Consider the following 144,179-nt stretch of genomic DNA (forward strand, 5'->3'; position numbering starts at 1 on the left):
GTGACTGCGTGCACTGCAGGATCCCAGGGTGCCGTCTGGGATCAGTCTGGGGTTACTGCGTGAACTGTAGGATCCCTGGGTGCAGTCTGGGATCAGTCTTTGGTGACTGCGTGCACTGTATGATCCCTGGGTGCAGTCTGAGATCAGTCTGGGGTGACTGCGTGCACTGTACGATCCATGGGTTCAGTCTGGGATCAGTCTGGGGTGACTGCGTGCACTGTAGGATCCCTGGGTGCAGTCTGGGATCAGTCTGGGGTGACTGTGTGCACTGTAGGATTCCTGGGTGCAGTCTGGGATCAGTCTGGTATGACTGCGTGCACTGCAGGATTCCTGTGTGCAGTCTGGGGTGACTGCGTTCAATGTCGGATCACTGGGTGCAGTCTGGGATCAGTCTGGGGTGACTGCGTGCAGTGTCGGCTCCCTGGGTATAGTCGGGGATCAGTCTGGGGTGACTGGGTGCACTGCAGGATCCCTGGGTGCAGTCTGGGTTCAGTCTGGGGTGACTGGGTGCATTCTGGGATCCCAGGGTGCAGTCTGGGATCAGTCTGGGGTGACTGGGTGCACTGTAGGATCCCTGGGTGCAGTCTGGGATCAGTCTGGGGTGACTGCCTGCACTGTAGTATTCATGGGTGCAGTATGGGATCAGTCTGGTGTTACTGAGTGCACTGTACGATCCCTGGGTGCAGTCTGGGATCAGTCTGGGTGTACTGCGTGCACTGCAGAATACCTGTGTGCAGTCTGGGATCAGTCTGGCGTGACTGGGTGCTCTCTGGGATCCCTGGGTGCAGTCTGGGATCAGTCTGGCTAGACTGCGTGCAATCTGGGATCCCTGGGTGCAGTCTGGAATCAGTCTTGGTTGACTGCGTGCACTGTAGGATCACTGGGTGCAGTCTGGGGTGACTGCGAGCACTGCAGGATCCCTGGGTGCAGTCTGGGATCAGTCTGGGGTGACTGCGTGCACTGTAGGATCACTGGGTGCAGTCTGGGATCACAATGTGGTGACGAGGTGCATTCTGGAATACCTGGGTGCAGTCTGGGATCAGTCTGGGATGACTGCGTGCACTGTAGATTTCCTGGCTGCAGTCTGGGATCAGTCTGGGATGACTTGGTGCACTCTGGGATCCGTGGCTGCAGTCTGGGATCAGTCTGGCGTGACTGCGTGCACTGCAGGATGTCTGGGTGCAGTCTGGGATCAGTCTGGGGTGACTGCGTGCACAGTAGGATCCCTGGATGCAATCTGGGATCAGTCTGGGGTGACTGCCTGCACTGTTGGATTCATGGGTGCAGTCTGGGATCAGTCTGGGTTAACTGAGTGCACTGTTGGATCCCTGGGTGCAGTCTGGGATCAGTCTGAGGGTACTGCGTGCACTGTAGAATTCCTGGGTGCAGTCTGGGATCAGTCTGGCGTGACTGGGTGCACTCTGGGATCCCTGGGTGCAGTCTGGGATCAGTCTGGGGTGACTGGGTGCATTTTAGGATCCCTGGGTGCAGTCTGGGATCTGTCTGGGTAGACTGCGTGCACTCTGGGCTCCCTGGGTGCAGTCTGGGATCAGTCTGGGTTGACTGCGTGCACTGCAGGATCCCTGGGTGCAGTCTGGGATCTGTCTGGTGTGAGTGCGTGCTCTGTAGGATTCATGGGTGCAGTCTGGGATCAGTCTGGGGTGACTGCGTGCACTGTAGGATGACTGGGTGCAGTCTGGGATCAGTCTGGGGTGACTGCGTGCACAGTAGGATCCCTGGATGCAATCTGGGATCAGTCTGGGGTGACTGCCTGCACTGTTGGATTCATGGGTGCAGTCTGGGATCAGTCTGGGTTAACTGAGTGCACTGTTGGATCCCTGGGTGCAGTCTGGGATCAGTCTGAGGGTACTGCGTGCACTGTAGAATTCCTGGGTGCAGTCTGGGATCAGTCTGGCGTGACTGGGTGCACTCTGGGATCCCTGGGTGCAGTCTGGGATCAGTCTGGGGTGACTGCGTGCACTGCAGGATCCCTGGGTGCAGTCTGGGATCAGTCTGGGGTGACTGTGTGCACTGTAGGATTCCTGGGTGCAGTCTGGGATCAGTCTGGTATGACTGCGTGCACTGCAGGATCCCTGGGTTCAGTCTGGGTTCAGTCTGGGGTGACTGGGTGCATTCTGGGATCCCTGGGTGCAGTCTGGGATCAGTCTGGGGTGACTGGGTGCACTGTAGGATCCCTGGGTGCAGTCTGGGATCAGTCTGGGGTGACTGCGTGCACTGTCGGATACCTGCGTGCAGTCTAGGATCAGTCTGGGGTGACTGTGTGCAATGCAGGATCGCTGGGTGCAGTCTGGGATCAGTCTGGGTTGACTCTGTGCACTCTGGGATCACTGGGTGCAGTCTGTGATCAGTCTGGGGTGACTGCGTGCACTGTATATTCCATGGGTGCAGTCTGGGATCAGTCTGGGTGACTGTGTGCACTCTGGGAACCCTGGGTGCAGTCTGGGATCAGTCTGGAGTGACTGCGTGCACAGTAGGATCCCTGGATGCAGTCTGGGATCAGTCTGGGGTGACTGCCTGCACTGTAGTATTCATGGGTGCAGTATGGGATCAGTCTGGTGTTACTGAGTGCACTGTACGATCCCTGGGTGCAGTCTGGGATCAGTCTGGGTGTACTGCGTGCACTGCAGAATACCTGTGTGCAGTCTGGGATCAGTCTGGCGTGACTGGGTGCTCTCTGGGATCCCTGGGTGCAGTCTGGGATCAGTCTGGCTAGACTGCGTGCAATCTGGGATCCCTGGGTGCAGTCTGGAATCAGTCTTGGTTGACTGCGTGCACTGTAGGATCACTGGGTGCAGTCTGGGGTGACTGCGAGCACTGCAGGATCCCTGGGTGCAGTCTGGGATCAGTCTGGGGTGACTGCGTGCACTGTAGGATCACTGGGTGCAGTCTGGGATCACAATGTGGTGACGAGGTGCATTCTGGAATACCTGGGTGCAGTCTGGGATCAGTCTGGGATGACTGCGTGCACTGTAGATTTCCTGGCTGCAGTCTGGGATCAGTCTGGGATGACTTGGTGCACTCTGGGATCCGTGGCTGCAGTCTGGGATCAGTCTGGCGTGACTGCGTGCACTGCAGGATGTCTGGGTGCAGTCTGGGATCAGTCTGGGGTGACTGCGTGCAATGCAGATTTCCTGGCTTCAGTCTGGGATCAGTCTGTGCTGACTTGGTGCACTCTGGGATCCCTGGGTGCAGTCTGTGATCAGTCTGGGGTGAAAGCGTGCACTATCGGATCCATGGGTGCAGTCTGGGATCAGTCTGGGTGACTGCGTGCACTCTGGGATCCCTGGGTGCAGTCTGGGATCAGTCTGGGGTGACTGCGTGCACAGTAGGATCCCTGGATGCAATCTGGGATCAGTCTGGGGTGACTGCCTGCACTGTTGGATTCATGGGTGCAGTCTGGGATCAGTCTGGGTTAACTGAGTGCACTGTTGGATCCCTGGGTGCAGTCTGGGATCAGTCTGAGGGTACTGCGTGCACTGTAGAATTCCTGGGTGCAGTCTGGGATCAGTCTGGCGTGACTGGGTGCACTCTGGGATCCCTGTGTGCAGTCTGGGATCAGTCTGGGGTGACTGGGTGCATTTTAGGATCCCTGGGTGCAGTCTGGGATCTGTCTGGGTAGACTGCGTGCACTCTGGGCTCCCTGGGTGCAGTCTGGGATCAGTCTGGGTTGACTGCGTGCACTGCAGGATCCCTGGGTGCAGTCTGGGATCTGTCTGGTGTGAGTGCGTGCTCTGTAGGATTCATGGGTGCAGTCTGGGATCAGTCTGGGGTGACTGCGTGCACTGTAGGATGACTGGGTGCAGTCTGGGATCAGTCTGGGGTGACTGCGTGCACAGTAGGATCCCTGGATGCAATCTGGGATCAGTCTGGGGTGACTGCCTGCACTGTTGGATTCATGGGTGCAGTCTGGGATCAGTCTGGGTTAACTGAGTGCACTGTTGGATCCCTGGGTGCAGTCTGGGATCAGTCTGAGGGTACTGCGTGCACTGTAGAATTCCTGGGTGCAGTCTGGGATCAGTCTGGCGTGACTGGGTGCACTCTGGGATCCCTGGGTGCAGTCTGGGATCAGTCTGGGGTGACTGGGTGCATTTGAGGATCCCTGGGTGCAGTCTGGGATCTGTCTGGGTAGACTGCGTGCGCTCTGGGCTCCCTGGGTGCAGTCTGGGATCAGTCTGGGTTGACTGCGTGCACTGCAGGATCCCTGGGTGCAGTCTGGGATCTGTCTGGTGTGAGTGTGTGCTCTGTAGGATTCATGGGTGCAGTCTGGGATCAGTCTGGGGTGACTGCGTGCACTGTAGGATGACTGGGTGCTGTCTGTGATCAGTCTGTTGTGACTACATGCACTGTAGGATCCCTGGGTGCAGTCTGAGATTAGTCTGGGGTGACTGCGTGCAATGTAGGATCAATGGGTGCTGTCTGGGATCAATCTGGGGTGACTGGGTGCACTGTATGATTCCTTGGTGCGGTCTGGGATCAGTCTGTGGTGACTGCGTGCAATGTCGGATTCCTGGGTGCAGTCTGGGATCAGTCTGGGGTGACTGAGTGCACTGTAGGATCCATGGGTGCTGTCTGGGATCAGTCTGGGGTGACTGCATGCAATGTAGGATCCCTGGGTGCAGTCTGGGTTCAGTCTGGGGTGACTGCGTGCACTGTCGGCTCCCTGCGTGTAGTCTGGGATCAGTCTGGGGTAAATGCGTGCACTGTTGGAATCCTGGGTGCAGTCTGGGATCAGTTTGGGTTGACTGGGTGCATATAGGATTACTGAGTGCAGTCTGAGATCAGTCTGGGGTGACTGTGTGCACTGCAGGATCCCTGGGTGCAGTCTTTGATCAGTCTGGGTTGACTGGGTGCAGTCTGGGATCAGTTAGGGGTCAATGCGTGCACATTTGAATCCCTGGGTGCAGTCTGGGATCAGTCTGGGGTGACTGCGTGCACTGTACGATCCCTGGGTGCAGTCTGGGATCAATCTGCGGTGACTCCGTGCACTGCAGGATCCCTGGGTGCAGTCTGTGAACAGTCTGGGGTGACTGGGTGCATTCTGGGATCCCTGGGTGCAGTCTGTGATCAGTCTGGGGTGACTGGGTGCATTGTACGATCCGTGGGTGAAGTCTGGGATCAGTCTGGGGTGACTGCGTCCACTGTAGGATCCCTGGGTGCAGTCTGGGATCAGTCTGGGTTGACTGTGTGCATTGTAGGATCCGTGGGTGCAGTCAGGGATCAGTCTGGGGTGACTGGGTGCACTCTGGGATCCGTGGGTGCAGTCTGGGATCAGTCCGGGGTGTCTGGGTGCACTTTAGGATCCCTGGGTGCAGTCTGGGATCAGTCTGTGGGGACTGCGTGCACTGTAGGAATCCTGGGTGCAGTCTGGGTTCAGGCTGGGGTGACTGCGTGCACAGTAGATTTCCTGGTTGCAGTCTGGGATCAGTCTGGGATGACTTGGTGCACTCTGGGTTCCGTGTCTGCAGTCTGGGATCAGTCTGGGGTGACTGCGTGCACTGCAGGATCCCTGGGTGCCGTCTGGGATCAGTCTGGGGTTACTGCGTGAACTGTAGGATCCCTGGGTGCAGTCTGGGATCAGTCTTTGGTGACTGCGTGCACTGTATGATCCCTGGGTGCAGTCTGAGATCAGTCTGGGGTGACTGCGTGCACTGTACGATCCATGGGTTCAGTCTGGGATCAGTCTGGGGTGACTGCGTGCACTGTAGGATCCCTGGGTGCAGTCTGGGATCAGTCTGGGGTGACTGTGTGCACTGTAGGATTCCTGGGTGCAGTCTGGGATCAGTCTGGTATGACTGCGTGCACTGCAGGATTCCTGTGTGCAGTCTGGGGTGACTGCGTTCAATGTCGGATCACTGGGTGCAGTCTGGGATCAGTCTGGGGTGACTGCGTGCAGTGTCGGCTCCCTGGGTATAGTCGGGGATCAGTCTGGGGTGACTGGGTGCACTGCAGGATCCCTGGGTGCAGTCTGGGTTCAGTCTGGGGTGACTGGGTGCATTCTGGGATCCCAGGGTGCAGTCTGGGATCAGTCTGGGGTGACTGGGTGCACTGTAGGATCCCTGGGTGCAGTCTGGGATCAGTCTGGGGTGACTGCCTGCACTGTAGTATTCATGGGTGCAGTATGGGATCAGTCTGGTGTTACTGAGTGCACTGTACGATCCCTGGGTGCAGTCTGGGATCAGTCTGGGTGTACTGCGTGCACTGCAGAATACCTGTGTGCAGTCTGGGATCAGTCTGGCGTGACTGGGTGCTCTCTGGGATCCCTGGGTGCAGTCTGGGATCAGTCTGGCTAGACTGCGTGCAATCTGGGATCCCTGGGTGCAGTCTGGAATCAGTCTTGGTTGACTGCGTGCACTGTAGGATCACTGGGTGCAGTCTGGGGTGACTGCGAGCACTGCAGGATCCCTGGGTGCAGTCTGGGATCAGTCTGGGGTGACTGCGTGCACTGTAGGATCACTGGGTGCAGTCTGGGATCACAATGTGGTGACGAGGTGCATTCTGGAATACCTGGGTGCAGTCTGGGATCAGTCTGGGATGACTGCGTGCACTGTAGATTTCCTGGCTGCAGTCTGGGATCAGTCTGGGATGACTTGGTGCACTCTGGGATCCGTGGCTGCAGTCTGGGATCAGTCTGGCGTGACTGCGTGCACTGCAGGATGTCTGGGTGCAGTCTGGGATCAGTCTGGGGTGACTGCGTGCACAGTAGGATCCCTGGATGCAATCTGGGATCAGTCTGGGGTGACTGCCTGCACTGTTGGATTCATGGGTGCAGTCTGGGATCAGTCTGGGTTAACTGAGTGCACTGTTGGATCCCTGGGTGCAGTCTGGGATCAGTCTGAGGGTACTGCGTGCACTGTAGAATTCCTGGGTGCAGTCTGGGATCAGTCTGGCGTGACTGGGTGCACTCTGGGATCCCTGTGTGCAGTCTGGGATCAGTCTGGGGTGACTGGGTGCATTTTAGGATCCCTGGGTGCAGTCTGGGATCTGTCTGGGTAGACTGCGTGCACTCTGGGCTCCCTGGGTGCAGTCTGGGATCAGTCTGGGTTGACTGCGTGCACTGCAGGATCCCTGGGTGCAGTCTGGGATCTGTCTGGTGTGAGTGCGTGCTCTGTAGGATTCATGGGTGCAGTCTGGGATCAGTCTGGGGTGACTGCGTGCACTGTAGGATGACTGGGTGCAGTCTGGGATCAGTCTGGGGTGACTGCGTGCACAGTAGGATCCCTGGATGCAATCTGGGATCAGTCTGGGGTGACTGCCTGCACTGTTGGATTCATGGGTGCAGTCTGGGATCAGTCTGGGTTAACTGAGTGCACTGTTGGATCCCTGGGTGCAGTCTGGGATCAGTCTGAGGGTACTGCGTGCACTGTCGAATTCCTGGGTGCAGTCTGGGATCAGTCTGGCGTGACTGGGTGCACTCTGGGATCCCTGGGTGCAGTCTGGGATCAGTCTGGGGTGACTGGGTGCATTTGAGGATCCCTGGGTGCAGTCTGGGATCTGTCTGGGTAGACTGCGTGCACTCTGGGCTCCCTGGGTGCAGTCTGGGATCAGTCTGGGTTGACTGCGTGCACTGCAGGATCCCTGGGTGCAGTCTGGGATCTGTCTGGTGTGAGTGCGTGCTCTGTAGGATTCATGGGTGCAGTCTGGGATCAGTCTGGGGTGACTGCGTGCACTGTCGGATGACTGGGTGCTGTCTGGGATCAGTCTGTTGTGACTACATGCACTGTAGGATCCCTGGGTGCAGTCTGAGATTAGTCTGGGGTGACTGCGTGCAATGTAGGATCAATGGGTGCTGTCTGGGATCAATCTGGGGTGACTGGGTGCACTGTATGATTCCTTGGTGCGGTCTGGGATCAGTCTGTGGTGACTGCGTGCAATGTCGGATTCCTGGGTGCAGTCTGGGATCACTCTGGGGTAACTGAGTGCACTGTAGGATCCATGGGTGCTGTCTGGGATCAGTCTGGGGTGACTGGGTGCATTCTGGGATCCCTGGGTGCAGTCTGGGATCAGTCTGGTGTGACTGGGTGCACCATAGGATCCCTGGGTGCAGTCTGGGTTAAGTCTGGGGTGACTGGGTGCAGTCTGGGATCAGTCTGGGATGACTTGGTGCACTCTGGGATCCGTGGCTGCAGTCTGGGATCAGTCTGGGGTGAAAGCGTGCACTATCGGATCCATGGGTGCAGTCTGGGATCAGTCTGGGTGACTGCGTGCACTCTGGGATCCCTGGGTGCAGTCTGGGATCAGTCTGGGGTGACTGCGTGCACAGTAGGATCCCTGGATGCAATCTGGGATCAGTCTGGGGTGACTGCCTGCACTGTTGGATTCATGGGTGCAGTCTGGGATCAGTCTGGGTTAACTGAGTGCTCTGTTGGATCCCTGGGTGCAGTCTGGGATCAGTCTGAGGGTACTGAGTGCACTGTAGAATTCCTGGGTGCAGTCTGGGATCAGTCTGGCGTGACTGGGTGCACTCTGGGATCCCTGGGTGCAGTCTGGGATCAGTCTGGGGTGACTGGGTGCATTTTAGGATCCCTGGGTGCAGTCTGGGATCTGTCTGGGTAGACTGCGTGCACTCTGGGCTCCCTGGGTGCAGTCTGGGATCAGTCTGGGTTGACTGCGTGCACTGCAGGATCCCTGGGTGCAGTCTGGGATCTGTCTGGTGTGAGTGCGTGCTCTGTAGGATTCATGGGTGCAGTCTGGGATCAGTCTGGGGTGACTGCGTGCACTGTAGGATGACTGGGTGCAGTCTGGGATCAGTCTGGGGTGACTGCGTGCACAGTAGGATCCCTGGATGCAATCTGGGATCAGTCTGGGGTGACTGCCTGCACTGTTGGATTCATGGGTGCAGTCTGGGATCAGTCTGGGTTAACTGAGTGCACTGTTGGATCCCTGGGTGCAGTCTGGGATCAGTCTGAGGGTACTGCGTGCACTGTAGAATTCCTGGGTGCAGTCTGGGATCAGTCTGGCGTGACTGTGTGCACTCTGGCATCCCTGGGTGCAGTCTGGGATCAGTCTGGGGTGACTGGGTGCATTTGAGGATCCCTGGGTGCAGTCTGGGATCTGTCTGGGTAGACTGCGTGCACTCTGGGCTCCCTGGGTGCAGTCTGGGATCAGTCTGGGTTGACTGCGTGCACTGCAGGATCCCTGGGTGCAGTCTGGGATCTGTCTGGTGTGAGTGCGTGCTCTGTAGGATTCATGGGTGCAGTCTGGGATCAGTCTGGGGTGACTGCGTGCACTGTAGGATGACTGGGTGCTGTCTGTGATCAGTCTGTTGTGACTACATGCACTGTAGGATCCCTGGGTGCAGTCTGAGATTAGTCTGGGGTGACTGCGTGCAATGTAGGATCAATGGGTGCTGTCTGGGATCAATCTGGGGTGACTGGGTGCACTGTATGATTCCTTGGTGCGGTCTGGGATCAGTCTGTGGTGACTGCGTGCAATGTCGGATTCCTGGGTGCAGTCTGGGATCAGTCTGGGGTGATTGAGTGCACTGTAGGATCCATGGGTGCTGTCTGGGATCAGTCTGGGGTGACTGCATGCAATGTAGGATCCCTGGGTGCAGTCTGAGATATGACTGGGGTGACTGCGTGCCCCGTTGGATTCCTGGGTGCAGTCTGGGATCAGTCTGGGATGACTGTGTGCACTGTCGTATCCCTGGGTGCAGTCTGAGATCAGTCTGGGGTGACTGCGTGCACTGTCGTATCGCTGGGTGCAGTCTGGGATCAGTCTGGGATGACTGCGTGCACTGCAGGATTCCTGTTTGCAGTCTGGGGTGACTGCGTTCAATGTAGGATCACTGGGTGCAGTCTGGGTTCAGTCTGGGGTGACTGCGTGCACTGTCGGCTCCCTGCGTGTAGTCTGGGATCAGTCTGGGGTAAATGCGTGCACTGTTGGAATCCTGGGTGCAGTCTGGGATCAGTTTGGGTTGACTGGGTGCATATAGGATTACTGAGTGCAGTCTGAGATCAGTCTGGGGTGACTGTGTGCACTGCAGGATCCCTGGGTGCAGTCTTTGATCAGTCTGGGTTGACTGGGTGCAGTCTGGGATCAGTTAGGGGTCAATGCGTGCACATTTGGATCCCTGGGTGCAGTCTGGGATCAGTCTGGGGTGACTGCGTGCACTGTACGATCCCTGGGTGCAGTCTGGGATCAATCTGCGGTGACTCCGTGCACTGCAGGATCCCTGGGTGCAGTCTGTGAACAGTCTGGGGTGACTGGGTGCATTCTGGGATCCCTGGGTGCAGTCTGTGATCAGTCTGGGGTGACTGGGTGCATTGTACGATCCGTGGGTGAAGTCTGGGATCAGTCTGGGGTGACTGCGTCCACTGTAGGATCCCTGGGTGCAGTCTGGGATCAGTCTGGGTTGACTGTGTGCATTGTAGGATCCGTGGGTGCAGTCTGGGATCAGTCTGGGGTGACTGGGTGCACTCTGGGATCCGTGGGTGCAGTCTGGGATCAGTCCGGGGTGTCTGGGTGCACTTTAGGATCCCTGGGTGCAGTCTGGGATCAGTCTGTGGGGACTGCGTGCACTGTAGGAATCCTGGGTGCAGTCTGGGTTCAGGCTGGGGTGACTGCGTGCACAGTAGATTTCCTGGTTGCAGTCTGGGATCAGTCTGGGATGACTTGGTGCACTCTGGGATCCGTGTCTGCAGTCTGGGATCAGTCTGGGGTGACTGCGTGCACTGCAGGATCCCTGGGTGCCGTCTGGGATCAGTCTGGGGTTACTGCGTGAACTGTAGGATCCCTGGGTGCAGTCTGGGATCAGTCTTTGGTGACTGCGTGCACTGTATGATCCCTGGGTGCAGTCTGAGATCAGTCTGGGGTGACTGCGTGCACTGTACGATCCATGGGTTCAGTCTGGGATCAGTCTGGGGTGACTGCGTGCACTGTAGGATCCCTGGGTGCAGTCTGGGATCAGTCTGGGGTGACTGTGTGCACTGTAGGATTCCTGGGTGCAGTCTGGGATCAGTCTGGTATGACTGCGTGCACTGCAGGATTCCTGTGTGCAGTCTGGGGTGACTGCGTTCAATGTCGGATCACTGGGTGCAGTCTGGGATCAGTCTGGGGTGACTGCGTGCAGTGTCGGCTCCCTGGGTATAGTCGGGGATCAGTCTGGGGTGACTGGATGCACTGCAGGATCCCTGGGTGCAGTCTGGGTTCAGTCTGGGGTGACTGGGTGCATTCTGGGATCCCTGGGTGCGGTCTGGGATCAGTCTGGGGTGACTGGGTGCACTGTAGGATCCCTGGGTGCAGTCTGGGATCAGTCTGGGGTGACTGCGTGCACTGTCGGATACCTGCGTGCAGTCTAGGATCAGTCTGGGGTGACTGGGTGCAATGCAGGATCGCTGGGTGCAGTCTGGGATCAGTCTGGGTTGACTCTGTGCACTCTGGGATCACTGGGTGCAGTCTGTGATCAGTCTGGAGTGAATGCGTGCACAGTAGGATCCCTGGATTCAGTCTGGGATCAGTCTGGGGTGACTGCCTGCACTGTAGGATTCATGGGTGCAGTATGGGATCAGTCTGGTGTTACTGAGTGCACTGTACGATCCCTGGGTGCAGTCTGGGATCAGTCTGGGTGTACTGCGTGCACTGCAGAATACCTGTGTGCAGTCTGGGATCAGTCTGGCGTGACTGGGTGCTCTCTGGGATCCCTGGGTGCAGTCTGGGATCAGTCTGGCTGGACTGCGTGCAATCTGGGATCCCTGGGTGCAGTCTGGAATCAGTCTTGGTTGACTGCGTGCATGTAGGATCACTGGGTGCAGTCTGGGGTGACTGCGAGCACTGCAGGATCCCTGGGTGCAGTCTGGGATCAGTCTGGGGTGACTGCGTGCACTGTAGGATCACTGGGTGCAGTCTGGGATCACAATGTGGTGACGAGGTGCATTCTGGAATACCTGGGTGCAGTCTGGGATCAGTCTGGGATGACTGCGTGCACTGTAGATTTCCTGGCTGCAGTCTGGGATCAGTCTGGAGTGACTGCGTGCACAGTAGGATCCCTGGATGCAGTCTGGGATCAGTCTGGGGTGACTGCCTGCACTGTAGTATTCATGGGTGCAGTATGGGATCAGTCTGGTGTTACTGAGTGCACTGTACGATCCCTGGGTGCAGTCTGGGATCAGTCTGGGTGTACTGCGTGCACTGCAGAATACCTGTGTGCAGTCTGGGATCAGTCTGGCGTGACTGGGTGCTCTCTAGGATCCCTGGGTGCAGTCTGGGATCAGTCTGGCTAGACTGCGTGCAATCTGGGATCCCTGGGTGCAGTCTGGAATCAGTCTTGGTTGACTGCGTGCACTGTAGGATCACTGGGTGCAGTCTGGGGTGACTGCGAGCACTGCAGGATCCCTGGGTGCAGTCTGGGATCAGTCTGGGGTGACTGCGTGCACTGTAGGATCACTGGGTGCAGTCTGGGATCACAATGTGGTGACGAGGTGCATTCTGGAATACCTGGGTGCAGTCTGGGATCAGTCTGGGATGACTGCGTGCACTGTAGATTTCCTGGCTGCAGTCTGGGATCAGTCTGGGATGACTTGGTGCACTCTGGGATCCGTGGCTGCAGTCTGGGATCAGTCTGGGGTGACTGCGTGCACTGTAGGATCACTGGGTGCAGTCTGGGGTGACTGCGTGCACTGTAGGATCACTGGGTGCAGTCTGGGGTGACTGCGTGCACTGTGGGATCCCTGGGTTCAGTCTGGGATCAGTCTGGGGTGACTGCGTGCACTGTAGGATCACTGGGTGCAGTCTGGGATCACAATGTGGTGACGAGGTGCATTCTGGAATACCTGGGTGCAGTCTGGGATCAGTCTGGGATGACTGCGTGCACTGTAGATTTCCTGGCTGCAGTCTGGGATCAGTCTGGGATGACTTGGTGCACTCTGGGATCCGTGGCTGCAGTCTGGGATCAGGGTGGCGTGACTGCGTGCACTGCAGGATGTCTGGGTGCAGTCTGGGATCAGTCTGGGGTGACTGCGTGCACTGCAGATTTCCTGGCTTCAGTCTGGGATCAGTCTGTGCTGACTTGGTGCACTCTGGGATCCCTGGGTGCAGTCTGTGATCAGTCTGGGGTGAAAGCGTGCACTGTCGGATCCATGGGTGCAGTCTGGGATCAGTCTGGGTGACTGCGTGCACTCTGGGATCCCTGGGTGCAGTCTGGGATCAGTCTGGGGTGACTGCGTGCACAGTAGGATCCCTGGATGCAATCTGGGATCAGTCTGGGGTGACTGCCTGCACTGTTGGATTCATGGGTGCAGTCTGGGATCAGTCTGGGTTAACTGAGTGCACTGTTGGATCCCTGGGTGCAGTCTGGGATCAGTCTGAGGGTACTGCGTGCACTGTAGAATTCCTGGGTGCAGTCTGGGATCAGTCTGGCGTGACTGGGTGCACTCTGGGATCCCTGGGTGCAGTCTGGGATCAGTCTGGGTTGACTGGGTGCATTTGAGGATCCCTGGGTGCAGTCTGGGATCTGTCTGGGTAGACTGCGAGCACTCTGGGCTCCCTGGGTGCAGTCTGGGATCAGTCTGGGTTGACTGCGTGCACTGCAGGATCCCTGGGTGCAGTCTGGGATCTGTCTGGTGTGAGTGCGTGCTCTGTAGGATTCATGGGTGCAGTCTGGGATCAGTCTGGGGTGACTGCGTGCACTGTAGGATGACTGGGTGCAGTCTGGGATCAGTCTGGGGTGACTGCGTGCACAGTAGGATCCCTGGATGCAATCTGGGATCAGTCTGGGGTGACTGCCTGCACTGTTGGATTCATGGGTGCAGACTGGGATCAGTCTGGGTTAACTGAGTGCACTGTTGGATCCCTGGGTGCAGTCTGGGATCAGTCTGAGGGTACTGCGTGCACTGTAGAATTCCTGGGTGCAGTCTGGGATCCGTCTGGCATGACTGGGTGCACTCTGGGATCCCTGGGTGCAGTCTGGGATCAGTCTGGCTAGACTGCGTGCAATCTGGGATCCCTGGGTGCAGTCTGGAATCAGTCTTGGTTGACTGCGTGCACTGTAGGATCACTGGGTGCAGTCTGGGGTGACTGCGAGCACTGCAGGATCCCTGGGTGCAGTCTGGGATCAGTCTGGGGTGACTGCGTGCACTGTAGGATCACTGGGTGCAGTCTGGGATCACAATGTGGTGACGAGGTGCATTCTGGAATACCTGGGTGCAGTCTGGGATCAGTCTGGGATGACTGCGTGCACTGTAGATTTCCTGGCTGCAGTCTGGGATCAGTCTGGAGTGACTGCGTGCACAGTAGGATCCCTGGATGCAGTCTGGGATCAGTCTGGGTGTACTGCGTGCACTGCAGAATACCTGTGTGCAGTCTGGGATCAGTCTGGCGTGACTGGGTGCTCTCTGGGATCCCTGGGTGCAGTCTGGGATCAGTCTGGCTAGACTGCGTGCAATCTGGGATCCCTGGGTGCAGTCTGGAATCAGTCTTGGTTGACTGCGTGCACTGTAGGATCACTGGGTGCAGTCTGGGGTGACTGCGAGCACTGCAGGATCCCTGGGTGCAGTCTGGGATCAGTCTGGGGTGACTGCGTGCACTGTAGGATCACTGGGTGCAGTCTGGGATCACAATGTGGTGACGAGGTGCATTCTGGAATACCTGGGTGCAGTCTGGGATCAGTCTGGGATGACTGCGTGCACTGTAGATTTCCTGGCTGCAGTCTGGGATCAGTCTGGAGTGACTGCGTGCACAGTAGGATCCCTGGATGCAGTCTGGGATCAGTCTGGGGTGACTGCCTGCACTGTAGTATTCATGGGTGCAGTATGGGATCAGTCTGGTGTTACTGAGTGCACTGTACGATCCCTGGGTGCAGTCTGGGATCAGTCTGGGTGTACTGCGTGCACTGCAGAATACCTGTGTGCAGTCTGGGATCAGTCTGGCGTGACTGGGTGCTCTCTGGGATCCCTGGGTGCAGTCTGGGATCAGTCTGGCTAGACTGCGTGCAATCTGGGATCCCTGGGTGCAGTCTGGAATCAGTCTTGGTTGACTGCGTGCACTGTAGGATCACTGGGTGCAGTCTGGGGTGACTGCGAGCACTGCAGGATCCCTGGGTGCAGTCTGGGATCAGTCTGGGGTGACTGCGTGCACTGTAGGATCACTGGGTGCAGTCTGGGATCACAATGTGGTGACGAGGTGCATTCTGGAATACCTGGGTGCAGTCTGGGATCAGTCTGGGATGACTGCGTGCACTGTAGATTTCCTGGCTGCAGTCTGGGATCAGTCTGGGATGACTTGGTGCACTCTGGGATCCGTGGCTGCAGTCTGGGATCAGGGTGGCGTGACTGCGTGCACTGCAGGATGTCTGGGTGCAGTCTGGGATCAGTCTGGGGTGACTGCGTGCACTGCAGATTTCCTGGCTTCAGTCTGGGATCAGTCTGTGCTGACTTGGTGCACTCTGGGATCCCTGGGTGCAGTCTGTGATCAGTCTGGGGTGAAAGCGTGCACTGTCGGATCCATGGGTGCAGTCTGGGATCAGTCTGGGTGACTGCGGGCACTCTGGGATCCCTGGGTGCAGTCTGGGATCAGTCTGGGGTGACTGCGTGCACAGTAGGATCCCTGGATGCAATCTGGGATCAGTCTGGGGTGACTGCCTGCACTGTTGGATTCATGGGTGCAGTCTGGGATCAGTCTGGGTTAACTGAGTGCACTGTTGGATCCCTGGGTGCAGTCTGGGATCAGTCTGAGGGTACTGCGTGCACTGTAGAATTCCTGGGTGCAGTCTGGGATCAGTCTGGCGTGACTGGGTGCACTCTGGGATCCCTGGGTGCAGTCTGGGATCAGTCTGGGGTGACTGGGTGCATTTGAGGATCCCTGGGTGCAGTCTGGGATCTGTCTGGGTAGACTGCGTGCACTCTGGGCTCCCTGGGTGCAGTCTGGGATCAGTCTGGGTTGACTGCGTGCACTGCAGGATCCCTGGGTGCAGTCTGGGATCTGTCTGGTGTGAGTGCGTGCTCTGTAGGATTCATGGGTGCAGTCTGGGATCAGTCTGGGGTGACTGCGTGCACAGTAGGATCCCTGGATGCAATCTGGGATCAGTCTGGGGTGACTGCCTGCACTGTTGGATTCATGGGTGCAGACTGGGATCAGTCTGGGTTAACTGAGTGCACTGTTGGATCCCTGGGTGCAGTCTGGGATCAGTCTGAGGGTACTGCGTACACTGTAGAATTCCTGGGTGCAGTCTGGGATCCGTCTGGCATGACTGGGTGCACTCTGGGATCCCTGGGTGCAGTCTGGGATCAGTCTGGCTAGACTGCGTGCAATCTGGGATCCCTGGGTGCAGTCTGGAATCAGTTTTGGTTGACTGCGTGCACTGTAGGATCACTGGGTGCAGTCTGGGGTGACTGCGAGCACTGCAGGATCCCTGGGTGCAGTCTGGGATCAGTCTGGGGTGACTGCGTGCACTGTAGGATCACTGGGTGCAGTCTGGGATCACAATGTGGTGACGAGGTGCATTCTGGAATACCTGGGTGCAGTCTGGGATCAGTCTGGGATGACTGCGTGCACTGTAGATTTCCTGGCTGCAGTCTGAGATCAGTCTGGAGTGACTGCGTGCAAAGTAGGATCCCTGGATGCAGTCTGGGATCAGTCTGGGGTGACTGCCTGCACTGTAGTATTCATGGGTGCAGTATGGGATCAGTCTGGTGTTACTGAGTGCACTGTACGATCCCTGGCTGCAGTCTGGGATCAGTCTGGGTGTACTGCGTGCACTGCAGAATACCTGTGTGCAGTCTGGGATCAGTCTGGCGTGACTGGGTGCTCTCTGGGATCCCTGGGTGCAGTCTGGGATCAGTCTGGCTAGACTGCGTGCAATCTGGGATCCCTGGGTGCAGTCTGGAATCAGTCTTGGTTGACTGCGTGCACTGTAGGATCACTGGGTGCAGTCTGGGGTGACTGCGAGCACTGCAGGATCCCTGGGTGCAGTCTGGGATCAGTCTGGGGTGACTGCGTGCACTGTACGATCCATGGGTTCAGTCTGGGATCAGTCTGGGGTGACTGCGTGCACTGTAGGATCCCTGGGTGCAGTCTGGGATCAGTCTGGGGTGACTGTGTGCACTGTAGGATTCCTGGGTGCAGTCTGGGATCAGTCTGGTATGACTGCGTGCACTGCAGGATTCCTGTGTGCAGTCTGGGGTGACTGCGTTCAATGTCGGATCACTGGGTGCAGTCTGGGATCAGTCTGGGGTGACTGCGTGCAGTGTCGGCTCCCTGGGTATAGTCGGGGATCAGTCTGGGGTGACTGGATGCACTGCAGGATCCCTGGGTGCAGTCTGGGTTCAGTCTGGGGTGACTGGGTGCATTCTGGGATCCCTGGGTGCAGTCTGGGATCAGTCTGGGGTGACTGGGTGCACTGTAGGATCCCTGGGTGCAGTCTGGGATCAGTCTGGGGTGACTGCGTGCACTGTCGGATACCTGCGTGCAGTCTAGGATCAGTCTGGGGTGACTGGGTGCAATGCAGGATCGCTGGGTGCAGTCTGGGATCAGTCTGGGTTGACTCTGTGCACTCTGGGATCACTGGGTGCAGTCTGTGATCAGTCTGGAGTGAATGCGTGCACAGTAGGATCCCTGGATTCAGTCTGGGATCAGTCTGGGGTGACTGCCTGCACTGTAGGATTCATGGGTGCAGTATGGGATCAGTCTGGTGTTACTGAGTGCACTGTACGATCCCTGGGTGCAGTCTGGGATCAGTCTGGGTGTACTGCGTGCACTGCAGAATACCTGTGTGCAGTCTGGGATCAGTCTGGCGTGACTGGGTGCTCTCTGGGATCCCTGGGTGCAGTCTGGGATCAGTCTGGCTGGACTGCGTGCAATCTGGGATCCCTGGGTGCAGTCTGGAATCAGTCTTGGTTGACTGCGTGCACTGTAGGATCACTGGGTGCAGTCTGGGGTGACTGCGAGCACTGCAGGATCCCTGGGTGCAGTCTGGGATCAGTCTGGGGTGACTGCGTGCACTGTAGGATCACTGGGTGCAGTCTGGGATCACAATGTGGTGACGAGGTGCATTCTGGAATACCTGGGTGCAGTCTGGGATCAGTCTGGGATGACTGCGTGCACTGTAGATTTCCTGGCTGCAGTCTGGGATCAGTCTGGAGTGACTGCGTGCACAGTAGGATCCCTGGATGCAGTCTGGGATCAGTCTGGGGTGACTGCCTGCACTGTAGTATTCATGGGTGCAGTATGGGATCAGTCTGGTGTTACTGAGTGCACTGTACGATCCCTGGGTGCAGTCTGGGATCAGTCTGGGTGTACTGCGTGCACTGCAGAATACCTGTGTGCAGTCTGGGATCAGTCTGGCGTGACTGGGTGCTCTCTAGGATCCCTGGGTGCAGTCTGGGATCAGTCTGGCTAGACTGCGTGCAATCTGGGATCCCTGGGTGCAGTCTGGAATCAGTCTTGGTTGACTGCGTGCACTGTAGGATCACTGGGTGCAGTCTGGGGTGACTGCGAGCACTGCAGGATCCCTGGGTGCAGTCTGGGATCAGTCTGGGGTGACTGCGTGCACTGTAGGATCACTGGGTGCAGTCTGGGATCACAATGTGGTGACGAGGTGCATTCTGGAATACCTGGGTGCAGTCTGGGATCAGTCTGGGATGACTGCGTGCACTGTAGATTTCCTGGCTGCAGTCTGGGATCAGTCTGGGATGACTTGGTGCACTCTGGGATCCGTGGCTGCAGTCTGGGATCAGTCTGGGGTGACTGCGTGCACTGTAGGATCACTGGGTGCAGTCTGGGGTGACTGCGTGCACTGTAGGATCACTGGGTGCAGTCTGGGGTGACTGCGTGCACTGTGGGATCCCTGGGTTCAGTCTGGGATCAGTCTGGGGTGACTGCGTGCACTGTAGGATCACTGGGTGCAGTCTGGGATCACAATGTGGTGACGAGGTGCATTCTGGAATACCTGGGTGCAGTCTGGGATCAGTCTGGGATGACTGCGTGCACTGTAGATTTCCTGGCTGCAGTCTGGGATCAGTCTGGGATGACTTGGTGCACTCTGGGATCCGTGGCTGCAGTCTGGGATCAGGGTGGCGTGACTGCGTGCAATGCAGGATGTCTGGGTGCAGTCTGGGATCAGTCTGGGGTGACTGCGTGCACTGCAGATTTCCTGGCTTCAGTCTGGGATCAGTCTGTGCTGACTTGGTGCACTCTGGGATCCCTGGGTGCAGTCTGTGATCAGTCTGGGGTGAAAGCGTGCACTGTCGGATCCATGGGTGCAGTCTGGGATCAGTCTGGGTGACTGCGTGCACTCTGGGATCCCTGGGTGCAGTCTGGGATCAGTCTGGGGTGACTGCGTGCACAGTAGGATCCCTGGATGCAATCTGGGATCAGTCTGGGGTGACTGCCTGCACTGTTGGATTCATGGGTGCAGTCTGGGATCAGTCTGGGTTAACTGAGTGCACTGTTGGATCCCTGGGTGCAGTCTGGGATCAGTCTGAGGGTACTGCGTGCACTGTAGAATTCCTGGGTGCAGTCTGGGATCAGTCTGGCGTGACTGGGTGCACTCTGGGATCCCTGGGTGCAGTCTGGGATCAGTCTGGGGTGACTGGGTGCATTTGAGGATCCCTGGGTGCAGTCTGGGATCTGTCTGGGTAGACTGCGAGCACTCTGGGCTCCCTGGGTGCAGTCTGGGATCAGTCTGGGTTGACTGCGTGCACTGCAGGATCCCTGGGTGCAGTCTGGGATCTGTCTGGTGTGAGTGCGTGCTCTGTAGGATTCATGGGTGCAGTCTGGGATCAGTCTGGGGTGACTGCGTGCACTGTAGGATGACTGGGTGCAGTCTGGGATCAGTCTGGGGTGACTGCGTGCACAGTAGGATCCCTGGATGCAATCTGGGATCAGTCTGGGGTGACTGCCTGCACTGTTGGATTCATGGGTGCAGACTGGGATCAGTCTGGGTTAACTGAGTGCACTGTTGGATCCCTGGGTGCAGTCTGGGATCAGTCTGAGGGTACTGCGTGCACTGTAGAATTCCTGGGTGCAGTCTGGGATCCGTCTGGCATGACTGGGTGCACTCTGGGATCCCTGGGTGCAGTCTGGGATCAGTCTGGCTAGACTGCGTGCAATCTGGGATCCCTGGGTGCAGTCTGGAATCAGTCTTGGTTGACTGCGTGCACTGTAGGATCACTGGGTGCAGTCTGGGGTGACTGCGAGCACTGCAGGATCCCTGGGTGCAGTCTGGGATCAGTCTGGGGTGACTGCGTGCACTGTAGGATCACTGGGTGCAGTCTGGGATCACAATGTGGTGACGAGGTGCATTCTGGAATACCTGGGTGCAGTCTGGGATCAGTCTGGGATGACTGCGTGCACTGTAGATTTCCTGGCTGCAGTCTGGGATCAGTCTGGAGTGACTGCGTGCACAGTAGGATCCCTGGATGCAGTCTGGGATCAGTCTGGGTGTACTGCGTGCACTGCAGAATACCTGTGTGCAGTCTGGGATCAGTCTGGCGTGACTGGGTGCTCTCTGGGATCCCTGGGTGCAGTCTGGGATCAGTCTGGCTAGACTGCGTGCAATCTGGGATCCCTGGGTGCAGTCTGGAATCAGTCTTGGTTGACTGCGTGCACTGTAGGATCACTGGGTGCAGTCTGGGGTGACTGCGAGCACTGCAGGATCCCTGGGTGCAGTCTGGGATCAGTCTGGGGTGACTGCGTGCACTGTAGGATCACTGGGTGCAGTCTGGGATCACAATGTGGTGACGAGGTGCATTCTGGAATACCTGGGTGCAGTCTGGGATCAGTCTGGGATGACTGCGTGCACTGTAGATTTCCTGGCTGCAGTCTGGGATCAGTCTGGAGTGACTGCGTGCACAGTAGGATCCCTGGATGCAGTCTGGGATCAGTCTGGGGTGACTGCCTGCACTGTAGTATTCATGGGTGCAGTATGGGATCAGTCTGGTGTTACTGAGTGCACTGTACGATCCCTGGGTGCAGTCTGGGATCAGTCTGGGTGTACTGCGTGCACTGCAGAATACCTGTGTGCAGTCTGGGATCAGTCTGGCGTGACTGGGTGCTCTCTGGGATCCCTGGGTGCAGTCTGGGATCAGTCTGGCTAGACTGCGTGCAATCTGGGATCCCTGGGTGCAGTCTGGAATCAGTCTTGGTTGACTGCGTGCACTGTAGGATCACTGGGTGCAGTCTGGGGTGACTGCGAGCACTGCAGGATCCCTGGGTGCAGTCTGGGATCAGTCTGGGGTGACTGCGTGCACTGTAGGATCACTGGGTGCAGTCTGGGATCACAATGTGGTGACGAGGTGCATTCTGGAATACCTGGGTGCAGTCTGGGATCAGTCTGGGATGACTGCGTGCACTGTAGATTTCCTGGCTGCAGTCTGGGATCAGTCTGGGATGACTTGGTGCACTCTGGGATCCGTGGCTGCAGTCTGGGATCAGGGTGGCGTGACTGCGTGCACTGCAGGATGTCTGGGTGCAGTCTGGGATCAGTCTGGGGTGACTGCGTGCACTGCAGATTTCCTGGCTTCAGTCTGGGATCAGTCTGTGCTGACTTGGTGCACTCTGGGATCCCTGGGTGCAGTCTGTGATCAGTCTGGGGTGAAAGCGTGCACTGTCGGATCCATGGGTGCAGTCTGGGATCAGTCTGGGTGACTGCGTGCACTCTGGGATCCCTGGGTGCAGTCTGGGATCAGTCTGGGGTGACTGCGTGCACAGTAGGATCCCTGGATGCAATCTGGGATCAGTCTGGGGTGACTGCCTGCACTGTTGGATTCATGGGTGCAGTCTGGGATCAGTCTGGGTTAACTGAGTGCACTGTTGGATCCCTGGGTGCAGTCTGGGATCAGTCTGAGGGTACTGCGTGCACTGTAGAATTCCTGGGTGCAGTCTGGGATCAGTCTGGCGTGACTGGGTGCACTCTGGGATCCCTGGGTGCAGTCTGGGATCAGTCTGGGGTGACTGGGTGCATTTGAGGATCCCTGGGTGCAGTCTGGGATCTGTCTGGGTAGACTGCGTGCACTCTGGGCTCCCTGGGTGCAGTCTGGGATCAGTCTGGGTTGACTGCGTGCACTGCAGGATCCCTGGGTGCAGTCTGGGATCTGTCTGGTGTGAGTGCGTGCTCTTTAGGATTCATGGGTGCAGTCTGGGATCAGTCTGGGGTGACTGCGTGCACAGTAGGATCCCTGGATGCAATCTGGGATCAGTCTGGGGTGACTGCCTGCACTGTTGGATTCATGGGTGCAGACTGGGATCAGTCTGGGTTAACTGAGTGCACTGTTGGATCCCTGGGTGCAGTCTGGGATCAGTCTGAGGGTACTGCGTACACTGTAGAATTCCTGGGTGCAGTCTGGGATCCGTCTGGCATGACTGGGTGCACTCTGGGATCCCTGGGTGCAGTCTGGGATCAGTCTGGCTAGACTGCGTGCAATCTGGGATCCCTGGGTGCAGTCTGGAATCAGTTTTGGTTGACTGCGTGCACTGTAGGATCACTGGGTGCAGTCTGGGGTGACTGCGAGCACTGCAGGATCCCTGGGTGCAGTCTGGGATCAGTCTGGGGTGACTGCGTGCACTGTAGGATCACTGGGTGCAGTCTGGGATCACAATGTGGTGACGAGGTGCATTCTGGAATACCTGGGTGCAGTCTGGGATTAGTCTGGGATGACTGCGTGCACTGTAGATTTCCTGGCTGCAGTCTGAGATCAGTCTGGAGTGACTGCGTGCAAAGTAGGATCCCTGGATGCAGTCTGGGATCAGTCTGGGGTGACTGCCTGCACTGTAGTATTCATGGGTGCAGTATGGGATCAGTCTGGTGTTACTGAGTGCACTGTACGATCCCTGGCTGCAGTCTGGGATCAGTCTGGGTGTACTGCGTGCACTGCAGAATACCTGTGTGCAGTCTGGGATCAGTCTGGCGTGACTGGGTGCTCTCTGGGATCCCTGGGTGCAGTCTGGGATCAGTCTGGCTAGACTGCGTGCAATCTGGGATCCCTGGGTGCAGTCTGGAATCAGTCTTGGTTGACTGCGTGCACTGTAGGATCACTGGGTGCAGTCTGGGGTGACTGCGAGCACTGCAGGATCCCTGGGTGCAGTCTGGGATCAGTCTGGGGTGACTGCGTGCACTGTAGGATCACTGGGTGCAGTCTGGGGTGACTGCGTGCACTGTAGGATCACTGGGTGCAGTCTGGGGTGACTGCGTGCACTGTGGGATCCCTGGGTTCAGTCTGGGATCAGTCTGGGGTGACTGCGTGCACTGTAGGATCACTGGGTGCAGTCTGGGATCACAATGTGGTGACGAGGTGCATTCTGGAATACCTGGGTGCAGTCTGGGATCAGTCTGGGATGACTGCGTGCACTGTAGATTTCCTGGCTGCAGTCTGGGATCAGTCTGGGATGACTTGGTGCACTCTGGGATCCGTGGCTGCAGTCTGGGATCAGGGTGGCGTGACTGCGTGCACTGCAGGATGTCTGGGTGCAGTCTGGGATCAGTCTGGGGTGACTGCGTGCACTGCAGATTTCCTGGCTTCAGTCTGGGATCAGTCTGTGCTGACTTGGTGCACTCTGGGATCCCTGGGTGCAGTCTGTGATCAGTCTGGGGTGAAAGCGTGCACTGTCGGATCCATGGGTGCAGTCTGGGATCAGTCTGGGTGACTGCGTGCACTCTGGGATCCCTGGGTGCAGTCTGGGATCAGTCTGGGGTGACTGCGTGCACAGTAGGATCCCTGGATGCAATCTGGGATCAGTCTGGGGTGACTGCCTGCACTGTTGGATTCATGGGTGCAGTCTGGGATCAGTCTGGGTTAACTGAGTGCACTGTTGGATCCCTGGGTGCAGTCTGGGATCAGTCTGAGGGTACTGCGTGCACTGTAGAATTCCTGGGTGCAGTCTGGGATCAGTCTGGCGTGACTGGGTGCACTCTGGGATCCCTGGGTGCAGTCTGGGATCAGTCTGGGGAGACTGGGTGCATTTTAGGATCCCTGGGTGCAGTCTGGGATCTGTCTGGGTAGACTGCGTGCACTCTGGTTTCCCTGGGTGCAGTCTGGGATCAGTCTGGGTTGACTGCGTGCACTGCAGGATCCCTGGGTGCAGTCTGGGATCTGTCTGGTGTGAGTGCGTGCTCTGTAGGATTCATGGGTGCAGTCTGGGATCAGTCTGGGGTGACTGCGTGCACTGTAGGATGACTGGGTGCAGTCTGGGATCAGTCTGGGGTGACTGCGTGCACAGTAGGATCCCTGGATGCAATCTGGGATCAGTCTGGGGTGACTGCCTGCACTGTTGGATTCATGGGTGCAGTCTGGGATCAGTCTGGGTTAACTGAGTGCACTGTTGGATCCCTGGGTGCAGTCTGGGATCAGTCTGAGGGTACTGCGTGCACTGTAGAATTCCTGGGTGCAGTCTGGGATCAGTCTGGCATGACTGGGTGCACTCTGGGATCCCTGGGTGCAGTCTGGGATCAGTCTGGGGTGACTGGGTGCATTTTAGGATCCCTGGGTGCAGTCTGGGATCTGTCTTGGTGGACTGCGTGCACTCTAGGCTCCCTGGGTGCAGTCTGGGATCAGTCTGGGTTGACTGCGTGCACTGCAGGATCCCTGGGTGCAGTCTGGGATCTGTCTGGTGTGAGTGCGTGCTCTGTAGGATTCATGGGTGCAGTCTGGGATCAGTCTGGGGTGACTGCGTGCACTGTAGGATGACTGGGTGCTGTCTGGGATCAGTCTGTTGTGACTACATGCACTGTAGGATTCCTGGGTGCAGTCTGAGATTAGTCTGGGGTGACTGCGTGCAATGTAGGATCAATGGGTGCTGTCTGGGATCAATCTGGGGTGACAGCGTGCACTGGAGGATTCCTTGGTGCAGTCTGGAATAAGTCTGGGGTGACTGGGTGCACTGTATGATTCCTTGGTGCGGTCTGGGATCAGTCTGTGGTGACTGCGTGCAATGTCGGATTCCTGGGTGCAGTCTGGGATCAGTCTGGGGTGACTGAGTGCACTGTAGGATCCATGGGTGCTGTCTGGGATCAGTCTGGGGTGACTGCATGCAATGTAGGATCCCTGGGTGCAGTCTGAGATATGACTGGGGTGACTGCGTGCCCCGTTGGATTCCTGGGTGCAGTCTGGGATCAGTCTGGGATGACTGCGTGCACTGTCGTATCCCTGGGTGCAGTCTGAGATCAGTCTGGGGTGACTGCGTGCACTGTCGTATCGCTGGGTGCAGTCTGGGATCAGTCTGGGTTGACTGGGTGCATATAGGATTACTGAGTGCAGTCTGAGATCAGTCTGGGGTGACTGTGTGCACTGCAGGATCCCTGGGTGCAGTCTTTGATCAGTCTGGGTTGACTGGGTGCAGTCTGGGATCAGTTAGGGGTCAATGCGTGCACATTTGGATCCCTGGGTGCAGTCTGGGATCAGTCTGGGGTGACTGCGTGCACTGTACGATCCCTGGGTGCAGTCTGGGATCAATCTGCGGTGACTCCGTGCACTGCAGGATCCCTGGGTGCAGTCTGTGAACAGTCTGGGGTGACTGGGTGCATTCTGGGATCCCTGGGTGCAGTCTGTGATCAGTCTGGGGTGACTGTGTGCATTGTAGGATCCGTGGGTGCAGTCTGGGATCAGTCTGGGGTGACTGGGTGCACTCTGGGATCCGTGGGTGCAGTCTGGGATCAGTCCGGGGTGTCTGGGTGCACTTTAGGATCCCTGGGTGCAGTCTGGGATCAGTCTGTGGGGACTGCGTGCACTGTAGGAATCCTGGGTGCAGTCTGGGATCAGGCTGGGGTGACTGCGTGCACAGTAGATTTCCTGGTTGCAGTCTGGGATCAGTCTGGGATGACGTGGTGCACTCTGGGATCCGTGTCTGCAGTCTGGGATCAGTCTGGGGTGACTGCGTGCACTGCAGGATCCCTGGGTGCCGTCTGGGATCAGTCTGGGGTTACTGCGTGAACTGTAGGATCCCTGGGTGCAGTCTGGGATCAGTCTGGGGTGACTGATTGCACTGTAGGTTTACTGGGTGCAGTCTGGGTTGACTGCGTGCACTGTCCGATCCCTGGGTGCAGTCTGGCATCAGTCTGGGGTGACAGGGTGCATGTAGGATTACTGGGTGCAGTCTGGGATCAGTCTGGGGTGACTGGCTGCATTTAGGATTACTGGGTGCAGTCTGGGATCAGTCTGGGATGATTGCGTGCACTGTACGATCCATGGGTGCAGTCTGGGATTAGTCTGGGGTGACTGCCTGCAATGTAGGATAACTGGGTGCAGTCTGGGATCAGTCTGGGGTGACTGCGTGCAATGTCGGATTCCTGGTTGAAGTCTGGGATCAGTTTGGGGTGACTGGGTGCACTCTGGCATCCCTGGGTGCAGTCTGGGAAAGGTCTGGGGTGACTGCGTGCAATGTCGGATTCCTGGGTGAAGTCTGGGATCAGTTTGGGGTGACTGGGTGCACTCTGGCATCCCTGGGTGCAGTCTGGGATCAGTCTGGGGTGACTGGGTGCATTTTAGGATCCCTGGGTGCAGTCTGGGATCTGTCTGGGTCGACTGTGTGCACTCTGGGATCCCTTGGTGCAGTCTGGGATCAGTCTGTGTTGACTGCGTGCACTGCAGGATCCCTGGGTGCAGTCTGGGATCTGTCTGGGGTGAGTGCGTGCTCTGTAGGATTCCTGGGTGCAGTCTGGGATCAGTCTGGGGTGACTGCGTGCAATGTCGGATCCCTGGGTGCAGTCTGGGATCAGCCTCGGGTTACTGCGTGCACTGCAGGATTCCTGGGTGCAGTCTGGGGTGACTGCGTGCAATGTAGGATCCCTGGGTGCAGTCTGTGATCAGTCAGGAGTTACTGCGTGCACTGTAGGATCCGTGGCTGCAGTCTGGGATCAGTCTGGGGTGACTGCGTGCAATGTAGATTTCCTGGGTGCAGTCTGGAATCAGTCTAGTGTGACTGGCTGCATTGTAGGATCCGTGGGTGCAGTCTGGGATCAGTCTGGGGTGACTGCATGTACTGCAGGATACCTGGGTGCAGTTTGGGATCTGTCTGGGGTTACTGCGTGCACTGTAGAATCCCTGTGTGCAGTCTGGGCTCCGTCTGGGGTGACTGGGTGCAGTGTCGGAACCCAGGGTGCAGTCTGGGATCAGTCTGGGATGACTGTGTGCACTGTAGGATACATGGGTGCTGTCTGGGATTAGTCTGCGGTGACTGCGTGCACTGCAGGATCCCTGGGTGCAGTCTCGGATCAGTCTGGGTTAACTGCGTGCACTGTAGATTTCCTGGGTGCAGTCTGGGATCAGTCGGGGTGACTGGGTGCACTCTGGGATCCCTGGGTGCAGTCTGGGACAGGTCAGGGGTTACTGCGTGCAATGTGTGATCCCTGGTTTCTGTCTGGGATCAGTCTGGCGTGATTGGGTGCACTGCAGGATCCCTGGGTGCAGTCTGGGATCAGTTATGGGTGAATGCGTGCACATTAGGATCCCTGGGTGCAGTCTGGGATCAGTCTGGTGTGACTGCGTGCACTGTAGGTTCCCTGGGTGCAGTCTGGGATCTGTCTGGGGTGAGTGCGTGCTCTGTAGGATTCCTGGGTGCAGTCTGGGATCAGTCTGTGGTGACTGCGTGCAATGTCGGATTCCTGGGTGAAGTCTGGGATCAGTCTGGTGTGACTGCGTGCACTGTAGGATCCATGGGTGCAGTCTAGGATCAGTCTGGGGTGACTGCATGCATTGTTAGATTCCTGGGTGCAGTCTGGGATCAGTCTGGGGTGACTGCGTGCACTGTAGGATCCATGGGTGCAGTCTGGGATCAGTCTGGGGTGACTGCGTGCACTGTAGGATCCATGGGTGCAGTCTAGGATCAGTCTGGGGTGACTGCGTGCACTGTAGAATTCCTGGCTGCAGTTTGGGATCAGTCTGGGATGACTGCATGCACTGTCGGATCCCTGGGTGCAGTCTGGGATCAGTCTGGGGTGACTGCGTGCACTCTGGGATCCCTGGGTTAAGTCTGTGATCAGTCTAGGGTGACTGCGTGCACAGTAGGATCCCTGGATGTAGTCTGGGATCAGTCTGGGGTGACTGCCTGCAATGGAGGATTCCTGGGTGCAGTCTGGGATCAGTCTGGGGTGACTGCGTGCACTGTAGGATCCATGGGTGCAGTCTAGGATCAGTCTGGGGTGACTGCATGCATTGTTAGATTCCTGGGTGCAGTCTGCGATCAGTCTGGGGTGACTGCGTGCACAGTAGGATCCATGGGTGCAGTCTGGGATCAGTCTGGGATGACTGCATGCACTGTCGGATCCCTGGGTGCAGTCTGGGATCAGTCTGGGGTGACTGCGTGCACTGCAGGATTCCTGGGTGCAGTCTGGGATCAGTCTGGGGTGACTGCGTGCACTGTAGCATCATGGGTGCAGTCTGGGATCAGTCTGTGGTGACTGCGTGCACTCCAGGATCCCTGGGTGCAGTCTGAGATCAGTCTGGGGTGACTGCGTGCACTGTCCGATCCCTGGGTGCAGACTAGGATCAGTCTGGGGAGACTGCGTGCACTGTAGAATTCCTGGGCGCAGTCTGGGATCAGTCTGGCGAAACTGGGTGCAATCTGGTATCCCTGGGTGCAGTCTGGGATAAGTCTGGGGTGACTGGGTGCATTTTCAGATCCCTGGGTGCAGTCTGGGATCAGTCCAGGTGGACTGCGTGCACACTGGGAACCCTGGGTGCAGTCTGGGGTCAGTCTGGGATGACTGCGTGCAGTGCAGTATCCCTGGGTGCAGTCTTGGAGCAGTCTGGGGTGACTGCGTGCTCTGTAGAATTCCTGGGTGCAGTCTGGGATCAGTCTGGGGTGACTGCGTGCACTGCCGGTTTCCTGGGTGCTGTCTGGGATCAGTCTCGGTTTACTGAGTGCACTGTAGGATCCCTGGGTGCAGTCTGGGATCAGTCTGGGGAGCATGCGTGCACTGTACGATCCCTGGGTGCAGAATGGGATCAGTCTGGGGAGACTGTGTGCACTGTGCGATCCTTGGGTGCAGTCTGGGATCAGTCTGGGGTGACTGCCTGCACTGTAGGATTCATGGGTGCAGTCTGGGATCAGTCTGGGGTTACTGAGTGCACTGTCGGATCCCTGGGTGCAGTCTGGGATCAGTCTGGGGAGACTGCATGCACTGTTCGATCACTGGGTGCAGTCTGGGTTCAGTCAGGAGTGACTGCGTGAACTGTAGAATTCCAGGGTGCAGTCTGGGATCAGTCTGGCGTGACTGGGTGCACTCTGGGATCCCTGGGTGCAGTCTTGGATCAGTCTGGGGTGACTGGGTGCATTTTAGGATCCCTGGGTGCAGTCTGGGATCAGTCTGGGAAGACTGCGTGCACTCTGGGATCCCTGGGTGCAGTCTGGGTTGACTGCGTGCACTGCAGGATCCCTGGGTGCAGTCTGGGATCATTCTGGGGTGACTGCGTGCTCTGTATGATCCCTGGGTGCAGTCTGGGATCAGTCTGGGTAGACTGCGTGCACTCTGGGATCCCTGGGTGCAGTCTGGGATCAGTCTGGGGTGACTGCGTGCACTGTAGAATTCCTGGGTGCAGTCTGGGATCAGTCTAGCGAGACTGAGTGCAATCTGGGATCCCTGGGTGCAGTCTGGGAACAGTCTGGGGTGACTGCGTGCACTCCAGGATCCCTGGGTGCAGTCTGTGATCAGTCTGCGGTGACTGCGTGCACTGTCCGATCCCTGGGTGCAGTCTGGGATCAGTCTGGGGTGACTGCGTGCACTGTAGAATTCATGGGTGCAGTCTGGGATCAGTCTGGCGAGACTGCGTGCTCTGTAGGATTCCTGGGTGCAGTCTGGGATCAGTCTGGGGTGACTGCGTGCACTGTAGGATCCATGGGTGCAGTCTGGGATCAGTCTGGGGTGACTGCGTGCACTGTAGGATCCATGGGTGCAGTCTAGGATCAGTCTGGGGTGACTGCGTGCACTGTAGAATTCCTGGCTGCAGTTTGGGATCAGTCTGGGATGACTGCATGCACTGTCGGATCCCTGGGTGCAGTCTGGGATCAGTCTGGGGTGACTGCGTGCACTCTGGGATCCCTGGGTTAAGTCTGTGATCAGTCTAGGGTGACTGCGTGCACAGTAGGATCCCTGGATGTAGTCTGGGATCAGTCTGGGGTGACTGCCTGCAATGGAGGATTCCTGGGTGCAGTCTGGGATCAGTCTGGGGTGACTGCGTGCACTGTAGGATCCATGGGTGCAGTCTAGGATCAGTCTGGGGTGACTGCATGCATTGTTAGATTCCTGGGTGCAGTCTGCGATCAGTCTGGGGTGACTGCGTGCACAGTAGGATCCATGGGTGCAGTCTGGGATCAGTCTGGGATGACTGCATGCACTGTCGGATCCCTGGGTGCAGTCTGGGATCAGTCTGGGGTGACTGCGTGCACTGCAGGATTCCTGGGTGCAGTCTGGGATCAGTCTGGGGTGACTGCGTGCACTGTAGCATCATGGGTGCAGTCTGGGATCAGTCTGTGGTGACTGCGTGCACTCCAGGATCCCTGGGTGCAGTCTGAGATCAGTCTGGGGTGACTGCGTGCACTGTCCGATCCCTGGGTGCAGACTAGGATCAGTCTGGGGAGACTGCGTGCACTGTAGAATTCCTGGGCGCAGTCTGGGATCAGTCTGGCGAAACTGGGTGCAATCTGGTATCCCTGGGTGCAGTCTGGGATAAGTCTGGGGTGACTGGGTGCATTTGCAGATCCCTGGGTGCAGTCTGGGATCAGTCCAGGTGGACTGCGTGCACACTGGGAACCCTGGGTGCAGTCTGGGGTCAGTCTGGGATGACTGCGTGCAGTGCAGTATCCCTGGGTGCAGTCTTGGAGCAGTCTAGGGTGACTGCGTGCTCTGTAGAATTCCTGGGTGCAGTCTGGGATCAGTCTGGGGTGACTGCGTGCACTGCCGGTTTCCTGGGTGCTGTCTGGGATCAGTCTCGGTTTACTGAGTGCACTGTAGGATCCCTGGGTGCAGTCTGGGATCAGTCTGGGGAGACTGCGTGCACTGTACGATCCCTGGGTGCAGAATGGGATCAGTCTGGGGAGACTGTGTGCACTGTGCGATCCTTGGGTGCAGTCTGGGATCAGTCTGGGGTGACTGCCTGCACTGTAGGATTCATGGGTGCAGTCTGGGATCAGTCTGGGGTTACTGAGTGCACTGTCGGATCCCTGGGTGCAGTCTGGGATCAGTCTGGGGAGACTGCATGCACTGTTCGATCACTGGGTGCAGTCTGGGTTCAGTCAGGAGTGACTGCGTGAACTGTAGAATTCCAGGGTGCAGTCTGGGATCAGTCTGGCGTGACTGGGTGCACTCTGGGATCCCTGGGTGCAGTCTTGGATCAGTCTGGGGTGACTGGGTGCATTTTAGGATCCCTGGGTGCAGTCTGGGATCAGTCTGGGAAGACTGCGTGCACTCTGGGATCCCTGGGTGCAGTCTGGGTTGACTGCGTGCACTGCAGGATCCCTGGGTGCAGTCTGGGATCATTCTGGGGTGACTGCGTGCTCTGTATGATCCCTGGGTGCAGTCTGGGATCAGTCTGGGTAGACTGCGTGCACTCTGGGATCCCTGGGTGCAGTCTGGGATCAGTCTGGGGTGACTGCGTGCACTGTAGAATTCCTGGGTGCAGTCTGGGATCAGTCTAGCGAGACTGGGTGCAATCTGGGATCCCTGGGTGCAGTCTGGGAACAGTCTGGGGTGACTGCGTGCACTCCAGGATCCCTGGGTGCAGTCTGTGATCAGTCTGCGGTGACTGCGTGCACTGTCCGATCCCTGGGTGCAGTCTGGGATCAGTCTGGGGTGACTGCGTGCACTGTAGAATTCATGGGTGCAGTCTGGGATCAGTCTGGCGAGACTGCGTGCTCTGTAGGATTCCTGGGTGCAGTCTGGGATCAGTCTGCGGTGACTGCGTGCACTGTCCGATCCCAGGGTGAAGTCTGGGATCAGTCTGGGGTGACTGCGTGCACTGTAGAATTCCTGGCTGCAGTTTGGAATCAGTCTGGGATGACTTTGTGCACTCTGGAATCCCTGGGTTCAGTCTGGGATCAGTCTGGGTGAGTGCGTGCAATCTGGGATCCCTGGGTGCAGTCTGGGATCAGTCTGGGGTGACTGCGTGCACTCTGGGATCCCTGGGTTAAGTCTGTGATCAGTCTCGGGTGACTGCGTGCACAGTAGGATCCCTGGATGTAGTCTGGGATCAGTCTGGGGTGACTGCCTGCAATGGAGGATTCATGGGTGCAGTCTGGGATCAGTCTGGGGTTACTGAGTGCACTGTAGGATCCCTGGGTGCAGTCTGGGATCAGTCTGGGGAGACTGCGTGCACTGTACGATCCCTGGGTGCAGACTGGGATCAATCTGGGGAGACTGCGTGGACTGTGCGATCCCTGGGTGCAGTCTGGGATCAGTCTGGGGTGACTGCGTGCACTGTAGAATTCCTGGGTGCAGTCTGGGATCAGTCTGGCGAGACTGGGTGCACTCTGGGATCCCTGGGTGCAGTCTGGGATCAGTCTGGTGTGACTGCGTGCAGTGCAGGATCCCTGGGTGCAGTCTGGGATCAGTCTGGGGTGACTGCATGCTCTGTAGGATTCCTGGGTGCAGTCTGGGATCAGTGTGGGGTGATTGTCTGCACTGTCGGGTTCCTGGGTGGCGTCTGGGATCAGTCTGGGGTGACTGGGTGCATGTAGGATTACTGGGTGTGCAGTCTGGGGTCAGTCTGGGGTGACTGCGTGCACTGTAGGATCCATGGGTGCATTCTGGGATTAGTCTGGGATTATTGCCTGCACTGTAGGATTCCTGGGTGTTGTCTGGGATCAGTCTGGGGTGACTGGGTGCAGTGTAGGTTCCGTGGCTGCATTCTGGGATCAGTCTGGGATGACTGCGTGCACTGTAGGATCCCTGGGTGCAGTCTGGGATCAGTCTGGGTTGACTGCGTGCACTGTAGGATCCCTGGGTGCAGTCTGGGATCAGTCTGGGGTGACTGTGTGCACTGTAGGATCCCTGGGTGCAGTCTGGGATCAGTCTGGGATGACTGCGTGCTCTGTATGATCCCTGGGTGCAGTCTGGGATCAGTCTGGGTAGACTGCGTGCACTCTGGGATCCCTCGGTGCAGTCTGGGATCAGTCTGGGGTGACTGCGTGCACTGTATTATTCCTGGGTGCAGTCTGGGATCAGTCTGGGTAGACTGCGTGCACTCTGGGATCCCTCGGTGCAGTCTGGGATCAGTCTGCGGTGACTGCGTGCACTGTATTATTCCTGGGTGCAGTCTGGGATCAGTCTGGCGAGACTGGGTGCATTCTGGGATCCCTGGGTGCAGTCTGGGATCAGTCTGGTGTGACTGCGTGCAGTGCAGGATCCCTGGGTGCAGTCTGGGATCAGTCTGGGGAGACTGCGTGCACTGTAGGATCCCGGGGTGCAGTCTGGGATCAGTCTGGGGTGACTGCGTGCACTGTAGGATCCCTGGGTGCAGTCTGGAATCAGTCTGGGGTGACTGCGTGCAAAGTAGGATTCCTGGGAGCAGTCTGGGATCAGTCTGGGGTGAATGCGTGCAGATTAGGATCCCTGGGTGCAGTCTGGGATCAGTCTTGGGTGACTGCCTGCAATGTAGGATTCATGGGTGCAGTCTGGGATCAGTCTGGGGTTACTGCGTGCACTGTAGAATTCCTGGGTGCAGTCTGGGATCAGTCTGGCGAGACTGGGTGCACTCTGGGATCCCTGGGTGCAGTCTGGGATCAGTCTGGGGTGACTGCGTGCTCTGTAGGATTCCTGGGTTCAGTCTGGGATCAGTCTGTGGAGACTGCGTGCAATGTCGGATTCCTGGGTGCAGTCTGGGATCAGTCTGGGGTGACTGCGTGCACTGTAGGATCCATGGGTGCAGTCTAGGATCAGTCTGGGGTGACTGCATGCATTGTTAGATACCTGGGTGCAGTCTGGGATCAGTCTGGGGTGACTGCGTGCACTGTCGGATCCATGGGTGCAGTCTGGGATCAGTCTGGGGTGACTGCGTGCACTGTAGGATCCATGGGTGCAGTCTAGGATCAGTCTGGGGTGACTGCGTGCACTGTAGAATTCCTGGCTGCAGTTTGGAATCAGTCTGGGATGACTTTTTGCACTCTGGAATCCCTGGGTTCAGTCTGGGATCAGTCTGGGTGACTGCGTGCAATCTGGGATCCCTGGGTGCAGTCTGGGATCAGTCTGGGGTGACTGCGTGCACTCTGGGATCCCTGGGTTAAGTCTGTGATCAGTCTAGGGTGACTGCGTGCACAGTAGGATCCCTGGATGTAGTCTGGGATCAGTCTGGGCTGACTGCCTGCAATGGAGGATTCCTGGGTGCAGTCTGGGATCAGTCTGGGGTGACTGCGTGCACTGTAGGATCCATGGGTGCAGTCTAGGATCAGTCTGGGGTGACTGCATGCATTGTTAGATTCCTGGGTGCAGTCTGGGATCAGTCTGGGGTGACTGCGTGCACAGTAGGATCCATGGGTGCAGTCTGGGATCAGTCTGGGATGACTGCATGCACTGTCGGATCCCTGGGTGCAGTCTGGGATCAGTCTGGGGTGACTGCGTGCACTGCAGGATTCCTGGGTGCAGTCTGGGATCAGTCTGGGGTGACTGCGTGCACTGTAGGATCACTGGGTGCATTCTGGGATCAGTCTGGGGTGACTGCGTGCACTGTAGCATCATGGGTGCAGTCTGGGATCAGTCTGTGGTGACTGCGTGCACTCCAGGATCCCTGGGTGCAGTCTGAGATCAGTCTGGGGTGACTGCGTGCACTGTCCGATCCCTGGGTGCAGACTAGGATCAGTCTGGGGAGACTGCGTGCACTGTAGAATTCCTGGGCGCAGTCTGGGATCAGTCTGGCGAAACTGGGTGCAATCTGGTATCCCTGGGTGCAGTCTGGGATAAGTCTGGGGTGACTGGGTGCATTTTCAGATCCCTGGGTGCAGTCTGGGATCAGTCCAGGTGGACTGCGTGCACACTGGGAACCCTGGGTGCAGTCTGGGGTCAGTCTGGGATGACTGCGTGCAGTGCAGCATCCCTGGGTGCAGTCTTGGATCAGTCTGGGGTGACTGCGTGCTCTGTAGAATTCCTGGGTGCAGTCTGGGATCAGTCTGGGGTGACTGCGTGCACTGCCGGTTTCCTGGGTGCTGTCTGGGATCAGTCTCGGTTTACTGAGTGCACTGTAGGATCCCTGGGTGCAGTCTGGGATCAGTCTGGGGAGACTGCGTGCACTGTACGATCCCTGGGTGCAGAATGGGATCAGTCTGGGGAGACTGTGTGCACTGTGCGATCCCTGGGTGCAGTCTGGGATCAGTCTGGGGTGACTGCCTGCACTGTAGGATTCATGGGTGCAGTCTGGGATCAGTCTGGGGAGACTGCATGCACTGTTCGATCACTGGGTGCAGTCTGGGTTCAGTCAGGAGTGACTGCGTGAACTGTAGAATTCCAGGGTGCAGTCTGGGATCAGTCTGGCGTGACTGGGTGCACTCTGGGATCCCTGGGTGCAGTCTTGGATCAGTCTGGGGTGACTGGGTGCATTTTAGGATCCCTGGGTGCAGTCTGGGATCAGTCTGGGAAGACTGCGTGCACTCTGGGATCCCTGGGTGCAGTCTGGGTTGACTGCGTGCACTACAGGATCCCTGGGTGCAGTCTGGGATCATTCTGGGGTGACTGCGTGCTCTGTATGATCCCTGGGTGCAGTCTGGGATCAGTCTGGGTAGACTGCGTGCACTCTGGGATCCCTGGGTGCAGTCTGGGATCAGTCTGGGGTGACTGCGTGCACTGTAGAATTCCTGGGTGCAGTCTGGGATCAGTCTGGCGTGACTGGGTGCACTCTGGGATCCCTGGGTGCAGTCTGGGATCAGTCTGGGGTGACTGGGTGCATTTTAGGATCCCTGGGTGCAGTCTGGGATCTGTCTGGGTAGACTGTGTGCAGTCTGGGCTCCCTGGGTGCAGTCTGGGATCAGTCTGGGTTGACTGCGTGCACTGCAGGATTCATGGGTGCAGTCTGGGATCAGTCTGGCGAGACTGCGTGCTCTGTAGGATTCCTGGGTGCAGTCTGGGATCAGTGTGGGTTGATTGCGTGCACTCCAGGATCCCTGGGTGCAGTCTGTGATCAGTCTGCGGTGACTGCGTGCACTGTCCGATCCCAGGGTGAAGTCTGGGATCAGTCTGGGGTGACTGCGTGCACTGTAGAATTCCTGGCTGCAGTTTGGAATCAGTCTGGGATGACTTTGTGCACTCTGGAATCCCTGGGTTCAGTCTGGGATCAGTCTGGGTGAGTGCGTGCAATCTGGGATCCCTGGGTGCAGTCTGGGATCAGTCTGGGGTGACTGCGTGCACTCTGGGATCCCTGGGTTAAGTCTGTGATCAGTCTCGGGTGACTGCGTGCACAGTAGGATCCCTGGATGTCGTCTGGGATCAGTCTGGGGTGACTGCCTGCAATGGAGGATTCATGGGTGCAGTCTGGGATCAGTCTGGGGTTACTGAGTGCACTGTAGGATCCCTGGGTGCAGTCTGGGATCAGTCTGGGGAGACTGCGTGCACTGTACGATCCCTGGGTGCAGACTGGGATCAATCTGGGGAGACTGCGTGGACTGTGCGATCCCTGGGTGCAGTCTGGGATCAGTCTGGGGTGACTGCGTGCACTGTAGAATTCCTGGGTGCAGTCTGGGATCAGTCTGGCGAGACTGGGTGCACTCTGGGATCCCTGGGTGCAGTCTGGGATCAGTCTGGTGTGACTGCGTGCAGTGCAGGATCCCTGGGTGCAGTCTGGGATCAGTCTGGGGTGACTGCATGCTCTGTAGGATTCCTGGGTGCAGTCTGGGATCAGTGTGGGGTGATTGCGTGCACTGTCGGGTTCCTGGGTGCCGTCTGGGATCAGTCTGGGGTGACTGGGTGCATGTAGGATTACTGGGTGTGCAGTCTGGGGTCAGTCTGGGGTGACTGCGTGCACTGTAGGATCCATGGGTGCATTCTGGGATTAGTCTGGGATTATTGCCTGCACTGCAGGATTCCTGGATGTTGTCTGGGATCAGTCTGGGGTGACTGGGTGCAGTGTAGGTTCCGTGGCTGCATTCTGGGATCAGTCTGGGATGACTGCGTGCACTGTAGGATCCCTGGGTGCAGTCTGGGATCAGTCTGGGTTGACAGCGTGCACTGTAGGATCCCTGGGTGCAGTCTGGGATCAGTCTGGGGTGACTGTGTGCACTGTAGGATCCCTGGGTGCAGTCTGGGATCAGTCTGGGATGACTGCGTGCTCTGTATGATCCCTGGGTGCAGTCTGGGATCAGTCTGGGTGGACTGCGTGCACTCTGGGATCCCTCGGTGCAGTCTGGGATCAGTCTGGGGTGACTGCGTGCACTGTAGAATTCCTGGGTGCAGTCTGGGATCAGTCTGGCGAGACTGGGTGCACTCTGGGATCCCTGGGTGCAGTCTGGAATCAGTCTTGGGTGACTGCGTGCACTCCAGGATCCCTGGGTGCAGTCTGTGATCAGTCTGCGGTGACTGCGTGCACTGTATTATTCCTGGGTGCAGTCTGGGATCAGTCTGGCGAGACTGGGTGCATTCTGGGATCCCTGGGTGCAGTCTGGGATCAGTCTGGTGTGACTGCGTGCAGTGCAGGATCCCTGGGTGCAGTCTGGGATCAGTCTGGGGAGACTGCGTGCACTGTAGGATCCCGGGGTGCAGTCTGGGATCAGTCTGGGGTGACTGCGTGCACTGTAGGATCCCTGGGTGCAGTCTGGAATCAGTCTGGGGTGACTGCGTGCAAAGTAGGATTCCTGGGAGCAGTCTGGGATCAGTCTGGGGTGAATGCGTGCAGATTAGGATCCCTGGGTGCAGTCTGGGATCAGTCTTGGGTGACTGCCTGCAATGTAGGATTCATGGGTGCAGTCTGGGATCAGTCTGGGGTTACTGCGTGCACTGTAGAATTCCTGGGTGCAGTCTGGGATCAGTCTGGCGAGACTGGGTGCACTCTGGGATCCCTGGGTGCAGTCTGGGATCAGTCTGGGGTGACTGCGTGCTCTGTAGGATTCCTGGGTTCAGTCTGGGATCAGTCTGTGGAGACTGCGTGCACTGCAAGTTTCCTGTGTGCAGTCTGGGATCAGTGTGGGGTGATTGCGTGCACTGTCGGTTTCCTGGGTGCCGTCTGGGATCAGTCTGGGGTGACTGCGTGCAATGTAGTATCCATGGGTGCAGTCTGGGATTAGTCTGGGATTATTGCCTGCACTGTAGGATTCCTGGGAGTTGTCTGGGATCAGTCTGGGGTGACTGGGTGCACTGTAGGATCCGTGGGTGCAGTCTGGGATCAGTCTGGGGTGACTGCGTGCAAAGTAGGATTCCTGGGAGCAGTCTGGGATCAGTCTGGGGTGACTGCGTGCACTGTAGGATCCCTGGGTGCAGTCTGGGATCAGTCTGGGATGAATGTGTGCACTGTAGGATCCCTGGGTGCAGTCTGGGATCAGTCTGGGGTGACTGCGTGCACTGCAGGATTCCTGGGTGCAGTCTGGGATCAGTCTGGGGTGACTGCGTGCACTGTAGGATCACTGGGTGCAGTCTGGGATCAGTCTGTGGTGACTGCGTGCACTGTAGCATCCATGGGTGCAGTCTGGGGAAAGACTGGGGTTACTGCGTGCACTGTAGGATCCCTGGGTGCAGTCTGGGAGCAGTCTGGTGTGACTGCGTGAAGTGTAGGATCCCTGGGTGCAGTCTGGGATCAGTCTGGGGTGACTGCGTGCACTTACGTTCCCTGGGTGCAGTCTGGGATCAGTCTGGGGTGACTGCGTGCATTGCAGGATTCCTGGGTGCAGTCTGGGGTGACTGCGTGCACTGTAGGATCACTGGGTGCAGTCTGGGATCAGTCTGGGGTGACTGCGTGCACTGTAGGCTCCCTGAGTGCAGTCTGGGATCAGTCTGTGTTTACTGCGTGCACTGTAGGATTCATGGTTGCAGTCTGGGATCAGTCTGGGGTGACTGTGTGCACTGTCGGATACAAGGTGCAGATTGGGATTAGTCTGGGGTAACTGCGTGCAGTGTCGAATCCCTGGGTGCAGTCTGGGATCAGTCTGGGGTGACTGCGTGCAATGTAGGATCCCTGGGTGCAGTCTGGGATCAGTCTGGGGTGACTGCGTGCACTGTAGGATCCCTGGGTGCAGCCTGGGATCAATCTGGGGTGACTGCCTGCACTGCAGATTTCCTGGGTGCAGTCCGGGATCAGTCGGGGTGACTTGGTGCACGCTGGAATCGCTAGGTGCAGTCTGGGACAGATCTGGGGTGACTGCGTGCACTGTGGGATCCCTGGGTGCAGTCTGGGATCAGTCTGGGGTGACCTGGTTCATCTAGGATCCCTGGGTGCAGTCTGGGATCTGTCTGGGGTGACTGGGTGCACTCTAGGATCCCTGGGTGCAGTCTGGGATCTGTCTGGGGTGACTGCGTGCATAGTGGGATCCCTGGGTGCAGTCTGGGATCAGTCTGGTGTGACTGCTTGCAATGTAGGTTTCCTGGGTGCAGTCTGGGAATAGTCTGGGGTGACTGGGTGCAGTGTAGGATCCCTGGTTGCAGTCTGGGATCAGTCTGGGGTGACTGCCTGCCCTTCCGTTCCCTAGGTGCAGTCTGGGGTCAGTCTGGGGTGACTGCGTGCATTGCAGGATTCCTGGGTGCAGTCTGGGGTGACTGCGTGCACTGTAGGATCACTGGGTGCAGTCTGGGATCAGTCTGGGGTGACTGCGTGCACTGCAGGCTCCCTGAGTGCAGTCTGGGATCAGTCTGGGTTTACTGCGTGCACTGTAGGATTCATGGTTGCAGTCTGGGATCAGTCTGGGGTGACTGTGTGCACTGTCGGATCCATGGGTGCAGACTGGGATTAGTCTGGGGTAACTGGGTGCAGTGTCGAATCCCTTGATGCAGTCTGGGATCAGTCTGGGGTGACTGCGTGCAATGTAGTATCCCTGGGTGCAGTCTGGGATCAGTCTGGGGTGACTGCGTGCACTGTAGGATCCCTGGGTGCAGTCTGGGATCAATCTGGGGTGACTGCCTGCAGTGTAGATTTCCTGCGTGCAATCCGGGATCAGTCGGGGTGAATTGGTGCACTCTGGAATCGCCAGGTGCAGTCTTGGACAGGTCTGGGGTGACTGCGTGCACTGTGGGATCCCAGGGTGCAGTCTGGGATCAGTCTGGGGTGACTGGGTGCACTCTAGGATCCCTGGGTGCAGTCGGGGATCAGTCTGGGGTGACTGCGTGCACTTTCCGATCACTTGGTGCAGTCTGGGATCAGTCTGGGATGACTGGGTGCACTCTGGGATCACTGGGTGCAGTCTGGGATCAGTCTGGGGTGACTGTGTGCACTGCAGGATCCCTGGGTGCAGTCTGGGATCAGTCTGGGGTGACTGCGTGCACTGTTGGATCCCTGGGTGCAGTCTGGGATCATTCTGGGATGACTGCGTACATTGCAGGATCCCTTGGTGCAGTTTGGGATCTGTCTGGGGTGACTGTGTGCACTGCAGGATCCCTGGGTGCAGTCTGGGATCAGTCTGGGGTGACTGCGTGCAATGTAGTATTCCCAGGTGCAGTCTGGGATCAGTCTGGGGTTACTGCGTGCACTGTAGGATCCCTGTGTCCAGTCTGCGCTCAGTCTGGGGTGACTGTGTGCACTGTATAATCCCTGGCTGCAGTCTGGTGTGACTGCGTGCACTGCAGGATCCCTGTGTGCAGTCTGGGATCAGTCTGGGGAGACAGCTTGCAATGAAGGATTCCTGGGTGCAGTCTGGTTTCAGTCTGGGGTGACTGCGTGCACTGCAGGTTCCATGGGTGCAGTCTGGGATCAGTCTGGGGTGACAGCGTGCACTGCAGGTTCCATGGGTGCAGTCTGGGATCAGTCTGGGGTGACAGCGTGCACTGTAGGATTGCTGTTGCAGTCTGGGATCAGTCTGGTGTGACTGCGTGCACTGTAGGATCCCTGGGTGCAGTCTGGGATCAGTCTGGGGTGAATGCGTACATAGCAGGATCCCTGGGTGCAGCCTGGGATCAGTCTGGTGTGACTGCGTGCACTGTAGGTTTCCTGGGTGCGGTCTGGGATCAGTCTGGGGTGACTGCGTGCACTGTTGGATCCCTGGGTGCAGTCTGCGATCAGTCTGGCGTGACTGGGTGCATTCTGGGATCCCTGCGTGCAGTCTGGGATCATTCGGGAGTGACTGGGTGCATATAGGATCCCTTGGTGCAGTCTGGGATCAGTCTTGGGTGAATGCGTACACAGTCGGATCCCTGGGTGCAGCCTGGGATTAGTCTGGTGTGACTGCGTGCACTGTAGGATTCCTGGGTGCAGCCTGGGATTAGTCTGGTGTGACTGCGTGCAATGTAGGTTTCCTGGGTGCAGTCTGGGATCAGTCTGGGGTGACTGCGTGCACTGTACGATCCCTGGGTGCAGTCAGGGTTCAGTCTGGCGGGACTGCGTGCACAGTTGGATCCCTGGGTGCAGTCTGGGATCAGTCTGGAGTGACTGCATGCACTGTCGGAATCCTGGGTGCAGTCTGGGGTGACTGGGTGCACTGTTGGATACATGGGAGCAGTCTGGGATTAGTCTGGGGTCACTGCATGCACTGTTGGATTCCTGGTTGCAGTCTGGGATCAGACTGCACCCAGGACCAGACTGCGGTGACTGCATGCACTGTCGGGTCACTGGGTGCAGTCTGGGATCAGTCTGGGGTGACTGCATGCACTGTAGGATTCCTGGGTGCAGCCTGGGATTAGTCTGGTGTGACTGCGTGCAATGTAGGTTTCCTGGGTGCAGTCTGGGATCAGTCTGGGGTGACTGCGTGCACTGTACGATCCCTGGGTGCAGTCAGGGTTCAGTCTGGGGGGACTGCGTGCACAGTTGGATCCCTGGGTGCAGTCTGGGATCAGTCTGGAGTGACTGCATGCACTGTCGGAATCCTGGGTGCAGTCTGGGGTGACTGGGTGCACTGTTGGATACATGGGAGCAGTCTGGGATTAGTCTGGGGTCACTGCATGCACTGTTGGATTCCTGGTTGCAGTCTGGGATCAGACTGCACCCAGGACCAGACTGCGGTGACTGCATGCACTGTCGGGTCACTGGGTGCAGTCTGGGATCAGTCTGGGGTGACTGCATGCACTGTAGGATTCCTGGGTGCAGTCTGGGATCAGTCTAGAGTGACTGGGTGCACTGTAGGATTCCTGGGTGCAGTCTGGGATCAGTCTCGGGTGACTGCGTGCACTGTTGGATTGCTGGGTGAAGTCTAGGATCAGTCTGCGGTGAATGGGTGCACTGCAGGATGCCTGGATGCAGTCTGGGGTGTCTGCGTGCACTGTAGGATCACTGGGTGCAGTCTGGGATCCGTCTGGGGTGACTGCGTGCACTTTAGGATTCCTGGGTGCAGTCTGGGATCAGTCTGGGGTGACTGCGTGCACTGTAGGATCCCTGGGTGCAGTCTGGGATCAGTCTGGGGTGACTGCTTGCAATGTTGGATTCCTGGGTGCAGTCTGGGATCAATCTGGGGAAACTGCGTGCACTGTAGATTTCCTGGTTGCAGTTTGGGATCAGTTGGGGTAACTGGGAGCACTCTGGGATCCCTGGGTGCAGTCTGTGACAGGTCAGGGGTGACTGCGTGCACTGTGGGATCCGTGGGTGCAGTCTGGGATCAGTCTGGAGTAACTGGGTGCAGTGTAGGATCACTGGGTGCAGTCTGGGATCAGTCTGGGGTGACTGCGTGCACTGTAGGATTCCTGGGTGCAGTCTGGGATCAGTCTGGGGTGACTGGGTGCATCCTGGGATCCTTGGGTGCAGTCTGGGATCAATCTGGGGTGACTGGGTGCAGTGTATGATCCTTGTGAGCAGTCTGGGATCAGTCTGTGGTGACTGTGTGCACTGTCGGATCCATGCCTGCAGTCTGGGATCAGTCTGGGGTGAATGCGTGCACTGTCGGATCCCTGGGTGCAGTCAGGGATCAGTCTGGGTTGACTGGGTGCACTGTCGGATCCCTGGGTGCTGTCTTGCATCAGTCTGGCGTGACTGCGTGCAGTGTAGCATCTCTGGGTGCAGTCTGGGTTCAGTCTGGGTGACTGCATGCACTTTACGATCCCTGGGTGCAGTCTGGGATCAGCCTGGGGTGACTGCGTGCACTGTAGGATTCCTGGGTGCAGTCTGGGATCAGTCTGGTGTGACTGCATGCACTGTAGGAACCCTGGGTGCAGTCTGGGGTCATTCTTGGGTGACTGCGTGCACTGTAGGATTCCTGGGTGCAGTCTGGGGTGACTGGGTGCACTGTATGATTCCTGGGTGCAGTCTGGGATCAGTCTGGGGTGACTGCGTGCACTATTGGATTCCTGGGTGCAGTCTGGGGTGACTGCATGCACTGGATTACTGGGTGCAGTCTCGGATCAGTCTGGGGTGACTGCATTCCTGGGTGCAGTCTGGGATGACTGCGTGCACTGTGGGATTCCTGGGTGCAGTCTGGGATCAGTCTGGGGTGACTGCATGCACTGTAGGATCCCTGGGTGCAGTCTGGGATCAGTCTGGGGTGACTGCGTGCACTGTGGGATCACTCTGCGCATTTTTTTTGCCATTTTTCCAAGATGGTAGCCGTACTTGCTGCCATTTTGTCTAAGATGCCGATGTGCTGGTCGTGTGTAAATACACACATATCTATATATATATATTCATATTATGAGTACAAGTTGTTGTTGCTATCGTTGTTGTTGTTGTGGTGCCCATTGTCTGCCTGAGAAGGGACCGGCCGCGGCCCCCACTGCAGGGGATGGACCAATGCCTCACCTGGAGGCGACCAATTGAGGCATTCCCCAGAGGGGACCAACCGAGGTCTCCTGCTCAGGCTGCAACCAAACAGGGCCCACGTGAGTTCGGTCTGTTCACTGCCCTGGGGTTTAATTTCTTCTCTGGGCCCTGGTTTTGGGGCATCGGTTTAACATGTTCCTGTTCGATTGTGACCCATGTCGAGAAGTGAATGATGCCTCATGTTGCTCGCTGAACTGTCTTCGATCTCCCAGCTCAGATTGGATGAGTTCACCTCACCGACCATTAATTCGGATCCCCACAAACTGCTGAGTGAATGGATTAACACTTTCTGACCAAATCTTCAAAGAAGGCAGAGGGAAAATCATGCACAACAGCGATTTATTGACTTGGAATTCATAATTATCATTATTTAAACTTTGAGTATACCAATAATAATACATATAAACAGTTGTAGACAGGGCCATCTGAGAATTAAAAAACATAATTAATAGGCAGATACTTAAAACAATGAATAACCGATTGTAAAAGTAGCTGAGAGTATCACCGTAATTCAGCATTAGCTGGATCACTGATTATCACATTATAGTTCAGATCAGTGTCTGACACGACTGCAGATTGGTGAGATTAATTTAGGATTCAGTATTAAGATATCTGACAATTTACCCCACAAGATGATCGCCAGCCGAAGGAATCGAGGAGAGAATAAATTCACCCCGCGCGTGAGAGCAAAACGGGCGATAGTGAATTGGCAGCTCGTTTTCTACTCTGACTGATTTTATTTTCAATTGACTGTTGCTTTTAACGATGAGATGGACCCCTCTGCCCATTTTAGTGGACGGAACAGATCCAGCAACACGAACACAAGAAGACATGGGAAGTCCCTGGTATTCCGATGAACATTGATCCAACATTGACCGAGTGTCCCACTGCAGCCCAGACTGAGACCCACCCTGGGCCCTTCCTGTCTGTACATTGACCCAGTGTCCCATTGCAGTCCAGACTGAGCCCCACGCTGGGCCCTTCCTCTCTGTACATTGACCCAGTGTCCCACTGCAGCCCAGACTGAGCCCCACCCTGGGCCCTTCCTGTCTGTACATTGACCCAGTGTCCCACTGCAGCCCAGACTGAGCCCCACCCTGGGCTCTTCCTGTCTGCACATTGACCCAGTGTCCCACTGCAGCCCAGACTGAGCCCCACCCTCGGCTCTTCCTGTCAGTACATTGACCCAGTGTCCCACTGCAGCCCAGACTGAGCCCCACACTGGGCCCTTCCTGTCTGTACATTGACCCAGTGTCCCACTGCAGCCCAGACTGAGCCCCACCCTGGGCCCTTCCTCTCTGTACATTGACCCAGTGCCCCACTCCAGCCCAGACTGAGCCCCACCCTGGGCCCTTCCTGTCTGTACATTGACCCAGTGTCCCACTGCAGCCCAGACTGAGCCCCACCCTGGGCCCTTCCTGTCTGTACATTGACCCAGTGTCCCACTGCAACTCAGACTGAGTCCCACCCTGGTCCCTTCCTGTCTGTCCATTGACCCAGTGTCCCACTGCAGCCCAGACTGAGCCCCACCCTGGGCCCTTCCTGTCTGTACATTGACCCAGTGTCCCACTGCAGCCCAGACTGAGCCCCACCCTGAGCCCTTCCTGTTTGTACATTGACCCAGTGTCCCACTGCAGCCCAGACTGAGCCCCACCCTGGGCCCTTCCTGTCTGTACATTGACCCAGTGTCCCACTGCAGCCCAGACTGAGCCCCACCCTGGGCCCTTCCTGTCTGTGCATTGACCCAGTGCCCCACTGCAGCCCAGACTGAGTCCCACCCTGGGCCCTTCCTGTCTGTCCATTGACCCAGTGTCCCACTGCAGCCCAGACTGAGCCCCACCCTGGGCCCTACCTGTCTGTACATTGACCCAGTGCCCCACTGCAGCCCAGACTGAGTCCCACCCTGGGCCCTTCCTGTCTGTACATTGATCCAGTGTCCCACTGCAGCCCAGACTGAGCCACACCCTGGGTCCTTCCTATCTGTCCATTGACCCAGTGCCCCACTGCAGCCCAGACTGAGCCCCACCCTGGGCCCTTCCTGTCTGTCCATTGACCCAGTGTCCCACTGCAGCCCAGACTGAGTCCCACCCTGGGCCCTTCCTGTCTGTACATTGATCCAGTGTCCCACTGCAGCCCAGACTGAGCCACACCCTGGGCCCTTCCTGTCTGTACATTGACCCAGTGCCCCACTGCAGCCCAGACTGAGCCCCACCCTGGGCCCTTCCTGTCTGTACATTGACCCAGTGTCCCACTCCAGCCCAGACTGAGCCCCACCCTGGGCCCTTCCTGTCTGTACATTGACCCAGTGTCCCACTGCAGCCCAGACTGAGCCCCACCCTGGGCCCTTCCTCTCTGTACATTGACCCAGTGTCCCACTGCAGCCCAGATGTGAGCCCCACCCTGAGCCCTTCCTGTTTGTACATTGACCCAGTGTCCCACTGCAGCCCAGACTGAGCCCCACCCTGGGCCCTTCCTGTCTGTACATTGACCCAGTGTCCCACTGCAGCCCAGACTGAGCCCCACCCTGGGCCCTTCCAGTCTGTGCATTGACCCAGTGCCCCACTGCAGCCCAGACTGAGTCCCACCCTGGGCCCTTCCTGTCTGTCCATTGACCCAGTGCCCCACTGCAGCCCAGACTGAGTCCCACCCTGGGCCCTCCCTGTCTGTCCATTGACCCAGTGCCCCACTGCAGCCCAGACTGAGCCCCACCCTGGGCCCTTCCTGTCTGTACATTGACCCAGTGCCCCACTGCAGCCCAGACTGAGCCCCACCCTGGGCCCTTCCTGTCTGTACATTGACCCAGTGTCCCACTCCAGCCCAGACTGAGCCCCACCCTGGGCCCTTCCTGTCTGTACATTGACCCAGTGTCCCACTGCAGCCCAGACTGAGCCCCACCCTGGGCCCTTCCTCTCTGTACATTGACCCAGTGTCCCACTGCAGCCCAGACTGAGCCCCACCCTGAGCCCTTCCTGTTTGTACATTGACCCAGTGTCCCACTGCAGCCCAGACTGAGCCCCACCCTGGGCCCTTCCTGTCTGTACATTGACCCAGTGTCCCACTGCAGCCCAGACTGAGCCCCACCCTGGGCCCTTCCTGTCTGTCCATTGACCCAGTGTCCCACTGCAGCCCAGACTGAGTCCCACCCTGGGCCCTTCCTGTCTGTACATTGATCCAGTGTCCCACTGCAGCCCAGACTGAGCCACACCCTGGGCCCTTCCTGTCTGTACATTGACCCAGTGCCCCACTGCAGCCCAGACTGAGCCCCACCCTGGGCCCTTCCTGTCTGTACATTGACCCAGTGTCCCACTCCAGCCCAGACTGAGCCCCACCCTGGGCCCTTCCTGTCTGTACATTGACCCAGTGTCCCACTGCAGCCCAGACTGAGCCCCACCCTGGGCCCTTCCTGTCTGTACATTGACCCAGTGCCCCATTGGGGACCATCCAGCCCCGGATATCCGGCAGAATCAGCGCTGGGGGACCGGGTGACTGAGTCTCGTGACCCTGTCGCTGGGCCTCTGACGTCACAATGGGAGACGACGCTCGCTCAGCTCGAGCTGGAAACCGTTAAAGGGCCGTTCGGATTTAAACCTGGAGCGCGGCCGGTTAAAGGGGAGGGACAGAGAATCGGCCAAAAATACTCATATCATGAGACCAGGAATGGTTATAAATTGAAATGTTCATATTTCCACTCTCAGTCCGGGTCTGGATTCCCGCAGTGACTCCAGGTTTCTCTTTCCGTTTGGACAGAACTGATTCAATGACAGCCTGAAACAGATTAAAGATTAAACAGGAAAAAAACAGATTGAACAACAGTGTAAATAACAGGGAGACTGGGGTTAATATTTCAATAATAATTACAGATAAATATTACCCATAAAAGGGACTGAATCCCACTGATATTTTATTTATTACATTAAACATTAACACAAACACTCACCCGATCCGCTCCAGACTCTTGCGGGTCAGTATGAGGGAGCGGAGAGCGGGGACAGATCGGTCTGTGAAGGAGTTTGATCCCAGGGACAGATCCGTCAGTGACCGGTTTGTGCTGAGAGCGGAGGAGAGATCCTCGGTACAAGAATCTGTGAGACCGACATCAGTCAGACTGGGGATCAGAGAAAGAGAAATAACAGGAATCAGGGTGAATCCTGAGTGTTTATTAATAACACTGATACTGATATTAATAAACACTGTACATTATTAGTAACACTACTACTGATACTAATCATAATGTACAGTGTTTATTAATAACACTATTACTGACAATAATAATGTACAGAATTTAATAACGCTATTACTGATACTAATAATGTACAGTGTTTAACACGATTACTAATACTAATAAAGTAGTGCTCATTAATAACACTATTACTGACATTAATAATGTACAGTGTTTATTAATAACACTATTACTGGCACCGATAATAAAGTACAGTGTTTATTAAAAACACTATTATTGATACTACTAATAATATACAGCGTCAGACATCCAGTTATTATAAACACAATCTCACAGTGATACTCCAGTTCCTGTATTTTACAGTCCGGGTTCCTCAGAGCCGCAGACAGTAGTTTCACTCCTGAATCTCCCAGTTTATTATAACTCAGGTTGAGAACCGTCAGTGACAGGTTTGCACTGAGAGCGGAGGAGAGATCCTCGCTACAAGAATCTGTGAGATCATTACCCCATAACCTGGAGATCAGAGAAAGAAATTGGAGATAGACAGAGACGAACAGAGATAACAGGAATCAGAGTAAATTCCCAGTATTTATTTATATTATTATGACTGATACTGACATTCATGTACCATGTTCAGCATCCAATTAATATACACAATCTGGTACTTACCCCAGTTTCTGTATTTTACAGTCCGGGTTCCTCAGAGCCTCAGACGGTAGTTTCACTGCTGAATTTCCCAGTTTATTATTGCTCAGGTCGAGACCCGTAAGTGACCGGTTTGTCCTGAGAGCGGAGGAAAGATCCTTGATACAGGAATTTGTGAGATCGTTATCACATAACCTGCAGATCAGAGTGAGAAAGGAAGAGACAGAGACGATCAGAGATAACAGGAATCAGAGTAAATTCCCAGTATTTATTTGTATTATTATTACTTATACTGACATTAATATACAGTGCCCAGCATCCAGTTATTATAAACACAATCTCACACAGTCTGATACTTACTCCAGTTCCTGTATTTTACAGTGCGGGTTCCTCAGAGCCTCAGACAATAGTTTCACTCCTGAATCTCCCAGTTTATTGCTCCCCAGTCTAAACACAAACAGACCGAGAGTGAGAAACAAACTGAATCCAATCCACGATCTGATACAATTTTTCTCTGATATTACAGGAAACACTGAAAAATCTTTTGGAAATTAATAACCAGATTTCCCTGTCACTGACAATGAATCGCACTCTGTCCGACGCTCCATATATTCAGGGACTGTCAGTAAATGTATTTATTAAATAAACTGCTGTCTGTGTGAAGCCTTTAAATGTCCCTTATTCCGGTCTCATCCCCTGATGATCAGAATTACCCTCCTGGATGTCAGTGACCGGTCCCGTCATGTTTGGGGAAACTTCTCTCATTTCTGCTGCTTCTTAAATTCCAGATTTTATGGGAATGGGGCGATTTTCCCCGAATTAAATGATAAAGCGGTGATTATCTGTACTTTATGCAGTATTATATTAATCTGTATAATATCTCGGGGTGAGTTATATTGTGAAACGACGCTAACTGCTGCTGTAAAATCCGTCCCACAGGATTTTATGTCACAAGGAACGTTTATTGTGTTCTGTTACAAGTTTTCAATGTCCCTGCACTCCGAGATTATAGGGGAGGGGAGTCTCTCTGTTTTATCACATTAAACTGGCTCTACATTTAGTTCAGGTGTAACGGGCCTGACAGTTCTTGGGAATTTTCTGAAGTTCCGTCGCCGAACAGAGCCTCTCACAAATGAGGGCAGATTATGGGTAATTCCCGACACTGCCCCTGGTTCACCCAGGAGCCTCCCGCTGTGTGTGGGGCCTCACCGCTGGCCGGTGTGTGTCTGTACTCCTGGGCTCATATCCCACAACCCGTTCGATTGGAACCTTTTTACCGGCAGATTTTAGTTCACAAATCCCACTGAAGTGTCGGCCTGGATTAATGAGCGAGGGGCCTGAATCCACAACCTTCTGACTCAGAGGCACGAGTGCTGCCAGCTGGGTGAAGAGATGGTGGATGTATTGGAGAGTGTGAAGGGCAGTGTCATTGATGAGTTAAGATAACATACCGACGTCCAAAGGGGAAAGCTCAGCCCGCCCATTGACGGGTGTGTGCCCGAAAGCTGTGTTTTGCTCTTTGTTACTGAATGATTGGAGTTTCTGCTTCCCTCTCCTGCACACGTTGACAGTCCGGTGTCACCTGCACCCACACCTCGGTAAGAGGGAGGGATGCTCCGACACACAGACTGCTCAGTTAGTGTTGGCCAACGTGGAAGTAATAGTGAGAAGAAATCTCTTCAATGGGCGTATCTCCGACAGTAAGAAAAAAACAGCAATAAATATTATTTAATGCAATTAAATTATCAGACTCTTTCAGTGACCTGTATTTACTGATCCGATAAAGACTGTAAAATCCCGACTCGTTCACAAGGATCAATTTTAGATTCTTCAGTCCTTAGGGAATTACTAACCGATCCTCTTATCATTTGTCATGTTTGGGTTGAATCTGCTTCTCTCTGGTTTAACAGAACTGTTTGTTTCCCTTCATTATGGAGCAACAATAAAATTTGTGCCTGTTTTACAATTGGCCTAACAGTTAGAGACAAATAAACAGTTACCTCAACACCTGGCATTTGTGCAGTGCGGGTCCCAGCCGCTGGAGTCCTTCACACTGGATGGAGCATTTCTGTAGATCGAGGTGTTTTATTGTATCACAGAGTCCAATGACATGAGACAGCACCGCACAGTCAATCGGGGTCAGTCGCAATCCACTAAATGTTAGTGTTTCCATCGATCCCACTGTGACCCGAGCCAGTGTTTTATTTTGAGACTCAAACAGGTAGTGGAATGTGTTCAGGAGGTTCCTTTTCCCAGTTTCACTCTCTGTCTTTCCAATCTGTCCTTCAACCTTCTCCTTCACCCAGTCAATCACTCCGCAGATCGTTTGATGAAGAAATGGACCCAGAAACTCCTCCAGGGGCCGAGCTGACTGTGAGGAGGAGAGACCAACAACAAAACGGAGAAATATCTCAAATCGCCCATCTTCCTTGCTGTGGGCTTCACTGAGGAGTTTCCGGATGTCCCCTGGATCTGGAGTCAGGAATCGTGCGAGTGCAGCTACAAACTCTTGGATGGTGAGGTGCGGGAATGTGTAAACCACACTCTGGGCAGAATCATCTCTCTCCAAAAGTTCCATCATGAACCCAGACAGGAACTGGGAAGGTTGCAGATTGTACTTGATCAAATCTCCATTTCTAAACACAATCTTCTTCTCGGAGACTCCAGTGAAGGCCATCTCACCGGCCTTCAGTAACACATCACGGGGGGATTCAATCTCTCGGCCATGGTTTTTCAGAATGTTGTAAATATAGTAGGAATATAGTTGGGTGATGGTCTTGGGAACTCGCTGCTGTTTCCTGTCTCTTTGTGTGAAGAAGGGACCCAGTGACAGACCGAGGATCCAGCAGTAGGAAGGGTTGTAACACATGGTGTACAGGATCTCGTTCTCCTCCACATGTTTGAAAACAGCTGCTGCCACCGTCTGATCTTCAAAATACTTGTTGAAATATTCCTTCCGTTCTTCACCAACAAATCCCAGGATTTCAGCCCAGACACTGATCTCAGCCTTTTCCAATAAATGTAATGCAGTGGGGCGGCTGGTCAATAGCACTGAACATCCTGGGAGCAGCTTAGAATCATAGAATCATAGAAGTTACAACATGGAAACAGGCCCTTCGGCCCAACATGTCCATGTCGCCCAGTTTATACCACTAAGCTAGTCCCAATTTCCTGCACTTGGCCCATATCCCTCTATACCCATCTTACCCATGTAACTGTCCAAATGCTTTTTAAAAGACAAAATTGTACCCGCCTCTACTACTGCCTCTGGCAGCTCGTTCCAGGCACTCACCACCCTTTGAGTGAAAAAATTGCCCCTCTGGACCCTTTTGTATCTCTCCCCTCTCACCTTAAATCTATGCCCCCTCGTTATAGACTCCCCTACCTTTGGGAAAAGATTTTGACTATCGACCTTATCTATGCCCCTCATTATTTTATAGACTTCTATAAGATCACCCCATAACCTCCTACTCTCCAGGGAAAAAAGTCCCAGTCTGTCTAACCTCTCCCTGTAAGTCAAACCATCAAGTCCCGGTAGCATCCTAGTAAATCTTTTCTGCACTCTTTCTAGTTTAATAATATCCTTTCTATAATAGGGGGACCAGAACTGTACACAGTATTCCAAGTGTGGCCTCACCAATGCCCTGTACAACTTCAACAAGACATCCCAACTCCTGCATTCAATGTTCTGACCAATGAAACCAAGCATGCCGAATGCCTTCTTCACCACCCTATCCACCTGTGACTCCACTTTCAAGGAGCTATGAATCTGTACTCCTAGATCTCTTTGTTCGAAAACTCTCCCCAACGCCCTACCATTAACGGAGTAGGTCCTGGCCCGATTCGATCTACCAAAATGCATCACCTCACATTTATCTAAATTAAACTCCATCTGCCATTCATCGGCCCACTGGCCCAATTGATCAAGATCCCGTTGCAATCCCAGATAACCTTCTTCACTGTCCACAATGCCACCAATCTTGATGTCATCTGCAAACTTACTAACCATGCTTGTGCTGTATTAAACTGTACACAATGTCAGACACTTCACACCGGTCTTCAGGATCTGTGCACATATAATCAGCCTCTGTATTTATCCGATTGTTATCAAAATCGATACTGTCCTTGAATTCATCTAAACCATCGAATATAAACAGTAATCCCTCTGGGTTCTTCCAGAGCTCTCCCAGAATATTCCTAAAGTAAGGATACAGATCTAGTATCAGATTCCTCAGGTTTATTCTACAGTTAATTGCGTTCAAATCCAGGAATTTAAAACTGAAAACAAATTGAAAGTGTGGGTATATTTTCCCAGTGGCCCAGTCATAAACAATCTTTTGTACCATTGTTGTTTTTCCAATCCCCGCGACTCCACTCACTGCTGCTGAACTCCCAGATTTGGATTTTCTCCGGGAAAAACTGCTCTCGAACAATTGGTCAGTTCGGATTTTTTCCAGTTCTCTCCGGAGATGTTTCTCTCTCCACTCTTCATGGTCTCGGCCTCTTGCCAGCAGTTCATGTTCTACAAGTGTCCGATCTCGAACAGTAGAAATGACCGTTAGCTCAGTGTATAGAGTGACCAGCTGGAAAATCTTAACCTTCTCCTTTATTAGGATCGTGTTCACTCTCAGTGTTTCAGTTTGGACCCGGAGTCTTTCCTTGTGTTTCTGTTGAACATCTTCAATTTGAACAGACAGAAAGTGATTCTCAATGGTAGTTGTATTAACATAAAAACAAATTCTCAATATCACTTTACTATTCAGTAAAATGTTCCGAAATTGAACTCCCAGCTTCAATAGAGGTGCGAGCAGGAAATTAAACTCTATTACTGGAAACCTCGCTTGAAAGTGAATAATGGCTGAGAAAAGTTTCAAATCCTCACTTGATTCTAATATTTACTGAACATGGAGATTTCTATGAAGGTGATATTTTCCCTCTGATGATTAATACTATCAGCCCTGCCCTGTACCATGGACATCTCGTTACAAATCCAAACGTGATTCTTTTATACGAAACTAGAGGTTCTCGTGGAATAATTTATGAAACCGTCAGTGGTGCTGACCTGTTGCAGAAATGGGAATTGGGGTATTGGGTATCAGTCGGAAAGGGATAGCTTGTGAATGGGCAGATGTTTCACTCTTATTGTATCGGACCTCGGGCAGGTTATCTGGGATATTGTGTGCATTGGGAGAGGGATTGACTGTGAGTTGACAGAAGTTCCACTGTTATTGTATCAGATCTCGGACAGGTTATCTGGGATATTGTGGACATTGGGAGAGGGACAGACTGTGAATGGACAGAAGTCCCAATGTTCATGTATCAGATCTCGGACAGGTTATCTGGGATATTGTGGACATTGGGAGAGGGACAGACTGTGAATGGACAGAAGTCCCAATGTTCATGTATCAGATCTCGGACAGGTTATCTGGGATATTGTGGACATTGGGAGAGGGACAGACTGTGAATGGACAGAAGTCCCAATGTTATTGTATCAGACCTTGCGCATGTTATCTGGGATATTGTGGGAACTGGGAGAGGGCCAGACTGTGAATGGACGGAAGTCCCACTCTTATTGTATCAGTCCTCGGGCAGGTTATCTGGGATATTGTGGCCACTGGGAGAGGGACAGACTGTGAATGGGCAGAAGTTCCACTGTTATTGTATCAGACCTTGTGCAGGTTCTCTGGGATATTGTGGGCACTGGGAGAGGGACAGACTGCGAATGGACAGAAGTTCCACTGTTGTTGTATCAGACCATGGGCAGGTTATCTGGGATATTGTGGGCACTGGGAGAGGGACAGACTGTGAATGGACAGAAGTTCCACTGTTGTTGTATCAGACCATGGGCAGGTTATCTGGGATATTGTGGGCACTGGGAGAGGGACAGACTGTGAATGGACAGAAGTCCCACTGTTAATGTATCAGGCCTTGTGCAGGTTATCTGGGATATTGTGGGCATTGGGAGAGGGACAGACTGTGAATGGACAGAAGTCCCACTGTTCATGTATCAGATCTCGGGCAGGTTATCTGGGATATTGTGGGCATTGGGAGAGGGACAGACTGTGAATGGACAGAAGTCCCAATGTTATTGTATCAGACCTTGTGCAGGTTATCTGGGATATTGTGGGCATTGGGAGAGGGACAGACTGTGAATGGACAGAAGTCCCACTGTTAATGTATCAGGCCTTGTGCAGGTTATCTGGGATATTGTGTGAATTCGAGAGGGACAGACTGTGAATGGACAGAAGTCCCAATGTTATTGTATCAGACCTTGTGCAGGTTATCTGGGATATTGTGGGCACTGGGAGAGGAACAGGCTGTGAATGGACAGAAGTCCCACTGTTAATGTATCAGACCTTGCGCATGTTATCTGGGATATTGTGGGAACTGGGAGAGGGCCAGACTGTGAATGGACAGAAGTCCCACTGTTCATGTATCAGATCTCGGGCAGGTTATCTGGGATATTGTGGGCATTGGGAGAGGGATAGACTGTGAATGGACAGAAGTTCCACTGTTATTGTATCAGTCCTCGGGCAGGTTATCTGGGATATTGTGGCCACTGGGAGAGGGACAGACTGTGAATGGGCAGAAGTTCCACTGTTATTGTATCAGACCTTGTGCAGGTTATCTGGGATATTGTGGGCACTGGGAGAGGGACAGACTGCGAATGGACAGAAGTTCCACTGTTGTTGTATCAGACCATGGGCAGGTTATCTGGGATATTGTGGGCACTGGGAGAGGGACAGACTGTGAATGGACAGAAGTTCCACTGTTATTGTATCAGACCTTGTGCAGGTTATCTGTGATATTGTGGCCACTGGGAGAGGGACACTGTGAATGGGCAGAAGTTCCACTGTTATTGTATCAGACCTTGTGCAGGTTATCTGGGATATTGTGGGCACTGGGAGAGGGACAGACTGTGAATGGACAGAAGTCCCACTGTTAATGTATCAGACCTTGCGCATGTTATCTGGGATATTGTGGGAACTGGGAGAGGGCCAGACTGTGAATGGACGGAAGTCCCACTCTTATTGTATCAGTCCTCGGGCAGGTTATCTGGGATATTGTGGCCACTGGGAGAGGGACAGACTGTGAATGGGCAGAAGTTCCACTGTTATTGTATCAGACCTCGTGCATGTGATCTGGGATATTGTGGGCACTGGGAGACGGACAGACAGTGAATGGACAGAAGTCCCACTGATATTATATCAGGCCTCGGGCAGGTTATCTGGGATATTGTGGGCACTGGGAGACGGACAGACTGTGAATGGACAGAAATTCCACTTTGACCCTGAGAAAAGGTTCCGTCCCCTCACCCTCTCCATCACATAGACCGCCTTCTTTCACCTCCATATCACCCGCCTCCTCTACCCACTCAGCCCATTTGCTGCTGAAACCCCCATGAATGTCTCTATTACCTCAAGACTCAACTGTTCAAAGGCTCCCCTGACCAGCCTCCCACCTTCTGTAAACTTGAGCTCGTATCCAACGCGCACCAAGACCCGGTCACCCATCACCCCTGTGCACACTGATCTACATTGACTCCCGGTTCGGAAGACTCTATTTTAAAATTCTCATTCGTATTTTAAAATCCCTTCATGGCCCTCGCCCCTCCCTGTCTCTGTGATCTCCTCCAGTCCTGTGATCCTCCAATTCTTGCATCTTGCGCCTCCCCGATTTCCATCACTCCGCCACTGGTGGATTTGCCTTCAGCTGCCTAGGCCCTAAACTCTGGAATTCCCTCCCTAAACCTCTCCGTTTCTTAACAGAAGTCCCAATATCATTGTATCAGACCTCTGGCAGGTTATCTGGGATATTGTGGGCACTGGGAGAGGGACAGACTGTGAATAGACAGAAGTCCCTCTGTTTAACCTCGGTGGTGGGGAAACTTTTAGAAACGGGACTCGGGTTGGTTATGTGTGGTATTACCTGTACTTCTATAGTCATTTGATCACAGGTATGGATTACTGCCATTCTGAAGGTACAGAGGGGAATCAGAAAGATGATTTAAGATATTAGAGTTCAGGTTGAGGGAATGGCGAGAGGGTTTGATGTATTTTGTTTGGGCAAGAAACTTTGGTATTGAAATGTTTTAATGGAATTCAGAACATTAGTGCAGGAAACAGGCTCACAAAATAATTAATAATGGAGAAGGGAAGTCAGGGTAATTTTCTCACCCAAAGGGCCCGAGGGCATGGGAAGGACACTAAAGGGACAGTGTAAGTGGGGTGAAGAGATAATTGAACGTGTTTCTGTGGATACACTGAGAGGAGGGGGAGGTGGGGTCATCTCTCTAACAGGGACAGGCTTAATTGGGCCAAATGGCCTTTTCCTATCCCTCATCATTCTCCTGTTATATTGTGTTTCAGAAATTGTCAACAATTTTTCAGCAGTTTCACACCGACATTGAATGTGTTTTTCGAACAGTCCTTTCATGTCACCGATTAGAATGAGAATTACTGCCCACATCATTCAGTGTAATGTTAGTGCAGAAAACATTCACAGTTCATTTCAACTGTTCTCCCAATAATTATACTCCATTGTTTCATTTTGGTCTCAATTTCCTATAATGCAGGTTTGGGAAATTACAAATCTGTTTCCATTAGTCATTATATTGGGTCTAAAAAGATCCTGCGTTAAAGGACTATTATTTGAGTAGAATTAGGTTCTCTCTTTCATTGCCATTCTAAATCAAGCCCATAACTTCCTAATTACCCTGAACATTGTCTTTCCCTCACAATCCTCCAAGGATTAATGATCAATTGTGTGAACATCTGTACATCTTCTCAGAGCAGATTGAAAACTTTGATGTCTCATTCTGTTCTGTGAAATGAAAACATTTTAATGTTTCGCATTTCTCCACCTCTTTCCCTACAGTTGATGGTGGGCAGATTTCCCGGGGAGCAGGTAACCCATAACGTCTGGCTCATGGCACTGCTCATTAATTGTGAGCCCAGAACATCTGTGCGGCACATCGGAGCTGTGTATGGGGATTGACAGTGTATCAGGATCCTGCCTGGTGTGTATGGGGATTGACAGTGTATCAGGATCCTGCCAGGTGTGTACGGAGATTCACAGTATATCAGGATCCTGCCAGGTGTGTCTGGGGATTCACAGTGTATCAGGATCCTGCCAGGTGTGTATGGGGATTGACAGTGTATCAGGATCCTGCCAGGTGTGTATGGGGATTCACAGTGTATCAGGATCCTGCCAGGTGTGTATGGGGATTTACAGTGTATCAGGATCCTGCCAGGTGTGTATGAGGATTCACAGTATATCAGGATCCTGCCAGGTGTGTATGGGGATTCACAGTGTATCAGGATCCTGCCAGGTGTGTATGGGGATTCACAGTGTATCAGGATCCTGCCAGGTGTGTATGGGGATTCACAGTGTATCAGGATCCTGCCAGGTGTGTATGGGGATTCACAGTGTATCAGGATCCTGCCTGGTGTGTGTGGGGATTGACAGTTTATCAGGATCCTGCCAGGTGTGTCTGGGGATTCATAGTGTATCAGGATCCTGCCAGGTGTGTATGGGGATTCACAGTGTATCAGGATCCTGCCTGGTGTGTGGGGATTCACAGTGTTTCAGGACCCTGCCAGGTGTGTATGGGGATTCAGAGTATCAGGATCCTGCCAGGTGTGTATGGGGATTCAGAGTATCAGGATCCTGCCAGGTGTGTATGGGGATTCACAGTGTATCAGGATCCTGCCTGGTGTGTGGGGATTCACAGTGTTTCAGGATCCTGCCTTTTGTGTGTGGGGATTTACAGTGTATCAGGATCCTGCCAGGTGTGTGTGGGGATTCACAGTGTATCAGGATCCTGCCAGGTGTGTATGGGGATTCACAGTGTATCAGGATCCTGCCAGGTGTGTATGTAGTTGGATTAATTGGAGTAATACAAACTCACTAATAATTCAAAACTCGGAGTGACTTTTAACTTCAAGCTACGCAAAACATTCTTTTCCTGCGATGCCAGGGCACCTCACAGATGTGTATGAAGTGCTGCAGTGTATTAGGATCCTGCCAGATGCATGCGGTTTCACAGGATTAACAACAAATGAAAATTAACTTTTTTTCTGTTTCCTCCACCCTTTGAACTTCTGATTCCAAGATTCTGACAATCTCAAAACAAAAAACTACAATCAAACATTCTGATTCTCAGAAGTGGAATAAACGGTTTGAAATCTCCATTTCATCACTTACCTTTCAGGTGACTGGGTATTTCAGATAAACCTCGTCCGATGTTCATATAATCAAATGGATCAGGACCTGTTTAAATCAATGAGCTTTCATGAAATCAGATCTGTGTAATATTATAGTAAATTCTGCAGTGTTTCAATCTGAAATTGAATTCAGTGTGTGATTTTACCGTACCAAGTTCCTGCATCTCTTTCAGTATTTTATCCAACTTTGGTAATCTGTGCATTTTCACAAAGGATTCCCACATCACCCTTCGGGCCCGGGAGCCTTTCTCCATCACCAGATTTAGGAGAAGTTTGGAACTTGCCGCCCTGTTTCCCTTCTCCGCGAGCTCAGTGACTTTCTGTAAAGAATAATAATGAATATATTGAGGAGTGGAGTGAAAGACAAAGACTGAGAATCAGAAGGAGAGGAGCTGCTCCGTGATGGGATCACCCAGTTTATATTGAACACAAAGTAATCACTGGGCCGGGTTCTGATCCATTCTGAACATGGGCAAAATATTCTGTAAACATCTTGATTCATCAACAACAACAACACAGCACCTTTAATATAGAAAAATGTCCCACGGCGATTCACAGGAGTGGAATCATACAATGGGCCTGAGACAAAGGAGGGCATATTATTAGGGATGACCAAAAGCTGGATAAAGAATCAAATTTTAAAGAGAAGAGAGAGATAGAGAGGCGGAGGATTTTAGGGAGTGAATTACAGAGCCTGGGTCCAAAAACTGCGGAATGCTCGGCCACCGCTGGTAGGGCGATGGGGAGAGGCACAAGATGCCAGAGTCAGAGCAAGAGAGAATTCTAGTGAGGGGCAGGACCTTGAAGTGATTTAAACAGGAGGATGGGAATTTAAAATTGAAGTCATTCGAGAACTGCGATAGGTGAACGAGCACAGGAGTGAGGGGTGAGCGGGACGGGGGAGGGACAGGTTACAGGCAGCAGCGTTTTGGATGTGTTGAAGTTTACAGAAAGCGGAGGATGGGAAGCCGGCCAGGAGAGCATCGGAATAGTTGCATCCGGAGGAAATTTCCTCCAATTAAATATTGGGAAGACCGAAACCATCCCTTTGTCACTTCCACACTCCACCATTCCAATGGTGTCCTGGCCGGCCTCCCACCTTCCAGCCTCCGTAAATTTGAGCTCATCCAAAACTCTGCTTCCCACAGCCTAACTCACACCAAGTCCCATTCATCCAACACCCCTGTGCTAGCTGACCTACATTGGCTCCCGATCCGGAAACTGATCGATTTTAAAATTCTCATCCTTGTGCACAAATCCTACCATGTCCTTGCCTCTCCTTATCTCTGTCACCTCCTCCAGCCCTACAAACCCCTCAGATCTCTGCACTCCTCCAATTCTGACCTCTTGTGCATCCCCGATTGTCGTTGCTCCATCATTGGTGGCCGTGCCTTCAACTGCCGAGTCCACAAGCTCTGAAAGTTCCCTCCCTAAACGTCTCCGCCTCTCTACCTCGCTCTCCTTTCCTTTAAGACGCTCCTCAAAACCCGCCTCTTTGACCAAGCTTTTGATCACCTCTCTGAATATCTCATGTGGCTCGGTGTCAAATTTTGTTTGATAATCGCTCCTATGAAGCACCTTGGGACGAATTATTATGTTAAACGCGTGATATAAATGCATGTTGCTGTTGTCGTTTCCCTTGTCTTTCTCTGTACAGATATTGACTGATCCATTCGGTATTATCATCTCTTCCTATCATTGGTTCAGATTCAAATATTTTCAGTTTTATCCATTTCTTCCCTATTTGGCCTGTTTCTGTTCTGTAACATTCTATGATTCTAAGATGTGATATTCTGTCACTTCTGTTACATTTAAATAATCCAAACTCATTCTGTGTCCATTCCACTTACGTGATATTCCTGCCCATTGAAATGGTCCTCGCCTGTTAACATGAGACTGAGTCCCTCCAACCCCTCTTCAATCACCTGTTCAAGTCTGTCCCGGTAGAATTTCGTCAACTGGAACAGCTGGTAATCGTCGCACTTTGTCAGGAACTCAGTGATTGCAGTGTTCAGACCTGTGAACAAAAATGGAGAAAACTAAACACATTATCCGGGCGGCTACATTTCCTCTTATACCAAACGGCTGAAGCCTCCTGTCACATCATCAAACACCTTCTGAAAACCCATATACACCGCATGTGCTGCCTTCCATCGTTCCGTACAGTCAATTCTTAAAAACCGGTGTTTAAATATGTGAAACACGACTTGTCTACAGCGAATCAGTTCCAGCCTCCCCTGATCATCCCCTGTATCTCTAAATGTTCACTAATTCAACCTGGAATTACAGATTCGAGGAGTTTGCCCACTGCTGACGTACACTAATTGATCTCCAGTTACCGGGTTTACCTTCTCTCCCTCTTGAACAGATACATTTCTTTGTCTCTTTCTAATCCGTTTATATATCCAAAGTCTCCTCCCTGACTTCATTTAACCGCATTGGTTGTCGGTCCATTGGCTTCTTCACTTTGACTATTTTTCTCAGATCCAAATCCTTCTCTAGTTATCTCTGACATCCTCCTCCAGTACACCGACATTCCCACCAACACCATCAGTGTTAGAATCTTCATTAATCTCCCCGCAAAATGATATAACCAGGAAGATTTCGCTGAATCCGTGTAAACCTAAACCATGTGGTCTGATAGCTCCTGGACCATATCTCTTATGATTCTGACTTTCCAAATGTGTTTGGAATGATTTGTACATTCACAGACATAAAACTGAATCCAAACTCCGATTTTGGGGGTAATTTACCTATAATTCGTTTTTCTTTCCCCCCTCGACATCCATAACTTTATCTCTCAATACTTAAAAACCTCCTACCCTTTTTCCTGCCAATATCATTTCATTACTTCATAAATCATCTGTTCCTGCCCCAACAGTTTTATTAATTCCACGCTTAAATCTCAGATCCAGATAGTTCCCCCCCTCCAGTCATATCAACTGAAACCTTCCCGCTGCTCCTTTCACCAAGTCTGTAAAACCATTGTTGGTCGGTTCAGACCGTGACCGTACCTTCCCTTCTCCCTGAACTCACTCTATCCCCAAGACCGTGAACCCTTCCCTCCTGCTCCATTCACCCAGTCTGTAAAATCATTGTTGCTCGGTTCAGACCGTGACCGTCCCTTCCCTTCTCCCTGAACTCACTCTATCCCCAAGACCGTGAACACTTCCCTCCTGCTCCATTCACCCAGTCTGTAAAATCATTGTTGCTCGGTTCAGACCGTGACCGTCCCTTCCCTTCTCCCTGAACTCACTCTATCCCCAAGACCGTGAACCCTTCCCTCCTGCTCCAGCCACACATTGACCTGCCGCATATTTCCCTCTTTAAGTGGCCCACCGTAAAACAATCCAGAGATCAACACCTGAAGGCCTTGTTTAATGTGTCGAGCCTCAGTTTCAATATTACCTGTATAATCGTATTTCTATCCATGTTATTGGGTCCGACCATGACTATTCTCTGCTCCCCTTTCCTTTCCAGAGATCGTCCCACCTGTTCCTGGAAATTTTTCCCTCTGACACCAGGGAGGCAACTTACCATTTGGAACCTGCTCAGGGCTGCAGAAGAGTCTGTATATTCCCCAGACTATAGAATCTCCCACCACTATCGCTTTCCTATTGCTGTGCCCCACCTGCCTCTCACCCCTGCCCCACTCGGGGTGTCCACCTGCTCCCCCCGGTCTCACACTGTTAATCCTCTGAGACACTGTCTCTATCCACCTTACAGTACCCAACACCAGTTATCTATTGGACAGTTCCAGTACTCAGGAGATCCCTCCACCTGTGACTGCACTGTCCCTCTGGATGGTCACTCACTTCCCTCTATCTGCACAGTATCTGTGCTGTTACCTCTTCCTGTGGTGAGCTGCAGGTTCCTGCTCGTGATCTGGACCCTTTGTGAGGTCAGAAATTATATTTTGATGAATTTTCTGAACCTACCTGTGTCCATTCTCATTCTTGTTGAAGATGTTGGATCTCCTCCCCTATTTGAACCTTCAGCCATGGTGGTGACAGATTCCCAGATTCTGATGCTCTGTAATAAATATATTAATATGAAGTTAGACAGAAATATTAAAATGAGGAGAGCGTTGCCTTGTTAAACATGATACCAAGTCCCTCCTCCCCCATCAGTACAACATTTGTTAGCTCTGGGATTGAGCATTTCACGAGTGTTATGATCAACGTTCCACATCAGGTGTGAAACAGACAGCTGCCCAGTGAAACCCACTGAGTCCTTGTTCTCCACCATAAATTCTCCCGCTTCTGACCGTGATGGACTCACATTTGTCTTCACTAATCTTTTTCTTTTTAAATACTTGTAGAAGATTTTACAGTCCACTTTTATGTTCCTTCCACGTTTACTCTCATACTCTGTTTTTCCTCTTAATCATCTTGGTCCTTTTTCGCTGAATTCTAAACTGCTCCCAATCCTCAGGTTTGCTGCTTTTTCTGGTAACTTTATATGACTCTTCTTTGAATCTATCCTTAATCTCTTTTGTTAGCTTCGGCGGAGCCACGTTTCCTTTTGTGTTTTTGCACCAGAAAGGAATGAATGACCAGAAATACGGCCCACTCTTCGTCTTAGGATAAACCCAATCACTGAAACTATCGATAGTTGGTGGGGAATTGAGGGGAAACATCTCTCGGGGCCTCTCCAGACACAAAGGGGAATGTGTCTTTTTCTGATCCAAAGTGGATGACCTCACACTTGCCCACATAAAACACCATCTCCCACAGTTTTCCTCACTCACTGAGTCTGTCTGTGTCCCTGGTTTCCAGTTCCCCAATAGGGTCAGATTCTGTTTTCAGCACAAAGTAACAGGTAATGAAATCTACCCTTTTATTAGGTATATTAAGGTGACATGCAGCTAAGGCGGGAAATGGAGTTGAGGTACAGATCGGTTACGATCTAATAGAGTGACGGGACAGGTTCGAGGGGCTGAACGGCATCCTCCTGTTCCTGTCTAATGTCATTGGGTGGAGTGTGAAACAAACGGGTGATGATACAGTGTCACACACTTTGGGGAAGGCATTGTGTCACCACACGATGGCAGTGTACCCTGTGAGAGAGACAGTGAGAGAGGATGCCTCTGAACATCAGTGAGTGTGAGAGAGAGAGGATGCCTCTGAACATCAATGAGTGTGAGAGAGAGAGGATGCCTCTGAACATCAATGAGTGTGAGAGAGAGAGGATGCCTCTGAACATCAATGAGTGTGAGAGAGAGAGGATGCCTCTGAACATCAGTGAGTGTGAGAGAGAGAGGATGCCTCTGAACATCAGTGAGTGTGAGAGAGAGAGGATGCCTCTGAACATCAGTGAGTGTGAGAGAGAGAGGATGCCTCTGAACATCAGTGAGTGTGAGAGAGAGAGGATGCCTCTGAACATCAGTGAGTGTGAGAGAGAGAGGATGCCTCTGAACATCAATGAGTGTGAGAGAGAGAGGATGCCTCTGAACATCAATGAGTGTGAGAGAGAGAGGATGCCTCTGAACATCAATGCGTGTGAGAGAGAGAAGATGCCTCTGAACATCAATGCGTGTGAGAGAGAGAAGATGCCTCTGAACATCAGTGAGTGACTGAGTGTTTTGTGTGGAGAGAAGTGCCAGGATGATGAAACCCGACCTTTAACCATCAACGATTTGTAAAATCCGGCACAGACTGGGATTGAACAAGTTAAATTGCCAGAAGACACGTGTCCATATCACAGGTTGGATCAGACACAGCAAGTGGCGTCTCGGGGCAAAGGATCAGAAACCTCTTCCTCATATCGATCCAAAGTTGGAGGAAGTGAGGTTCCCACAAACGGAAAATTTTCGCTTCTGTCTCTGCGAGTTTCAGCATTTTGCTTTTACTTTGTGTCACTCGGGCATAAATGTTGAGACCCACTCAGTTCCCCCTTCAGTGTGATTTTTTTTACCAGAAGGCTTCTTCAATCCCAGTGCTTTTTGATTAAAGTAGATCTGGGTTACAATTCGACCCTAACATCCACCTGAGAATAATGGGGTCACCCGCATTTGGTGTTGATTGATTCTCTGCATTAGGTTTTATCTTTAATTCTGATCACCATCTGGTTTCCACCCAGAACCGTGTGTGTGATGAGAGAAAGAGGGGAGATTGACTTTACCCTCCAGTCTCCAGGTTACAAACCGTCGCCAGCAGAAGGGGGCGATGCAACAGATCTACTTTACCCCCTAGTCTCCAGATGACAAACCGCCGTCAGCAGAGGCGTGCGATGCAACAGATCTACTTTACCCCCCAAGTCTCCAGGTTACAAACCTCAGTCAGCAGAGGGGGGCGATGCAACAGATCTCGTTTCCGTTCCTTGAGCTCGCTGACAACTTACAGCCGGCAAATGGAAAGAAGTGTTTTGAACTTTGTGTCGCTGCAATTATATTTGTTTTTCATAGAACACATATTATAACCCCGCCATTTCTTAACAATGGTATTACTGAAAATGATCTCTTTATAATATGAAAGTAACTTTACACGCCAGACTTGTACTTTAATCTAAAGGACCTGTCTCAGTGATGTTTTAAAATCACATATTAAAACACGGTCCTCTATTTATACCTGTTAAGTTAGATTAAAGATATTTATTAATCGATAAACGGATGGTTAGAAAAAGGCTTTTAAGATTAATATGTGTCGATAACCAGGGGACACAGATTTAAGATAATTGACAAAAGAACCAGGGCGGGGGGGTGGGGGAAATGAAGAGATTTTCATTTTGATGTGGCCAGATATTATGATCTGGAATGCACTACCTGAACGGGTGGTGGAAGCAGATTCAATAGTAACTTTCAAAAGGGAATTGGATAGAATAATGGAATGATTACAGCATCGAAGGTGGCCATTCAGGCCATCGAGCCTGTGCCAGCTCTTTGTAAGAGCATTCAAGTTCGTCCCATTCCCCCGCTCATTCCACGCAGGTCTGCAAATATTTTCCCTTACACAATTTATCCAATTCGCTTTTGAAATTTATTATTGAATCTGCTTCCACCACCCTGTCAGGCAGTGCATTCCAGATCATTAAACTCACTGAATGTGGTTCTTTCGCCAATCACCTTTAATGTGTGTCCTCTGGTTTTTGATCCTTCCACCAATGGGAACAGTTTCTCTTTATTTACTTTATCTAAATCGCCATGATTTTGAACACTTCTATCAAATCAAAGAGCAGGGAAATGAATCTGGATTGTATCGGGACAAACATCGCTCTCAGTTTAATAAAAAGAACCCTCGGCCGAGGCCGGGAGCTGGATCATGTGATCACCCAGAACATTATTTTGTGCTTTGTATCAGAATAATCAATTGGAAGAAATTTTACAAATCATTAAATAAGATTTACGCATCATTTTATCACCAGTTTATATTTAAATGATAATCATTTAATTCAACTACAATTGTTAAATCCAGAAATAGATTTACTGATGGGAAATAACATTAAGTTAAACCCAATATCCAGTTCCGAATTTTAAGTTGATTTATTTTGACTGTTGGATAGGAAATATATTTGAATTCGGTAACACTGTCTGGCACTACCTTAACTCACAGTGTAATATCGATATTATCGGGGCTATAAAGGTGGGTTCTTTCCGAGTTGGTGCTGGGGGCGGGGAGACACTGTATATCTGCTAGGCACTGCCTCAGACTGGAGTCACCTCTTAGATCAAACCCCTTTTCTCTAAAACACACACAAGATTCATTTGTGACTGTGTGTTTTGAGACAGAAACTGATCTCACTTCACGTTTCATTGCACGGCCTCATGCTGGATAATTGTACTCGGTGATCAGACTCTCCCAGTCTCATTCTCACCATTTCCCCCATTACCTTGTAACCTTTGTGGACTGTCTACAGGACCAGTGTTTATCTGAGTAAATGGGACTTTCTCTTACCTTTCTCCTCAGTCGATCTATGGAAGCTTTTTGAATCGGAAGGATTCTCTCTGGTTGCTGCTCTCACAATCCTGTGCTGATTCACCTGCTGTTGTTCCTCAGTCTACAATCCCTGTTTACTTCCAGCTGTGGACTTTTCTCAATCACTCCGTCATTCACCAGGATATCTAATTATGGCGGGGCAGAAAATGAGATCAATATTGACGGTGTGAAGGAGAATCTAATCTACACTTTTCCTTAAATATTGAATTTAATACACTGTTTGAGGAACTCTGTTCCCACATTCCATGTCTCTTCACCATCCCGACCACAATATGTGATCGTTTCATTCTCCTGCCCCAGTTTGAGGCAATTCCCTCTCCATGTGCCACCCCTGTTTTTAGGATCATATTTTCCTCTGGATTCTGATCCACCCCCTTCCCTCCGAGTGGCCCCCAGTCCCGCACAGTCTGATCCTGATCCTTCCCTCCGAGTGGCCCCCAGTCCCGCACAGTCTGATCCTGATCCATCCCTTCCCTCCGAGTGGCCCCCAGTCCCGCACAGTCTGATCCTGATCCCCCCTTCCCTCCGAGTGGCCCCCAGTCCTGCACAGTCTGATCCTGATCCCCCCTTCCCTCCGAGTGGCCCCCAGTCCCGCACAGTCTGATCCTGATCCCCCCCTTCCCTCCGAGTGGCCCCCAGTCCCGCAGTCTGATCCTGATCCTTCCCTCCGAGTGGCCCCCAGTCCCGCACAGTCTGATCCTGATCCCCCCCTTCCCTCCGAGTGGCCCCCAGTCCCGCACAGTCTGATCCTGATCCTTCCCTCCGAGTGGCCCCCAGTCTGATCCTGATCCTTCCCTCCGAGTGGCCCCCAGTCCCACACAGTCTGATCCTGATCCTTCCCTCCGAGTGGCCCCCAGTCCCACAGTCTGATCCTGATCCTTCCCTCCGAGTGGCCCCCAGTCCCGCACAGTCTGATCCTGATCCTTCCCTCCGAGTGACCCCAGCCCCGCACAGTCTGATCCTGATCCTTCCCTCCGAGTGACCCCCAGAACCGCACAGTCTGATCCTGATCCTTCCCTCCGAGTGGCCCCCAAACCCGCACTCGATTGACTGAACAATACCGAGACCCCCTCCCATCAGTTCATCAAATACCGAGACCCCCTCCCATCAGTTCATCAAATACTGAGACCCCCCCCTCAGTTCATCAAATACTGAGACCCCCCCTCAGTTCATCAAATACCGAGACCCCCCCCCTCAGTTCATCAAATACTGAGACCCCCCCCCCCCCTCAGTTCATCAAATACTGAGACCCCCCCCTCAGTTCATCAAATACTGAGACCCCCCCCCTCAGTTCATCAAATACTGAGACCCCCCCCCCCTCAGTTCATCAAATACTGAGACCCCCCCCTCAGTTCATCAAATACTGAGACCCCCCCCTCAGTTCATCAAATACTGAGACCCCCCCCTCAGTTCATCAAATACTGAGACCCCCCCCTCAGTTCATCAAATACTGAGACCACCCCCCTCAGTTCATCAAATACTGAGACCCCCCCCCCTCAGTTCATCAAATACTGAGACCCCCCCCTCAGTTCATCAAATACTGAGACCCCCCCCCTCAGTTCATCAAATACTGAGACCCCCCCCTCAGTTCATCAAATACTGAGACCCCCCCCCTCAGTTCATCAAATACTGAGACCCCCCCCCCTCAGTTCATCAAATACTGAGACCCCCCCCTCAGTTCATCAAATACTGAGACCCCCCCCTCAGTCATCAAATACTGAGACCCCCCCCCTCAGTTCATCAAATACTGAGACCCCCCTCAGTTCATCAAATACTGAGACCCCCCCCCTCAGTTCATCAAATACTGAGACCCCCCCCCTCAGTTCATCAAATACTGAGACCCCCCCCCCTCAGTTCATCAAATACTGAGACCCCCCCCCCCTCAGTTCCTCCTTCTCTCTGATTGTTTTTCCCGGGAGTTTATTCAATCCCCGGGGCCGGGGTTTTGATTAAAGGAGCTCCGGCTCTCAGTCCCGGGACCCGGGCTGATCTAATCTCCGATCCACAGATCTCCCCGCGCCCCGCCATCTCCGGAGGGAGGGGGGAGATCACCGAGACCGACCGCCCGCTCATCTCAAGCTCCCCTCACTCACCCGCCCGCCCGCTCCCTCCATCCACAGGGCGGCGGCTCCGTCCGTCCGCGGGGGGTGAGGGGGATACAGCCTCCCTCACTAGCAGCGGCCCCCAGTCCCGCACACTCACCCTATCTCTCACTCTTTCTCCGCCTCCGCCGCCATTTTCCCATCAAACCGCCTTCTTCTCCGCCGACTCCGCTCCATTCGGGGATTGGAGGGTCGGGGCATGCGCACTTCGGATATTCGGCCTCAATTAACGCCCCCTCCTCGAGTCCGCCCCTGCGATTGGGTCGGAACCCGCTGATTGACATCCCCGCTCACCAATCGGGGCTCGGCCCCGCCCCAAGCTCCATTCACTGACCGCGAGGGGCGGGGGACGGCGGCCCGGGGTCACGTGGTGGCTGATTTGAAAGCTGCTCGGCCGTTAAACCGAAACAGCGCGGGCCGGGAGCGTGTGTGACGTCAGAAATTTGTCAATCTGCGGTGCGACAGCTGATCCGAGCTAAAGACGGTGATGTCATGAGACCGTGATCAGTAATGAGACTCCCCAGAGTGTCATGATCTGTGTTCATCAGATCTGATCTGTCATTGTATTATTTGCATTGTACTGTTTGTATCTTCACAAATTTTATGAATAAAGTACATTTTTGAAATAAAAAAACCCCATATGCACAGGAACCATCAGTTCAGCTTCAGGAATAAAAACAGAAAATACCAGCATCTGTGGACACTCAGGGAATCAAGGGATATGGGGATCGAGCGGGAAAGTGGAGCTGATGTAGAAGATCAGCCACGATCTTATTGAATGGAGGAGCAGGATCGAGGGGCCGTGTGGCCGACTCCTGCTCCTATTTCTTATGCCCTTAAAAACCCCCTCAGGCAGAATGTAAAATTCAAATTGATGTAATGTACCTGTAATCAATCTGTAATGTACCTGGAATTAATCTGTAATGAATCACCTGTATTGAGTTTAATGCAATGAGGTACCCTCGACTGTCATGAACTGTCATTATGTCCAATGTGTTCATTGAACTGTACTTGATGTAACCTGAATATTGTATAATCTGTATTGTGTACGTTTGGAATGTGATATGACAACTGTCTTGTATGTATTGCTGCAAATTTTATGAATAAAGTATATTTTTTGAAAAAAAAACAGGTTTAACGTTTGAGGTCGATGACATTTCGTCAGAACTGGAAGAAGTTAAAAGATTTAACAGTTTTTAAGCAACTTCAGGGCCAGGCAAAATGGGGGAGGAAAGAACAAAAGGCAAGGTCTGAGATTGAGTGGGAGGGCAGGAGTGATTAAATGACAAGAGGGATGATGATGATGATTCAAGGCGAGGAGGGCGGTAGTGGGAAAAGTAAAGAAACAAGAGATGAGCTGCAAATGGGCAGAACCATTCAGGAATTATCCATTCAATCCGGCGAATGGGGGGGGGGCGTTCTTTCCTTTTATGGGTGATATGCAAATGAGGCAGCGAATGCAGTTGAATCTTCAAAAGCTATCATACTTAACCAAGGAAATGATGGAAAAACAATGATTCTTACATCTCCAGTAAACATAACTTATCAAAATGGAAAATGAACGTTTAAAATTCTTACTTGCCCTAATGTGAAAGAGTATTGACTGCCGTTGGATGGGAATTTGCAACACTGTTCGAGCATACTTACCTGGCAGGGGAGAGACCTTGATCAGGAGGGAGGTTCTCCCAGGATGAGGCTAACCCATTGCACTCCGGGTGTGCTGACGCCTGCGATGTCCCCAAATGCGGGATACTCGACTGCAAAATTTGTGGTAGTGGGGACTGCGTTCGCGCTCTCCCCTGGTTCATGACTAAAGATAGAAATGAAGTTTGCTCCCAGAGTGATGAGTTATTAATGGAGTAATCTCGAATCAGTGACTATTTGAGCGATCAGCGCAAACGACTTGCTGGCCGATTAATAGTGTTGTTTGTCGTTTTTCTGTAAAATACCTAGTAACCCTTAGATATTAAAGCATTTCCAGGACTGGGCGCTGAGATTCAGCCGCCGCAAAAGCTCGATGGGGAAAGGCCACAGTTTAGGACACTCTCGCCATCGTAGGCCGAGGGACTGGAAACCAAAAAAAACTCCTTGTAATGATTGTAATTGCTGTAATGTAACTGTAATCTATGCTGATTGCAAGTGCAATGAGGCACCCTGGAGTGCCTTTTGGCTAAGATCAAGTGTGTTCCTTTTCGGGCTTATTTGGATCTGAGCGGACTGGAACGCTGGCCGCGACCTCGTGCGCTCGCAAAGTGCGGACTTTGCTGTGATTGGTCGTTTGTGTGCTGGCTCCGCCCCTAAATTTGCATAAGGACCACATCAACACTGCAATGGCAGGGAAGGGCACCCGGGCAGTCGGCCATGGTGTGCCAAACACCGTCAGGGTGACGGTAACGACAGTCGAATGTGTTTCGCCGGTGGATCGGGAGCTTTTCGTCAAACGCGTTCTGCTCGACTGCTGTGGATTCAAAGCGACGGACATCTTGTGCCTCCAGGATTTCCCTCGAAGCGGACATTTTGACGTCACCTTCAAGACCGTCGCTGGACGCCAGAAGCTTCTTCAAGTCTTCAAGGAGAAGGGGAGCGTCGGACTGCTGGCCATGCTCGCTGCGGAGCCGCTTTTCACCCTCCCAACGCAGAGGAATCGCAAGCTAATTGTACACATGTACAACCCACACGTCCCGCTCGCCGATGTGCTGACGTTCCTTGCCAGATACGTCGACGGGGCGCAGAACAGCGTCGACGTCACCGACCAGTTTGGGATCTGGACCAGCAAGAGGGAGGTCACGGCAATGTTGAGACTGGACGCCCAAGGCAACATCGTCCACCCTCCCTCCAGCTTCGCCATCGGAGGAAGTCGAGGATACATCACGTACGTGGGGCAGCCCAGAGTCTGTCGCACCTGTGGCAAATCCGGCCATTTGGCGGACACCTGCACTGCAACTGTCTGCAAGAACTGCAAGCAGGAAGGACACCAGACTAAGGACTGCAAGGAGAGCAAGCGCTGCAACCTGTGCGGGCTGGAAGGCCATCTCTACAGGGTCTGCCCCGAACGCAACCTCAGCTACGCCCAGGCGGCCAAGAACAACACAGCGGAGGAGGAGGGGGCAACAAGCAAGGATGCCCCAAAGAAGGCCAAGAGTCAGCGCCCGGCCGCGACCTCCTCCAAGAAGCCCCTAGCCCAGGAAAACAATGAACGAGGAAAGGGTCAAGCCGAAAACTGCCAGACCCCGACACCCAGCTCCGAGCCTCCCCAACAGACGACAGAGTCCATGGACGAGGAGGCAGCAGAGGGAGGATGGCAGCTGGTGGTCAATAAAACCAAAAAGAAGAAGCCAGAGAAAAGGAAACAAGCCCCTGCCGACACTACACCAGGGGTCAAAAGAGCACTCGAGTCGCAGTCGGACTGCAACGACTACCCCGAGTCTGACGAGGAGGGACGACAGGAGCGAAGTGGTCAGCCGTCCCACCCAAAGCGGCAAAATACCCAAGGTGACCCCGATGCGATCGGCACCCCCCATCTCCAGAACACTGGGAGCGACAACGCCTCCAGTGCCCTCCAGCTCCGGGAAGCCGGCAGCATCGTAGTGCCCAGCGCACACCAGCTCCGAGACACCGGGAGCAGCACCGCAGAGAGCGAAGACCAGCTCCGGGAAACCGGGAGAAGCGACAACGAGGAGCCCCAACCGATCGAGGATCGCACGGACTCTTCACCCGACACCAGGCCGCCGATGTCACCCCGGCGGAACGACGACCCCCTCTCTGAGGCAGAACAGAACTCGTACCTCAGCTCAGGGATCGTGGAACACTTTACACAGATCACCTATATGCAGAAACACGGCCAAGAGCTGGAAACAGAAAACGGACTGACGGGTGAGACTTTAAACAATTGTTAAAATGGGTCTGAAAGTCGCATCCATTAACGTGCGTAGCGTTAAAAGCACTACGCGATGTGTGTCGACCTTGGACTACCTGGCCAAGGTCAAGAGCGACCTGCTGTTCTTACAGGAGTGCGGCCTGCCGCATCTCAGCAATTACAGGCAATGGTCGAAGCGCTGGGCCCACGGGCCGTCTATCTGGTCGGGAGGCAACGATAACCGTGCCTCCGGCCTGGGGATTCTGCTGCGGGGGGGGCAACTTCACCATCACCGAAGTAAAGGAGGTGGTGGGGGGCCGTCTCCTCGTAGCAGACGTAAAGTACAAAAACGCTCCGCTCCGGCTGATCAACGTGTACGCCCCGGCTCTGAAGGACGAGCGGCTGGCCGTCTTCCAGCAGCTCCCACTGCTGCTGGCGACGTCCAAGCCGGTCATTCTCGGCGGTGACTTCAACTGCATCATCGATGCGGCTGGACGATCCGGCAGAGCCGACAGCAAACTGGACGCCACGTCCAAACTCCTGATGGAAGCGGTGAAAGACGCCAAGCTGTGCGACGTCTTCAGCAACCCTGCAGACGGAGCGGCGCGTCAATACACCTGGTCCAGACCAGACGGGTCCGTCCGTTCCAGAATAGACTTCCTGTTTGTGTCCCCGAAGCTCAAGGTCAGATCCACCAAGGTCACACCGGTGTTCTTCTCTGACCACTGCCTCCTCCTGGCCGACTGTCACCTACAGGACGATCAGAGAGTGGGCAGGGGGACATGGAAGCTGAACGTGAAACTGTTGACCCCGGGAAACATTGAGGAACTAACGAGGGATTACAAAGGTTGGAGAACCGTAAAGCCCCTCTTTGATTCCCCAGTGCACTGGTGGGAAGCCATCAAGGCGAACATCAAGAGGTTCTTCATCCTCAAAGGTGTTCAGAAGGCGAGAGAGAGGCAGAGGGAAACGTCCCGACTCCAGAAAAGCATGCAGAATCTTCTCCTGCTGCAGTCGATGGGGATCGATGTCGGGGAGGAACTCAGAGAGGTGAAGGACCAGCAAGCCTCGCTCTTTGCCTCCGAGGCCTCAAAGATCATCTTCCGGTCCAGAGTCCGCTCCGTGGAGCAGGACGAGACTTGCTCGCGCTTCTTCTTCCAAAAGGTGCACAGAGAGAGCTCTGTGATCAGCAGCCTGAAGGAAGAGAACGGCTCGGTCACGTCCTCGCAGCCCGACATACTGAGGATCTGCAAATCCTTTTATGCCGGACTGTACGACGCGAAGCCCACAGACAGCGCGGCCTCCCACTCCTTCTTGTCGTCTATCACGGAGGTTCTAGACGACAGCAAGCGGGAGAGTCTGGATCACCCGCTAACTCTGGACGAACTGACAAAGGCCGTCCGATCCTTCGAGAAGAGTAAGACTCCCGGAAGCGACGGCTTACCGATGGAGTTGTACTCGGCTCTGTGGGACTGGATAGGCCCAGACCTGCTGGAAGTGTACGGGGGTATGCTTCTGGCAGGCAGCATGTCAGAGTCCATGAGGAAAGGCATCATCACCCTCATCTACAAACGGAAGGGGGAGAGGGAAGAAATCAAAAATTGGCGACCCATCTCACTACTTAACGTGGACTACAAAATTCTGTCCAAGGTCATCGCCAATCGGGTCAAGTCAGCCCTGGAGGTGGTGATCCACCCCGATCAGACCTGCGCCGTACCCGGCAGGAAGATCTCTGATAGCCTGGCGCTACTCAGGGATACGATTGCCTACGTACAGGACAGGGGGGTGAACACCTGCCTGATTAGCCTGGACCAGGAGAAGGCCTTTGACAGAATATCCCACACGTACATGATGGACGTGCTCTCCAAAATGGGGTTTGGGGAGGGAATCCGAAATTGGATCCAACTGCTCTACACAAACATCAGTAGCGCAGTTTCAATCAACGGGTGGGAATCAGAAAGCTTTCCGATCAAATCTGGAGTCAGGCAGGGCTGTCCTCTCTCCTCCGTCTTGTTCGTGTGTTGCATCGAACCCTTTGCCGAGTCCATCAGGAGGGATGCGGGCATAAGAGGGGTGACGATCCCGGGCAGCGGAGGCACTCAGGTCAAGGCCTCCCTGTACATGGATGACGTCGCCGTCTTTTGCTCGGATCAGCTGTCGGTCCGCAGATTGATGAGCATCTGCGACCAGTTCGAACTGGCCTCGGGGGCCAGGGTAAATCGTAGCAAGAGCGAGGCCATGTTCTTTGGGAACTGGACCGACCGATCCTTTGTCCCCTTCACCGTCAGGTCGGATTACCTGAAGGTGCTGGGGATCTGGTTCGGGGGGGCCGGGGCATGCACCAAAAACTGGGAGGAGCGTATCTCCAAGGTTAAGCAGAAACTGGGACTGTGGGATCAACGATCCCTCTCGATCGTGGGCAAGAACCTGGTCATCAGGTGCGAGGTGCTCTCGGTGTTGCTGTACGTGGCGCAGGTCTGGCCCATACCTCGCTCCTGCGCCGCGACAGTCACCCGAGCCATCTTCCACTTTGTCTGGAGATCAAAAATGGACCGTGTCCGCAGGGTCACGATGTACAAATCTCCAGAGAAAGGGGGGAAAGGCGTGCCCAACGTGGCCCTCATCCTGATGGTCACCTTTGTGTGCGGCTGCATCAAGCTGTGCATAGACCCTCAGTACGCAAACACAAAGTGTCACTACGTGCTGAGGTTCTACCTGTCCCCGGTGTTGAGAAGGATGGGCCTGGCCACGCTGCCACGGAACGCTCCGTCCAGTTGGACCGTTCCGCCCCACCTGTCCTTCGTGGAAAGGTTTGTGCAGGAAAACACCTTTGACCACAAGGCGATCAGCAAGTGGTCCGCACGTAACGTCCTCGAGACCCTGCGGGAAAAGGAGATGGTGGATCCTGTCGGTTGGTTCCCCGAGCAGACTGTCAATGTCATTTGGCAGAACGCCTCATCGCCAGAGCTCTCAAACAAGCACCAAGACATAGCTTGGCTGGTGGTGAGAAGGGCCCTTCCCGTCAGATCCTTCATGCACTCCCGGACTCTCAGCGCCACCGCGCGCTGTCCCAGAGGAGGCTGCGGTGGAGACGAGACCGTCACCCATCTCCTTATGGAATGTGCCTTTGCAAAGAAGGTCTGGAGAGAGATGCAGTGGTATCTGTCCAGGTTCGTCCCGAGCAGTTCCGTAACACAGGATTCTGTGCTCTATGGGCTGTTCCCGGGGACGCACACTGAGACGGACATCAGCTGCTGCTGGAAGACCATCAACTCGGTGAAAGACGCCCTTTGGTCTGCCCGAAACTTGCTGGTCTTCCAGCACAAGGAGCTGTCCTCGACCGAGTGTTGCAGACTGGCACATTCCAAGGTCCAGGACTACGTGCTGAGGGATGCACTGAGGATGGGTGCGGCCACCGCAAAGGCTCTGTGGGGAAAGGCAACCGTTTAGAGCCTTCCCGCCATTGTAAACCGAGGGGCTGCAATCAGGGAAAAACCCCCTCGGGCAGAATGTAAAATTCAAATTCCTGTAATGTACCTGTAATGAATCTGAAATGAATCTGTAAGCAATAATCTGTGTTGAGTATGATGCAATGAGACACCCTAGAGTGTCATGAACTGTAATTATGTCCAATGTGTTCATTGAACTGTACTTGACGTAACCTGCAAATTGTATAATCTGTATTGTGTACGTTTGGAAAGTGATATGACAACTGTATTGTATGTACTGCTGCAAATTTTATGAATAAAGTATATTTTTTGGAAAAAAAAGATTCAAGGCGAGGAGGGCGGTATTGGGACAAGTGAAGAAACAAGAGATGAGCTGTAAATGGGCAGAGCCATTCAGGAATGCTCCGTTCCATCCGGCGAATGGGGGGCGCTCTTTCCTTTTATGGGTGATATGCAAATGAGGCAGCGAATACTGTTGAATCTGCAAAAACGATCATATTTAACCAAAGAAATGATGGAAAACCAATGATTCTTACATTTCCAGTTAACATTCCTTATAAAAATGGAAAATGAACGTTTAAAATTCTTATTTGCCCTAATGTGAAAGAGTGTTGACTGCCGTTGGATGGAAATTTGCAACACCATTCGAGCATACTTACCTGGCAGGGGAGAGACCTTGATCAGAAAGGAGGTTCTCCCAGGACGAGGCTAACCCATTGCACTCCGGGTGTGCTGACGCCTGCGATGTCCCCAAATGCGGGATACTCGACTGCAAAATTTGCGGTAGTGGGGACTGCGTTCGCGCTCTCCCCTGGTTCATGACTAAAAACAGAAATAATGTGTGCTCCCAGAGCGGTGACTTTAATGGCAACTTCGAATCACTGCCTATCTGAGCTATGATGTGGAGACGCCGGTGATGGACTGGGGTTAACAATTGGAAACAATTTTACAACACCAAGTTATAGTCCAGCAATTTTATTTTAAATCCCACAAGCTTTCGGAGGCTTCCTCCTTCGTCAGGTGAAGCCTCCGAAAGCTTGTGGAATTTAAAATAAATTTGTTGGACTATAACTTGGTGGTGTAAAATTGTTTACAATCTGAGCTATCACCTCGAAGGACTTGCTGGCCGATTAACAATGGTGTTCGTCGTTCTTTTCTGCAAAATACCTAGTAACCCTTAGATATTAAAGCATTTCTAGGACAGGGCGCTGAGATGCAGCCACCGCAAAAGCTCGATGGGGAAAGGCAACATTTTAGGACACTCTTGCCATCGTAGGCCGAGGGACTGGAAACCAAAAAAAACTCCTTGTAATGACTGTAATTGCTGTAATGTAACTGTAATCTATACTGATTGCAAGTGCAATGAGGCACCCTGGAGTGTCATGAACTGTATTTATCATGTATGACATGTAGTTGTATTGTGATAGTTGCATTGTTCTGTTTACCTTTACAATTTTTATGAATAAAGTATATTTTTGAAATATATAAATAAAAACATCGCCAGAAGTTTCAAACAAGCACCAAGACATAGCTTGGCTGGTGGTGAGAAGGGCCCTTCCTTTCAGATCCTTCTTGCACTCCCGGTCTCTCAGCGCCACCGCACATTGTCCCCGAGGAGGCTGCGGTGCAGACCAAACCGTCACCCATCTCATTCTGGAATGCGCCTTTGCAAAGAAGGCCTGGAGAGAGATGCAGTGGTATCTGTCCAAGTTCGTCCCGAGCAGCTCCGTAACACAGGACTGTGTGCTCCACGGGCTGTTCCCGGGGATGCACACCGAGACAGACATCAACTGCTGCTGGAAGTCCATTAACTTGGTGAAAGACGCCCTTTGGTCTGCCCGAAACCTGCTGGTCATCCAGTGCATGGAGCTGTCCTCGACCGAGTGTTGCAGACTGGCACGTTCCAAGGTCCAGGACGACGTGCTCAGGGACGCACTGAGGATGGGTGCGGCCACCGCAAAGGCTCTGTGGGGAAAGGCAACCGTTTATAGCCTTCCCGCCATTGTATACCGAGGGGCTGAAATCAGGGGGAAAAAAACCCTGTGCAGAATGTAAAATTCAAGTTGCTGTAATGTACCTGTAATGAATCTGTAATGTACCTGTAATGAATCTGTAATCAACAATCTGTGTTGCGTATAATGCAATGAGACACCCCATAGTGTGATGAACTGTAATAATGTACAATGTGTTCATTGAACCGTACTTGATGTAACCTGCAAATTGTATAATCTGTATTGTGTACGTTTGGAATGTGATATGACAACTGTACTGTATGCATTGCTGCAAATTTTATTAATAAAGTACATTTTTTTGAAAAAGAAAAGCTGGAGTAAACCATTGGGACGGGAGAAATCTATTGGTGTTCCAGATATCTATTGGGGCTTCCGGTAATCTATTGATGGTCCAGAAACCACTGGGACAGGAGAAAGGAGCCACACAAGAGATTGTTACACAAGATTAGGGCTCATAGGATTGGAGGTAATATATTAGCATGGATTGACGATTGGTTAATGGACTGGAAAAAAGGAGTAAGGAATAAATGGGTCATTTTCGGGTTGGCAGGTAGTAACGAGACGGGTGCCGCAATGATCAGTGCTGGAGCCTCAGCTGTTTACAATCCATATCAATGACTTATAGGAGGGGACCGAGAATAATGTATCCAAACTTGTTGACGATACAAAGGTGGGAAAGTAAGTGGTGAGGAGGACGCAAAGAGGCTTCAAAGGGATATAGACAGGTTAAGTGAATGGGCGAGAAGGTGGCAAATAGAGTATAATGTGGGGAAATGTGAGGTTATTCACTTTGGTAGCAAGAATAGAAAAGCAGAATATTTTTTTAAATGGTGAGAGACTCAGAAATGTTGTAATCAGGGGGATTTGGGTTTCCTTGTACACGAATCAAAGAAAGTTAACATGCAGGTACAGCAAGCAATTAGGAAGGGAAATGCTATGTTATCCAATATTTCAAGGGGGTTGGAGTACAAGAATAAGGAGGTCTTGCTGCAAATATATAGGACTTTGGTGAGACCACATCTGGAGTACTGTGCACAGTTTTGGTCTCCTTACCTAAGGAAGGATATACTTGCCTTAGAGGGCGTGCAACGAAGGTTCACTGGATTGATTCCTGGGATGAGAGGGCTGTCCTATGAGGAGATATTGAGTAGAATGGGCTCATGTTCTCTGGATTTTAGAAGAATGAGTGGTGATCTAATTGAAACGTATAAAATTCTTAGAAGGCTTGACAAGGTAGATGCAGAGAGGCTGCTCTCCCTGGCTGGAGACTCTAGAACTAGGGGTCATAGTCTCAAGATGAGGGGTCGGCCATTTAGGACCGAGAAGAGGAAAAAAAATACTCAGCGGGTTGTGAATCTTTGGAATTTTCTGCCCCCCCCCCCCAGAGGGCTGTTGATGCTCAGTTGTTGAATATCTTCAAGACTGACATCGATCGATTTTTGGACACTGAGGGAATCAAGTGATATGTGGATACGGTGGGAAAGTGGAATTGAGGTCGAAGTTCAGCCATGATCTTATTTAATGGAGGAGCAGGGTCCAGGGGCCGTATGGCCTACTTCTGCTGTACTGTACAGGAAAATCTATGCACCAACCAACTCGACATCTTTGCTTCACAATTTGGCAAAGGTTTTGCTATTTAACAATAAAAGAGGAAGAACTTTAATTTATAAAGCGCCCTTCACGATCAAAGCAGGTCCGAAAGCGATTTGTAGCCAATGAAGTGTTTTTTGTAATGTAATCACTGTTGTAATGTAGGAACATAGCAGCCGATTTTCACAGAGCAAGGTCCCATAAACAGCAATGTAATAATAAGCAGATCATCTGTACTGGTGATGTTGGTTGAGGGATAAACATTGACCAGGACACTCGGTTGAACTCGCCTGCTTTTTTTCCAATAGTGCATTAGACTATTTCACGTCCACCTGTGAGAGAATATAGAGCCTCTGTTTAATGTCTTATCTGAAAGACAGATCCTCTCAGAGTACCAAACTCCATTAGTTCTGCACTGGACTAATCCAGTAAGCCTAGATTTTGTGCTGAAGTCTCTGGAGTGGGAGTCGAAACTACAATGTCCAATATCAGAGTTAAGGAGGCTATCAACTGGGCCACTACTGACACCTTACAACAAAGCCCAGCGAGTTCAATTACTAATACATTATAAATCATATGCCTGCACCTAATATTGTTTTTAAATAGTACTTACACTTCTGCGTCACCTCTTTCCATTAGAAATTCCTATATTGTATTAATTTTTACAATAAAAAACTGCCTCTGTAAATTTGAAATGCTGTAATTACACCTGTCCACCAGAGGTGACGCTGTAGAACCTCGATTCTATAACTCCCACCTTCTCAGCATGTTTGCAAAAACCTCTGATATTTCAACAAACTCTACTTGCTTCAGAAATTGCCAGATATTTTACTACTTTACTGTAAATCTACAACAATTTTAAACAAAGTATGCATACACTTCCTAATATAGACAAACAAATACATAACGTCGGACTTTAAAAGGAGATTTACAGAATACAAACTCATTATTTCGCCAGAAGAATGCAGTATGTGAGTGGATGATAGTTGCACAATACAAATTGATTATTGATCCAGTAAAATGCAGTGAGTGGGGGATAGTTACATAATATATATTGATTATTGATCCAGTAAAATGCAATGAGTGGAGGATAGTTACATAATATAAATTGATTATTTCTCCAGCAATATTTCAATCGAGAGCTGGACCTCTTTCAGGCTGGGGAAGATCATCGCATGCAAAAGGTAGGTAATGCATAGAATTATCCAGAGCCAGAATAACCTCCTACTCCAGTTTCGATCTCCTAAGGGTCGAGAGGAAACTCCAAGATTCCCCCTCCCCCCAGATTGGCCTGAGTTTTCATTTGTTTTTTCGCCTCTCGCAGGAGATGGCGTAGTTTTGGGTGGAGTGGGGATTCTATTTATTGTGAAACACAAGGTATGAGAATTGCATGAGACAGGCTGGATGCACCAGAGTATCTTTTGCTGTTAGTTCTTGTTCGTATGTTTGTATGTTTGTAAAATGCAATGCGGGGAGGATAGTTACATAATCCAAATTATGTGTGTAAAATTAATCCCAGTCAGTTACAGCAGTGAAAGATGGGGGAATTACCCAATCATCTCCATTCTGGCCGAAAACAGTGGCCACACTACTTGCAGCCCTAAATAAATGGTGAATTTCAGCTATAAGCGGGGTTGAGTGGTGCGGGCGAATTAAAGATCTAAAATGAAATTGAGAGTGCATTGGCCGCGAATCGAACACAGGTCACTCATGGGGAAAGCGAAATTTCGACCACTGATCTTCAGCAAAGTGATGGAAGGTTTCATCGATGGTGCTATCTAGCGGCACTTACTCACAAATAACCTGCTCACTGATGCTCAGTTTCGGTTCCGCCAGGATCACTCGGCTCCAGACCTCATTACAGCCTTGGTACAAACATGGACATAAGAGCTGAATTCCAGAGGTGAGGTAAGAGTGACTGCCCTTGACATCAAGGCAGCATTTGACCGAGTGTGCCACCAAGGAGCCCGAGTAAAATTGAAGTCAACGGGAATCAGGGGGAAAACTCGCCATCGGCTGGAGTCACACCTAGCAAGAAGGAAGATGGTAGTGGTTGTTGGAGACCAATCATCTCAGCCCCAGGACATTGCTGCAGGAGTTCCTCAGGGCAGTGTCCTAGGCCCAACGATCTTCAGCTGCTTCATCAATGACCTTCCCTCCATCATAAGTTCTGAAATGGGGATGTTCGCTCATGATTGCACAGTTTTCAGTTCCATTCGCAACCCCTCAGATAATGAAGTCCGTGCCCGCATGCAGCAAGACCTGGACAACATCCAGGCTTGGGCTCATAAGTGGCAAGTAAAATTCGCGCCAGACAAGTGTCAGGCAATGACCATCTCCAACAAGAGAGAGTCTAACTATCTTACCATTGGCATTCAACGGCATTACCATCGCCGAATCCCCCACCATTAACATCCTGGGGGTCGCCATTGACCAGAAACTTAACTGGACCAGCCACATAAATACTGTGGCTACAAGAGCAGGTCAGAGGCTGGGTATTCTGCGGCGAGTGACTCAACTCCTGACTCCCCAAAGCCTTTCCACCATCTCCAAGGCACAAGTCAAGAGTTTGATGGAATACTCTCCACTTGCCTGGATGAGTGCAGCTCCAACAACACTCAAGAAGCTCGACACCATCCAGGACAAAGCAGCCCGCTTGATTGGCACCCCATCCACCACCAGGAAGTAATGCTCAGGGTGGATAAGGGGGAACCAATGGATGCAGTATATTTGGATTTCCAAAAGACGTTCGATAAGGTACCATATAAAAGATGACTGCACACGATAAGAGCTCATGGTGTTGGGGTAATATACTGGCATGGATAGAGGATTTGCTAACTAACAGAAAACAAAGAGTCAGGATAAAAGGGTCATTTTCCAAATAACAATCTGTAACTAGTGGGGTGCCACAGGGCTCCGTGCTGGGGCCTCAACTATTTACAATATATATCAATGACTTAGATGAAGGAACAGAGTATCTTGTGGCCAAGTTTGCTGATGATACAAAGATAGGTGGAAAAGCAAGTTGCGATGAGGGCACAAAGTGTCTGCAAAAGGATATTGTCAGGTTAAGTGAATGAGCAAACATTTGGCAGATGGAATATAACGTGGCAAAATGTGAAGACATCCACTTTGAGAGGAAAAATAAAAAAGCAAATATTAATTGAATGGAGAAATACTACAAAATGCTGCAGTACAGAGGGATCTGGGTGTCCTCGTACATGAAACACAAAAAGTCAACATGTAGGTGCATCAGGTAATCCGGAAGACAAACGGAATATTGGCCTTTATTTATGTGGGAGCGGAGTGTAAAAGCAGGGAAGTCATGCTAAAACTGTACAGGGTGCTGGTGAGACCGCACCTGGAGGACAGCATACAGTACTGGTGCCCTTATTTAAGGAAGGACATACTTGCATTGGAGGCAGTTCAGAGAATCATAGAAGTTTACAACATGGAAACAGGCCCTTCGGCCCAACATGTCCATGTCGCCCAGTTTATACCACTAAGCTAGTCCCAATTGCCTGCACTTGGCCCATATCCCTCTATACCTATCTAACCCATGTCACTGTCCAAATGCTTTTTAAAACACAAAATTGTACCCGCCTCTACTACTGCCTCTGGCAGCTCATTCCAGACACTCACCACCCTTTGAGTGAAAAAATTGCCCCTCTGGATCCTTTTATATCTCTCCCCTCTCAGCTTAAATCTATGTCCCCTCGTTATAGCCTCCCCTACCTTTGGGAAAAGATTTTGACTATCTACCTTATCTATGCCCCTCATTATTTTATAGACTTCTATAAGATCACCCCTTAACCTCCTACTCTCCAGGGGAAAAAGTCCCAGTCTATCTAACCTCTCCCTATAAGTCAAACCATCAAGTCCCGGTAGCATCCTAGTAAATCTGTTCTGCACTCTTTCTAGTTTAATAATATCCTTTCTATAATAGGGTGACCAGAACTGTACACAGTATTCCAAGTGTGGCCTTACTAATGTCTTGTACAACTTCAACCAGACATCCCAACTCCTGTATTCAATGTTCTGACCAATGAAACCAAGCATGCCGAATGCCTTCTTCACCATCCTATACACCTGTGACTCCACTTTCAAGGAGCTATGAACCTGTACTCCTAGATCTCTTTGTTCTATAACTCTCCCCGACGCCCCACCATTAACGGAGTAGGTCCTGGCCTGATTCGATCTCCCAAAATGCATCACCTCACATTTATCTAAATTAAACTCCATCTGCCATTCATCGGCCCACTGGCCCAATTTATCAAGATCCCGTTGCAATCCCAGATAACCTTCTTCACTGTCCACAATGCCACCAATCTTGGTGTCATCTGCAAACTTACTAACCATGCCTCCTAAATTCTCATCCAAATCATTAATATAAATAACAAATAACAGCGGACCCAGCACCGATCCCTGAGGCACACCGCTGGTCACAGTCCTCCAGTTTGAAAAACAACCCTCTACAACCACCCTCTGTCTTCTGTCGTCAAGCCAATTTTGTATCCAATTGGCTACCTCACCTTGGATCCCGTGAGATTTAACCTTATGTAACAACCTACCATGCGGTACCTTGTCAAAGGCTTTGCTAAAGTCCATGTAGACCACATCTACTGCACAGCCCTCATCTATCTTCTTGGTTACTCCTTCAAAAAACTCAATCAAATTCGTGAGATATGATTTTCCTCTCACAAAACCATGCCGACTGTTCCTAATCACTCCCTGCCTCTCCAAATGCCTGTAGAAGGTTCATCTGGTTGATTCCAGGTATGGATGGGTTGTCTCATGAGGAAAGATTGTACAGGTTGGGTCTATACTCGTTGGAGTTTAGAAGAATGAGAGGAGACCTAACCGAAAAATACAAGATTCTGAGGGGACTCGATAGGGTAGATGCTGAGAGGATGGAACCCCTCATGGAGGAATCTAAAACTAGGGGCCATAGTCTCAGAATAAGGGTTCGCACGTTTAAGACGGAAATGAGGAGGAATTTCTTCTCCCAGAGGGTCATGAATCTTTGGAATTCTTTACCCCAAAAAGCTGTGGAGGATGAGCCATTGAATACATTCAAGGCTGAGTCAGACAAATTTTTGGTCAGCAAGGGAGTCAAAGGATATGGGGAAAAGGCGGGAAAGTGGAGTTGAGGTAAAAATCAGATCAGCCATGATCTCATTAAATGGCGGAACGGGGTCGAGGGGCCGAATGGCCAACTCCTACTCCCATCTATTTTGGTCTTATGATCACAGGGTGAGGCCCTTTAACTGGACAGGTCACACCGTGAGATCTCATGGTGTGGCCCCTTTAACTGGACGGGCCATACCGTGAGACACGGTCTTTATTGTATTGTATTGCTTCGAAATTGTGAAATTTAATTTTAACTCTGTGTATTCTTAAATTTTATGTAGTAATGTAATAAAAAAAGTTTACAGAAACCTTCGTGTGAAATGGGAACCGAATCTACAATGGGCTTATCAGTAAACAGGCATGTTGTCCATTGCTCCACTGGCCCAACTGATACAAGGTAAGTAGGAGCTCACACTCTCAAAGCGCTGCGGTATGAGCAGGTACCGAGTCGATCTTGGTCATGCCCACACGATTCCATGAGCCCAGGAGTGTCAAAAGGCGCACAGTGAACAATCACCAAAGGGAAAAACCTTAACTGCTTCCCATGGATAGCTCAGCTGGTCGAATCGAAGTGTTTAATACAAAAGTAGATCAAAATCATCCTTAGTGTCGCTGGTTCGAAGTAGTGAACGTGCTTTTGGAATAAGCAGCAATTAGCTCATGGCCGTTCTCATAACTTTACAGACAGCCGACTGCTTAACATGTTGGCGCTGAGGCACAGGGCACCTCTTTTCCGTTCTCAAACATTCAAGCTTTCTGTGTCTGCCCGAAAACGGCTGTTTTGCTCGAGCATTTGCCTCTGCTCACCGGCAGGGAGTGCCTTTGCGTAACAACACTTCAAACCGCTTTCAGGCAAAAGACTTCTGTCAGTCAGTCAGACAGACAGGGCCTTCGCTGCTCCCTCAAACTCGGGGCCGCTGTTCCTTTCCGGTGACCTCGTCTGCCTTCCGCAGGCTCGGGCTCTTCTCAGCATCATTCACGATTGCTGTGGCTTCCAGTTCTGCTGTTGCTCACTTGCTGATGCTCGATACTACCGATTGGAGTAAAGTATTGATTGTATTCAGGGAGGGGGCCAACCCAAGGCAAGATTTCTCTGCTGGTCGTGGAGCCGCTTGGAGGCGAGTGCGAAGCAGCTACTGTGAAGGGCAATTTACAATAAACAACCACAAATATGGAATAAAGGGGGCAGTAGAAACATGGATACAGAATTAGCTGCGGGACAGGAAACAGAGAGTCGTGGTGAACGGTTGTTTTTTCGGACTGGAGGGAGGTATATAGTGGTGTTCCTCAGCGGTCAGTGCTGGGATCACTGCTTTTCTTGATATATATTAATGACTTGGACTTGGGTGTACAGGGCACAATTTCCAAATTTGCAGAGGACACGAAATTGTTTTTTATTCGTTCATGGGATGTGGGCATCGCTGGCCATCCCTCATCGCCCTTGAGAAGGTGGTGGTGAGCCGCCTTCTTGAACCGCTGCAGTCCGTGTGGTGAAGGTTCTCCCACAGTGGAAGGGTAGTAAACAGTAAGAAGAATAGTGATAGACTTCAAGAGGATATAGACACGCTGTTGTCATGGGCGGACACGTGGCAGATGAACATTAACGTAGAAAAATGCGAATTGATGCATTTCGGTGGGAATAACGAGGAGAGACAATATAAACTAGAGGGCACAATTCTAAAATGGGTACAGGAACAGAGAGATCTGGGGGTGTATGTGCACAAATCATTGAAGGTGACAGTGCAGGTTGAAAAAGCAGTTCAAAACCATACGCGATCCATGGCTTTATAAATAGAGGCATAGAGTACAAAAGTATGGAAGTCATGATGAACCTTTATGAAACACTGGTTCGGCCGTAACTGGAGTATTGTATCCACTCCTGGGCACCGCACTTTAGGAAAGATGTGAAGGCCTTGCAGAGGGTGCAGAAGAGATTTACTCGAATGATTCCAGGGATGAGGGATTTTAGTTTCATGGATAGACTGGAGAAGCTGGGATTGTTCTCCTTGGAACAGAAACTTTTGCGAGCAGATTTGATAGAGGTATTCAAAATCATGAATGATTTAGACAGAGTAGATAGAGAAAAACTGTTCCCATTGGCGGAAGGGTCAAGGACCAGAGGACATAGATTAAAGTTGATTGACAAAAGAACCAAATGTGACAGGAGGAAAAACTTTTTTACGCAGCGAGTGGTTAGGATCTGGAATGCACTGCCCGAGGTGGTGATTCAATCATGGAAAGGAAAACAATTGCAGGGCTCCGGGGATGGGGCGGGGGAGTGGGACAAGCTGGATTGCTCTTGCATAGAGCTGGTGTGGACTCGATAGGCCAAATGGCCTCATTCCGTGCTGTAACCTTTCTATGATTCTGATAGAGTGCTCGCTGAGCATGTGAGAGATAGCAGGATCGTTTCTTGTATTCTCCACTCACCTTTTGACTTGGGTCAATTGTCCAGAAACAAAAGTGGTGTCAGTTTTCAGCGAGCCCATGGTCCATGTACTTCTTAAGCTTCACTGCGTGCTACGGTACAGAGGGGTCAAGGGGCAGCAAATCTTTTGGTGTGCTGCAGGCAGCAAAAATTCTTGATTTTGGTCTTGAGCAAAGATGGAAAAAAAAGCTTAAAGATGCCTTCTCTGAGGATTGAACTCAGGACCTTCAGATTATGAGACTGACGCGCTGCCTGCTGCGCTAAGAAGGCACTTGATCCATACATATCCAGGCAGCACTACCAAGTAGGACAGTTTGCAAGTTGTAAAATCATAAACTAATCGGCAGTTTGCAAAAAACTCTCCATCCAGGTGGAAATCGAACCAACAATCTTCTGAATTCTGGCCAGACACGTTCTCCATTGCTCCACTAACCCAGGTTGTGGAGAGTAAGGAGCAGCTCACACTCTCAACGCGCTGCGGTATGAGCAGGTACCGAGTCAGTCTCGGTCATGCCCACGCAACTCCACGAGTCCGGGAGTGTCAAAAGGCGCACGGTGAACAATCACCTTTGCTGCTTCCCTTCGATAGCTCAGCTGGTAATGCGGAAAACTTGTAGAGATTAAATCTTGAAAGCAAAATTACTCTTAAATCGCTGGTTTAATTCCGGCGCAAAGTAGCAAACTTGCTTTTGGAGCGAATGGTGTTGAGCTCAAGGCCGCTTTCTTAACTTTACAGATTGCTTACTGGTTAAAATATTGGCGCTTTTCCTTTCTCAAACCTGAAAGCTTTCTGTGTCTGTCCGAACATGGCTGATTTGCTCGAGCATTTTCCTCTGCTCACCAGCAGGGAGCGCCTTTGAGTAACAACACGTCAAACCGGACTCACTTTCAGGCAAAAAAGACTTCTCTCAGACAGTCAGACAGGTCTCTCGCTGCTCAGAGGAGTGCCGTTGAGCAGCAATTTTTTTTTATTTTCAAAATATACTTTATTTCATAAAATTTAAGGATGCATACAGTTCAGGGTAAAAATCGCAATTTCAATTCTAAACAATACAAAACAGATCGCACACACTCTGATCCCATTATTTCGATACAATGCAGAGTGCATTTCTTGTCATACATTCTGTGTAATAAAAGGTGGGATGGCTTTACACGGTGCTCTTTCCCCATAGAGCCCTTGTGTAGGCCGCACCGTGCCTCAGTGCATCCCGCAGCACATTCCCCTGGACCTTGGAGTGTGCCAGTCGGCAACACTCGCTCGTGGACAGCTCCTTCAGCTGGAAAACCTGTAGGTTTCGAGTGGACCAAAGGGCCTCCTTCACCGAGTTGATGGTCTTCCAGCAGCAGTCGATATCTGTCTCAGTTTACGTCCTGGGGAACAACCCATGGAGCACAGCGTCCTGTGTTACCGAGGTGTTGGGGATGAACTGGGACAGAGACAAACGCATCTCTCTCCACACATTCTGTGTGAAGGTCCAGTCCACCAGAAGACGGACAACGGTCTCATCCCTGTTGCAGCTTTGAAGGCAGCTCGAGGTGGTGCTGAGATTCCGTGCGTGTTGGAAGGACTGCACTGGGAGGGTCCTTCTGACCACAATCCAGGCCACATCCTGGTGCCTGTTGGTCAGTTCCAGCGACGAGATGTTCTGCCAAATGGCATCAACCGTCTGGTCGGTGAACTGCCCGAATGGATCCACCCTCTCCTTTTCCTGCAGGACCCCCAGAACGTTCCTCGTCGACCACTGTCCGACGGCCTTGTGATCGAAGTGGTTCCTCCTCAGGAAATTCTCCACCTGGGACAGTGGTGGGAGACGGTCCAGCTGGAAGGTACATCCTGCGTCTGCTCGGCCAGCATGGCCAGACCCAGTTTTCTCAGTGTATTGGACAGGTAGAAACTCAGCACGTAGTGACACTTGGTGTTTGTGTACCAGGGCTCTACACACATCCTGAGGCAGCCACACACAAAAATATCCATCAGGATCAGGGCAGCATTAGGGACGCTTCTGCCCCCTTTGCCTGGGGACTTGTACAAGGTGTCCCTGTGGACACATTCTACCTTGAGCCTCCAGACAAATGGAAGATAGCTCGGGTGACTGTGGCGACCGAGCGGTGGGGAATGGGCCAGACCTGGGCCACGTAGAGCAACACCGCGAGTACCTCACACCTTATCACCAGGTTCCTGCCCGTTATTGAGCACCCCAACACACCAAGCTTCTGTTTCGCCTTGGCTACCCGCTCCTCCCATTGCTTGCTGGAGACCTGGGGCCCCCCTGAACCAGGTAGTCGGACCTGACGGTGAAAGGGACAAAGGATCGGGTCTCCTACCTGCCATAGAACATGGCCTCACCCTTACTGTAGTTCACTCTGGACCCCGAGGCCAGTTCGAATCGTTCACAGATGCCCATCAGTCTGTGGACCGACTGCTGATCGGAGCAAAAGACGGTGACGTCATCCATGTACAGGGAGGCCTTAACCTGAGAGCCTCCGCTGCCTGGGATCGTCATCCCCCTGATACCTGTGTCCTTCCTGATGGACGGGGCAAATAGCTCGATACAACACTTGAACAAGACCGCGGAGAGAGGACAGCCCTGCCTGACTCCAGATATGATTGGAAAACTCTCCGACTCCAGCCCATTGATTAGGAATGAGCTGCGGATGTCCACATCGAGCAGTCGGATCAAATCGCGGATTCTCTCTCCAAACCCCATTTTGGAGAGCACGTCCATCATGTAGGTGTGAGATATTCTGAGCAAGGCCCTGTCCTGGACCAGGCTGATGAGGCAGGTGTTTACCCCCCTGTCCTGTATGTAGGCGATCGTATGCCTGGGCAGCACAAGGCTATCAGATATCTTCCTGCCGGGTACAGTACAGGTCTGATCCGGGTGGATCAACCTCTCCAGAGCAGACTTGAGCCTGTTGGCGATGGCCGCAGATAGAATTTTGAAGTCGTCATTTAGCAAGGAAATGGGTCACCAATTTCTGATTTCTTCCCTCTCCCCCTTCTGCTTGTAGATGAGGGTGATGATGCTTTTCGTCATGGATTCTGACATGCTGCCTGCCAGAAGCAAACCCCCGTACACTTCCAATTGGTCTGGGTCTATCCAGTTCCACAGAGCTGAGTGCAAGTCAACCGGTAAACCCTCGCTCCCCGGAGTTCTACTCTTCTCAAGGACTGGACGGCCTTTGTCAACTCGTCCAAGGTCAATGACCAATCCAGGCTCTACCACTCGCTGTCCTCTAAGAGAGAGAGTACAGGAAGGATTGAGAGGCCGTGCTGTCTCTGGGCTTCACGTCATACAGCCCAGCATAAAAGGACTTGCTGATCCTCAGTATGTCGGTCTGTGAAGACGTCACCGATCCCTCTTCCTCCTTCAGTCTGCTGATCACCAGAGGTCTCTCTGTGCAGCTTATGGAAGAAGAAACGCGAGCTCTTCTCGCCCTGCCCCACAGAGCGGACTCTGGACCGAAAGGTGATCTTCGAGGTCTCAGAGGTGACGAGTGAGACTTGCTGGCCCTTCAACTCCCTGAGTTCCTCCCCGACATCGATCCCCATCGACTGCAGCTGGAGCAGATCCCGTATGCTTTTCTGGAACTGGGACAATTTCCTCCGTCTCTCACTCGCCCCTTTAACTGGTGCAGAGAAACAGCAGTGGGATCGGAAATCACAAAATCACAAGAGACTTAGAGGTCCATGTATATAGATCATTAAAATATCATGGACAGGTACAGAAAATAAGCTGAAAAGGCTAATGGAATGCTGGCCTTTATATCGATAGGACTAGAATACGTAGGTAGAAGTTATGCTGCAGCTGTACAAAGCTCTGGTTAGACCACACCTGGAGTACTGTGTTCAGTCCTGGGTGCCACACCTCAGGAAGGACATGTTGGCCTTGGGAGTGCAGCGCAGATTTACTGGAATGATACCTGAACACGAAGGGTTAAATTACGAGGAGAGAGTAAACAAACCAGGCTTGTATTCCCTGGAATTTAGAAGATTAAAGGATAATTTGATCGCAGTTTTCAAGGTGTTCCGGGGAACTGGTCGGATCGAAAGAGAGAAATTATTTCCGCTGTTTGGGGAGTCTCGGACGAGAGGACAGAGCCTGAAAATGAAAGCCAGGACTTTCAGGAGTGAAGTTCGGAAACACTTCTACAGGGAAAGGGTGGGAGAAGTTTGGAACTCTCTTCATCAAATAGCAGTTGATGCTCGCTCAATTGTTAATTTTAAATCTGATATTGAAAGATTTATGTCAACCGAAGGTATTAAGGGATATGGTGCTCAGGCGGATATGTGGAGTTAGGTCACAGGTCAACCATGATCTCATTGAAAGGCGGAACAGGCTCGAGGGGCTAAATGGCCGAATCCTGTACCGATCTTCCAATGTACCTATGTGTCAGCTTTCTGGTTTTATAAACACTTCACTCTATTTCACTCCGTGTCCAAAACTGTAAGGCTTCCCCTGTTGTGTAAGCTTTCAGTGTTTATAAACACTTCACTGTATTTCACTCCGTGTCCAACACTGTGAGGCCTCCCCTGGTGTATCAGCTCCCTGTGTTTATAAACACTTCACTGTATTTCACACCGTGTCCAACACTGTGAGGCCTCTCCTGGTATGTCAGCTCCCTGTATTTATAAACACTTCAATATATTTCACTGCATTTCCAACACTGTGAGGCCTCCGCCGGTGTGTCAGCTTTCAGTGTTTTTAAACATTTCACTGTTTTTCACTCCGTGTCCAACACTGTGAGGCCTCCCCTGGTGTATCAGCTTTCAGTGTTTATAAACACTTCACTGTATTTCACTAACGTTCCCAGCATTGTGAGGCCTCCCCTGGTATGTCAGCTCCCTGTGTTTATAAACACTTCACTGTATTTCACTCCGTGTCCAACACTGTGAGGCCTCCCATGGTGTGTCAGCTCCCTGTGTTTATAAACACTTCACTGTATTTCACTAACGTTCCCAGCATTGTGAGGCCTCCCCTGGTATGTCAGCTCCCTGTCTTTATAAACACTTCACTGTATTTCACTCCGTGTCCAACACTGTGAGGCCTCCCCTGGTGTGTCAGCTCCCTATGTTTATAATCACTTCAATTTATTTCACTGCATTTCGAACACTGTGAGGCCTCCCCTGGTGTATCAGCTTTCAGTGTTTATAAACACTTCACTGTATTTCACTAACGTGCACAACACTGTGAGGCCTCCCCTGGTATGTCAGCTCCCTGTGTTTATAAACACTTCTCTGTATTTCACTCCGTGTCCAACACCGTGAGGCCTCCCCTGGTGTGTCAGCTCCCTGTGTTTATAATCACTTCAATGTAATTCACTGCATTTCTAACACTGTGAAGCCTCCCACGGTGTGTCAGCTCTCTATGAATAAACAATTCAATATATTTCACTGCACTTCCAACACTGTGAGGCCTCCCCCGTGTTTCAGCTTTCAGTGTTTCTAAACACTTCATTGTTTTTCACTCCGTGTCCAACATTGTGAGGCCTCCCCTGGTGTATCAGCTTTCAGTGTTTATGAAAACTTCACTGTATTTTATTCCGTGTCCAACACTGTGAGGCCTACCCTGGTATGTCAGTTCCCTGTGTTTATAAACACTTCAATATATTTCACTGCATTTCCAACACTGTGAAGCCTCCCCCGGTGTGTCAGCTCACTGGGCTATAAATTGGGTCATGCAACACCCGTTGGATCAGCGCAACTCGGCCTCCCAATGTGCCCAGATATCGTCCGGAATGCGCGCGCATAAATCTAGCGTGACGTGCTCCGTTGGCCACCTTGGAGGTGATGCTCCCACTGACACTATGGGATAACATGTTGAAAGTAGTCGCTTATTAATAGCAGGGAGAAACACTCCAGTGACACAAATAGGGTCCATGGAGGCTGACATTAATTACAGTCAGTGAACAAACAGATTCAGTTAACAACTTTAAATCCAACAATGTTTATATCACAACAAATATTGAACCAAATATTACACAGATGGAAGCTCAAAGCCCAGTATATATTTTTAATAAATATTTGAAAGAAGAGAATCTATGAGACCCACAGTCTGACAGCACTGATGTGAAGGGAGAGCAGCTTCACTTACAGATTGCAGGTTATTTCTGAGTGAAATCCTTTAATTTCAGAGAGTTTCTACCCACTTCTCAAGGGATGGGTTTAAACTCAGAGATGGGAACTGAACCATTCTACTGGTCAGTTTAGAGACCATTTTGCGAATATTGGTACAATCTCTGGATACCCCGTCAGTATTGGCAAGTCTATGGATCGGCTTGTAAATATTGGGGCAGTTTCTGGATCTACCTGTAAATAACGGCACAGTCCTTGGAATCTACTGTAAATATTCACACAGTCTATGGATTTCCCTGCAATTATGCATACAGATTATGAGAAAGGCTTTGGATACTTTAAAATATTGATCCACTTCTGGATTTCCTCAAACAATCTGTGGACTGTCTAAATGTGTACACTGCCTAGTAACATTGTAAATATTGAATCAGCCCCACAGACACCTGTAAATATTGGCATAGACTGGGTACAGCTTGAATGTATACAATCCCTGGCAGCACTTTATATATTGACTGACTCCCACAGACCCCTGTAAATACTGACACAATCTGGGGACACCCTGAATATCTACAGTCCTTGGGACCACTTTAGATATTGACTCATTCCCATGGAAACCTGTAAATACTGACACAATCGAGGGATGGTCTAAATATCTGCAGTCCTTGTTACCACTGCAAATATCGACTCACTCTCACAGGCTCCTGTAAATACTGACACATTTTGGGGACTCTCTGAATGTCTACAGTCCTTGGTATCCCTGTAACTATTGACTCAATCCCACAGACCCCTGTCAATACAAATACAATTTAGGATCTGTCATAATATCTACAGTCCTTGGTACCCTTGCAATTATCGACTCACTCTCACAGACCGCTGTAACTGCTGACACAATCTGGGGACTGTCTCAATATCGACAGTCATTGGTACCCCTTTATATATTGACTCATTCTCACAGACCCATGTAAATTCTGACACAACCTGCAAACTCTCTGGATATCACCAGTCCTTGGTACCCATTTATATATTAACTCAGTCTCACAAACCGCTGTAAATACTGTCACATTCTGGGGACTTCCTGAATATCTCCAATCCTTGGTACTTTATTACATATTGACTCACTCTCAGAGATCCCTCTGCATACTGACACAATCTGGGAACTGTCTGAATATCTACAGTCCATGGCACCCTTTTACATATTGTCTCACTCTCAGAGATACCTCTGCATACTGACACAATCTGGGAACTGTCTGAATATCTACAGTCCTTGGTAACCCTGTAAATGTCGACTCACTCTCACAGCCCCCTGCAAACAATGAAACAATCTGGGGACTTCCTGAATATCTACAGTCCTTGGTGCCCCTTTATTTATTGGCTCACTCTCACAGAACCTTGTAAAAACTGACACAGTCCGGGGACTCCCTGAAATATCTACAGTCCTTAGCAACCTCTTACATATTGTCTCACTCTCAGAGGTCCCTCTACATACTGACACAATCTGGGAACTGTCTAATTATCTACAGCCCTTGGCAACCTTTTACATATTGTCTCACTCTCAGAGATCCCTCTACATACTGACACAATCTGGGAACTGTCTAATTATCTACAGCCCTTGGCATCCTTTTATATATTGACTCACACCCACAGACCTCTGTAAATACTGACACGATCTGGGGACTTCCTGAATATCTCCACTCCTTGGTAACCCTGTAAATATCGACTCACTCCCACAGACCCCTGTAAATAATGACACAATCTTGGAACTATCTGAATATCTACAGTCCTCGGCACACCTTTATATATTGACTCACTGCCACAGAACCCTGTAAATAATGACACATTCCGGGGACTCCTTGAATGTCTACAGTCCTTGGTATCCCTGTAAATGTAGATTCACTCTCATAGACCCCTGTAAATAATGATACAATTGAGTGACTGTCCAAATACATACAGTCCTTGTTACTCCTTTATTTATTGACTCACTCCCACAGACCCCTGTAAATATTATTACAGTCTGGGTACTTCCTGAATAGCTCTTGTCCTTGGTAACCCTGTAAATATCGGCTCGCTCTCACAGACCCCTGTAAGTAGTGACACAATCTCGGCACTCCCTAAATATCTCCAGTCCTTGGTACCTCTTTATTTAATGAATCACTTTCACAGAACCCTGTAAATAATGACACATTCTGGGGACTCCCTGAATGTCCATGGTCCTTGGTATCCCTGTAAATATCGATTCACTCCCACAGACCCGTCAAAATAATGATACAAGCTCGTGACTGTCAGAATATGTACAGTCCTTGGTACCACTTTATTTATTGACTAACTCCCACAGAAACATGATATTGTCTGGGGACTCCTTGAATGTCTACAGTCCTTGGTATGCCTGTAAATATCGACTCTCTCCCACAGAAACCAGTAAATACTGACACAGGCTGGGGATCTCGGGAATGTCTGCAGTCCTTGGCGCCCCTGTAATTATCGACTTACTCTCACAGACCCCTGTAAATACTGACACAATCTGGGAACTCTCTGAATATCTACAGCTCTTGGTACCCCTTTATATACTGACTCACTCTCACAGACCTCTGTAAATATTGACACAGTCTGGGGACTTCCTGAATATCTCCAATCCTTGGTACCACTGTAAATATCGACTCACTCTCACAGACCCCTGTAAATAATGACACAATCTCGAAGCTGTCTGGATATTTGCAGTCCTTCGTACCCCTTTATATACTGATTCACTTTCACAGACTCCTTTGAATGCTGACTCAATCTGGACACTGTCTGAATATCTACAGTCCTTGGTACCGTTTTATATGTTCACTCACTCTCACAGACCCCTGTAAATAATGACACGGTCTGGGGACTTCCTGAATATCGATAGTCTTTTGTACCCTTTTACAAATTCACTCACGCTTAAAGATCCCTCTACATACTGACCCAATCTGGGAACTGCCTGGAGAACTACAGTCCTTGATACCCTTTTATATATTGACTCACCCTCACAGATCGCTGTAAATACTGAGACAATCTGGGGACTCCCTGAATATCTACAGTCCTTGGCAGCCCTTTGTATATTGACTCACTCTTACAGACCCTGTAAATAATGACACAACCTGGGAACTCCCTGAATATCTACAGTCCTTGTTACCCCTTTATATATTGACTCACTCTGACAGACCCCTCTAAATGCTGACACAATATGGGTACAGGCTGAACATCTACTGTCCTTGGTACCATTTTATATATTGATTCACTCTCACAGACCCATTTAATTACTTCCAAAATCTGGGTACTCCCCGAATATCTACCATCCTTGGTACCCCTTCATATATTGTCTCACTCTCACACAACCTTGTAAATACTGACAATTTCTGGGGAATCCCTGAATATCTACAATCCTTGGTACCCCTTTGGAGATTGTCTCACTCTCACAAAACCTTGTAAATACTGACACAGTCTGGGGACTCCCTGAATTTCTACAATCCTTGGTGCCTCTGCAAATATCGACACACTCTCACAGACCCCTGTAAATAATGATAAAGCGGCTGGGGACTTCCTGATGTCTGCAATCCTTGGTACCCCTTTAATAATCGACTCACACTCACAGACCCCTGTAAATGTTGACACAATCTGGGAACTGTCTGAATATCTACAGTCCTTGGTACAATTTAATATATTGACTCACTCTCACAGACCCCTGTAAATAATGACACAATCCTGGGACTTCCTGAATATCTACAGGCCTTGGTAGCTTTTTCTATATTGATCAATCTCTCAGACGGCTGTAAATGATGACACCATCTGGGGAATTCCTGGATATGTACAGTCCTTGATATTCTTTTATACATTGACTCACTCACACAGACTCCTGTAAACACTGACACAACGCCGGGATTCCCGGAATATCTGTTTTCCTTGGTACCCTTTTACATATTGACTCGCTCTCAGAGATCCCTCAATATAGTGACACAATCTGGGGACTCTCTGAATATCTACAGTCCTTGGTACAATTTTATATATTGACTCACTCTCTCAGCCCCCTGCAAATGCTGACACAATCTGGGGACTCCCTGAATGTCTACAGTCCTTGGTACCACTGCAAATATCGACTCGCTCTCACAGACCCCTCTAAATACTGACACAGTCTGGGGACTCCGTGAATGTCTACATCGCTTGGTATACCTTTATTTATTGTCTCATTGTCACAGAACCCTGTTAGTACTGATACAGTATGGGGACTCCCAGAATGTCTACAGTCCTTGGTATCCCTGTAATTATCGACTCACTCTCACAGACCCATGTTAGTGCTGAAACAATCTGGGAACGATCTGAATATCTATAGTCCTTGGTACCCCTTTATATATTGACTCACTCTCACAGACCCCTTCATATGCTGTCTCATTCTGATGACTTGCTGAATATCTACAGTCCTTGGTATCCCTGTAAATATCGACTCACTCTCAAAGACACCTGTAAATAATGAAACAATCTGTGGACTCCCTGAATATCTACAATATTTGGTACCCCTTCAGATAGTGACTCACTCTCACAGACCCCTGTAAATACCGACACATTCTGGGGACTTCCAGAATGTCTACAGTCCTTGGTATCCGTTTAAATATTGACTCACTCCCTGTAAATAATAATACAATCTAGGGACTGTCAGAAATATCAACAGTCCTTGGTACACCTTTATTTATTGACTCACTGTCACAGAATCCTGTAAATACTAACACAGTCTGGGGACTCCGTGAATGTCTACAGTCCTTGGTAGCACTGCAAATATTGACTCACTCTCACAGACCCCCGCTAATAATGATACAATCTAGGGACTGTCAGAATATCCACAGTCCTTGGCAACCCTTTCTTTATTGTCACTGTCACAGACCCCTATTAGAACTGATAGATTATGGTGACTCCCAGAATGTCTACAGTCATTGATATCCCTGTAAAGATTGACTCTCTCCCACAGACGCGTTCAAAAACTATCACAGTCTGGGGACTTGCCGAATGCCCACAGAACCTCGTAAATGCTGACGCAATCTGGGAACTGTCTGAATATCTACAGTCCTTGGTACCATTTATATATTGACTCTCTCCCATAGACCCCTTCAAAAACTATCACAGTCTGGGGACATCTTGAATGTCCACAGAACCCCGTAAATGCTGACACAATCTGCGAACTGTCTGAAGATCTACAGTCCTTGGTATCCTTTTACACATTGACTCACTCTCAGAGATCCTTCTGCATACTGACACAATCTGGAAACTCTGGATATCTACAGTCGTTGCTACACTTTATATATTGACTCACTCTCACTCCCAGACCCCTGTAAATACTGACACAGTCTGGGGACTTCCTGAATATAAACAGTCCTTGGTACCCTTTTACATATTGACTCACTCTCACAGACACCTGTAAATACTGATACAATCTGGGAACTGTCTGAATATCGAAAGACCTTTGTACCCCTCTATATATTGACTCACTCACACAGACCTCTGTAAATAGTGTCGCAGGCTGGGGACTTCCTGAATATCTACAGTCCTGATTTCCCTTTTACATATTGACTCAGTCCCACAGACCGCTGCAAATACTGTCACATGAGTCGGTCGTGCAGCCCATCAAAACTATTGTACAGGAACAGGAGGATGCCACGGTGACTCAGTGCTCCCTGTGATCAAATGAACCCTCAATGCCCCACAGAGATCCCACAGTGACCCAGTGATCCCACAATGTCCCAGTGATCCCACAATGGCCCATTGATCCCACAGATTCCCAGTGATCCCACAATCTCTCAGTGATCCCACAGATTCCCAGTGGTCCCACATTGCACACTGTGATCTGTGATCCCACAGTGATCCAGTGATCCCACAGTGACCCAGTGATCCCACAGAGACCCAGCGATCACCGTGACCAAGTGATCCCTCAATGCCCCACTGAGATTGCACTGTAATCCAGTGAGCCCACAGTGCTCCCAGTGATCCCACAGTAACCAAGACACAAACCACATGAGTCCCATTGGGTGCAGGCTGTGGTGAAGGCCTCGGTCAGTCCCCTCTGGAGAGAAAGCTTCTTTGCCAAGGATTCCTCCTCCACCTCCCAAAATTTCTCTTTCCACATCTTCATGTTACGGCATTTCGACAAAAGTAATCCACTGGAGAGAGAGAGAAATAAGGAATTGATTAAAAACAAAGCAAGAGATGAAAAAAACATATCAAGAGCCCAGAGTTCCCTCACACTCACTCACTCACATTCATTCCATTACACTGGTAATCTCTCAGCAAACACCATTGATAAAATCCCCAGTTACAAAGCAACGAATCTAAAGAAAAAAGAGGAAAGTTGGGAGAGAGAGAGAGAGACTCGGGACAGACTCAAGAGCGCATGTTGTTTCACTCTTTCTCTAATACAAGTTTTCAGGGTTTTCTCTCCTGCTTTCCCACTCACTCATTTCCCCCTAAAAGGTGCCGGTCTGACTCTCTGTCCTGGTCAATATTTGCTGCAGGGTCCAAACTGCCCCGAGTTCGTTTTCTCTTCTGTTCCTGGACAGGGGACAAAAAGGTGAACGAACTTTCCCTTTGCTCTTTTCTCTTGTTTTAATTAGCAGTGGATAAAAAGCCTGCAGTTTGTGGTCAACGTTCAGTTTGTGGTTTTTTCCAATCAGCCAAAGAGTTCAAATAAATTCATGTCATTTAAAAGAGCTGAAGCAAAGAACTTTAAAAAAAACCAAATAGACAGTAAGATCCCTCATTCAGTTACAGGGACAATCTCTCAGCAACATTCATTTAGAGAGAAACAAAGCCCAGTTTCCAAAGGAGGTAAATGTAAAGATTGAGAGACAATCCTTATAGACATAACAACTTGTATTTATATATCACAGCAACTACTACAACAACAACTTGTATATAAATATGTATATATTTACACATTACCACGACTACATGGCTCAGATAAGGGTTGTGGGGAAAGAGCTGAGAGGGAAATGGGATCGCCCTTTCAAAGAGCCAGCGCAGGCACGGTGGGCCGAATGGCCTCCTCCTGTGTTGCACCCACTATGACACTATGAGCAACAACTTCAAAGTCTGGGACAGGATAAAAATAGCCGCCTCTGCAGCAGCCATCTTACTGAGGGGCAAGTTTGATATCATACTTTGGGCCAAGGTGGACATCATATTGGGGTCAAGATGACCATGTTAAACAAAATGGCCACCCTGAACTTGAAACAAAATGGCTGCCCTGAACCTGAAACGGAATGGCCGCCAGAAATGCAGCCATCATGATGACGGGTAGGGCGGCCATTTTAGTGAGGGGCAAAGTGGACATCTTAAACAAATTGGCTGCCATGAAGTTTAATCAAAATCGCTGCATTGAACGGGAAGTAAAATGGGCACCAGTCAGGGTGAGGAGCAAGGTAGAGCTTGTTATGGTGACAGACGGAGAGGGCTCATTTGCTGTTCCTGTTGAAGCACTGTTGCACGATAGTTAAAGATACAAACTGTGTGAGAATGGCACTAGCTGGTGTTTAACACAAAGACAGCGGTGCAGTGAGGGAATTAAACACCAACATGTGAACTTCTGCAAAACAATGGATTAACATTTGTTTATTTGGACCGAATGCTTAAGGAGAAGGAGAAACCAGGCATTCGGAGGAAAGGTCCAATTAGTCATTTTGTGTAGATAATGTATTTCTAGCTTCTATTCAATAAATCAGAGTAAAATTGGACTCAATCTGAATGTAGTTCTGATCTGGGATTTTGCTTATTTCTCCATTATTCATATTTTTTCTTTAATCTGAAACAGTAACAGTATTTGTAACAGTAATAGATCAGGAGAGTGCTGCGGGACCCTGTCCAGTTTAGTAACACAGCAGAAGGGTTAAGAGTACATTGTGATTTATTACAGAATCCAGCAGCTCACTGGGAAAGTTACACACGGTTCAGATGGAGGAGCAAAAAGGTGCAAAGTGATTTTACACTTTAATTTGGGGCAATGACTTTTTGTCTCCACGAGGTTTCATTTTACATTTAACTTAATGAACTCTTTTTCCGAAAGAAACTTCAGGCAGAAACCATGACGTCGTGAAGAAAACAATAATTTATTATTATTAATAAACTAGAAAAATTGACATTATAATTTAAACAACATCTTGTGTTTATGCCCGATTTAGAATTGCTTTTACAACAATAAAACAACACATTCTGAATTCCTAAAATGCATAACAGTTTGGAAACCAATTGTCTATCTTAGACTAAGCCCACAACGAAAGTTTTATTCAGATGGTTGGCTCAAGCTTCCCGGGAAGATTCGAGGTATTTTGATGGATTCCATTGTAGTGTAGCGTGGCTTTCTCTTATAGCCAGGTCATCTGCTTCACAGGCAATCTGTAAACCAGTATCGAGGCAACAAGCTGGGAGGTAGCGAGCAGTCATGAAGATTCCAGTTGAGGTGGTGCTGCCAGGAAGTGAAAGGTGAGGTTGGAGCAGTCGTGGTGGATCTGTGTCCCTCCCCACTGAACAACTGCCCAGCTTTTAGAGATATTTTTAACACAGAATTACACCTCTGGGACGGTGGCTTCTCAACAACAGGTTCCTACAAATACAACCCACAATTGATTGACACTTCATTTGTTTTCTCTCAGTGTCCACAACATAACCAATTTAAGTCGGCAGGAGTTCAAACGACCTCCAGCCCTCCTGGAATCGTTCTTGTTGCTATGGTGATCTAAACTCTGCTGTGTGATCTTTTACAATGTGTCATTAACAATCATTTTAAGAGTCCTTTTCCTTCAGATATGCCGAAGCCGATTTAGTCTCAGGCTTTCGTTCATCAGGTGATTTTTTTTTACTGCACAGAGCAGATGGGAAACTCCTGCAGTAAGTAATGGTCAGTGTCAGGTGCACAAGGCTGAGTGACTTTATTGTTCAGCCTCCAGGCATCACCTTAAGAAATGTCAAAATTAAATCCACAAGAGTGTTACCCCAGAACAAACATGAACTGTCTGGCCTGTTTCATCTGCTGCTGTTCTGCTGGTCAGCACTCTCACACACTCCAGGATGATTACACAGTTTGTTTGGTTATTTAATGCATTCTGTGTTCTATTCTCAATCCACTCTCTACCCTCCTGTCACTATATATGTTTGTCCGTATTTAATTGTGTCTGTTTTATGTTTATATCGTTTGTCTCTGTTTATTTTCTGTGTGTTTTTCTATCTTGTTATTTCCACTTCTACTTCCATCACTTTGTATTTATTCCTCAGTCTCTCCCTCTCGTTCCATCCATGTCTGCTTGCTCCCTCTCATTATATATATGATTTATTTCACTCTTTCTTTCTCTCGTTATTTTTCTCTCCTTTCTTAGAAACTGTCTGTATATCTCTCCTTCACCAAGTAGCTCTTTCTTTCTCCCTCTTTGTTTCTCTCTCTCTCTTTCTCTCTCTCACACACACCCTCGCTTTGATGTGAATCTGTGTGATTTTTTCTGCGCTTTTTTAATCATTATATTTATTGTCCTTGCGTTCTCTCTCCATCTGTCTTTATCTCTCTCTCTCTCTTTCCCCTCTCTCTGTTTCTCTCTCCGCTGCGTCTCTCTGTCTCTCTCTGTCTCTCTCTCTCCCTTTTCTCTCTCGGTCTCCCTCTCCCTCTCTTCCTCTCCCTCTCTCTCTGTCTCTTTCTCCAGCTTTCTCTATCTCCATGTCATTCTCTCTCTCTCTCTACTTCTCCCTCCCCCTTGTTCTCTCCCTTTCCATTTATGGGGACTGCACCCATTCTGATCAGGCCCACAGCAGCTACTTTTATTCCCAGCTTTTCAAAATTTGCCCCGTGGCCATTTCGTTGAAGCCCAGATGAGCTCTTTGGAGCCGCCATTTCGAGCAACAATTCATGTATCGCCTGTGAAGCAAATCCTGTCTCAATGGGTCAGGTTATCAATAAAATGTAATCTCAGAATCAGATTTAAGATCATTTCAGTGCTCTGTGCTGCTAATATAAAATGTACTTTCCATCCCCCGGGAAGTGTAGGGGATGGAGTATGAAATGGGATTTAGTTCTAGTGCTTGAAACCCTTCAGCTCTTTCTATGATTTCACTAATTTAACAATTAGATTGATTGGGTATTTCACTGCGTTCTTCAGCTCCTCTCTGAATTTAGTTTGGGTCAGGACATAAATACACGTGTTTGTGCAGGAACTGAGAAGCTGCAGCATCTTTGCTGTGTTTTCTGTGAGATAAACAGGGTCAGTGTAGGAGTAATAATACCGGATGTCTGCAATTCGCAAATGAATGTAAAATACAACCTGTGTCAGCCACAACAGTATAAAACTGCCCGATATACTGAAGAGTAAAATGATGGATTTCTTTCGGTTCTCCATCTCTGGATCACTCTGATTCTCTCCATTGCTGCGGTCCCGGAGTCCCCTGCGGACTCGACTGGACATTAAAATACGCCTGACAGTCAGAACATTGAGAAACAAAATCAGACAGAACGGGACACAAGGGGTTAAAATGAGGTGAAACATGTCAAATGCGGCCCATGCGGGGGAAGTACGGAAGATCAATTTAGTCCCACAAAACCAGGGAACATTATCAATTATGGATTGAGCTTCAAGTGTAAAGTACCAGGGGACACTCACCAAACAGCCCAACACACTCACTGTTCCCAGAACCACAGCTGCCGTTCTCTCGGTGCAATATTTTGTTTTCAGCTTCTCACAACAAATGGCCACAAATCGATCAAAGGTGAAAGTGACCGTGAACCAGACAGAAACATTCGCGGTTGCAAAACCCAAGAATATAATAAAACTACACACGGGAGTAATGTCCAGGAATGAAACTGGGAGATACATCAAAGTAATCTGTCTCAGTATCGGATCCGCTATTACGACCAGGAGATCGGCCACTGCCATTCCCACCAAGTAGACACTGATACATTTGGAGAGACCGCACTTTCCTCGGGACAGGATCACAATTGCCACCAAGTTAACTGTAAGAGAGAGAAAAAGAAGTAGAGAAATTACTGATCAGACCTGGAGCCAAAGCAGCAGTTTGAGAGGATCTGAGGTGAAATTTCCAGCTTTGTTGCTGCATCGAAGAGTGGAAATTGATTGATTGACCTGGGCAGCGCTTTCGGGCAGAGAGATGTTTTTAAAATAAAATGAGCACCGGATCCAGTGGAAGGACCGAGTGAGGGCGCAGTGCCGGTGGGGAAGGGAGAAGGGGTTTTACACACAGGGAATCCAGCGGATTATAGCCGGATTTGGGCTCCAGACGGAGAGGGAAGGAGAGCGAAGGGTCGGCAAGGTGATGGTACAGGTGGAGGTACAGCTGGTTTGTTGCTCTGGGTCAAGACAGCCGACAGGGGCTGGCACGAAACGGGAAAGGCAGCTGGAGTCCGTGCCAGTGAGTGAGATTGGGAGGGAGCCTAGGAAAAGGACATGTTGGAGCTGGAGGGAAGTCAGGATCAGATAGTTTGGGAAACGGGATAAACTGAAACAACGGATGAGGAGACCGAGGATTCAATGCAGTGGGAGGAGAGGCTGGGATTCACAGGGAGAGACTGCAGCAGAGTGTGAGAGGAAATCTAATCTCTTGGTCCCACTAACACAATCCAACTGATACATTCAACAGTTCATTTCTGTGGTTATTGATTTCAGGGAACCTGTGTTGCGTTTAAAATATGTTCAAAAATTAAATTGATATGTATCAATTAAATCAACCTCGTTGTTTATTGAATTCTGCCGAGCTTTAAACGTACAGTATCCGAATAATTCATTATGATCAAGAAATTACTGATTGTATTCTTGAAGTACATTTTCATTAAGTTTAGTGTTACGTTGGAAAACAATGAACATTCACAAAAACAGACTGAGGACCTGACAGGGATATAAACATGAGGAGCGAGTCCCACAATACAAACTCACCCAATCTGACCATATCATAAGTCACATTTTCTATGTTTAATTGTACTGGAAGTTTCAGCAGTTCATTCTGATGAATTATTCACACCACAGCCTCTCGCTTTCCCTCTCAGTCGCCCTCTCTATCACTCATTCTACTCTCTTTCTCAAGTCCATTTTCATATCCGATTAAATCCTATCATCCTGTGCCAGCATTCTGTTCACAAGCCCCGTGTTCCACCGATCCTATTCTCAGTCAGCTTGTTAAATAGTGAACCCTCTGTGGAACAGTTCAATCTTTCTACAGATCATTCAAGTCTCCACCTGTTCACCGACACTGTTCAGTTCATCTACAAATCATGGAATAAACAGAATCTATTGCCTCTTCCAGGCAAATCTCACAATAATTGAGATTCCTTCTCCTGTAATTATGAAGTAAAGAGATAGATGGCGGGATTGTTCAATTAACAAAACGCCAAAATCACTCTTATAATCTACAGATAAATAGAAGGGCTCCTGATTCCAACAGGGACAGTGCAAACTGATACAAGATCGCATCAAATCATTTCATTTTACAGTGAAGCCCAGTGACAGTCAGTGAATTCATCCACAGTGAAACAGAGAAGGAGATGTGAAAGATTCAGCAGCAAACTCAGTTCAGTAACCAGACATCTGAAGCGGCGTCAGATACACACAGAATGAAATAACATTTCATAACAGTGATCACCAATAAATACATTGAAACCCCAGTTAAACTGAAGCATGTTATTGGGGAGGGAGGACATTCCGCTGCCTCCTTGTAACACAGCTCTAAGTCCTGACAGCGTCTGATTCCAATACATTCATTACAGGGAATAATCCAGTAATAATGCCAGGTTTGTATATACAAATGTCACGACAGATATAATATAACTCTTACAAGTCCAAGTGTTTCGAAGTTAAGGAGATAGCATTGTTCAACAATTTATTAATACAGAGAATAATCCAGTAACAATGGCAGTGTTGGATGTACAAAGTTCATTACAGATATAATGCAGCTCCTATGAGACCGAAAGAGCAGAGACTTAACACTTTCCATCATTCAACCAATATAACAGAACAGGTCAATGTGTAATATATGTAGATAGAAAATGTAATTTGCCAATTACAGCATTAGACTTAACACTGATTTAAACCATTAACAGCTGGGATAATGGCTTACCTGGAACTCCAACGGCTGCAAGAACAGGATAATACATGCGTTGTATCTGAATTATTACTGGATATCCCATTTCTGTGAGAAGCACCGACTTCTGCTGGCCTGGAAACCACGGCTCCGGCAGGAACTCTGAGCTGATCCATTCCAACAAGCCCTGATTTATACAGGGGATAAGTCTCCACTGACACGGTTATACCCCTGATCATTGCTATTAATTACAGTCAGTTCAACAAACACATTACATCAGCAGCTTTGACTCCGATGTAAATAATGTGGTGAATAAAACAAAAAGATCTAAAAGTCCAGGTGATTATCTTGATCGCACCTCTCTCAGGATTAAAGGTTAAATCTGTTCTCATACCGGACTCATCCAACAATAATGAGCGGCTCCATTTACAGTTCTAATATAATTGTATTGACCATGTTCACTCCAGGAGATTCATGTATAAATGTTACCGATTCTCCGCAGTGTAGACTGAATCCAGGGACACAAGCAGACCCGTTTCACTCTGTTATTGCAGTTTTCCAGTTAAAATATGAATTGTGAGTCTCTGACACGAGGACAGTTGAAGGGCAGGTTGAGGATTGCAGCCTAGAAATGACTGTGGGTGATATTAGGGGACGGACACTGAACGTGTCCCATTGACATTCCTCTCTCCGCTATTTGACTGCAGATGTTTACCCGTTTATTCTACATTGGTTAACAGCTCCAGTAAAATTGGTCCCATGTTACACCGAGCTCAGCTCATGACCCGATTTGACCTCCCTCACAAATGCCCCGTTATTCCCTCACCCGCCTCCATTCCTTCCTCAGCCCATTGACCACTGAAACCATCATCAATGCCTCTGTCCCCTCCAGACTCCATTGCTCCAATGCGCTTCTGGCCGGACACCCAACCTCTACCTTCCATCAACGTGAACTCGTCCAAAATTCTGTTGTCCACGACTACCAGCGCCAGGTCCTGCTTGGCCTCACTGACCCTCACTGGCTCCCAGTTCCATATCCCTTAAATTTAAAATTCTCATTCTTGGATTTAAATCCCTCCATGGCCCACCTCTCCCCGTCTCCATACCTACAGACAGCCCACCCATCACCTCCTCATTCATCAGACACAGGCCTCTTCTAGTGGAATGACCCTCACTTGGTTCCAGTCACCTAATTGAACATAACCAGGAGAATCTTCTCTTCCGACCCTATCACCGTTACCTCTGATGTCTCTGAATGTTTAATCCTTGGCTCCCTCCTCTTCCTCATCTACATTCTGCCCTTTGGTGACACAATCCACCCTGTTTTTTTTTTGATTGGTGAGTCGCTCACCAATCACCCAATCCCTTACTGAACTGCATTGGATTCTAGTCTCAAAACCCAGTATTTTATTTCTTCCTTTCTTACACTTAAAATCCATTTGGCCTCACCCCTCCCTGACACTGCAGTGCAGTTCTGAGGGAGGGCAGTGTTGTTGAAGTGTCAGTATTGAGGCAGCACAGTACGGTCGGAGGGTAACTACTGAGGGAGCGCAGTACTGTCGGAGGGTCAATACTGAGGGAGCGCAGTGCTGTCGGAGGGTCAGTATTGAGGCAGCACAGCAATGAAGGAGGCGCCGACTTTTGTCGGACACATTAAAGCGAGGGCTAATCTGCCCTCTCAGGTGGGTGTAAAAGATCCCCTGGCAATATTCAAAATAGTCCAGGGGAGTTCTCCCCGGTGTCCTGGCAAATAACTTTCCATCAACCAACATTACTAAAACTGATTTTCTGGTCATTTATCTCAGTGAAATGTGTGGGATCTTGCTGTGTGCAAATTGGCTGTCGCGTTTCCTACATTACCACAGTGACTGCACTTCACAATGTACTTCATTGACTGTTTTGTGACGTCCTGATGTCATGAAAGGCGCTATATAAAGGACAATTCTTTCCTTCTTTCAGGCCTTTCATGAAACCTAACACTTGCTCCAAGCTTTTGTCATTCCTCCTAATATCTCCTTCTTTTGGGCCTTCTTTCGGGCACTATTGGGTCCTGCTCCCCTCTGCCAAAACTGCTCACTATTCAAGGGTCATCCTGGAATGTAAAGATAACCCCCGGCTTCTCTTCTCCACGACAAATCATCTTCTTAAACCCCTCTCCACGCCTCCTCCACCCTCACCTCCAACGAAAAATGCAAGGAGCTCATGGAATTCTTTGTCACTAAGGTTGAGACTATCCGTTCAGCTGCCTCCCTTACCCTAACCCACCAAACCAAACTTCACCTACGGCTCACCCCTGCCCAAGCCCTGAACTCACATCTTTCTCTTGTTTCTCTCCTGTCTCCCCTCATACCCTCTCCGAGCTCATCTTGACCATGAGACCCACCTCCTGCTCCCTTGACTCTATTCTCACGAAACTGCTGACCACCCAACTTCCCTTCCTGGGCCCCATGTTTGCTGATATTATCAACGGTTCCCTCTCTTCAGCTACTGACCACCTCCCATTCAAATCCGCCATCATCACCCCTCTCCTCAAAAAAAACAATCTTGACCCACTGCCTTGCAAATTAACGCCCCATCTCCAACCTCCCTTTCCTTTCCAAAGACCTTGAACGTATTGTCACCTCTCAAATCCGTGCCCATCTTTCTCTCAACTCCATGTGTGAATCCCTTCCATCAGGTTTCTGCCCCTGCCACAGTACTGAAACGACCCTTATCAAAGTCACAAATTACATCCTATCACTGTGACGATGGTAAAATATCCCTCCTCATCCTTCTCGACCTGTCTGCAGCCATTGGTAAAGTTGACCACACCATCCTCCTCCAACGCCTCTCCTGCATCGTTCAGCTGGATGGTACTGAGCTCGTCTGGATTCATTCTTATCTATTCAGTCATAGCCAGAGAATCACCTGCAATGTCTTCACTTCTGTCTCCCGCACCTTGACCTCTGGAGTCCCCGAAGGATCGATCCTTGACCCCCTCCTATTTCTCACCTACATGCTGCCCCTCGGCGACATCATTCCATATGTACACTGACGACGCCCAGCTCTACCTCACAACCACCTCCTTCGACCCCTCCACTGTCACTCATTTGTCACATTGCTTGTCCGACATCCAGTACTGGATGAGCAAAAATATCCTCCAACTAAATATTGGGAAGACTGAAGCCATTGTCTTTGGTCCCCGCTACTAACTCCATTCCCGAGCCACTGACTCCATCCTTCTCCCTGGCCACTGTCTGAGGATGAACCAGACTGTTCACAACCTTGGCGACCAGAAATGATTTTCTGACCACATTTCTGCTCCATCACCAAGCCCGCCTGCTTCCACCTCCGTAACATCGCCCGCCTCCGCTCCTGCCTCAGCTCAACAGTTCCTTAAACATTCATCCACGACCTTGTTACCTCGAGATTTGACTATTCCAATGCTCCCCTGGCCGGTCTCCCATATTCCACCTTCCATTTTCTTTGCCTCATCCAAAAGCCTGCAGCCCGTATCCTTACTAGCAACAAGTCGATAGGAATCAGGAGGAAAACTCTCCAGTGGCTGGAGTCATACCTAGCACAAAGGAAGATGGTAGTGGTTGTTGGAGGCCAATCATCTCAGCCCCAGGACAATGCTGCAGGAGTTCCTCAGGGAAGTGTCCTAGGCCCAAACATCTTCAGCTGCTTCATCAATGACCTTCCCTCCACCATAAAGTCAGAAATGAGGATGTTCGCTGATGATTGCACAGTGTTCAGTTCCATTCGCAACCCCTCAGATCATAAAGCAGTCCGGGCCCGCATGCAGCAAGACCTGGACAACATCCTGGCCTGGGCTGTGAAGTGGCAAGTAACATTCTCGCCAGATAAGTGCCAGGCAATGACCATCTCCAACAAGAGAGAGTCTAACCACCTCCCGTTGACATTCAACGGCATTACCATCGCCGAATCCCCCACCATTAACATCCTGGGGGTCACCATTGACCAGAAACTTAACTGGACCAGCCATATAAATACCGTGGCTACGAGAACAGGTCAGAGGCTGGGTATTTTGCTACTCACCTCCAGACTCCCCTAAGCCTTTCCACCATCTACAAGGCAAAAATCAGGAGTGTGATGGAATACTCTCCACTTGTTTGGATGAGTGCAGCTCCAGCAACACTCAAGAAGCTCGATACCATCCAAGATAAAGCAGCCCGCTTGATTGGCACCCCATTCAGAACCCTAAACATTCACTCCCTTCACCAAAAGCGCACTGTGGCTGCAGTGTGTACCATCCACGGGATGCACTGCAGGAACTCGCCAAGGCTTCTTCGACAGCACCTCCCAAACCAGCGACATCTACCACCTGGAAGGACAAGGGCAGCAGGCACATGGGAACAACACCACCTGCACGTTCCCCTTCAAGTCACACACCATCCCGACTTGGAAATATATCGCCGTTCCTTCATCGTCGCTGGGTCAAAATCCTGGAACTCCCTTCCTAACAACACTGTGAGAACCGTCACCACACGGACTGCAGCGGTTCAAGAAGGCGGCTCACCACCACTTTCTCAAGGGCAATTAGGGATGGGCAATAAATGCCGGCCGCGCCAGCGACGCCCACATCCCATGAACGAATTTTTAAAAATTCCCGTTCAACCAACATCCCTGTCCTTGATGACCAACATTGGCTCCCGGTCGGGGAACGCCTCAATTTTAAAATTCTCATCCTTTTTTTCGCCCCTCCTTAACTCTGTAAACTCCTCCAGCAAGAAAACCCTCGGAGATCTCGGCGCTCCTCCAATTCTGGCCTCTTGTGCATCCCTGGTTTTAATCACTCCACCATTGGAGCGCGTGCCTTTAGCTGCCGAGGCCCCAACTATGGAATTCCCTCCCTAAACTTCTCTGCCTCTCTCCCTCTCTCTCCTCCTTTAAGACGCTCCTTTGAATCTATCGATTTGAACAAGCTTTTGGTCAGCTGTCCTAATATCTCCATATGTAGCTCTGTGTCAAATATTGTTTGACAATCGCTCCTATGAAGCACCTTGGGATGTTTTACTACATTAAAGGCGCTATATAAATGCAAGTTTTTGTTGTTGTTGATTATGGTTGATCTGTATCTTAACTCTATCTACCTGCCTTGGTTCCAGACCCTTTAATACCCTTGCCTAACAAAAATCTATCATTCTCAGTGTTGAAATTGTCAATTGACCCACAGCCTCAACAGCGTTTTAGGGGGGAGAGTCCCAGATTCCCACTACCCTTTGTGTGAAGAAGTGCTTCCTGACATCACCCCTGACCGCCTTAGCTCTAATATTAATGTAATGGCCACTTGTTCTGGCCTCTCCATCTACCCTAATTAAATCCTTTAATCATCTTAAACACCTCAATTAGATCACCCCTGAATCTTCTATGCTCAAGGGAATAAAATACTAGTCTATGCAACCTGTCCTTATAATTTAAACCGTTTAGTCCGGATCTCATTCTGGTGAATCTGCGCTGCACCCCCTCCAAGATCAATATATCCTTCCTGAGGTGCGGTGCCCAGAACTGAACACAGTGTCTCCAGATGGTGTTTAACCAGAGCTCTGTACAGCTGTAACATAAATTCCACCCCTTTGCATTCCAGCTCTCTCGTGATAAAGGCCAACGTTTCCTTCGCATTTTAAATTATTTTTTGTACCTGTCCACTAGCTTTTAGTGATTTCTGTACTTGGACCCAACAATCTCCCCGCTCATCCACAGTTCCGAGCTTCTCACCATTTAGAACATTCTCTGATCTGTCTTTCTTACGTCCCACATTTAACTCGATCTGCCACAGTTTTGCCCACTCACTTAATCTAACTACGTCCCTTTGCAACTTTCTGCTCCCATCTGCACTATTTACTGTTCCACCTCACTTAGTGACATCAGCAAACTTAGATATACAGCTATTCCTTCACCCAAGTCATTTTTAAATATAGTGAAAAGCCGTGTTCCCAGTACAGATCACTGGGGGACACCACAAGTCACATCCTGCCAATTTGAGTATATATCCATTATTCCTATTATCTGTCTCCTACCTACTAGTCAATTCGCCATTCAAGCCAATAGGTTGCCTCCCGTTCCATGTGCTCTCACTTTCGTTAACAGTCCCTTATGTGGAATCTTGTCGAATGTTATCAGCATGATCTGTAAAAACTCCCACCAAACTCCTGTCTGCTGGGGGAGTGAGGCCTCCACATTGAGCAGCCTCCCACCTCGCTTTGACTCTGAAAACACTCCAAGCCAGGCCAGCCCAGCAATTGACTTGTGGGCTTCTTCAAATATGTGGCCCCATGGACGGCCACTGCAAGATCATGCTGGGAGCTATAACCATTTCTCTGAGGTTGAATTTGATAAATCTACAGCATTGACTATTTTACATAATTTGAGCTGCAAGGTTGGTTTAGTGAGAGTACATTTCATTCAACGAGAACGCTGAGAGTGACGTCATTGGAAGCGGTCACCAACGGAGCCGTACCTTTTTAATACGCGCTGAGAGTGATGTCATCGAGTGGCCTGGAGCATGTGACCTCACGGGTTGAACACAAACCGGAAGTATCCGCATTGTCACCAATCACTCCCATCAAAATAAAGAACAAAAGAACGTAAGAAATAGGAGCAGAGGTGGGCCATACAGGCCCACGATCCTGTTCCGCCATTCAACCAGATCATGGCTGATCTTCGACCTCAACTCCACTTTCCCGCCCGACGCCCATATCCCTTAATTCCCGAGAGTCCAAAAATCTAACGATCGCAGTCTTTGATATATTCAATGACTGAACATCCATTGCCCTCTGGGGTAGAGAATTCCAAATATTCACAACCTTCTGCGTGAAGAAATTCCTCCACGTCTCAGTCTTAAATGCCAAGCCCTTATCCTAAGAATAAGCCCCCTCGTTCTAGACTCTCCAGTCATGGGAAATATCTTCTCAGCCTCGATCATTTCAAGCCATATATGTTTCAATGAGATCACCTCTCATTCTTCTAAACTCCAGAAAGTTCTACTCAATCTCTCCTCATAGGACAACCCTCTCATCCCAGGAATTAATCTAGTGAACCTTCGTTGCACCGCCTCGAAGGCAAATATATCCTTCCTTAGATAAGGAGATCAAAACTTCTCACAGTAATCCAAGTGTGGCCTCACCAAAGCCCTGTCCAATTACAGCAAGAGCTCCTTACTCCTGTGCACCAAAAGCCTTGCAATAAAGGCCAACATACCTTTTGCTTTCCTAATTGCCTGCTGTACCTGCATGTTACCTTTCTGTGTTTCATGCACAAGGACATCCAAATCCTTTTGAACACCAGTGGCTTCTAACCATTTGAAAAAATATTCTGTTTTTCTGTTCTTGCTCCCAAAGTGAATAACCTCACATTTCCCCACATTATACTCATTCTGCCACCTTTTTGCCCACTCACTGAACCTGTCTACATCTCTTAGCAGATTCTTTGTATCCTCCTTACAGTTTACTTTCCCACCGAGCTTTGTATCATCAGCAAACTTGGATTCGTTACACTCCGTCCCTTCATCTAAGTCATTAATATATATTGTAAATAGCTGAGGCCCAAGCACAGATACTTGCGTCACCCCATTAGTTACAGAATGCCAACCTGAAAATGACCCGTTTATCTCAATTGTCTGCTTTTTGTCCTTTAACAAATCCCGTTCCCTCCGGTTCTCCACTTCGCCCTGCTCCTCCCCTGTCCCCTGCTTCTCCTCTTCCCCCTGCTCCGCCCTTTCTCCCTGCTCCTCTCTTCCCCTGCTCCTCCCTTCCCCTCTTCTCCCTGTTTCTCCCTTTCCCCTGGGCTCTGCTCTCCTCCCTCTGCTTCTTTCCCCTCCCTCCCTGCTTCTCTCCATTTCCCCCGGCTTCTCCCGTTCACCGGCTTCTCCCCTTCACCTGCTCCTGCCCTTCCCCTCTTCCCCCCGTCTCTCCCCTTCTCCCCGTTTCTACCTTTCTCTCTGATTCTCCCTTTCCCCCGGGCTCTGCTCTCCTCTCTCTGCTTCTCTCCCCTTACCCCTGTTTCCCTCCTTCTCCCTGCTTCACCCCTTCCCCCTCCTTTTTCCACCTTCCATCTGTTCCCCTTCCCCCTGCTTCTCTCCTTCCACTGTTACTCTCCTTCCCCCTTCTTCTCCCCTTTCCCCTTTCGCTCCTCCCTTCTCTCCTCTCCCTCTATCCTTCCGCGTTCACCTCTTCCCCATCTCTCCCCTCCCCCTGTGTGCGAGTGTGCCCGGTTACTATACGAGATAATGTAAAACATAATAAGCAGTTTTCACCTTGTTCATAATAGTAGAACCAGAGGACAGGGCATGCGCTTGAAGGGGGTAAATTCAAAACTAATTTGTGGAAATATTATTTCAGTCAGTGAGTGGTCTATTTGTGGAACAGGCTCCTTTCCCAATCTGTATAATTAAAACTGGAGGACGGAGGAATTTAAGTGAACGCAACAACTGCTTAATTGCAAATAGAGGGCAGTGGAATTTTGGGCAACACAGCGACTGTTTAATTAGAAATAGAATAAATTGGAATAAAGGGTGAACACAGTAACTGTTTAATTAGAAATAGAATAAAGTGGAATATAGAGGGAACACAGTAACAGTTTAATTAGAAATAGAATGAAGTGTAATAAAGCGGGAACACAGTAACTGTTTAATTAGAAATAGAATGAAGTGTAATAAAGCGGGAACACAGTAACTGATCAATTAGAAATAGGATAAAGTGAAATATAGGGGAAACACAGCAACTGTTCAATTTAAAAATGAGACCAGGAGAAGTTTGGAGAATATCATAGAATCATAGAATGGTTACAGCATGGAAGGAGACCATTCGGTCTATCGAATCCGTGCTGGCTCTCTGCAAGAGCAGAATAAAGCAACTCTTTAATTCGAAATGAGGACTAAAGGAACACACAAACCATATATTTAGAAGTAGATGACAAGGAAACACAGGAAGTATTTAATTATCAGTGGAGGACAACGAAATTCAAGGGAATATAGCAACTGCCCAATTAGAAATAGAATAAAGGGGAATATAGGTGAATATAGTAACTGTTTATTTAGAAGTAGGGGCATGGGAAGACTGTAACGGTTTAATCAGAAATAGCGGAGACGGGATTATTAGGAGAACTGTAACTATTTAATTATAAATAGAGAAACTCAAGGGAACACAACAACTAATTAATTAGAAACAGGGGGCGTGAAATCACAACCACATGGGATTGAATTTGACACGGTAATTCAATGGTTAACTTTAGTCGGTGATTTTGGATAATGTGGTTGATCGCACATCACCTTCCCACGATTGTAGCTGGGTGCAGAGACATCGCTGACTGATGGAATGAAAACCCCTGCCTTCTGCCTGACTCGTGCCTTACATATTTTTGTTGATCTGAATCCCGTTAAATGAGAATGTGCCGATTGCACAGAACTGCCCGCAATTGATCAGCATTTCCCCCAGAAGCTGGATTCCAGCTGGATTGGCAGAGCCTGTGCTCCACAGGGACCTAAAACCAAGTGGAGTTTGTCTTTTGGAGAACCTCGGGATGAAGTGGAAGGTTAAAGAGTAACGGGTAAAGTGGAGACTTGATCACAATTAATAAATGAAGCCCATTCACAATTAAAGTACAACAGCTATTGTTAGTGTAAGGTTTTCAATAAGGTTCATGAACATTGAAGAGAGGTGTCATAGCTTTATCAAGCACACAGAACATGCGATTGGATTTAAACATACTCTTTAAAGGGAGAAATTATTACCACACCGGACGATAGTTGGTTGGGAACTCAAATTTGTTCTCGATCTGAGCTCAGTATCTTAGGACTTTATGAATCCAAGTACTCATGACAAACATCCAATTTTTAGCATTTCTCTCACTCCCCCCACGTGACATTCCACACAATTATGGAATGTGTAGAAGAAATTTACGAGAATGATTCCAGGGATGAGGGACTTAAGTTAAGTGGAGAGACTGGAGAAGCTGGGGTTGTTCTCCTTGGAACAGAGAAGGTTGAGAGGAGATTTGATCGAGGTATTCAAAATCATGAAGGATCCAGACAGAGAAGATAGAGTGACTGTTCCCATTGACGGAAGGGTCAAGAACCAGGGAACGTACATTTAACGTGATTGGCAGAAGAACCAAAGGTGACATGAGGAAAAACCTTTTTACACAGCGAGTGGTTAGTGTCTGGAATGCACTGCCCGAGGGGGTGGTGGAGGCAGATTCAATCATGACCTTCAAAAGGGAACTGGATAAGTACTTGAAAGGGAAAAAAATGCAGGGCTACGGGTATAGGGTGGTGAAGTGGCATGAGCTGGACTGCTCTTGCACAGAGCCCTCACGGACTCGATGGGTCGAATGGCCTCCTTCCGTGCTGTAACCTTTCTATGATTCTATGATGACATAATTATATGAAAGGTAAAATGCAACTCCATTTAAGAAGAATGTAATTGACGTATTCTTTATCAATTACTATATTTTTCCTTACTTAACGAACTATTTTCCGTTGGGCAACAAGTATAACTCCCTAAGTTCGTTATCTTATCCATAGTTTCACTCTTGATCCATAGAATTGCAATTCTACCAAGTGAAACATTTAATTATAAGTCTGTCTCTGTTCCTGTAACACACATACCAATCAGAAATGATTTCGTCTGCTGAGATGTTTGTAGAACTAACTCCTTTCCCGCGTTGTTTTGAAATGATTGAATTTCTCTGAAATTTATGAATCAGTAAACAATGGCATGTCTTCAATTAAATCTTTTTTTACTTCATCCTGAAACTGACCATTGCTGCAGGGCTATCCCTGGCCCAACAGTCCAGTGGTACTTTAAATTGACTGATGCTTTCCTGCTTAACAGCAAAGGCTATAGTTTAACATAGCTACAATATAAAGAGAAACCTATACAGTCCAACATTAGCAGATTTGAGGACAGTCTGATGAACGCTTTCCTTGCAGTTCCCTCTCTGTTGGGGTGAGAGTGTTTAAGGTCAACACGGAACAATATCTCATCAGCATCATATATCTACCTCCATCTATTCTATTTTGCAGATATCGACCCATTGGTTTTCCATTTGTTCTCACTCTCCAGACCCACACTAACCATTTCCTGTAGTGGTTTTGTCAGCGTGACTAACCATGTCTTGGACCCGTTCTTCACGGTATCTTGACCATGCATATCGCATGTTGGTTGCTTCACACGTCACTTCTGTACACATTGCCATAACCCAAGATAAGGCAGCACCAGACATCCGATCCAAGCCATTCCTGCCCTTTCTGGTTATCTATCAATAGATCGTGGTGTCTGGAGGTTTGTGACCAGAATCTCCCCCTACATGGTCCCGATATTTTAGGTAGTGACAAAACTATCAAATACATTCTTCTCATCGTTCAGTACAAGCGAGGACACAACCATCTCCAAGAGAAACCCATCATTTAAATAGTTGAACTACACTTCCTGACTTTCACTAGATTGTGTATTGATACCAGATTGATGTCTTTTGGCGAGTCGGCTCCAGGTGATTTAACTTAAGAAGGGTCGGGACATGATAGATGGAAGCAGATTGCTTCCATTAGTTGGGGGATCAAGAACTAACAGCTATAAATATAAGAATAAATGTAAGAGATTTAGAACTGAGGGTTGGAGAAACTCTTCACATGGAGAGTTGTGAGGCTGTGGAATTCAGGGAGGCAGAAATTATATCAATATTCAAGATTAAATTGTATAAATGGATGAATAAAATATGTTGAAGGGATGTTGAGACCGAGCAGGTAAAGTGATTGGAACTATTTGCTCGGGTGGTGGGTAAACTCCGACAGGTATTGGTTGGGTCGAATGGTCTGTTCTCCTGTTTTAACATTCCAACATTTTAATGATCAGTTGAGATTTTAATAAAAATCTGCAAACAAAGATGCCTAATGTCACATTCAGGAGTCACGTTCCGACTGCCTCCATCATTTGATCACTTATCAGGAGACAGGAGCCCCGTTCTATTGGGCCAGGAGTCAGTGTCTGATGGGGAGACCAGCGCCTGTAACATTCAGACCGAGATTACAGAAGAATTACAAATAACCACGATTGTAACACCCTTCATTGTTTCTACACTAAAGCTTTATCTATTAACAAAACTGGGCGTCTCATTCCAGTCCCTGCCGTGAAAGGCAGTTAACGCTGACGCCCACATGGTCTCCTCCACTGCTGAAACTCAATCAGGACTGTTCTCTTTGAATCTTGAGCAAGAAGTGAGCAGTTTTAGCTGGAAACGATTCTGTTCACCCGGGGAAAGCGGCAGATATCAAACACACGGCACAAAATGGAAGAAATGTTTTCTGATCCCTGTTCATTTTCAGAAGAATAATCCAGACGGCCATTCTAAAATTCAGAACGGTCTGTAATTGAGCTGTCGTTAGGACGGGAAGCTTTGGTTTGATTTTTCATTAATTTACCCAATGTCAGAAGAAATGTCCAAGGTGATTTCATCAATTTCTTCAGCTCTTCCCTGAATTTAGTTTGGGTAGCTGCATAAATACACGTGTTTGTACAGGAACTCAAATACATGAGCAGATAGCCGGCTTCAGTGGCGATATACGCAGGGCTTGCATAATCGATTAGGTATTGCTCTGTGTTTGTCAGTCTGGTAGTTAAAAAGCTCACGGCGGATGTCAGCCACAGCAGCATAAAACAGCCCGACACAGTGAACAGCAGAATGATGGATTTCTTTCGGTTCTCCATCTCTGGATCACTCTGGTTCTCACTGCTGTGACCCCGGAGTCCCCTGCGGGCTCTACTGGCCACCAAAATACGCCTGACTGTCAAACAATTAAACAGTAACATCAAAGCAAAAGGAATCCATACAATTAAAACGCTTTCGAACGAGCTGAATGCAACACCTGCAGGCGATGAGAAAAAGTCCAGTCTGGGGAGGCAACCCCAGTGCATATTGTTAATTATTCGTTCAGGTTCATATGCAAACCAATAGGGGACGTTATCTAAACACAAAAGGACAGCGACGGTTGTTAAAACCGCGGCCGCAGTTCTCAATGTGCAATACTTTGTTTTAAATTTCCTACAACAAATAGATACAAATCGGTCAAATGTGAACGAGACTGTAAACCACACCGATATATCCAGGGCGACACATTCCATGCACACAATGAACGTACACACAGCAGTATAAGACAGGAATGAACGTGGAAAGATTTTACTGAAAATGTGATACACTATTACATTGAAGATCATGACCAGGAGATCTGCTGTTGCCATGGCCACCATATAGACTGAGATACATTTGGAGAGGCCGCAATTTCCTCTGGAGAGAATCACGATTGTCACAAGGTTCGCTGTAAGAAATTGGGAGAAGAGGTAAGTATTTCGGTCGAGAGGACGATCATTAATAGTATACATATGCGAGAATACTATGAGAATACCTTCCTTCAGGTAGGGTCTCTTTGAGCCTTATAAATACCGACATGGGTGGCCTTGAACCCTCTTTATTTGGTGAGGTGATTGTGATTTGTTCCCCTTCACCCACTCGGCTGCTCGGTAACAGAGCAGGAACTGGTGGAACCGCGAAGGTTCTTTGCAGCCGAGGTGAGGGGAGCTGCAATTATTTCTCTAAGTATCTCTCAAAGTCCCCTGTTGCGTGGAGGCGGCTACAGTCCGAGGGATTATCAACTTAAACCAGACAGAGAACAATGGGATAAATGAAATGTTGAACATTGACACTCAGAAACACATCCTTTAGTGATCTATGTACAGTTGGAGGGGTCGGGGGTTCAGCCTCGCCCTCTCTCAGGACAGGGAGGATAGTTGAGCGTACAGTGCCCATCATCTACCGATCAGAACAGCACCTCACCGACCGGGAGGACAGGGAGGATTCTCGCTGATATTCACCAACTTCTCCAGGTGGATAAGAGACTCTGCAATGAGGACATTCTGGGAATCTGTTACATGATCATGAACAGTAAGATAGACAACAGCTATTAAACAACAGGATACATTGACTTACCGGGAACAGCAAAGGATGCGAGAATAGGGTAATAAATATCCTTTATCTGGAGTATTGTTGGCCGTTCCATTTTTTGAAGACTGAGTGAATTCTGTCGGGATTTAAGGCTCCAATCGGAGTGTATATGCGATCGGTAAATGCTTCCCCTTTATAGGGCAATCGGTGCTCCGGTGCGAAAATCAGATTACACAATATTTGGCGTTTGTTACAGTCACTTAACAAACAAGGAGAGATTTGCCGCCTCAGTGCGCCTGGGCCGCCAATGGGAAATTGTGCAGCCCAGTCCATGAAACTCCATCCATTCAAGTTAATGCACGGATGGTCATCCCAGAGGGAATGAGATCTGCGCACGCTCTGTGATCACTGATGGGAACGTCCATTCCGGAGACTGCTTTAGGTTCTTGGGGCCTTACATTAATTCATCGAAATTTTAACTCATCCATCACATCAATAAAATTGGATTGTACTGTGATTATGACAGGCGGTGAATTTACTCTCATATTATTCGGGTAACAGTGCTCTAACACTGGTGGGAGAGACCGCACTCTAACATTACTGGTGGAAAATTTACTCCAAGATTACTGGTGGTGCCCCGACTCCACATTACTGGTGGTGACTCTAATCTATCATCACTGGTGGTGACTCTAATCTATCATCACTGGTGGTGACTCTACTCCAACATTACTGGTGGTGCCCCGACTCCACATTACTGGTGGTGACTCTAATCTATCATCACTGGTGGTGACTCTACTCTAACATTACTGGTGGTGCCCCGACTCCACATTACTGGTGGTGACTCTAATATATCATCACTGGTGTTGACCCTACTCTAACATTACTGGTGGTGACCCTACTCTAACATTACTGGTGGTGGCCCTACTCTAACATTACTGGTGTTGACCCTACTCTAACATTACTGGTGGTGACCCTACTCTATCATTACTGGTGGTGACTCTACTCTAACATGACTGGTGGTGGCCCTACTCTAACATTACTGGTGGTGACTCGACTCTAACATTACTGGTGTTGACCCTACTCTAACATTACTGGTGTTGACCCTACTCTAACATTACTGATGGTGACCCTACTCTAACATTACTGGTGTTGACCCTACTCTAACATTACTGGTGGTGACTCTACTCTAACATTACTGGTGTTGACCCTACTCTAACATTACTGGTGTTGACCCTACTCTAACATTAATGATGGTGACCCTACTCTAACATGACTGGTGGTAACCCTACTCTAACATTACTGGTGGTGACCCTACTCTAACATGACTGGTGGTAACCCTACGCTAACATTACTGATGGTGACCCTACTCTAACATTACTGGTGGTGACCCTACTCGAACATTACTGGTGGTGACCCTACTCTAACATTACTGGTGGTGACCCTACTCGAACATTACTGGTGGTGACTCTACTCTAACATTACTGGTGGTGACTCTACTCTAACATTACTGGTGGTGACCCTACTCTAACATCACTGGTGGTGACCCTACTCTAACATTACTGGTGGTGACTCTACTCTAACATTACTGGTGGTGACTCTACTCTAACATTACTGATGGTGACTCTACTCTAACATTACTGGTGGTGACTCTACTCTAACATTACTGATGGTGACTCTACTCTAACATTACTGGTGTTGACCCTACTCTAACATGACTGGTGGTAACCCTACTCTAACATTACTGATGGTGACTCGACTCTAACATTACTGGTGTTGACCCTACTCTAACATTACTGGTGTTGACCCTACTCTAACATTACTGATGGTGACCCTACTCTAACATTACTGGTGTTGACCCTACTCTAACATTACTGGTGGTGACTCTACTCTAACATTACTGGTGTTGACCCTACTCTAACATTACTGGTGTTGACCCTACTCTAACATTACTGATGGTGACCCTACTCTAACATGACTGGTGGTAACCCTACTCTAACATTACTGGTGGTGACCCTACTCTAACATGACTGGTGGTAACCCTACGCTAACATTACTGATGGTGACCCTACTCTAACATTACTGGTGGTGACCCTACTCGAACATTACTGGTGGTGACCCTACTCTAACATTACTGGTGGTGACCCTACTCGAACATTACTGGTGGTGACTCTACTCTAACATTACTGGTGGTGACTCTACTCTAACATTACTAGTGGTGACCCTACTCTAACATCACTGGTGGTGACCCTACTCTAACATTACTGGTGGTGCCCCGACTCCACATTACTGGTGGTGACTCTAATCTATCATCACTGGTGTTGACCCTACTCGAACATTACTGGTGGTGACCCTACTCTAACATTACTGGGGGTGGCCCTACTCTAACATTACTGGTGTTGACCCTACTCTAACATTACTGGTGGTGACCCTACTCTAACATTACTGATGGTGACTCTACTCTAACATTACTGGTGTTGACCCGACTCGAACATTACTGATGGTGACCCTACTCTAACATGACTGGTGGTAACCCTACTCTAACATTAGTGATGGTGACCCTACTCTAACATTACTGATGGTGACCCGACTCTAACATTACTGATGGTGACCCTACTCTTACATTACTGGTGGTGACACTACACGAACATTACTGATGGTGACCCTACTCTAACATTACTGGTGGTGACCCAACTCTAACATTACTGGTGGTGACTCCACTCTAACATTACTGGTGGTGACCCTACTCTAACATTACTGGTGGTGACTCTACTCTAACATTACTGGTGGTGACCCGACTCGAACATTACTGGTGGTGATTCTACTCTAACATTACTGGTGGTGACCCTACTCTAACATTACTGGTGGTGACTCTACTCTAACATTACTGGTGGTGACTCTACTCTAACATTACTGGTGGTGACGCTACACTAACATTATTGGTGGTGACCCTACTCTAACATTACTGGTGGTGACCCTATTCTAACATTACTGGTGGTGACTCTACTCTAACATTACTGGTGGTGACTCTACTCTAACATTACTGGTGGTGACCCTACTCTAACATTACTGGTGGTGACCCTACTCTAACATTACTGGTGGTGACTCTACTCTAACATTACTGGCGGTGACTCTACTCTAACATTACTGGTGGTGACTCCACTATAACATTACTGGTGGTGACCCTATTCTAACATTACTGGTGGTGAATCTACTCCAACATTACTGGTGGTGACGCTACTCTAACATTACTGGTGGTGACTCTACTCTAACATTACTGGTGGTGACTCTACTCTAACATTACTGGTGGTGACCCTACTCTAACATTACTGATGGTGACTCTACTCTAACATTACTGGTGGTGAATCTACTCCAACATTACTGATGGTGACCCTACTCTTCCATTACTGATGGTGAATCTACTCTAACATTACTGGTGTTGACTCCACTCTAACATTTCTGGTGGTGACTCTACTCTAACATTACTGGTGGTGACTCTACTCTAACATTACTGGTGGTGACTCTACTCTAACATTACTGGTGGTGAATCTACTCTAACATTACTGGTGGTGACCCTACTCTAACATTACTGGTGGTGACCCTACTCTAACATTACTGGTGGTGACCCTACTCTAACATTACTGGTGGTGACCCTACTCTAACATTACTGATGGTGACTCTACTCTAACATTACTGGTGGTGAATCTACTCCAACATTACTGATGGTGACCCTACTCTTCCATTACTGATGGTGAATCTACTCTAACATTACTGGTGGTGACTCCACTCTAACATTTCTGGTGGTGACTCTACTCTAACATTACTGGTGGTGACTCTACTCTAACATTACTGGTGGTGACTCTACTCTAACATTACTGGTGGTGACTCTACTCTAACATTACTGGTGGTGACCCTACTCTAACATTACTGGTGGTGACTCTACTCTAACATTACTGGTGGTGACTCTACTCTAACATTACTGTTGGTGACTCTACTCTAACATTACTGGTGGTGACCCTACTCTAACATTACTGGTGGTGACCCTACTCTAACATTACTGGTGGAGACTCTATTCTAACATTACTGGTGGTGACTCTACTCTAACATTGCTGGTGGTGACTCTACTCTAACATGACTGGTGGTGACTCTACTCTAACATTACTGGTGGTGACTCTACTCTAACATTACTGGTGGTGACTCTACTCTAACATTACTGGTGGTGACTCTACTCTAACATTACTGGTGGTGACTCTACTCTAACATTACTGGTGGTGACTCTACTCTAACATTACTGGCGGTGACCCTACTCTAACATTACTGGTGGTGACTCTACTCTAACATTACTGGTGGTGACTCTACTCTAACATTACTGTTGGTGACTCTACTCTAACATTACTGGTGGTGACCCTACTCTAACATTACTGGTGGTGACCCTACTCTAACATTACTGGTGGTGACTCTATTCTAACATTACTGGTGGTGACTCTACTCTAACATTGCTGGTGGTGACTCTACTCTAACATTACTGGTGGTGACTCTACTCTAACATTACTGGTGGTGACTCTACTCTAACATTACTGGTGGTGACTCTACTCTAACATTACTGGCGGTGACTCTACTCTAACATTACTGATGGTGACTCTACTCTAACATTACTGGCGGTGACTCTACTCTAACATTACTGGTGGTGACTCTACTCTAACATTACTGGTGGTGACTCTACTCTAACATTACTGGTGGTGACTCTATTCTAACATTACTGGTGGTGACCCTACTCTAACATTACTGGTGGTTACCCTACGCTATCATTACCGATGGTGACCCTACTCTAACATTACTGGTGGTGACCCTACTCTAACATTACTGGTGGTGACCCTATTCTAACATTACCGATGGTGACCCTACTCTAACATTACTGGTGGTGACCCTACTCTAACATTACTGGTGGTGACCCTACTCTAACATTACTGGGGGTGACCCAATTCTAACATTACTGGTGATGACCCTACTCTAACATTACTGGTGGTGACTCTACTCTAACATTACTGGTGGTGACCCTACTCTAACATTACTGGTGTTCACCCTACTCTATCATTACCGATGTTGACCTTATCCTAACATTACCGGCAGTGAGCCTACCCGAAAATTGCTTGTGGTGTACCGACCTTAACTTTAAATGTGATGACTCTACTCTAACATTACTGCTGATGACACTTTTTTTTATTCGTTCATGGGTTGTGGGCGTCGCTGGCGAGGCCATCATTTGTTGTCCATCCCTAATTGCATTTGAAAAGGTGGTGGTGAGCCGCCGTCTTGAACCGCTGCAGTCCGTGTGGTGAAGGTTCTCCCACAGTAATGTTAGGAAGGGAGTTCCAGGATTTTGACCCAGCGAAGATGAAGGAACGGCGATATATTTCCAAGTCGGGATGGTGTGTGACTTGGAGGGGAACGTGCAGGTGGTGTTGATCCCATGTACCTGCTGATCTTGTCCTTCGAGGTGGTAGAGATCACGGGTTTGGGAGATGCTGTCGAAGAAGCCTTGGTGAGTTGCTGCAGTGCATCCTGTAGATTGTACACACTGCAGCCACTGTGCGACGGTGGTGAAGGTAGTGAATATTTAGGGTGGTGGATGGGGTGCCAGTCAAGCGGGCTACTTTGTCCTGGATGGTGTCGAGCTTCTTGACTGTTGTTGGAGCTGCACTCATCCAAGCAAGTGGAGAGTATTCAATCACACTCCTGACTTGTGTCTTGTTGATGGTGGAAAGGCTTTGGGGAGTCAGGAGGTGAGTCACTCGCCGCAGAATACCCAGCCTCTGACCTGCTCTTGTAGCCACAATATTTTTATGGCTGGTTCAGTTTAGTTTCTGGTCAATAGTGACCCCCAGGATGTTGATGGTGGGGGATTCGGCGATGGTAATGCCGTTGAATGTCAAAGGTTAAAATCTCTCTAGTTGGAGATGGTCATTGCCTGGCACTTCTCTGGCACCAACTTTACTTGCCACTTATGAGCCTAAGACTGGATGTTATCCAGGTCTTGCTGCATGCGGGCTCGGATTTCTTCATTATTTGAGGGGTTGCGAATGGAACTGAACACAGTGCAATCATCAGCGAACATCCCCATTTCTGACCTTATGATGGAGGGAAGGTCATTGATGAAGCAGCTGAAGATGGTTGGGCCTCGGACACTGCCCCGAGGAACTCCTACAGCATTGCCCTGGGGCTGAGATGATTGGCCTCCAACAACTGCTATCATCTTCCTTTGTTCGAGGTATGACTCCAGCCACTGGAAAGTTTTCCATCTGATTCTCATTGACTTCAATTATACTTGGGCTCCCTTGTGCCACACTCCGTCAAATGCTGCCTTGATCTCAAGGGCAGTCACTCTCACCTCATCTCTGGAATTCAGCTCTTTTGTCCATGTTTGGACCAAGGCTGTAATGAGGTCTGGAGCCGAGTGGTCCTGGCGGAACCCAAACTGAGCATCGGTGAGCAGGTTATTGGTGAGTAAGTGCCGCTTGATAGCACTGTCGACAACACCTTCCATCACTTTGCTGATGATTGAGAGTAGACTGATGGGACGGTAATTGGCTGGATTGGATTTGTCCTGCTTTTTGTGGACAGGACATACCTGGGCAATTTTCCACATAGTCGGGTAGATGCCAGTGTTGTAGCTGTACTGGAACAGTTTGGCTCGAGGTGCGGCTAGTTCTGGAGCACAAGTCTTCAGCACTACAGCCGGAATGTTGTCGTGGCCCATAGTCTTTGTTGTATCCAGTGCATTCAGCCGTTTCTTGATCTCACGTGGAGTGAATCAAATTGGCTGAAGACTGGCTTCTCGAATGGTGGGGATATCGGGAGGTGGCCGAGATGGATCATCCACTCTCCACTTCTGGCTGAAGATGGCCGCAAACACTTCAGTCTGGTCTTTTGCACTTTTATTTTATCTATTGAATAAACGTTTCTCAAAACAAACGCGCAGATCCTCCAATCTGCATATCAGACCCGAACAATCTGCCTGCCTGAGTTTGCACCAGTCAATTTTTCTCTTTCTGAAACGGTACTGGAACAGTACTAAAACGGACCTTATCAAATTCACACATGACATCCTATGTGACTGTGACCGTGGTAAACTATCACTCCTCATCCTTCTCGACCTGTCTGCAGCCTTTTACACCGTTGGACCCACAACCTACCACCAACGCCTCTCCTCTGTCGTCCAGCTGGTTAGGACTGCGTTCGCCTGGTTCCATTCTTATCTATCCAGTTATAGCCAGAGAATCGCCGGCAATGACTTCTCTTCGCACACCCGCACCGTTACCTCTGGAGTCGCCCAAGGATCTATCCTTGGCCCCCTCCTATTTCTCATCTACATGCTGCCGCTCGGCGACATCATTCGAAAACACAACGTTAGATTCCGCATGTACAGTGACAGCACACAGCTCTTGGAGCATGATGGGAGGATCTAGTTGTCGTCGTCCACGTAGGAACCAACGACATAGGTAGGTCAACGAATGAGGTTCTGCTGAAGGAATTTGAGGAGCGAGGGTCCAGATTAATAAGCAGAACCTCAAAGGTAATCAGGTCTGGATTACTAACTGAGCCACAAGCAAATTGGCATAGGGACAAACAGGTCAGAGAGTTAAATGCGTGGCTCAAGGAGTGGTGTGGGAGACAGAGGTTTCAATTCATGGCGAAAAGTCAAGGCCATCGAGCAGTGTAGTGATTTGGGTAAAGATAACTATAGTGTGTCAGGGTGGTACAGAGGCTTTAATGGTAATAGAGCATCAGTGAATAAGGTCAAATCAGTGGAAAAGAGTAAAGAGTAAAAAGTTAAAACGAAAGGTGATTCATCTGAATGCATGAAATATTTGGAACAAGATAGACAAATTAATGGCACAAAGAGAGATAAATGGGTTTGATTTAGTCGTCATTACTGAGAAGTGGTTGCAAGCTGACCAAGAGTGGGACCAAAGTATTCCAGGGTACGTGATTTTTGGAAAAGACAGACAAAATGGAAAAGGAGCGGGCGTAACCCTGTGAAAAAGGATGAGATAAAGGCAGTAGTGAGAAAGGATCTTGGCTCGGAAGATGAGGACGTAGAATCAGTACGGTTGGAAATAAAAAGTAACAAGGGGCAAAAAACACAGTGGGAATAATTCACAGGCTCCCTAATAGCAGTTATACTGTTGGACAGAGTATTTTTTTTTATTCGTTCACGGGATGTGGGCGTCGCTGGCGAGGCCGGCATTTATTGCCCATCTCTAATTGCCCTCGAGAAGGTGGTGGTGAGCCGCCTTCATGAACCGCTGCAGTGCGTGTGGTGACGGTTCTCCCACAGTGTTGTTAGGAAGGGAGTTCCAGGATTTTGACCCAGGGACGGCGATATATTTCCAAGTCGGGATGGTGTGTGACTTGGAGGGGAACATGCAGGTGGTGTTGTTCCCATGTGCCTGCTGCCCTTGTCCTTCTAGGTGGTAGAGGTCGCGGGTTTGGGAGGTGATGTCGAAGAAGCTTTGGCGAGTTGCTGCAGTGCATCCTGTGGATGGTGCACACTGCAGCCACAGTGCGCCGGTGGTGAAGGGAGTGAATGTTTAGGGTGGTGGATGGGGTGCCAATCAAGCGGGCTGCTTTATCTTGGATGGTGTCGAGCTTCTTGAGTGTTGTTGGAGCTGCACTCATCCAGGCAAGTGGAGAGTATTCCATCACACTCCTGACTTGTGCCTTGTAGATGGTGGAAAGGCTTTGTTGAGTCAGGAGGTGAGTCACTCGCCGCAGAATACCCAGCCTCTGACCTGCTCTCGTAGCCACAGTATTTATATGGCTGGTCCAGTTAAGTTTCTGGTCAATGGTGAACCCCAGGATGTCGATGCTGGGGGATTCGGTGATGGTAATGCCGTAGAATGTCAGGGGGAGGTGGTTTGACTCTCTCTTGTTGGACATAGTCATTGCCTGGCACTTATCTGGCGCGAATGTTACTTGCCACTTATCAGCCCAAGCCTGGATGTTGTCCAGGTCTTGCTGCATGCGGGATCGGACTGCTTCATTATTGAGGGGTTGCGAATGGAACTGAACACTGTGCAGTCATCAGCGAACATCCCCATTTCTGACCTTATGATGGAGGGAAGGTCATTGATGAAGCAGCTGAAGATGGTTGGGCCGAGGACACTGCCCTGAGGAACTCCTGCAGCAATGTCCTGGGGCTGAGATGATTGGCCTCCATCAACCACTACCATCTTCCTTTGTGCTAGGTATGACTCCAGCCACTGCAGAGTTTTCCCCCTGATTCGCATTGACTTCAATTTTACTAGGGCTCCTTGGTGCCACACTCGGTCAAATGCTGCCTTGATGTCAAGGGCAGTCACTCTCACCTCACCTCTGGAATTCAGCTCTTTTGTCCATGTTTGGACCAACGCTGTAATGAGGTCTGGAGCCGAGTGGTCCTGGCGGAACCCAAACTGAGCATCGGTGAGCAGGTTATTGGTGAGTAAGTGCCGCTTGATAGCACTGTCGATGACACCTTACATCACTTTGCTGATGATTGAGAGTAGACTGATTTGGCGGTAATTGGCCGGATTGGATTTGTCCTGCTTTTTGTGGACAGGACATATCTGGGCAATTTTCCACATTGTTGGGAAGATGCCAGTGTTGTAGCTGTACTGGAACAGCTTGGCGAGAGGCGCAGCTCGTTCTGGAGCACAAGGCTTCAGCACCACAGCTGGGATGTTGTCCGGGCCCATAGCCTTTGCTGTATCCAGTGCACTCAGCCGTTTCTTGATATCTCGTGGAGTGAATCGAATTGGCCGAAGCTGGCTTCCGTGATGGTGGGGATATCGGGAGGAGGCTGAGATGGATCATCCACTCGGCACTTCTGGCTGAAGATGGTTGCAAACGCTTCAGCATTGTCTTTTGCACTCACGTGCTGGACTCCGCCATCATTGAGGATGGGAATGTTTGCAGAGCCTCCTCCTCCCGTTAGTTGTTTAATTGTCCACCACCATTCACGACTGGATGTGGCAGGACTGCAGAGCTTTGATCTGATCCGTTGGTTGTGGAATCTCTTAGCTCTGTCTATAGCATGTTGCTTCCGCTGTTTAGCATGCATGTAGTCCTGAGTTGTAGCTTCACCAGGTTGGCACCTCATTTTTAGGTACACCTGGTGCTGCTCCTGGCATGCTCTTCTACACTCCTCATTGAACCAGGGTTGATCCCCTGGCTTGTTGGTAATGGTAGAGTGAGGAATATGCCGGGCCATGAGGTTACAGATTGTGCTGGAATACAATTCTGCTGCTGCTGATGGCCCACAGCGCCTCATGGATGCCCAGTTTTGAGCTGCTGGATCTGTTCTGAATCTATCCCATTTAGCACGGTGATAGTGCCACACAACACGTTGGATGGTGTCCTCAGTGCGAAGACGGGATTTCATCTCCACGAGGACTGTGCGGTGGTCACTCCGACCAATACTGTCATGGACAGATGCATTTGCGACAGGTCGATTGGTGAGGACGAGGTCAAGTAAGTTTTTCCCTCGTGCTGGTTCGCTCACCACCTGCCGCTGGCCCAGTCTCGCAGCTATATCCTTCAGGACTCGGCCAGCTCGGTCAGTGGTGGTGCTCCCGAGCCACTCTTGGTGATGGACATTGAAGTCCCCCACCCAGAGTACATTTTGTGCCCTTGCTACCCTCAGTGCTTCCTCCAAGTGGTGTTCAACATGGAGAAGGACTGATTCATCAGCTGAGGGAGGACGGTCGGTGGTAATAAGCAGGAGGTTTCCTTGCCCATGTTTGACCTGATGCCATGAGATTTCATGGGGTCCAGAGTCAATGTTGAGGACTCCCAGGTCCACTCCCTCCTGACTGTATATCACTGTACCGCCACCTCTGGTGGGTCTGTCCTGCCGGTGGGACAGGACATACCCAGGAATGGTGATGGAAGAGTCTGGGACGTTGGCTGAAAGATATGATTCTGTGAGTCTGGCGATGTCAGGCTGTTGCTTGACTCGTCTGTGGGACAGCTCTCCCAATTTTGGCACAAGTCCCCAGATGTTCGTAAGGAGGACCTTGCAGGGTCGACTGGGCTTGGTGTTTTGCCGTTGTCGTGTCCGGTGCCTCGTGGTCCGATGCCGGGTGGTCCGTCCGGTTTTATTCTTATTATGACTTTTCGTAGCGAGATTTTACAACTGAGTGGCTTGCTAGGCCATTTCAGAGGGCAATTAAGAATCAACCACTATTGCTGTGGGTCTGGAGTCACATATAGGCCAGACCGGGTAAGGGTAGCAGGCTTCCTTCCCTGAAGGACATTAGTGAACCAGATGGGTTTTTACGACAATCCGGTGGTTTCATGGCCATCATTACTGATACTAGTATTTTAATTCCAGATTTTTATTTTTAATTAATTGAATTTAAATTCGCCAGCTGCCGTGGCAGGATTTGAACTCATGACTCTGGATTTTAGTTCAGGCCTCTGGATTACTAGCCCAGTAACATAACCATTATGCTACCGTACCCATATCTTAGACTCCAACCTCCTTGCAAAAAGGCCAACATACCATTTTTCTTCCTAATTGCTTGCTGTACCTGCATGTTAACTTTCTGTGATTTGTTTACAAGTACACCCAACTCCCTCTGAATACTAACATTTATTGGACTCTCACCTTTTAAAAAATATTCTGCTTTTCTATTCTTCCTACCAACGTGGACAATTTTACATTTTCCCACCTTATACTCCGACTGCCACCTTCTTTCCCAATCACTTAAACTGTCCACCTCCCTTTTCGTCCTCCTCAAGGCTTACTTTCCCATCGACCTTTGTATCATCAGCAAACTTGGATACAATACACTCGGTCCCCTCATCTAAGTCATTTTTGAGCGAACTGGTTACCACTGCACCACAAAAAAAACCGCTGGTGACTTAGGGGAACTGACCAGTCAACTCTCTCTGCTCTGATTGGGACAGATTTATTTCTCTTTAAACAACATCTCTCCTGTCCCACACTAAATTCATGGAATAGAATCCTAGACTATTACAGCACAGAAGGAGGCCATTCGGCCGTGTTGCCCTGCCTACTCTTTGAAAGAGCTGTCCAATTTAGTCCAAAAAACCAGCCTTTTCCCCGTAACCTTGCAAATCAGTTCTCTTCAAGTACCTGTCCAATTGCCTTTTGAAAGTTCCTATGAAAGCTGCTTCCACCACCCTTTCAGGGAGTGGCTACCAGATCGGAACAACCCTCTGTGTGAAACAAAATCTCCTCATTTCCCCTCTGGTCCGAAAAGCTCTCAATCCTCCTCCACGGATGCCTTTTTACAAACATTTCATTCATCAAAACCACACAAGTTACACAGGAAAAAGTCTGCATTTTCAAGTAATTAACGTTCCGACGGAGCTCCCTAATTTCCCTCCCCTCATCTTATGAATCAGATCATTCTCGTCCGGATCCTTTTCCACATGAACCGGCCTCCCCCCAGCCCCGGTCAGGAGGTAGCCATTCTGATTCTGTGACTGTGGCCAGCTTTGTTCGGGCAGTTGGTTTGACAGGGACCTCACACCGCACCCTTCTCCTGTGTTTTCTTCCACATCCACAGATTGCGGCTGGGCCTGGACTGATTTTTTTTTCTCTGTCTCACCCAGGGCCGCTGAGTCTCCTACTCAGATCACAAACCAGCTCTCCTACACCCGATCACCAACTCACCCAGTTTGTAAATTGAAACCGGAGCAAGTGCCTCGAAAGCGAGCAAGAGATGTAGGGGAGGCAGCAACCTCTGACAAAATCTCAGGCTCATCAGAGAGGTTTGTGTATCTGAACCCCTAATAACCTTCCTGCTTCTTTTAAAGTTTTGACCATTGCACACGAGGCGGCACTGACAGAATCGTCTCTTGCACTGACCGTCAAGCAAGCGGAGGGTTCATTCGCGAAAGCAGCGGAAAAGATTGAAACAGAACTCACCCAACGTGGGGCTCGAACCCACGACCACTGAGATTAAGAGTCTCATGATCGACCGACTGAGAGAGCCAGTCCTGCTGATACATCTCCATTTGGTCTGTTATTGCAGCGAGGCAGCTGCTGGCTCCGCGCAAGGGGCTGAGTTCAGAATCGTAGAAGGATGCAGCTCAGAAGTAGGCCACTCGGGCCATCGCGCCCGTGCCTTGTCCGACAAACCATGTACCAGATTCTCCTGAATTCCAAGGTGTGGAACGAAAGCGAACACCAAAAGCCCTTCCATTCGACCGTGGAGGTACAGGCAATTCTCTGAGAAACCGGTTTGTCTATTTCCCGGTGTTTGCCTGTCTCTCTGGCTGTGTTTATCTCTGTGCGTGTGGAGCTGCAGGCTGATTTTGAATTAATAAGTGTGTTTGTGTATGTTTCTTGCAATAAATAAACGAGGGAATCAGACGCTTCTCTCCCTGACACTGGGGAACTAGTGAGGTAGAATCCAGACCAGGGTTCATGTTTATTGTGAAAAAGGGAATGCAATATGAATTCCCGAATTATTCAGACACCTACCGACAGTTAAGAACAAGTGTGACCCCGACGTGATTTGAACAGGCAACCTTGAATCAGACGCGCCGCTATTGCGCCTGGAGGTCGAATGGCAGGTACCTGGATGTTGATCTTGATGAAAGCTTCTCATACACCGTTTCATTTATTTCAGATTACCAAATCCCCGCCCACTCCCACCGGGTCTCAGGCAGCCTCAGAAGCAGCCTTCACCTGTCTGCGGCAGTATGACTGCAGCAAATCCAATTACACACACCCGGCACCCAGAATCATCACATCACAGGAAAGGAACTGGACGGGCAGCATCTGAAAATACGCTGAGACTTTCGGTGTTTGGACTTTGTTCAGGACTGCTAACGGGACGTTGTGAAAATTTAAACTATGGATGTGTATAAATGGGTGACATGCTTCTTTATAAAGTGAGTGTTTATGTTATGTGTGCCATTTATAAATTTATTTTGATTATTTTTACAACATGATATATCTTGTTATAAATACATATAATTGCATCTGTGACACTTATAAATACATGTGGGTGTAACTGTGTGGTGGTTGTCATGACATCTCTGTGTATCTGTGTTATGTATTTGTGTGTGATGAAAAATAAGACATAGATAAATAAATCTCCAGAAAACACATTTACAATATAAACACCCCAATAAATGAATAAAAAAAAGAGTTGGCACAGGCACGATGGGCCGAATGGCCTCCTTGTATGATGTTTTCATGCTGTGATTCTATGTTATGGAGGATTTTCTGATGCAGTGGATATTCGGGGCAGAGGACCAAGTGGGGATTGAGCTCGACGGCAAGTGTATACAGTTCGTTCAAAGGACTGAAGCCGATGGTTTCATTCTTCCCGTCGTTTAGCAGCAGGAAATTACTCGGCCATGCAGGCGACATTTTTTGTCTTCATTCATGAGATGTGGGTGTCAATGGCAAGGTCAGCATTTATTGCCCATCCATAATTGCTCTTGAGAAGTTGCTGGTGAGCCGCCTTCGTGAACTGCACCTTTCATTGACTGTGTCATTGACATTTTCGGGATGGAGAGAAACTATTTCCGCTGGTTGTGGATTCTAGGACTCGGGGGCACAGTCTAAAAATTAGAGCCAGACCTTTCAGGAGTGAGATTAGAAAACACTTCTAAACACAAAGGATGGTCGAAGTTTGGATCACTCTTCCGCAAACGGCAATTGATGCTAGCTCAATTGCTAATTTTAAATCTGAGACAGATAGCTTTTTGCCAACTGAAGGTATTAAGGGATATGGGCTAAAGGCAGGTATATGGAGTTCGATCACAGATCAGCCATGATCATGTCAAATGGCGGAGCAGGCTCGAGGGGCTGAATGGCCTACTCCTATTCCGATGGTGCATTTCCCCAAGTGTCTGTTCTCTCCACAGTTGTTGAATGACCGCCTTGTGCTTCCAGCATATTTTCTTTCAAAGCTCGGTTTAGGGATGAGCCGGTGGGCGTCAAAACGTGCCGTGGACGGAGACCGGATTGGTTATTGCGGGAAGAGCAAATCAACTGGGCCGAAAAATCAACCGCAGCTCAAGCATCAAATAAAATCGGAGTCAAAATAACCAATATCAGAAGTGGGATTCGAACCCATGCCTCTAAAGAAAACTACAACCTCAGACTGCGCGGCCATCCTGACTGATAAAGGGCCCTTTCACTCGCCACCTTTTCCACATTGAGACCCCCCGCCCCCCCGGAGGAAGTTTCACTCACTCCAGTGCTTGGTAAGATAAATGCTGCTCGACAGGCTCAGTGAGCGGGATGCCACCTCCCCGGGTTTTCCTGAGCCTATTGTACTTTATTCCTATTTAATCACGGGAATATCCGCAATCAGGAACTAAAAAGAATTAAAAGCTGAATCACAGAGAAAGAGAAAATCACAGAGAAAGAGAAATCCATGTTAAATCTGATGACACTCCAAATAAAACTCGCTGGTGGTCTAGTGGTTAGGATTCGGCGCTTTTACCACTACCGCCGGGGTGCGATTCCCTGTCAACAAAGCAACTTTTGAACACTTTTTATATTAATCGCATTATAGAAATAAAAACAATCATTGTTTTATTCACCATTAATTAACTGATTACGTTATTTTGCAGAATGAAAGGCTACTGAGGGAAGTTGGAAAACTTTAATAATTTCTTTTGTGCGATGAACTTTTTATCCCTTCTCATTTTACACACTGTATTTTTAAGGGCTCGGTTTAAAATGTTCAATGCTCGTGAGACCACGAATTTGTGTTAAATTTAACAGGACCGGCTCTTTCACAGATGAAAAAAACATCTGCCCCAACATAATGTTTCCGCCCGGGATCGAAGCGGGGACTTTTCGCGTGTGAGGCGAACGTGATAATCACTACACTACGGAAACCTCTGCTTTGGTTGGCAGACAGAAATTAGAATGACGGCATTGATTCTCTTTCATAACTATTCAATTGATCGAAGTTGCGCAAGTCACAAAAGAAAAATGTTCATTTCAAAGAAATTAAACTCCCAAATGTGGCCTGCCTTGTTTGGACAGGTGTGGAACCTGACATCACAGCATCAACAAAACATATTCTCAACATTTCGATTGGGAACAGGGGGAGGCCATTCAGCCCCTTGAACCTGTTCCACCCTTCAATTAGATCCGAGATAATCTGAACCGCAAATCCATTTACCCGCCTTTGCTCCCAATCCCTCGATACCCTCACCCAACAAAAATCTATCGATCTCAGTCTTGAAAGCTTCAATTGATCCCCAGCATCCTCAGTCTTTTGGGGGACAGAGTTCCAGACTTCTACTGCCCTTTGTGTAAAAAAGTGCTTCCTGATTTCGAACCTGAATGGCATGGTTCTAATTTTAAGGTTCTGTCCCCCTCGTTCTTGATTCCCCAGAAGAAATTGATTCTCTCTCTCTATTCTATCGAATCATTTAAACATGTTAAACACCTCGCTCAGACCGCCCCTCAATCTTCGATACTCGAGGGAATACGAGCCGAGTCCATGCAGCCTGTCCTCATAATTTAACCTTTTCAGCCCCGGTAACATTCTGGTGAATCTGCTCTGCACCCCCTCCAAGGCCAATCTATCCTTCCTGAGGTGCAGTGTCCAAAACTGAACGTAGTTACTCCAGACGCAGTCTAACCAGAGCTTTATATAACTGGAACATAACTTCCACTTCTTTATATTTCAGTCCCCTGAGATAAAGGCTAACATTTCATTAGTCTTTTAAATTATTTTTGGACCCTTCCGTTAGCTTTTACTGATTCATGCAAAAGAACCGTTAATTCTAGCTGCTTCTCCACAGTTCCGAGCTTCTTACCATTTGGAAAATACCCTGACCATCGGTCCAAAGTGGATTACCCCACATTGAACTCCATCTGCCATAGTTTTCCCCACTCACTTAATCTATCAATGTCCCTTTGCAACTTTACAATCGCATCCACACTACTTACTGTACCACCTAACTTAGTGTCATCAGCAAACTTGGATATACGACTCCCTGTTCCTTCATCAAAGTCATTGATAAATATGGTGACAAGCTGAGTCCCCAGTGACAGATCCCTGGGAGACACAACTGGTCACATGCTGCCAATTGGAGTATGTACCCATTATCCCTACTCTCTGTCTCCTATCTCCTAACCAATTCTCTTCCCATGTCAATACATTGCCTCAAGTTCCATGCGCTTTCATTTTTGCCAACAGTCTCTTGTGTGTAACGTTATCAAATGCCTGTCGGAATTCCACATAAATAATATCATGGGAACATCGGAACAGGAGTAGGCCATTCAGCCCCTCGATCCTGCTCCGCGATTTGATAAGATCATGGCTGATCTGTGATCTAACTCCATAAACCTGCCTTTGGCCCATATCCCTTAATACCTTTCATTGCCAAAAAGCTATCTATCTCAGATCTAAATTTAGCAATTGAGCGAGTATCAATTGCCGTTTGTAGAAGAGAGTTCCAAACTTCTACCACCCTTTGTGTGTAGAAAAGTTTTCTAATCTTGCTCCTGAAAGGTCCGGCTCTAGTTTTTAGACAAAAAGGTGTCATTTCGCCGGACATCTTGGACAAAATGGCTGTAAGTACGGCGGCCATCTTGGACAAAATGGCGGCCAGTCCTTCGCGGCTGTTCGACAGGAACAGAAGGAGGCCATTGAGCTCCTCAAGCCTCTTATATGGGAACTGAAGGCCATTCAGCCTCTGAAGGCTGTTACACAGGAAAAGGAGGAGGCAATTCATCCCCTCAAGCCCGTAACATCGTTACTGGAGGCCAATCATCCCCTCAAGCCTGTTACATAGGATTAGGAGGAGGCCATTCAGCCCTTCGAGCATGTTATACAGGAACTTGAGGCCAATCAACCCCTCAAGCCTGTCAAATAGCAAAAGGAGGAGGCCATTCAGCTCGTCGAGCCTGTTATCTGGGAACTGAAGGCCATTCAGTCCTTCGAGCCTGCTATACAGGAACTAGACGCCAATCAAACCTTCAAGCCTGTCAGATAGCAACAGGAGGAGGCCATTGAGCCACTCGAGCCCTCTACACCAGATCTGGTGTCCAATCAGCCCCTCAAGCCTGTTACATAGGAACAAGAGGAAGCCACTCAGCTACTCGAGCGTGTTATACTGGAACTGAAGGCCATTCAGTCCCTCGAGCCCGTTACATCAGACCTGGAGGCCAATCAGCCCCTTTAGCCTGTTACATAGGAACAGCAGCAGGCCATTCAGCCCCTCAAGCGTGTTATACTGGAACTGAAGGCCATTCAGCACCTCGATCCTATTACACTGGAATAGGACTCGGCCATTAAGCCCCTCGAGCTTGTTGAACTGGAACAGGAGGAGGCCATTCAGCCCTTCGAGACTGTTATACAGGATCTGGACGCCATTCAGCCCCTCGCGCATGTTATATAAGAACAAGAGGAGTCCATTCATCAACTCGAGCATGTTACATAGGAACAAGAGGAGACAATTCAGCCACTGGAGCCTGTTACATAGGAACAAGAGTTGACAATTCAGCTCCTCAACCTGTTCCGCCACTCAATTAGATCATGGCTGATCTGTATCTTAGCTCTGTCTTGGTTCCTTAATCCTTAATGCCCTTAGCTAACAAAAGTCTATCAGTCTCTGTTTCGAAATTTCGGATTGACCCCCCGACTCAACAGACTTTTGTGGGAGAGAGTTCCAGATTTCCACTACCCTTTGTGTGAAGAAGTGCTTCGTGACATCACCCCTGGACGGCCGAGCTCTAATTTTAAGGTTATGCCCCTTTGTTCTAGACTCCCCCAACAGAGGAAGTAGTTTCTCTCTATCAACCCTAAAAACTCCTTTCATCATCTTAAACACCTCAATTCAATCACGCCTTAATCTTCTTTATTCAGGGGAATACTAGCCTTGTCTATTCAACCTGTCCTCACAATTTGACCCATTTCGCCCCGATATCATTCTGGTGAATCTGCGCTGCAGCCCTTTCAAGGGCAATCTATCCTTCCTGAAGTGCAGTGCCCAGAACTGAATGCAGTCCTCCAGATGGGGTCTAACCAGAGCTCTGTACAGCTGGAACATAACTTCCACCTCTTTATGTTCCAGCCCTCTTGAAATAAAGGCCAATATTCTATTAGCCTTTTCAATTATTTTTGTAACTGTCCACTAGCTTTTAATGATTTCTGTACTTGGACCCCTAAATCTCTCTGCTCCTCCACAGTTCTGAGCTCCTCACCATTTAGAAAATTATCTGATCTATCTTTCTTAGATCCGAAGTGGATGGCCTCACATTTCCCCACATTAAACTCCATTTGCCACAGTTTTGCCCACTCACATAATCTCTCAATGTCCCGGGGATGCTTGGTGCTTTTGTTTGTTTGGAGAATGCTTTATATCAGATCGTTATTGTAAAAAGATTACAATTGAGTTTTATTTTGTACAGTTTCAACAAGATCATTATTCCACGGTCAGTAAAATGTCCGTGTTTTTCAGATAGTGGAGACAGTTCAGAGATAGTTGCCTTTTTGTCAACTTTAATGAAGTGAAATTTTGCTGATTTAAAATCAGCTGTATTTCTAAGCTTGAAAAAGCAGCTCCTCTGTTAGTTGAGGCTTCACTCCCAATGTCTCAATGTTTCCGCTTGTCCTGATATCAATGTAACATTTGAAGGGCTCCAGGTAATGAACAGTGAAACCCCTTCAGATTATCTCAGCCCACTCGTTCTATCCAGTGCCTAATAGTGCCTGCTCTTCAGAGAGTGATAGATTCACACTACACGAGAGCTTGTTTTAGACTTTAACTGCCAAACAAATTGATGAAACAGTAAGAGAATAAACAGAATAGTAGCAGTAAGACAACAGTTTTACTGTAAAGCTCAACCAGATCCTTATTGGAAAAGAAAATAATAAATAATTCACAAATACTATCCGAAACTGTGACCGAACTTTCGAACATTCTGGTTCTTTGTTGTCTTTTTCTCACAACCTATGGAAGCTGTCGACTTGATTAACATTCTCAGAGATTCCAAACAGACTCACCGGTTTCAAAAAGACAGGTTGATAAATGACTTCAAAACAATGACTGGGAGCCAGCCATTTTAAGCAATGGTCTGTTCAATTCAAAAGAAGCTGCCAATCAAAACTGTAGGAGAAGAAATGACCCTGTTGGTTTGTATCTGAATCAAATGTTTGACTTTGTGAGGTGCAGCCTGCCTTTAAGAGGTGCAGCCTGCCTTCACGAGGTGCTAACCACTCACGCAACATCGAACCCCCTGCTGCTGAGAAGCCGCTCAACAGCGCAGCCAGGCCTGACCTCTCGCAGGAATCAGGTAAATCACCAGGCAGCACCAATCTCACGGTCTGTCTGCATCTCAAAGACTGGGTGCAGGTTAATCACGTGGGGGTTAATCGACCCCCGCGCCCGGATTCGGGGGTTATCGAATTTAACCCTGTACATGTATTTATATATATATATTACATAGAATACAGCACGGCACAGAAACAGGCCATTCAGCCCATCTGGGTAAAGAAATTCCTCTGAATTTCTTATTTGACAACAACAACTTCTGGAGCAGAAAATATAATAAAACATATAATCTAATAATATATTTATATATATTTAACTTCGAATGTACAGTACAGAGCAGTACAGAGGCCATTCGGCCCGACTGCTATTTCTATTTTATAACAACTACTTCTTGTACGTATAATACAACATAATATATCTTCACATAAATATTACATAGAATGCACCACGTCACAGAAACAGGCCATTCGGCCCATCTGGGTAAAGATTTTCCCCTGAATTCCTCATTTGACAACAACAACAAATTCTTGAACATGCAGTATAAAATAATATATTTTATAGTTACATAGTCACATATATTTTACATTGAATGTACAGTACAGCACAATGCAGCACAGAGGCCATTCGGCCAAACTGCTATTTCTATTTTACAACATGTTCTTGTACATATAATATATTTATCTATCCATATATATAGCATGGACTACAGCACGGCACAGAAAGAGGCCATTCGGCCCATCTGGTAAAGAAGTCTCTCCGGGAGTCCCTGCTTCACGACAACAACAACAGCATTATATATATTTGTATACTACATAGAATTACATCGAATGTACAGCAGAGAATCAGGGGATATTCGGCCCAACTGGATCAATAAATATCCCACAGTGTTCCCACAGTGACCAAGTGATCCCACAGTGCACCCAGTCATCCCACAGTGATCGCGGAGAGACCCACTGATCCCACAGTGCAATCAGTGATAGTGCCCCAGACATGCACAGTGTCCCTGTGATCCACCGTGCACCCAGTGGCCCCATAGTCACCGCAGAGTGACCCAGTGATCCTACAGTGCACCCAGTGATATTGCCTCAGTGATGAAAAGTGTCCCAGTAATTCCAGAGTATCCCAGTGTTCTCAAAGTGATCCCAGTGATCCTACAATGCACCCAGTGTTCCCACAGTGCACCCAGAAGTCCCAGTATCCAAACTGCATTTGTGCAAATGTTTGATAGGGTTTCTTTTATACAACAACTTGTGTACATAAAATTTCTTGTATATATACATGTTTATAATATTTATATATGACATAGAATGGGTATAGAAGTTTCTCCTGTAACGCCATGAAGCTGAAACAAAATGGCGGCCAGTAAGGCGGCCATCTTAAACCAAATGGCCGCCACTGTCGCAGTGATCCCACAGTGTCCCATTGATCCCACAGTTTCCCAGTGATCTCACAATGTCCCAGTGATCCCACAGTGTCTCATTGATCCCACAGTGTCCCATTGATCCCACAGTGTCCCATTGATCGCACAGTGTCCCAGTGATCCCACAGTGTCCCATTGATCCCACAGTGTCCCATTGATCCCACAGTGTCCCATTGATCCCACAGTGTCCCATTGATCCCACAGTGTCCCATTGATCCCACAGTTTCCCATTGATCCCACAGTGTCCCAGTGATCCCACAGTGTCCCAGTGATCCCACAATGTCCCAGTGATCTCACAGTGTCCCAGTGATCCCACAGTGTCCCAGTGATCGCACAGTGTCCCAGTGATCTCACAGTGTCCCAGTGATCCCACAGTGTCCCAGTGATCCCACAGTGTCCCATTGATCCCACAGTGTCCCATTGATCTCACAGTGTCCCAGTGATCTCACAGTGTCCCAGTGATCCCAAAGTGTCCCAGTGATCTCACAATGTCCCATTGATCGCACAGTGTCCCAGTGATCCCACAGTGTCCCATTGATCCCACAGTGTCCCATTGATCCCACAGTGTCCCACTGATCCCGCAATGTCCCAGTGATCTCACAGTATCCCAGTGATCCCAAAGTATCCCATTGATCCCACAGTATCCCATTGATCCCACAGTGTCCCATTGATCCCACAGTGTCCCAGTGATCTCACAGTGTCCCAGTGATCCCACAGTATCCCAGTGATCCCACAGTGTCCCATTGATCCCACAGTGTCCCATTGATCCCACAATGTCCCAGTGAACCTGCAGTGTCCCAGTGATCCCACAGCACGCCCGTTGATCCCACAGTGACCCAGATACAACTCACATGAGCCCCATTGTGTGCAGCTTGTGGTGAAGGCCTCAGTCTGTCCCATGTGGAGAGAAAGCTCCTTGTCCAAGGATTCCACCTCCTCCCAAAAATTCTCTTTCCACATCTTCATGTTACAGCATTTCCACAAAAAAAGTCCTCTGGAGGGAGAGAGAGATAGTGAAAAGGGATTGATTAGAAACAAAACAAGCGATTAAAACTGCTCAGCTAGAGCACAGAGCTCCCTCACACTCACTCACTCACACACTTTCACACTCACTCACTCACTCTTTCCATTACACAGGCAGCAATCCCACAGCAAATACCACTGACAAACAAACTCCCCAGTTACAAAGCAGAAAATCGAAAGAAAAGAGAGAAAAGTTGGGAGAAAGAGAGAGACAGAAAAACACTCAGGACAGACTGAAGAGCACAAGTTGCTTCTCTCTCTCTCCAATACAAGTTTGCAGGGTTTTCTCTCCTGTTTTGCCACTCATTGCCTCACTCACCACCCCCACCCCCGGCCTTCACCAACCCTCCCCTAAAAGGTGCTGGTCTGTCTGCCTGTGTTTGCTGCAGTGTCCAAATTGCCCCTGTGCTCATTTTCTCTCCTGTTCCTGCAGCAGGGGACAAAAAGCCTGGCCATATTTTGCTACTTCACCCTTTATGTTGCAGTTTGCAAAGGTGAACGAACTTTACCTTTGCTCTTTTCTCTTGTTTTAATTAGCAGTGGACAAAAAGCCTGTAGTTTGTGGTCAACTTGCAGTTTGTGGCTTTTTCCAATTAACCAAAGAGTTCAAACAAATTCATGACATTCAAAACAGCCAAAGTAAAAATGTTTTTTTAAAAAACTAATACAAAACAACATCCCTCACACAGTTACAGAAACAATCTCTCAGCAACATTCATTTACACAGAAACAAAGCCCAGTTTATAAAGGAGAAGAATCTGAAGAGTAAAAGATTGAGAGACAGTCTATCGACAACAACAACTTGTATATATATATTAGAGCAACAACGACAACATAAATTTGCATCTATACATATATATGTATTTCCATAGCACAACTACTATTACAAAGCCCCCATAAAGGCTGTGGGGAAAGGGCAGAGGGGGACATGGGACTAATTCGACAGCCCTTTCGAAGAGCTGGCACATGCACAGTAGGCCGAATGGCCTCCTCTTGTGCTGTACCGACCATGAAACAATGAATCTATGAACAACTTCAATGTCATGAACCTGAAACTAAACTGACACCAGCAATGCAGTAATCTTACTGAGGGGCAAG

The 144,179-nt window shown here is 49.8% G+C and overlaps 2 protein-coding genes and 4 non-coding genes across 12 annotated transcripts; 2 read left to right on the forward strand and 4 right to left on the reverse strand.

The window, feature by feature from the left end:
• Positions 1-44,058: 44,058 nt before the first annotated feature.
• On the reverse strand, positions 44,059-51,441 carry LOC137317428 (NLR family CARD domain-containing protein 3-like). 5 transcript variants are annotated; one of them, XM_067980769.1, is made up of 5 exons: positions 50,562-51,441; positions 48,922-49,008; positions 48,586-48,756; positions 47,674-47,841; positions 44,059-47,501 (listed from the first exon to the last, which is right to left on the reverse strand). In XM_067980769.1, the coding sequence occupies exons 1-5, from the start codon at positions 51,428-51,430 to the stop codon at positions 47,414-47,416; spliced, it is 1,383 nt and encodes a 460-aa protein (XP_067836870.1). In that variant the 5' UTR covers positions 51,431-51,441; the 3' UTR covers positions 44,059-47,413. The 5 variants fall into 5 exon arrangements, with proteins under 5 accessions (XP_067836870.1, XP_067836868.1, XP_067836872.1 ...); XM_067980767.1 differs by lacking the exon at positions 47,674-47,841 and adding an exon at positions 48,259-48,429; XM_067980771.1 differs by lacking the exons at positions 47,674-47,841; positions 48,586-48,756 and adding an exon at positions 48,259-48,429.
• A 1,119-nt stretch (positions 51,442-52,560) lies between these two features.
• Positions 52,561-69,019, reverse strand: LOC137317429 (NACHT, LRR and PYD domains-containing protein 12-like). 3 transcript variants are annotated; one of them, XM_067980775.1, is made up of 7 exons: positions 68,924-69,019; positions 66,680-66,846; positions 62,726-62,819; positions 60,713-60,804; positions 58,939-59,107; positions 58,768-58,833; positions 52,561-53,239 (listed from the first exon to the last, which is right to left on the reverse strand). In XM_067980775.1, exons 3-7 carry the CDS (start codon positions 62,787-62,789, stop codon positions 52,563-52,565), a joined length of 1,068 nt encoding a protein of 355 aa, XP_067836876.1. In that variant the 5' UTR covers positions 62,790-62,819; positions 66,680-66,846; positions 68,924-69,019; the 3' UTR covers positions 52,561-52,562. The 3 variants fall into 3 exon arrangements, with proteins under 3 accessions (XP_067836876.1, XP_067836874.1, XP_067836875.1); XM_067980773.1 differs by having other exon boundaries at positions 60,638-60,804; XM_067980774.1 differs by lacking the exon at positions 68,924-69,019 and adding an exon at positions 68,815-68,892 and having other exon boundaries at positions 60,638-60,804.
• A 1,443-nt stretch (positions 69,020-70,462) lies between these two features.
• LOC137317461 (U1 spliceosomal RNA) lies at positions 70,463-70,625 on the forward strand. Its single transcript, XR_010961712.1, has one exon. It is a non-coding gene; the product is annotated as a U1 spliceosomal RNA (small nuclear RNA).
• A 6,154-nt stretch (positions 70,626-76,779) lies between these two features.
• On the forward strand, positions 76,780-76,942 carry LOC137317463 (U1 spliceosomal RNA). The gene has a single exon (XR_010961714.1). It is a non-coding gene; the product is annotated as a U1 spliceosomal RNA (small nuclear RNA).
• Positions 76,943-87,485: 10,543 nt separating this feature from the next.
• Positions 87,486-87,558, reverse strand: trnam-cau (transfer RNA methionine (anticodon CAU)). Its single transcript has one exon. It is a non-coding gene; the product is annotated as a tRNA-Met (tRNA).
• Positions 87,559-136,171: 48,613 nt separating this feature from the next.
• trnav-cac (transfer RNA valine (anticodon CAC)) lies at positions 136,172-136,244 on the reverse strand. Its single transcript has one exon. It is a non-coding gene; the product is annotated as a tRNA-Val (tRNA).
• Positions 136,245-144,179: the final 7,935 nt, after the last annotated feature.

Source organism: Heptranchias perlo, unplaced genomic scaffold (genome assembly GCF_035084215.1).
Source record: "Heptranchias perlo isolate sHepPer1 unplaced genomic scaffold, sHepPer1.hap1 HAP1_SCAFFOLD_62, whole genome shotgun sequence".
NCBI classification, from domain to species: domain Eukaryota; kingdom Metazoa; phylum Chordata; class Chondrichthyes; order Hexanchiformes; family Hexanchidae; genus Heptranchias; species Heptranchias perlo.

What these genes read in the sequence shown, in the direction of transcription:
- LOC137317428 (XM_067980767.1), bottom strand. Translation starts at nt 51,430, where the DNA reads ATGTGTTACAACCCTTCCTACTGCTGGATCCTCGGTCTGTCACTGGGT. An exon ending in TGTAAAATACAGGAACTGGA is followed by an intron (nt 48,757 to 48,921) that starts GTAAGTATCAGA and finishes TCTGATCTGCAG; the next exon opens with GTTATGTGATAACGATCTCA. An exon ending in TGTAAAATACAGGAACTGGA is followed by an intron (nt 47,502 to 48,258) that starts GTATCACTGTGA and finishes AATCTGTTTCAG; the next exon opens with GCTGTCATTGAATCAGTTCT.
- LOC137317429 (XM_067980773.1), bottom strand. Translation starts at nt 62,789, where the DNA reads ATGGCTGAAGGTTCAAATAGGGGAGGAGATCCAACATCTTCAACAAGA. An exon ending in AAGAATGAGAATGGACACAG is followed by an intron (nt 60,805 to 62,725) that starts GTAGGTTCAGAA and finishes TTTTGTTCACAG; the next exon opens with GTCTGAACACTGCAATCACT. An exon ending in TCAATGGGCAGGAATATCAC is followed by an intron (nt 59,108 to 60,637) that starts GTAAGTGGAATG and finishes TATTCTTTACAG; the next exon opens with AAAGTCACTGAGCTCGCGGA.